General features: G+C 39.1%; 1 protein-coding gene across 2 annotated transcripts; it reads right to left on the reverse strand.

Moving 5' to 3' along the window:
* Window positions 12,024-50,851, reverse strand: HNRNPLL (heterogeneous nuclear ribonucleoprotein L like). Of its 2 annotated transcripts, XM_018055140.1 has the most exons (13): window positions 49,574-50,851; window positions 36,629-36,747; window positions 32,498-32,735; window positions 30,990-31,075; window positions 29,097-29,193; window positions 28,935-29,007; window positions 24,607-24,678; window positions 20,133-20,350; window positions 17,215-17,336; window positions 16,537-16,738; window positions 15,743-15,800; window positions 15,554-15,652; window positions 12,024-13,090 (listed from the first exon to the last, which is right to left on the reverse strand). In XM_018055140.1, the coding sequence occupies exons 1-13, from the start codon at window positions 49,760-49,762 to the stop codon at window positions 13,035-13,037; spliced, it is 1,629 nt and encodes a 542-aa protein (XP_017910629.1). In that variant the 5' UTR covers window positions 49,763-50,851; the 3' UTR covers window positions 12,024-13,034. The 2 variants fall into 2 exon arrangements, with proteins under 2 accessions (XP_017910629.1, XP_017910630.1); XM_018055141.1 differs by lacking the exon at window positions 24,607-24,678.

A 109,948-nucleotide genomic window follows, 5' to 3' on the forward strand; every position in this document is an offset into this window, starting at 1 on the left:
ATGAGATATATCAATACACTCAGAAGACATTGGAATAGGACAAAGCTAGATGTGTATAAAATGCTTCCATGTCCCAAAGTGTTAAAATTTTGTGACTCCTAGGCTCATCACTCTTATGCTTGATGCACTTTTAACTTGCCAATGACTTTCAAAACACAGCTTTCAGAATTGACCAATATTCCAGAAATAGTCTGGCCAATATAGAAAATAAGAAGACATGATCTGAAAACTAATGCTCCTCTATCCTTATTTTAACTAGTTTTATTTGCGCTTCATTACAGTGTGGTTTCATATTTAGACTGTGGTTTCTGCTGGAAAATGAATGCAACAGTACTAGTTTCCTACTCCTGTCATAACAAATTACCACATGTGTTATGGCTTAAACACAAATGTATTGTCATAAAGTTCAATAGATCAGATGTCTGCCCTTGGTCTCACATGGGTAAAATCAAAGCATTGGCAAGGTTACATTCCTTTCTACACGTTCTTGTTCATTCAGGTCGTTGGCAGAATTCAGCCCATTGCAGCTCTAGCCCTGAGGTCCCCCTCCTGCTGGCTGTCAGCTGATGGGCGCTCCCACCTTCTAGGGGCCACTCACAGTCTTGGCTTGCGGCCTCCTTCCTCCATTATCAATGTCAACGACAGACAAGAGTTCATATGTTCCAAATCTTTCCTTCTCCTGTCCCCTGTCTCACTGCAGACAGGAAAGTTTCTCACTTTCAAACACGTATGTGATTGAGCCCACCTGTATAATCCACCTGGGTAATCTCCCCTTCTAAATGTCAGTAAGTTTATTCATATCTATAAAGTTCCTTTGCCATGAAAATTTTATACTTACAGGTTCTGGGGATTATGACATGGACATCTTGGGACAGGCCCAAGAGATTCTGAGGGCCACAGCAGTTAATTGCATTCATTTCACATGCTATCAAAGTAATGCTCAAAATTCTCCTAGCTAGGCTTCAATAGTACATGAACTGAGAACTTCCAGCTGTTCAAGCTGGATTTAGAAAAGACAGAGGAACCAGAGACCAAATTGCCAACATCCGCTGGATCACAGAAAAAGCAAGACAATTCCAGAGAAACATCTACTTCAGCTTCACTGCCTATGCTAAGCCTTTGACTGTGTGGATCACAACAAACTGTAGAAAATTCTTCGAGATGAGAATACCAGACCACCTTACCTGCCTCTTACAAAACCTGTATGCGGGTCAAGAAGCAACATTTAAACAGACTGGTTCAAAATTGGGAAAGGGGTACATTAAGGCTGTATATTGTCACCCTGCTTATTCAACTTGTATGCAGAGTACATCATGCGAAATACTGGGCTGGATGAAGAACAAGCTGGATGAAGCACAAGCTGGATGAAGCACAAGCTGGAATCAAGATCACCAGGAGAAATATCAATAACCTCAGATAGGCAGATGACACCATCTTTATGGCAGAAAGAGAAGAGGAACTAAAGAGCCTCTTGATGAAGTGAAAGAGGAGAGTGAAAAAGCTGGCTTAAAACTCAACATTCAAATAGCTAAGATCATAGCATCCGGTCCCATCACTTCATGGCAAATAGATGGGGAAACAATGGAAACAGAAACAGACTTGATTTTCTTGGGCTCCAAAATCACTGCAGATGGTGACTGCAGCCATGAAATTAAAAGACGCTTGCTCCTTGGAAGAAAAGCTAGGACAAACCTAGGCAAGCATAATAGAAAGCAGAGACATTACTTTGCCAACAAAGGTCTGTCTAGTTTGCTCAGTTCAGTTCATTCACTCAGTCGTGTCCGACTCTTTGAGACCCCATGGACTGCAGCACGCCAGGCTTCCCTGTCCATCATCAACTCCCAGAGCTTGCTCAAACTCATGTCCATTGAGTCGGTGATGCCATCCAACCATGTCATCCTCTGTTGTCCCCTTCTCTTCCTGCCCTCAATCTTTCCCAGCATCAGGGTCTTTTCCAATGAGTCAGTTCTTCACATGAGGTGGCCAAAGTATTGGAGCTTCAGTTTCAGCATCAATCCTTCCAATGAATATGCAGGACTGATTTTCTTTAGGATGGACTGGTTGGATCTCCTTGCAGTCCAAGGGACTCTCAAGAGTCTTCTCCAACACCCACAGTTCAAAAACATCAATTCTTCAGCGGTCAGCTTTTTGTATAGTCCAACTCTCACATCCATACATAACTACTGGAAAAACCACAGCTTTGACTAGATGGACGTTTGTTGGCAAAGTAATGTCTCTGCTTTTAATATGCTGCCTAGGTTGCTCATAGCTTTTCTTCCAGGAGCAAATGTATTTTAATTTCAGGTCTGCAGTTACCATTTGCAGTGGTTTTGAAGCCCAAGAAAAAAGTCTGTTACTGTTTCCATTGTTTCCCCATCTGTTTGTCATGAAGTGATGGGACTGGATGCCATGCTCTTCATTTTTTGAATGTTGAATTTTAAGCCAGCCTTTTCACTATCCTCTTTCACTTTCATCAAGAGGTTTTTTAGTTCCTCTTCACTTTCTGCCGTAAGGGTGCTATCATCTGCATATCTGAGGTTACTGATTTCTCCCAGCAATCTTGACTCCAGCTTGTGCTTTACCCAGTCTGGCATTTCACATGTACTCTGCATATAAGTTAAATAAGCAGGGTGACAATATATAGCCTTGACATACTCCTTTCCCAATTTGGAACTAGTCTGTTGTTTCGTGTCCGGTTCTAACCGTTGCTTCTTGACCTGCATACAGAGTTCTCAGGAGGCAGGTCAGGTGGTCTGGTATTCCTATCTCTTGAAGAATTTTCCAGTTTGTCATGATCTATTGTTTTTTTCCAATAGTCATGTATGGATGTGAGTGCTGGACCATTAAAAAAAGCTGAGCACCAAAGAACTGATGCTTTCCAACTGTGGTGTTGTAGAAGACTTGAGAGTTCTTTGGACTGCAAGGTCAAACCAGTCAATCCTACAAGAAGTCAATCCTACAAGAAATCCATCCTGAGTATTCATTGAAACCTGATGCTGAAACTGAAGCTCCAATATTTTGGCCACTTGATGTAAACAGCTGACTCATTAGAAAAGACCCTGATGCTGGGAAAGATTGAAGGCAGAAGGGGACAACAGAGGATGAGATTGTTGGATGGCATCACCGACTCTATGGACATGAGTTTGAGCAAGCTTCAGGAGTTGGTGATGGACAGGGAAGCCTGGCATGCTGCAGTCCACAGGGTCACAAAGAGCTGGACACGACTGAGCAAATGAACAATAGCAGTAAAGGATTTGTTCTTTGGAACTCTCATAGGTTGGAATCCTTGTTCAACCACTTAATGATTGAGCAACCTTGGATAAGCTACACTGAATTTCCCTGTCTTTATTATATCTACCTTACCTAAGAATTACATAACTTGTACTTAACAGGGGTCCTAGCATACATAAATGCTCAATTAGAAGTTAGCTGCTGTTGTTGTTCAGTCACCCAGTCATTTCCAACTCTTTGCAACTCCATGGGCTGCAGCATGCCAGCCTCCCTGTCCCTCACCATCTCCTGAAGTTTGCCTAAGTTCATATCCATTTCATCGGTGAAGCCATCCAGCCACCTCATCCTCTGATGCCCTCTTCTCCCTCTGCTCTCAGTCTTTTCCAGCATCAGGGACTTTTCCAATGAGTCATCTGTTCACATCAGAGGATCAAAAAGCTGGAACTTCAGCATCAGTCCTTCCAACGAGTATTCAGGGTTGATTTCCCTTAAGATTGACTGGTTTGATCTCTTTGCAGTCCAAGTGTTAGCCACTTAAACTTAAATGAGGAACTTTTATCTGCTTAACTTCACCTTATTGTTTCCAACCCAGGGCCACAGCCTGGGTTGGAAAGTTTTTCGTCTTATGTGGTCTTTAGTATTATAACTTCCTTTTAGATTTCCATTATCTTCCCCTTGATAAGCATGTTTGCTCCTTCCTCCCAGTCACAAAGTTAGGCAAGGTCAAGCTGGGGCTTAGGCACCAGTGGAGACAACCCTCTGTAAAGATAACTGCATGTGGGAGATTGACTCTGCTGGATGAGGTACTGAGAGGAAGGGGACAGAAAATACAGATTCCTGTCCTTGTGGAGTTCAGAGTCTAATAATCTCTTCACAAATGAAAAAAAAAAAAGGCAGGATCACCACAAAGTGCCCCCCCATTCTATGACAATTTAGTTCTAAATGGATAAATGATACACAGAAGAGATGTTAACTGCTCCATTTTATAGATTAATAAACAAACAAGGACCAGGCCATTAAAAATATTTTTGGCCACACTTGTGTGACTCGTGGGACCTTAGTTTCCCAACCAGGATCGAACCCACACCCCCTGCAATGAAAGTGCAGAGTCTTAACCCCTGGACCGTCAGTAAAACCCCTCAGGCCATTGTTAAAGGACTTACTCAGGCTTCTATAGCTAATGAAGAACAGAGTGAGGCCATGAACCTAAGATGTCTGACTCCAATCCTCCACTCCTACCCCCTCAGCACTTTTCTATCTAAGGGTATGGAAATCAAAATGGAAAAGAGCTTTCTATGAACTGGAGTGGTTACACAACTGGCATACAGCTCTGCTAACCACATCTCAGAATGTGAAATGTCCAAGAAAAAGGACAGCTAAAGGATGGAAAAAATTTGGGGACTTTGGTGAAAGAAAAGCCATTCATTCGAATAAACCAAAAAACAAGAAAGGGAACTCTTCAACCTAGAAATAGTCCATCTGCCAAAAAAAAAAAAAAAATTCTATCAAATCCAGACAGACAGAACTAAGATTGCAAGGCACTGTTTTCTATGATCTAGCTGACATCTTTCAAAGTCTTATAAAAGTACTTTACAGAGTAGAAATGTATCAACCTCTATACTTTCATGAAGTAGTCAGAAATAGGCAGGCAGTCTTCATACTAGCGAGTTTCTTGAAAACATAGTCATTAGGAACTAAACTGTTTTCCCACCTTTGCCATTTCCCAACAGAATGATGAGGGATCTTGACCAAGAGAATATGTTATTCAGTCACTGTCATGTCCAACTCTGCCACCCCATGGACTGCAGGACACCAGGTTTCCCTGTCCTTCACCATCTCCCGGAGCTTGTTCAAACTCATGTTCATTGAGTCAGTGATGCCATCCAACCATCTCACCCTCTGTCATCCCCATCTCCTCCCATCCTCAATCCTGGCTAGCATCAGGGTCTTTTCCAATGAATTAGCTTTTCACATTAGATATAAACAAACCAGATATAGTATTAAAATCCGTATTACAGCTTCCAAACTCTCTATTCACTAAAAAGGGTCTATATGCACCACATCCTGGTTGCCTATGAGATCTGCATTTATTATGATAGGTATACAAATATACATAATATATATCAATATTAAAAGTAAAGTTCTATCATATGCTTCTTTTAAACTAATAGTTAAATTTAACTTTGCCTGCTTCTAGAACTTGCAAAGGCTTTTATCAATGTATAGTGAGCCAAGTCTTTAAAAAACTGTCCAGACAGGTTGAAATAATTTGAATCACCAACTTGCTGGATCTTCTATTACCTGAGCTATAAAACTTTTTATCTGTATAAAATTCACTTGTATTGCTGAAAGATTCTCCAGGGAGCAGCTAAATATGGATTTGAAACAGCAATGACTGAGTTGTGGTGGCCTATGTGTCCTTCCCAAGAGTCAAGGCCATGACGATGCCGAGGCCTTCTCAAAGGCAAGTGCCCCACCTTTCCTCAAGATTTATGAGCATCACTGAGAGTACATATGTATTTTTTCATTTGCTAAGTAGGTCAGATGATTGTTCTCATTTTACACAAAAGAAAACTTAAGTTCTTTAAAATGACCTGCTCATGGTCACACAGTTCATTAGGGACAGTTTTCCTAGTAAAGTCTCTCTCATTTAATGGAGCTGTTCTTCAAAATGCCTATGCTCAATCCTTTTCACCTCTAGACAGCGAGATTTTCTGTGTGACCACAAAGTCTAGATTTTTCCCAAAGCCACATAGCTTCAGGGAAAAGAAAAAAAAAAGTTCTAACTCCTGAGCTTTTTTGCAAGTCTCAAAAGTTAGGATCTGGTATGGTATGTCCTCAAACTCAAGAAAGGTTGATCCCTGGAAGTGCAGTTTTTAAGATATCCAAACCTAATACTGAGATGTACTAACACCATTATCCCCTCCCCTGCACCATAGCAACCCAACCCATATCCAGGGCCCATCCTCCCAACCTAAACAGGTGATTGGTGACATTTGGGAATCCCATGGAATGGAACCCCTATTGCTTAACCACCGCCTCTTCAGCTAGCTTTAGGTTGGGAGGAAAAATTCACCTAATCCAATTTACCTAATAAGGTCTATAACATGTGGAGAGGGATGAGGGAAGAGGAAATGGATTAAGGCAGTCAAAACATAAAGGAAGTCAAATTTCCAGCTATAAGATAAATAAGCATAGCACAATAAATATAACACTGCTGTACATTACATAGTTGAGTAAAACATAAGAGTTCCCATCACTAGGAAAATGTTTTTCCTAATTTTACTTTCTATGATATAATGTACATTCACCAACTTACTGTGGTATTCACTTCATGATGTAAGGCAAATCTAACACTATGGTGGTGATAATCATACTGGAATTTACAAACAACTCATGGTGTACCTTGTACAATATTATGTCAATTATAATTAAAAACTTTCTTTAAAAAAAGGAATATCACCTGAGAATTCATAATGCAAAATAAAATGTTGGGTGGCCTAATCCTCTCCTTTATTCACTTAAGACTGCTACAGAAGCAAAATTACTAGGGAATAACCTGATCCATTTAAGAAACCTATCTGGATAACTCAGGCAAGAATAAAACTGTTACTCAGCAACAATTTTACTTTTTTTGAGGATAGGAATGGGAAGTACCCTGAGAACAGCTGGGTAGAACTGCTCACTTAGTTCCCAAGGGCGACTGTAGGTTGGGCCTCACCTGTTGCCTGGATTTTCTCGTCAGGCTCAAGAGATGGTTGGGACTGGATACCTTATTTGGTACTACATGGCGCTAGAGTTAGCTTCCCTGCCCTTGCAGAACAGCAGGACAGCAGCCAGGACCCACATGGGTTGTTTGGGAAGCTGAATCAGGCAAGTGCGCACTGAGATCCCTGAAGCCACCAGTTTTGCTCTGCAGATGGGAAAGCCATGGGCTATGCTCTCGGTTCAAGTCCCACTATAGGCAGAGCTACTGGATGGGCTACATAGCATCCTATGTACTCTGGTGAGGTTCCCAGGTCAAGCAGGGTGAAGACTATACTGAGCAATCAGCAGGGCTGTTAGTTTCTCTACCTGTGTGCAGTGGGGGAAGCAGCTCTAAAGCTAGTACAGCTCTTTTGTTTGTTATCTTTCCTTTTTTTTAAACTGAAGTATATTTGATGTTATCCCCTTACTGATTACAACAGCCCCTTTCCAAAAGTGGTAACTAACTGCTGGGTCAAAAAAGAAACAGAAAAAATACCACAATTAAATAAAACTATTTTTTTTCATGCTTTTTTATTTTTGGCTGTGCTATGTCTCTGCTGCTGCACGCAGGCTTTCTCTACTTGTGGTGAGCAGTGGCTACTCTTCGTGGCAGTGTGCAGGCTTCTCATTGCAGTGGCTTCTCTTGCGGTGGAGCACAGGCTCTAGGTATGTGAGCTCAGGAGCTGGGGTACACAGGCTTAGTTGCTCCATGGCATGTGAAATCGTCCCAGACCAGGGATCCAACCTGTGTCCCCTGTGTTGGCAGATGGATTCCTATCCACTGCACCACCAGGGAAGTCCTAAAATAGTATTCTTTAGCAAATCATGTCATCTAGCCTAAACTCTACATTGTATCAATGTGGAGCCAGGTCTCTCCTACCTCAGTCTCTGCCCCTTCCTTTATACACAATCACATGCTCACCTGCTTCTCACTGGAAGAGCATCATGGCCCGTGACCCGGTTCCAGGTTACAGATCAATCCTCCGATGTGTCACACCTGGTGGCAAGTATGTTGAGGATGGGGCTCCAAAATGCTATCTCTGTACATTTTCTAGAATTTATAAACCATGTGGTCTTCATTCTCACATAATGGAAACATTACCCCAGAGCGGTTCTGCCTTCCTCAGAAATACAAACTAAGGAAAATAACAAGTTTTACTGATACTGACACTAAAATGTTTTGAACAGAAACTGTAGGAAGCAAAGGGTTATTACACAGCAGGAATAAGTACAACAGGCGACAGAACTAGTTAGTCTTTCTAGTCAAGTGGTAATTTCAGCACAAATATAAGCAGTTTACTGAGAGATATAGCATTAAATAAACAATCATATGATTTGTAGGACAAGTCTGATTTTGTGTTGGCAACAGTACTATAGATATTACTTATTCTTATAAAAGTCTAGCAAGAACAGCTCTACCATGATTGAGGTCAATGACATTTGCATCAGTCCTACTATACTGTATTAGGCAGAAATAGCTCAGGCTTTATTACTGTATCACACAAGTGCCTAAAACAAAATGCATTTGCATTCTCATCCTGTAACCCAGCTGGGCTTCTCTGGTGGCTTCAGTGGTAAACAATCTGCCTGCAATGGGTTCACTCCCTGGGTTGGAAAGATCCTCTGGAGAAGGAAATGGAACCTACCCCAGTATTCTTGCCTGAAGAATTTATAAACCATGGACAGAGGACCCTGGAGGGCTACAGGCCATGGGGTCACAAAGAGTCGTATATGACTTAGCAACTAAACAACAAACTAGACCTTTCTGGGACAGACCCCCCTGCCTGTCTTCTGAATGCCTCTTATTTGCAGAATAACTTGAGCGTCCCTAGGCCTTCCTTCCCCAAGTTCCAAACAATAAATTTAATCAGAGAAGTGAGAAAACACAGAAACAAAGGAAAACGGTCAGGCAAGACAAAATAATGACAGCTCAGCCATTAAACGATGTCAAGGACCTTTAGCTTCCCCTCAAGAGCTATACGTAATATTCTGAGCCATATCCTTTGAACTGTTCTGCAGATAATGAAACCCTCACTAGGTGGAAAAACTGTAGGCTATCCACCAGCATGTAATTCCCAGGTGGGCTGGAACCACAAGGTTGCTGATGCTGACTCTTGATTACCTCACCAGCAACCAATTAGAAGAATGCCCATAAACTGAACATATACCCTGCAACCCTCTCCCTCACCCTGTCTTTCAAAATCTTTCCCTGAAAAGTCATTAGGGAGTTTGGGCTCTTTGAGCATTAGCTGCCTGGACTCTCTGCTTTGTGCCCTGGAATAAACTATGTGCCTTCTCTCAGCACAGGCCAGTGTCAGTAGATTGGTTTTAATGTGCGTGTGAGTGGACCCAAATTTGATTTGGTAACAATATTAAATAAAAGGCCCTCTGAAGAATCTATATACTACATAAAATTTTTTGCTTTTGCTTCTATGTATTGTTTTCTATAAATATCAATCTCACTGAATTCCTCTTCAAGACTTTGAAACAGCTATAGTTAGTATACAGGTGAAAATCTAAATAAAACTGAGTCAATTGAGTAAAATCACCTCAAGGAAACTTGACTACATTCACTAATATGTCTTCCTGAAGGCTGAGACTCATTAAGTCAGGGTAGCTCAAAACATAGTGGAGTCCCAGCAGAACCAGAACTGTGCAGCCAGTGCATCATTTTGGTTTAGGAACACAAAGAAATTCTAGTTTCTGTTCATGGAATCATCCTTTCCCCATCTCAAATCCTTCCCTAACTGCTCCTGGTGCTCAAGACCCGTCTCTTCTCTGGCCCGTGACCTACCCTGACCCACAGCCCAGGGTGACTGGAGAACAGTAGCTGACAGCCACCACAGCAATAAAACCGTAAGCCAGATCTGGAATTACATCTGCTGGTGGGGTGAAACCAACCCACATTATCCCCACCCTTTTCTCAACATACCTAACTAGCTGCGTTAAAGTGAAGTACTGCATAGGCCCTTGTTTAAACTAAACAATTGCTGGGCCAGACTCTCTTTTTCACTGTAGTAAAATACACATAACTTAAAACTACCATTTTAACAATTTAAAAATGTACAATTCTGTGGCACTTAGTACATTTACAATGTAGTTAACTAGTACCACTATCTAGTTCCAGAACATTTTCATTATCTCAAAGGAAATCCTATACACATTAGCAGTTAATCTCTGTTCTCCCCATTCCCAGTCTCTGGTAACCACTACTTTTAACCATTTACCAGAGCAATTAATAGTTTGGGCTAATACAGCTAATACTGTATAATCAAAGCAGCCTCTGCTCATAGCAGTTTCCTTATGCTGTTTAAATTAGGGTGACTTTAGTTCACCTGAACTTTTTAAATGAAGCAAATCTATGCTTTAGATTACTATGGAACAATGTTCTACACTCAAAATTTTCTTCTAGAAAGGGACTATCACTGATTACTAAGAAGCAGTTACCCAGCAACCTACCCCTGCAGAGAACAATGTAAAAACATGAAATATAGTTATTGACCCCATTTAGTCATTCTTACCCTCATCTCTCAGTTCAGTCCTAGAAAACATACTGTTTAGATAATCAACTCACTAAGATGCTGCTAAGTCTCATGCCAGCTACAACTGCAAATAATTTTTATTTGGTAGGGTAATCCCTCAGCAGGAAGGTAGGGATTTTAAAAGGCAGCTTATATTCTGTAACCCACTTCTACAGATTTATTATCAAATGTTTCATGGGATTTGGCTATGGAATGGAATTTCAGTATTAAAAAAAATAAACTCAAAGCTACCATTTCTTTTTTAAAATATTTACTTATTTGGCTGTGTCAGGTCTTAGTTGCAGCATGTGGGATCTAGTATCCTGACCAGGGATTGAATCCAGGCATTGGGAGCATTGAGTCTTAGCCACTGGACTACCAGGGAAGTCCCCAAGCTACTATTTCTTAAAAGAGCAGCTGTAGAACCTGCTCTTTCATGTTCTCTTAAAAGTTGAAAGATCACAAAGGCAAGACTGTTGTTAAGGCTAAGGAAAGAGGGTGTGTCACCAAAGCGTACACAGTGGTGAAACCCAACTAAACTGTCAGAATCATTCCTGACAGCAACAGAAGAGGACTGACATACCAGGGCATGAATCAGCAAGGTCCAGCCTACCACCCCAATTACACCTGAAGAGTCTACTTGTTACTTTGGTGGGGAGAAAGCACTAAAAAGAATTCATAGGTAAAGTCAATACTACTTAAAGCACATGTAAATTAAATAAGCCCTGTCAACCATCCACAGGTTTGTCTCCTAAAATCTTAGGCACAAAATAATCTGTAACACTGACATCCATCTTAATTTTCAGAGGGCAAGGGAAGGAGACAACTATTACCCAGACTCACAAGTTACCTTTTAAAATTAAGACATCTCAATTTTACAACAAATGTAGAAAAGTATTTATAGAAGAGGGGGAAAAAAAGCTTCATTTATTGTAAAGTCAGGTAAACTTATGTATACAGCACAGTACCATACATTTACAGAAGTTCATTCACAGGTTACCTTCAACATAACTTACTGGGTTCCATAAGGATCTAAAATACTTCTAGACTGAATTTAAAATTTCTAGATCTAGAGGGCTAAAGGGACATTAGTCCACTGTTGTCAAAATGCAATGAGAAATGTTAATGTATGCTTAGTTTCCATCAAAACTTTCCATTCAACAGCTCTTAAAACTTTTTTAAACCCCTGCATCATTTCTAAAAGGATTAAGGCAAACTGCTTTTTTGTTAAAATTCAAAATAAAGCTTTTTCAAAAGATCTAAATGGAACTTCTATATACAAATTTGTTTAAAACTCTCAGAAGCAAGAGATTGGCTATTGCCAACTATAGATTTCATAGTTACTCAAGATAGATAAAACATATTCTCCCTTCTATTAAGGATGAAAATAAAATGCCTGCATCAGTTTTCTATTATTAAAAAACTATGAACCTGGTAACAGATGTGTTATAGTATAGTCTCTCAATACCATGCTTAGTCCTTACATCTTACTTGCCTATGTAAAAGATACGTTTTGTTTCTTAAAAAAAAAAAAAAAAAAAAAACAGATCCAGTGGGAGAAAGAATGTTTAATAAATGGTATTGAAACAAATAGCTATCTGTTTGGAATAAAAATAAAATTAGATCCTTATACCTTGTACCATGTAGAAAAATACATATATTACTGATGGATTTCAGAGTAAAAAATAAAAATGCAAGTACCCAAAATTCTACATACAAATTTAGGGAGTTCACAGACTCCCTAAAGCCCATCCATGGATCTCAGATTATCTAGAAGAGGAATTGTTAATTATAACTTCTATCAATGCCAAATACTAGATGTGTTTTCAAGATCAAGTCACATGCAACAAATGAAGATGAACACATTAACTCATTGTTGTAACTTTATAAAACTGCCAAACTGGAACTAGAAACAGAGGCATGTCAATACAAATGGACAATGACTTAAGAAAAAAAAATACACCAATTTAAATAAGTTTGAGTGCATACTGTACAAGTGTATCCATGTCTGTTAGCCTTTCAGAAATATAAAATCAGCTAAATCTGTAGTACTTAAAATTTAACATATGCAATGTTATTCTCAAACTTGATTAAAATACTTAATAAATACATGTTTAATATGAATAACTGCAACATACTTCAACATCTAAACATATAATAGGAATTCTATAATATTAAAATGCAATACTTTCACCTGCATTAATCTCATACACAATGGAAAAATACTTGCAGATAATTAGCATTAAGAATGCAAATATATTTTCACTGTGGAAGAAAAATAAGATTAGAAATCATATATTTGTATAATCTACAAGAAAGCTGTAGATAGTCCACATTATGATATTCTATGTTAAAATGAAAGCAATATTTAAGTTTACAACAAATTTACTCAAGGCAAAATATTTATTACAGAACAGAATCTTAAATCAAAGCAAGGCAACATTAGATTAACCATTTTAGTTTCTTTTTAAAATGAAGTGTAGCTTTAAAATTGTAATAAAGGTAAAACATAAATTGTAACATGCTCGTCTCTTCTTATAAATGGGATGATGTAGAAAAGCAAAGCTTCAATGTATAGGGATTGGAACCATCTGTAAAATTAAAAAACAAAGTTAACAGTTTCCTTCATCAAACTTTCATGATAAAATTGAATTAGCAGAGTAAATTATTTCACTTTTTTATAGTATTTGAAGAAGGAAAATTTCTATGTAAGGTAAGGAGAAGATTACTTTCATTCATACCTATTAGCAGGTGAGCTAAATGAAGGCTGGAATATTGTCCATTTTACATTCCTATTGTTCTAAACATCATTTGACACATAGGATGCACTCATAAATGTTTAAGTGAATTAATCATTAATTAATGATTAATTAACAGTATAATCCAGATAAACAGTATTAGGATTAGGCTTATCTAAGTCCATTTGCAAAACTCACTTTGCAGAAAATATCACCAATGGTAATCACTCTATAAAAGTTAATTCAAATATAGTTTGGGAAATGGAATAAGATTGGAATATAAAAGAAATGAGCTGAAAAAGTTCTAAGAGAGTTAAGTATTAAATCTGATCAACAGGGCATATAAATTTTTAAACTGCTAAAGAAAAGAAGGGGTGGTATAACACACAAAAATACTTTCATTTTATACATTCTTCTTTAACTTTTCAGAACAAGAGAGATAGTTCTTCATCAACTGATTATACAAAGAAATAATTGTTATCTTAATGTACCAGAATTTTAGTGTTTAAAAAATTCCTATAAAAGTACATACATCAGCAAGTATTAGCAAGACACTGCAGAAGATTAAAAAAAAAAAAAAAACTGTACCTGTCTTCAAGGAGTTTACTATTAATATACTATATTTTGAATATATCTCAAATATGCATATAAAGTCTTACTTTTTAATTAATACTTACTAATTATTTACTAAGAAAATTTTGAATCATGAAAAAATATATGGATCAGTATAATGAACACCTACAAAGCTTCATTAACTATCAGCATCTGGCAGGCTTACTTCATCTACCTACTCTCCATATGCTTTTGGGGTGCTAGAATATTTTAAAGCAAATCCTAGATATGTTACTCCATCCATAAATGGATGGATGTAACTACCATCTTCCCCCCACTACCATTCATCATCACTCCTAATAAAACTGGTATTAATTATTATTTATTTAGAAAGATAACATTTCAACACCCTATAGAGCCAGGAGCTCAGTAAATTATGCAGCATAAAGCTTCAAAAGTTAAATACTTGTGTATTCTCTGCACTGTAAAAGAGAGGCCATTTACCATCATAAAAAGAGTGACACTTCATTTGAAACAAATTAAAATAATGTGGGATACCATTTTTCATCTATAATATTGGTAAAAATCGAAAGTCTGACAACACTCAGCATTGGTAAGAGTGTTGGGCAGCAGGCATTTTCATACACCACAGGTAGTAAACTTGTGTAACCTTTTCCAAGGACAATCTAGCAACATTTACCAAAACATAAACCTTTATGCTCTCTATGAGGAAACTGCCCTACAAATATAAAACATGCAACTATTAGGATGTTTATTGTAGTAGTAGAAAAAACACAATTAGGAACAAGCAGTATTCATGATAGGGGAAATGGATAAATCAAACTGTGGTACATCACTACTAAAAACAGCTACTCTGTGGCGGAAAAAAAAAGGGGGGGAGGTAGTTTTACACGTGCTGACACAGAAACAGTTCCAAGACATATAAAGTGAAAAGAGCAAGGCACATAATAGTATGTATAGAAGAACCATTCTGTGTAAGTTTTAAAAAGGTAGATATATATACTGGAGAGGAAGAATAAAAGGAAAAGACAGAAAGGTTAGGGGTTATAGAAAGCTTTATCTTTCATTTTGTACCAGTATGTACCATTTGAGTTCTTTAACCATATATATTTACTGCTTTCTTCTAAAAAGATCAACAGGATATATGGAAGTCAGTCTCCCAGCGGGCCCCAACGCTCTGTACCTCCTTGCATTCACAGCCCTGCATAGCCTCCGCCTACACTGTATCACAGTCGGTTGGTGTGACCACCAGATCACAGCCTAAGTGCTATCATGGGACTCCCAGTAATAGGTTACGAAAGGCACTGTGCCTTCTGTTTTGTTGGTCTTTCGCTTTCATCTCTCTCTCACTCATTCAAAAAAGGCAAAAGAGCTACCACGAAATGGCCAATATGGTTTGACTGTCCCTACAAAGAAACACATGAGTGAGCACGGAACTGGATTATCCAGTCCCCAGTCTTATGAGACCAGAGCCAGACCCACCCAGCTAAACTGTACACAGATTATTAATTCTCAGAAACAGTAAGATAAATAAAGGCTTGCTGTTTTAAGCTGCTAAATGTTGTGATACTCTGTTACATAGCAAAAGGTCACTAATATAAGAATTATGAGGGGCTGTGGAATTTATATGCCTTTTTAAAATTTGAACTTCTATATTAAAAAAATAAGAAATGATACCTTTAAATTATCGTCAATGTTTGGACAGTGACTCCCACTGAATGACTATGACACGATTTTACTTACTTGGGACTCTTATCTGATAGTGGTTTAGTGCTGTGAGGGCTTCTACTGCATCAGTTTTGCACTCCCATTCCAAAAGCCCAGAAAGTGTTTTGGCAGAAGCTAAAACAATACAAAGAAACACAAATCCACTTGTTATTTGCTTACCATCAAATTAACCAGGAAACTTAAAAAAAGGGAACGTGCACTTACGTTTTGCATCAAACACTTTATATTTGATGAATGTAAGAACTTCATGGTCATTACACAACTGTCAAAGAAATGTAAAACTCCATTAAAAAAGGCCAAAATAATATTCCTACCTTTTTTGCCCCCTCCCACAGAAAGTAAACTTTATGGTAGCATTTAAACTTTTGAGTATGGCATGAATGAATTAAACCAAATTTTTTAGATTAATAAGCTACATGAGACAATCAATTAAAATGGTGATATCCTATAAACTGTGTATATAATTTTAGTGCTATACAATAAAGCCAAGACTTGTAACTGAAATACATATTCTCACAGCTAACCAGGATTTAATTGAGTACCTAAGGTGGGGAGTGGTGTTCTGGAAAAACAAATTCTTTTCTGAAGCATTTCCTGCAGTTAGGGGAAAATGCAGGGATATATGAAGTTCTGTTATGGGTGAGATTTAAGGACATGGTAAAAGAACTTTATAAATGCAGGACTAAGCATACCTCATTCTAATTCCAATTCTCAAAAAAATTGAGCCAGAAAACAACAGAAGACCAATGAAGGATGGAGGCCATAAAAGTAAAATGGTCAAAGAATGAACTGTATTAAGTACCAAATTGAACCCGAGTCTCCTGCATTGGAGGCAGACGCTTTAACCTCTGAGCCACCAGGGAAACAAGTTAAGAAAAATACCAATAATATCAAAAGCAGAAGATGAACAGTGAGAGACTTTAAAATGATGTTAAAACATCACATATTTTAAAATAAGAAACAGGACCATTTTACACAATTCACATTTCGGTGCCTACCTTAGTGAAGGTCTCTTCTGTGACACACAATGGAACGTTATAGTAGTGCAGCACACAGGAGGGTGGCTGGATGATATTCTTAGATGCTTGGCCAGCACTTGTAAAGCGATTATTTTTGCTCATTGCAAAATCCTTGTAGCTACTTGTACCATCCTCCAGCTCAAATATTTGACTTGGAACAACTGAATGTTGTTTAGACACACTAAAGATTAGAAATCAAAGAGGTACAGAACATACCTTTGTTAGATAAAAGCAGCAAGCTGGCAGTCTCAAACTGTTAACATATATGCCTGCATCAATCCTAATAAAAAAGGCATATGCAGCTATTTAAATACAATTTAAATATTTACTATTCACTATTTTTAACATTTATTTAATATTTAAATTTAGTTTGAGTTATAATCAATTGCTCTTACACGTAGAAAAACCTACTGAATATATTTTCATATTAGAAAACAAAAAAGTGCTCATTTTAACATTTTGGTTTGTTTATAAAACTGTATAAGTAATACACAAAATCTAAAATATGTAATCTGAAGTGTCTAAAATGACACCATTTTATAGCTGCTAGTTTCAAATGTGCCCTCAGTTACATTAAAATATTCTGAAATGGAAATTAATATCTCCAATAAAAAGGATAAATGTTTTTTAAATTTACCACTTAAGATAAATAATTACCAAACATTAAGTCTTTTTCCAAACAATTTGACATTGTTAAGATGTGTGACAGCTCTTTCTACAGCATACTCATCGCCCATTTCTACCAGTGCTGTACCAGGAATGGTCTTCATAAATTTCACCTGTAAGCACAAAATTCCCAAAAGGTGAACATTTAATTCTCTTTAACAGTGGCAGAATTTCTAAAAGACATTATAAGTGGTTGATGTCAAGAAAGAAGAACACCTGGAATCTTAACTTTTTTCTGCTCTTCTATCAGACACTCTTAACTCTTACCAAAATGCAATAGTTTAAAACAGAAGACTGCAGTTCTACTGTATATCACCCTGAAGAAAAGCACAAGCTTACCCTGACTCTTTTATTTATTAACTGTGTGATGTAGGGCAATTCACTTCTCTGAGCCACAGATTTCCTTCTAAAATGGAGATAATGATAACATTTGGCAAAACTCATCAATATTTATTAATCCAATAAATATTTATTAAGTACCTAATATGTTTTAATAATTATGCACTGTACTATGTACTGGGGATTTAATGGCAAACATAATAGACATGGTCTTTTTTTTTTAAGACATGTTCTTCTTAAAGCTTATGTTCAAGTAGGAAGGTCAGAAATGTTCAAGTAAATAATAATTACCAACTATTCAGCGTGCTATTTATTGCCTTAGTAACAAACAAGTAACAAACAAGATACTATATGAGAAATAATACAAAATGACCTTGAGATAGCATTTCCAGTAGGAAGGCTCAGGCAAGGTAGGGGCAGTTTAAAAAAATAGGAAATACACGTTTTCATGACATCTTTGAGAGAAGCCATATTTATCCTCTTAAATTATTCCAGTTTTAGTATACAATGCTTTAAGGGTTAGATGGGATAAAGTATGACTATCTTTCAGCATAGTGCCTATGCCTTGGAAAGTCCCTAAATATCTATTAAGTATTACTAATGTTAATAACGTATTAAACACAGTTCTAACCTGTTAACCTCAAGGAATAGTGACAGCACTTACACAACAAATTGCAACGTAGCATTTATATCTATCACTGCAACTGTCAATTTTAATAGGCTATCCTACTATTTTTATACTACACCTGTACTTAGACAAAACTCAGTTGTAGTGGGACTTTTCAGTTTTATTTGAAATCAATTGTCTTCCTGAGGGCAAAATTTCTCTCCCTTGATTTAATCCAATAACATTTCAATAAATGTAATAGTGACCAAATATGTATGTGAAGAATGTAGTTCAATTGGTAAATCTCAAAAAAAAAGAAGAAACTAACCATAAATAGATCTTTAAAGGACTATGATGGCTTAAAACGTATCATTTAAAAGTTTTTAATTTTTTGAGATGTGGAGAGAGACCAGAATTGTTCAAATAACATACAAAAAATTTTGTTTTTATTAGAAAGTGATTTGGATTTCTAAATGAGACAATACTTCACAACACAAAAAACAATGCTCTAAAAATGTTGATTAAATTGCCTGATTCCAGTTGTCTACAAATGTGAAAAGCACAAACAGAAAAGTAACACTATGTAAAGAAGGTTAACATATGCATTAAAGCATATCAGTTGTTATAAATTATGCAGTTTCTGGACCTTAACAGAACACCCAGATGATGTATAAGATAAATGTGTATATGAAAAACTCTAAACTACTTTTCTCAATGCTGCTAAATCTGTTCCATGTATTCTTGGCTAGTTATACAAGGAGAAATATTCCTATGTCACCCCCTAAACCAAATATGGACTTTCTTTTTTCTTTTTCTCTTTCACGTGGTCAAATAGGTAGTGGAAACTCTTTTTTTCAGAGATGTTCCAAGTTGCTGTCTCAGATCAAGGAGGCTTTAGAATTAATGAACTAAGAACTCAAGAGTAGCAATTCCATGCCCCTGCCCTCCCACCCACACTTATGACTCACACACTGTACTTTCTTTTATTGCTGTGAAAACAATACTAAAATCACTTAAAACAACAGGAAAAAACATACTACAGTACTGAAATTCAAATTAGCAAACGTATCAAACAAGTGGTAAGAAGACTACCAATCATTTCCCCAGTTAAATTTTCCATGATTCTTTCAAAAATAGTTTAGAACATACTTTGTGACAGGGACTCTTCTAAGTGTTTGTGAGATATCAATAAAACATCACGGATCTGGGGAAAGCACAGAGTTATCTGGTGAAAATAAAGTTCAATGAAGTTTTAAAGATCTTCAAAATATGCGAAATTTAAATGTTTCACTACTTTTTGAGTGTAAAGCCTCCAGACAGAAAGTTTTGGACACAGTCTATCAAAGTGGGTCAGTTTCAAATACTGATTGAGATAAAAGCATGTTGTCCTACAGAAGATACTAGAACTCTAGCATTTGGGAGGCAGATGTATCAATTTAGAACTCTCCTAAAATTCATTCATAGACAGCCAAGTCCTGAGACTTGTTTATGTAGACCAAGCTCCAAGAAAGTAACCGCTCTTTCAAAATTCCACAGTTCAATATGTTAAATACCAGAATATATCTAAAGTAATTTTAAAAGTATAGGCTTTATGCCTATAATATGCTAGTAATTGATTAAACTACTTACCATTTTAGACTTCTATTTATATTAGTAATTTACCCTGCTATTCAGCAGAAACTAACACAACATTGTAAAACAACTATACTTCTATAAAAATAGAAAAATATTTTTAGTACCAACAATCTACTCTGATCACTAACCAACAGAAAACAACTTCTAAGTTTCTACCTAATGAATTTTTAACTTATGTGGATCACTACTGAAAGAACCTGCATGTTCTTAAATACGAGAAAACACATATATCTGCAGCCTTTTCAGATTTTCCTATTATATATCCTAGCAAAAGAAGTTAATATACAATGAAACTTTTAAAAATAATTTCTTAAAAAATTAAACTTACCTTTTCAATATTTCCATATAAGCAGAATAGGTTGAAGACTCTTGAACAATTCATTTTTAGTTGATGTAATCCACTAACCATTACAACTGAACCAGAGGGATTTCCTCCATGCATGTAAGAGGAAGAGGCCTGTGGTAACGGATAGGCAACAAGCTCAGGTGTATCTCGAGAGCCCATTCTGTAACGACTCGGTAAAGGTAATAATGGACCATGGGATCCTATTAAAAACAAAACAAAATAAAACTTTAGCAGACACACTTCACCACATACAAAAACAAACTCTTATTAGCTAGGTTGATGCATATCCAAGGAAAACTCAAAAAATGTATGAATAGTCAAATATAACCTGTGGGAATTAACAAAAATCTGTATTTACTTGCACCAGATCCAATATACACTGACCTGCACACACCTGCATACACCAGGATTTAAGTTCTTATTTTTAAAAAGTGATTTTAACAAAAATCAGGCTATGGATGGATGAAAAAGATCAGGTTATGGATGGATGAAAAGGAATCAGTGTAAAACTTTGGGCCACTATATATAAATCATACATCAAACTCAAAAAAACCTGCCAACATCTTTTGGAGGATGGAATAATACAATAAAATCTTCAGTGAAATCTATATACAGATAACACCTTTAGTTCCACTAAGAAGTTGTCCCCTTGAATATATTTTACTGTTAATGTACTTTCAGGCTAGAATTGTATTTTCCTGATTATAATTTAGGAAATAAAAAGCCTAGATTTAGTTAATAATCCCCGACAAACACACTCAGAGGTTATCATTATTCAGCAACTTCCATTTTTTGAAACATCAAGAAGCCAAAAGAAGATAATGCTTGAATATCTGAATCTGCTGTCACAGAAACACACAAAACTATGTCTCTCATTCTGAGAATCTTTACTAAGAATCAACTAGCTAACTCTAGAGTAGCTCTAAGTAACTCAATCTACTCAGTTTTCCCATCCATAAAAGATTAGAAGCAACAGGAAAAACAAAGCTAGAGTGAATAGAATAGATGGGAATGAAGGAGTCCAGAGAAACTGATACTAAAAGTTGGCAGAGGGCACATTTACAGCAGGAAGAAGAGAGGTGTAAGAACTGAGAACAAGCAACTAAGATGGAGCGATATAACTTAAAAATGTAAACCCACACATCATAGTGCTCCTGAAGTGAAGTGAAGTGAAGTGTTAGTCACTCAGTCATGCCCGACTCTTTGCAACCCCATGGACTGCAGCCCACCCTGTCCATGGGATTTTCCAGGCAAGATACTGGAGTGGGTAGCCATTTCCTTCTCCAGGGGATCTTCCCAACCCAGGGATTGATCTCCTGCACTGCAGGCAGATTCTTTACCGACTGGGCTGAGTCAGTGATTATAGAAGCATACTCTGGGGTGCATATAAAGATTTTCCTACTGTGCAAGAAACCAATCCAAAAACCCAAGTCCTTCCCTCATTTTTCAAGAAATAAAGAATATGTAATGCTACTAGCTTTCACTTTTATGTAAGACTAAGGAACACTTGTCATGTAGAGTGAGTTACTAAAAACTACTATATTTTGGTATCATAGCACATTATTACAGCTTATGTGGATTCAACATTCAATATTCTAAATATAGCTGCCATTCATAACAACACAGAAATACTATCACTGAGCACATGTAAATATAGTGTAAATTCCTACAATTTTATGGAGGCATACTTTATCAATATATCATCATCAGTGTTGCCTTAAATTGGTCAAGGTTTTCAACTGCTCTTATTGTCGATAATCTAGTTTATCAAAACAATCAATATAGCTCATGGTGAGTTACTTGTTAAGTAATTATCTGTATTTCAGCCTCTAATTTAGACTATTATATATAAGGTGGTGTTAAATTTCAATTATTCTTACCCCTACTGCAAAAATGCACATATATATTATACTCTACCCAGCCCTTCCCCTAATACTACCATTTGCTTGTACAGTAATGACACTATACTATTATGACTAAATTTTTTCACAGACAGTGGGAAAATGTACGTTAGATGGGTAATGGAAACTTCCACTCTGCTGAAGTTGACCAAGGTCCAAAAACTCCAGATCTAACGTCATAGGTAACAAATTCAGTGCAAAAGATTATCTAATGTTTGTAATGACACTGAGCCAGCAGGATTAAATTATGCTATATACACTATTTAAATCATTACCTATATCAAGAAGATTAAAAACAAGTCTCTTAAAAGCTTTCTAAATAATTCATGCAAAAGGTATTGCTGCTTCTGTTTTAAAAAAATTCTTTTATATGGGAAAATGCTACATAAATGGCATTTTGAACACTTTGAAGCCCTTCCCCATCTTCAGCACTTTAAAATCTGTACATTATTTTTTGCCACTTTTCAAGTACGAGGGCTTCTATCAGTTCATCTCACAGGGCTGGACTTTCAAATAAAGATAAAGAATTCTTAAAGCACAGATTTATACTGCTATAATAAACCAGTGAACAAGTTAAATCTGTTAAATAAACCTTTTCCTTTATTTTTTCACATACTATTATAAAGGAAAAGTCACCTATGGTATGACACCAAAATGCAAATGAACCTGCTTTGCTGAACTGCTGATCTGAAGGGACACAGCTATGATTTGAAGCATTTGTAAAAAAGGCTCAACATCACGAGCACTGACTCCCATCTTTGCTTTTACCCCAGTTTCTTCATGCTACTTCTCTCTTCAGTCAGTCTTTATTCGTCATTATCTCCTATCCCCTCTCCTGCTTACTTCCCTAGGAAAATAGAGCAAACTCTCCTCTGAGACAAATGTTTCAATAAACATAGCTCAGAGCAGGTGCCCCTACACAAACCCACCACAACCATCCTTCTTCAGCAGGACTCTTCAGAACCGGAATGACCCCTATTTAACAAACATCATTCCAAAGAGTTTCGCATCTCTCTTTAAGCTTACATCTTAAAATTTATACACACACACTCTTAAGGCATGAAACCAACAGAGAATTTCACAACAGGCTTTCAGAAAATATAAAGTTCTTCTAGGGCATATAACATATTCTTATTAATGTAATTTTCATGTATTCTATTAAGTGAAGACAAGCCTGAAAAGTCACACTGAGAAGATGGTCTGTGTCATCATTACGGTAGTACTTTGTCCTTCATTTATATGCTCTCAGATTTTTTTCTAACTCCCTCTGGCAGAATATTTAACCAATTTTTGGCCTTAAGCTGACTGCCACGACACATTTATATAATCTACAACTATACTACAAACTTTGATGAGCCATTCTTTTGAAACCCTCCATTATATAATGCACAGTAAATTCCTAATAAGGGTTTCTTTACTGAAGGATCAGAACTACTTGTATGACCATATTAATATTTACTGTTAAAGAAACTAAGAAAAATGATCAAGGAACACACTATAATGACTGTAGTAAGATTTTCACTTTATACTACACTTACTGTTTTGATATAACATATTGTTTCAAAATCTCTTCTGTAATACAGACTATCATAGAAACTTGAACAATTAGACACATACACATACACGTAATTAATTCCTGGAGTTCAAAAACAGATACTAGGGATTAAGCTAAAACTCACAGCAAAGAATGGTCATCAAATATGTACACTATTTGAAAACATTTCAAACAACAGGAAACACTGGTGGCTTTTCAATAATAAATCCCAAGAACACAACATAACAATTTCTGTTTTCTACCACTTCTAATAGTAATGCTAACTGTACTTCAACTTTAAACCACAGAATAGGTGGGGTCAATAACTACTGCTAAAAACTAAAAAAATATTTAAAAACACAGAACTTAGAACCAGTTTAAATTTTTATCAACAATTCTTAACATCTGCTTATAAAGACAACAGCCAGATACCTAACTTTTTCCTGGGGAAGATTATCAATCTAGGTTTCATAATCTTAATTTATCAACATAGCAAACATTAAAACTAAGAAGTTAAAAAAAAAAGAACTAAATACAAATTTAACCAAAGGTGAAGTACCAAGTGTAGAACTAAAAGAATTAAGAGATCTAACCAAAATCATGTTTCCTTTTCAACAAATACCCCATTCGCTCTGCCTTTTATTACTCTAAATTCCTCTTTGCTCATAAACTGCTGGAATGGAAGAAAATACACTAAGCTATACTTCTTTTTGGTCTTCTAACAGTCTGGAGCTCATAACTAATCAAAACCAAAATAAAACAAAATGTAACAGTGAAAAAGCTTTCAATCCCAAACAAGAGCTCTCATTTATCCCAAAGATTATGTGATATAACAACAGCCTAAGAAAACAAAGGACTTTGGACAACTCCTTTGGAGTATATTAATAAGGGACTGATCCTATAAACCAAGTCAAGGGAGCAGAAAAAAAAAGAGAGACAAGAATTGTGCCATTCTTCATCAGAAATGCAAAAATTCTAAGAGTTTGTCTATACTACCTTCCTTCTGCCTTGACAAACTTACCATAGCCATCATGTCTAAACGAAGAAGGGTGTTCTCCCAGAATGGCTTGTCTCTGGCGACCCTTTCCTCTATCTGACACAAAAGTAGAAACATGGTTTTAACAATTTTGACTCAAGTACTTAACAGAGTTCTCACATGGGAAACACCCATTCAAAACATCCATTACAATTCATGAGAAATGTGATTCCTGGTTAATGTTAAACATCCATTCATATCCAATTTAAATACAAACACCAGAAGTTTAAGAAAATAATTCTATCTAACAAATTCCACTTAACTTGAAAATATCTTTTTGGCAAACGCCAAATACAATCACACTTTCGAATTTAAGGAAAGAATGGATACTTTTCAGAAAGTGAGGTACACAATGCTAAAGCTTGACACTGTACAGAAGTTTTTTACCAATACATGTCTTTAAAACAAGCTTTAAGTGCAGTACTTTTGAAAGACAGTACCTGATGCATACTATTAGCTTCAACAGCAACACATTTTCAAAGTGGGCTTCTTTCAAGAAGTTCAGCATAAGCCAACAACAACCTGTATTACATGGTTTCACAATCAGTAAACACAGAGTATTTTGTATGTATATACACATATTTACAAACACCTACTGACTTGAGAGCTGGAAATTTTCACATCACTGGCCCATACTGTGTATCATGGATTGGCCATTGTCTATAGACCTTAACACCAGGCAGAACTAGGAACACCCTCAAAGCTTAAATACGCCAAGTTAAAGCTAACCAAGGGGGCTACATTATTGGACGAGGGTACTACAATACTCCTAAAGGATAATTTTTAGGCTGACTACATCTTTAGGGGAGGCATGCCAATTTCCTCAAATCTAAGAAAACAATAAAAAAATTATTCTAAGTTTCTAAAATAGTACTTCCTATGTTAGTAAACTTTAAAAATCATTGTATAATATTTTGAGAAAGTCTGCTGATCAAATTATGGTGTTCATTAAGATTTTCTTTTTTTTTTTTTAAATGAATCTTAAGAGTCTGGTCATTCTTTGAAAATTCAAAGAGAAAGGCTTTCTACATATCCTTAGTCACTAAACAAATGAGGTTAATGGGAGATGAGAAATAATTTAATTTTCACTTCACGCTACAGAAGTATTGTTTTAATTACCTATTTCAAGTTATCACAGCATTGAAACGGACCTAGGAGGTCATCTAGTTCAACTTTTATTCAGTGTATAAATTCTCTTTTTATCATCCCTCAGACTGTCAACTGGGACCACCTAGCCTCTGCTGACCCAACTCTGGTAACAAGGTACTCATTACTTTCCCTTACATTTTCAGTTAGTCTTAAATCATGAAAAAATTAATTTCTATATTATATAGAAATTTGTCCTCTAAATATATTCTACTCCACTGAGGGCCTCACAGCCTTACTCAATACTTAGTCTTTCTCCAAAAACTCTTTCAAACACTTAGACGTTATTATGATCCTCTCCATATTCACAAAGCCATTTATTTCTCCTCCAATCTGAACACTCACAGTTCCTTCTTCCCAGTATTATCATTTAAGTCTCACTCTATCAATCCAATCTGCTATTCTACTCTGCTAACATTCCTCTGCTCAAGAATGCAACCAAATGCTAAATGTAAGTGCTTATCTGATCTAAGAATCTTAAACCAAAACCAACACAAAGTCTTCATGGCTTAGTTTTACTGACAGTTAACTGCGTGCTATGAAAGAAAGAGCACTGAATTGGGAATCAATTAAGATTTCAACGTAACCACTAATTTGCTATATAACCATAGAAACAATCTTTATGTATAAAATGAAGGAGTTAAGAGTAGATGATCTCTAAGGTATCTTTCAGCCAAACATTGTCATTATTTCTCTTTAATAATTTCTCTTCAATAACTGGAAGAATGCACTAACATAAGGTCATATAAAGAAGTATGAGGAAGAGTCAAACACTGAATTTATCAATGTATAAACAGTGGTTTGTAAACTTTCATGGATTCAGTCTGAAATCTGATGGAAGCTGTGGACCTTTTCTCCCCTAAAGATGCACACACACACACAAGTTTTGCTGAACATTTCTGGAGGGATTCTCCGGAGTCTAGGCTAAGAATTCTTTGCACTAAAATGTAAATTGACCTGAAAAGAACTTTTTGAAATGAAGTTATATTTATAAAGTCACTCTTATTTTTGGTAGAAAAAGTTACAATTCAATATCAACTTGAATGGAAGCTGAAGTCACTACAAAAACAAAATGAACTGCTATACGATATTTTGCTGTATAGACAAATATCTATCTGTAAGGAATCAGAAAACAAGAATTTTTTCCCTTTGAAAGTATAAACAGCTAACTGTTCTACCTCCTTTAATTATATTTCCCTATTTAAATTTCTATCTTACATTTCTAAACTTTCCTGACTATAATTTCTTGTATAAAAATCTAATCTAAGCTGGCTTTTGTAAAACTCATTTCTTTTAAAAAGAATAGAAATAAACACTATTAAAATAAGAAGGATGTCCATAAATATTTTAAGAAACATTAAGAGAAAAATAACCAAACTTACTATTTCAAATGAGTTTAGAAAAAAACAAAACTGAATGTTCAGTAACTGTAACTTGACAGAAGTGAGAGATTTCTCATCAACCACTTGTTCTGTTGTTTGAGTACTAAGGCTTTGTTTTTCAATACTGTATTCAACTGTACCAAGCCCAGGCCAAGCAGATTTCTGTAAGTAGTAAAAAAAATGTGGGGTCCAGCCTAAGCTGCATTATGAAACAAACTTGTTTGCAACCCCATGCATAAGGCAAGATGATTTCCTGAGAACTAAGAATTAAAGGGGTCAATCACCCAAAAGTCCTAAATATTTGAACATGCAAAGGATCACATTGTCTCTCTTTTTTTTTTTGGCAACAGTACATGCACTATGGAGTTCCTACTGACCAAGATATTTCAGATGTATAAAAATTTTTCCTAGTTTATTGACTTTTACAGATATACTCATCTTGGTGAGGTTTCCCAACACATGGTTCAAACACTGATATTGTAGTTGAGATGTAGCCAATACTGCAGCCCCCTTGTTTTTACAAGATCCACATTTGATTTGTATATTCCAGAATTGCCACACAGTCAGTTGAACAATTTTATCATTCAAATCTATGCTCATGAAATCTAGCATTTATAAGTTATAGGTGAAAATGCATCTCAGATGAAATGCTCCTATTTTCAGATTTATAAAGTTTAAATATATTCTACCTTGAACAGACATGGTACTTTCACCTACATTTGAAAGGTCAAAATTTCTAGTTACACAAATTAACATGAATGATAATCTTAAACTGTTACAAAAAGTGACAACTTATAAACAGCCACTTTACAAAAATCAAACCACACAGAAAATCTTCTTTTACATATAATTCATCTTTTCATTATTATATTATTCAATGTCCACAATTGAGGAAAACAAAAACAAAAAAAGTAATCTTAGGTGCAGCAAGTATGTATCTATTTCTTTTATCTTTAATATCTGTGTGGATTGGTTGAGCATTATAATTCCCAAGACCTGTAGATAGCTCTATTAAGGATTATATTCTCTATTAAGGATTCAATTAACAATTTGAATCTAAGCTGCTAACAGTTACAGCAATGGGCATTAAGATTTACAACATTGTAGATAAAATGTAGTATCCGTCAGTGAAAAGTTTTAAATTCTACAACTGAAACCTTAAGGGAAATCAAACCAATATATACATACAACTTGAATAAATGGGCACAGTCTATCATGGTATTCATCCCATGCAAGTCTGAAGTACTGTTAAGTGTCCTCCTTTAAAAACGTGGGGTGATGGTGCATGCAGTATGCAGTCAAGGTGAATTGCAAGTCTGAGTTTTCAGAGGGCTTTTTGCTGATGCCGATGTTGTGCATGATGAAGTGTAGAGTCAGCCTGCTGGAGTCCTCTATCCTTCTTAATGCCTCGTCCAGCTTGGGGGGAAAGTCCTTTCCATAGAGAAGCAGTGTGCAAGTTTGAAGTTTGTAAGGAATATTCTGAATCAGTTTCCTCTCCTCCAAAGAGAGAGAGCTGCTTGGAGAAATGCAAGTCCTTGAACTGCGGGCGTGCCTGTATGTGTGGGCTCCTTGTTGGACTAAATATACGTTAACTCAGTACATACCAGAAGGGGGCACTAATGTTCAAGGTTCTTTTCCAGCATTACAAGGCCTTTTGCAACAAAAGCTTCACCAACAAAGGTTTTCATTTGAATGAACTAGCTCATGTCAGGAAAAAGGAATCTAACTGCATGTAAAAATTTGACAGCAGATGTCAAGTACATCTAGAATGCATAAAATACTTACCTCGTCTTCCCAAATATGGTTTAGTGTAGTCCCAACTGTCATTGTCATTCCTGATAACATTTAGACGAGTTGGCTGTTAAGATTAAAAAGAAAGGAAGTTCAAAATGTGTATCCAAAGCATAAATAACTTCCTTGGCAAAGTGTTGAAAAAAAGATATTTACCCTTGCATATTCAATTTTTAGTGTGCAACATCCAGCATATATATCTGCTCCGTTGAGAGCTGCTTTAGCTTTCTGGGCACACAGGACTGATTCAAACATAAGCTCTATTAAGGAAATTTGGTTTAAAGTGTCCAAAATTTATCATTATTCACTCCCTAAGAAGTGGACTAGAAAAAGTCAGAAATAACTTACTTCTGAAAATGCTTTATGAAATAAAATTTCTAACAATTTTTAGTACGAGAATTTAAGATCAAGGGTACCAAAGAAAACATAATGCAACCAAAGTATCTACATTAATCCTTCTAGGTCATCAGAAATACTTTATAAATTGGGGAGTGGGAGGGGGAAAATGGAGCACGGTCTCATTCCCTATCAAAGGCCAGCTTGCTCTTTTTGTTTCGATTTTTGAAGCTTTTAAACTTTCATTTTATATACAAAGAGCTAGTATTATTTCTGCCTAAGTCAGATGTCTGACTCATTGGAAAAGATCCTGATGCTGGGAAAGACTGAAGGCAGGAGGAGAAGGGGATGACAGAGGATGAGATGGTTGGTTGGATGGCATCATCGACTCGATGGATGTGAGTTTGAGCAAGCTCCGGGAACTGGTGATGGACAGGGAAGCCTTGCATGCTGCAGTCCATGGGGTTGCAAAGAATCAGACACAACTGAACTGAAGTTAGATGTGCTGGATGACCCACTGAAGGAAGTTTACTCAGTCAACTTAATGAAGCCAACGTCTTTCACATACTGGTGGAAACACTGACAGCACATATAGAGGCTATATTTCCGGATCAGACCGTGCTGCTGCTGCTGCTAAGTCTGTGTGACCCTATGGACAGCAGCCCTCCAGGCTCCTGTCCACAGAATTCTCCAGGCAAGAATACTGGAGTGGGGTGCCATTTCCTTCTCTGTGCTGGATTGAGCCAACTGGGCGGGAGCAAGAACCCTTCTTTCTCTCTTTTTACAGCTTGCTATCTTGAAATAGGAAATACTGTACTCTCAAAGTAAGAAGAACAGATAATTTTCTGTTAGGCAGTCCAGTGATTAGGAATCCACACTTCTACTGCCAAGGGCGAAAGTTCAATTCCTGATTCAAGAACTAAGATCCTGCAAGCCACACAGCAATGCCAAAAAAATTAAGTAGGAAGAATATTACGAAGAATCAATATAATAACAAAAGATTTTTATGTATTTCTGAGATGGTTGAGTTTATAATCTTTATCCTCATTTTACTGGCCTTTAAAAATTTACTTTAAGTTTCTTTAAAAGAAAAAAATCAACCCACAAAAGTGGTAATAAAAAAAAGCAAAAATACCTTGTCAGAGTAATATATATATTACCATTATATATCCCTACTTTTTTCTATGCATATACATGTACACATAGGTTAGGGTTTTATTTTTTATTTTTTAATGGGATTGTACTATATGTACAGCTTGCTCGTTTTACTCAATGTATATAACAATTTAACATAGAAAAGTAGGTCTTACATAAACCATGATCATTTAAAAGATTCAGTGAAAAAAGGAAAGAAACATTCTACTGATTCCAACGTTTTGATATTTCCAAACTATTTTAAAGAGATTCAGAAAAGTCCATTTGAGACAAATTTCAAAAAGGTACAAGTATACATATAATCAAACAGTGTTTTTTTTTCCCATTAAAAAAGCAAAGCAAACTGTAAGATGGAGCACTAGATTACTTTACAGTAGAAGTTATCAAAAATGGTAAAATTCTCTGTGGGTACTGCAGTTTTGTTTTTAAACCTAAGACAACTAGATGGTGGGGGATAATAAACACTACTTGTTCTCAAAATTATTAAGCAGGAAAAAGTAAGATCTATATTACACAGCATTCATACACATCAATAAAAAATTTACAAATAAAGGATATTCAACCATTGCTTGTATCCCATTTCTCTTGAATATTACAATACGCTGCACTTTTCCAACAGGATTGCATACAGTATATAAAACATCCTAGGAAGGAAAGAAAATAAGACTTCATCACATCTTATATTCAGAAATATAATAAAGCCAAACTCTGTTTTGTTTAACAACAACAAAAAAACCTGTTATGATGTCATCTCTATTAAGCACTAATTAAACTTCTAAAAACTGTCATACTTTAATAAATCTAAATCTATTTCTTCACCTACACAATATACTCACATTAGAGAACTTCCAATGAAACATTTGAAAAGCATTATTACTTATAATCTCCTAAATGAATCCTCAAATTTTTAAGTACCTAAAAGAATCTCTGATAATACAATTAATAAACCAAAGCTGTAACCAATTACATTTTTTCCCAAATGTGACTCTGAAATGTTTAATATTATAATCACTTAAATTACAATAAAAAATATTTATTAAAGAGTAGGAGTAGTACAACTCAGTGTTTATTTTTCAAGGACAATGGCTATAGAAAAAAGACCCAGGGAAGATCATTACTAAAGAGTTAAATTTCACCAAACAAGATGCCTGAATCTAACAGAGAACCCTAAATACCCACTTAGGAACAATTCTTCAACTTTCAAATTTTTTGAGTACCTACATTACAGAGCCACACCATTAGGTAACTAAGGATATAATAAACAAATCAGAGTACTTGTACTAGTTATATTCTTTTTCCCAAAACACCAAATACTGTAAATATATTAATGGTTTTTATTAATAAGTCTATACAGATCACAAAAATAAACAGATACATAGTATCTATCTAAATTTGAATAGTATCTAATGCTTTAAAAGTTTATATTCAAATATCATATACTCTTACTAGAAATGGTACTAAATGAAGCGCCTCTTATTATGACATTTTATTCATTACAAAAATCAAGTGTCCTTATCACTAGTTTATTACTAAACAGCATGCTATTACTATAAAGTAGAAAACTCAACTGGTTCAGGACATGAATCCTTTCAAAATTCTAACATTATTTTTTTAAAGAGTGAAAAAGAGAAGTTTTTAACAAGCTATCTCTAAACAGTTTATAATGATAAATACATCTTACTATACCACGGGATTCTGTCACTACCTAGCAGATGCTCTTAGTGTTATGCGCTGGCAAATGAGTGACAGAGATTTCTTGGATCATTTCCAACAAGTCTGTCTATACTTTATTATCAGAAAGAGAGTTAACAACGAGAGTAGTAAATAAAAGTAATGTGCCTATTTAATTATGACAACTGTGCTTCTGACCTCTTTACAACTTCAGTGCTTACCATGTCTTCGTTCATTAAACGTGACAGTCAAAACTAAGATTACTTTTAATAATTCTTTTTTTTAAACCCAATATTTTCAAACATCTATATGGCAGTGAAGAAAACTACAGGTTAGTCACCGAAGGCAAATTCCAAAATCACTTTTAATTTAGTCTGTCTTACTAAAATACATACCACTGTAATTGGATAAAGAGGATTCTGAATCGACAGCAGAAGAACTTTGTTGCCTCCTGATGGATCATCAGTATTTCCTGGCCGAGTGATCCTTTTGCTTGTAGAATAGTTGAAAAAAGCCTGCTGACCAGCTATGTACACAGGTTCATCTGCAGCAAACGTCACACATTCTTTGGCACTATCTATGTTCTCAAATTCCACCAGAGCCTGCCGTTTAAACGGCATCATCATCACATAGCTGAAAGGAAGACAGGGAAAGAATACTTTACTATAGCAAGTTTAATTAACATTTTTCTCAAGTAAAAGCAGACTTTAATTAAAAATGTCTCAAATCATACAGGCTAGTAGTCTTCACTACCTACACCCAATGTTAGGAAACTCTTAAATTATCCAAATAAATTGTGGTATACCGGGTAGATGGTATATGTTTCAAAGGTCCTCTTGTGATTAAAAGCTTTTATGTACCTCATGCCCTCCTCAAGCACAATTCTGTTATCAGTTACTAATAATCCCATCCAGTTTATTCCTCAGGCTGCCACTTATAAGCAGCATTAGAAAATATCTGGAAGTCACAACTGTTGAAGCCCGTGGACCTAGAGCCTGTGCTCCATAACAAGAGAAGCCACTGCAATGAGAAGCCCATGTACTGCAACTAGAGAACAGCCCCCACTTCACTGCAACTAGAGAAAGCCTGCGCAGCAATGAAGATCCAACGCAGTCAAAAATAAATAAAGCAGTGTGTACACGTCAAAAAAAAACTAGAAATGAAGGGAGGTTAGCAAGAAATCAGAACACGCGGATAGGAACAGGGAACCATGTCCTCTATTCACAGAAACAAGGGCGTTAAAAATATTTTTAAACACGGTCAATGTGCTTTTTGTAAGAGCAGGAGGCCAGAGAAATAACATGAGGTCAGGTACTCAGTGACAGCACTGCTGCTCAATCAGGCATCCAGGAACTAACTACACTTCAAAAACTGGCAAGCCATTTCTTAGTAAGAAACAGACCACTTTGTAGCCTGGCAAATTATGTAATTTCTTAAGAATTTCAGCTTCCTTGTTTATACAACTGGGAGCACGGCTGTCAAGATTACAGTTCCTGCATACAAATTGTTTACCTTGCCTCACTCATCTTTACATCCTTAGCATCTAGAAACAAAGAGCCTGGCACATGACAGGTATTCAATCAATACTTTGGTCTAGGAGGTTTATTAGCTTTCAGCCCACACCATTCAAAACTGAAGAATAAAACACAGAAACAGTAACGCCTAGGATTAGTTTTCCCAACTATAAATGCAAGATATAAATTTCAGGAGAGAAACATTCCTTTTAGAAACTCAAACTCCTAGTTGAGGTTCTAAAGTTTTGTATACAAAAAAACAGAAAACACCAGAATTAGGTCTATGCTAAAGAAATTTAAGAATAATAAATATTCTCCCTCTCACAAATCTAAGTTGGTTTAAAGCTAAGTGGTATCACCAAGTAAATATGTTAATAATGTCCTTTGGGTCTTTGGAAACACAGAAAAATCATAAAGGTTCAAAAAAATAAATTCTTTATTGGCCTATTATAATAGACTTATCTGTTTGTAGTAAAAAAAAAAAATGCTTTCTATAAATACAATAAGAAGTAAGTTAGAAGCACAGAGTTAAATGCTACACAGGTTACCCAGGAAAAGTAGCATCATATAAAGATAGGGAATGGAAAATCAGAATGTCACAGGCATTTTATAATTCACTTAAATTCTAGGGTACATAATTAAAAAAAAAAAAAAAGTTCAAAGTACTAATACAAGAAAGACTGGAAGACCAAAGAGAGAAAAAATAAAAAGTCCAAAAATATGGTAGAATAGGTATGTTCAGCTTATAGCTTAAAACATACTTACTAATTTTTAAATAAAAACAAAAGGAAGCAAGAGATTTACTACATAAATCAGGTCTCCAAAGTTTTGTTTTAAAATTCAAACTAGTATAGCTAATCACTACCTAGTATCTTTTCCTTTAATGAAAGAGAGAAGGGAGGAAAAGAGACTTATAAGGATATATTTTTAAATATTCTTTTGATTAAAGACAAAAAATAGCAATTATCCTGACTTATTTTTAACATCTTACAGTTTCTTCTGAACTTCTTTCCTATACATCTAGTTTTTAAGTATAAACTTACTATATATTGAACTTGGTGACTCATCTTTTTAATACAAGTAGTTTCTGTAAAATCTTTATATTTGCCCTCACATATGCCACCAAATAAATCAACAAACAAAAAAATATGGAAAGTTTCTATAAGTGTGACATTTTGAAGCAAACATCTACTCCTCATAGGAAGCTATTCAAACTTCTTTCAGCTTTGGTAGCAGATACCTCTTATTCAAGATCATTTCACACAACTGAAACTCCTATTGTACATATTTATGCCAATTAAGCTCTTAATTATACACTAATTTGTTCCAATTATTTCACCATTTTCTGTCCACATAACTATGAATCTTGAGGGTAGAATGATGTACTATGCAAATTAACCAAACAAAATTCATATATGGAACACATTACCATAGACTAAATATCAAACAGTATAGAGTCTAAAAATTGACGAGTCACTCAAAGTGATTCAAATTAGTCACAGCCTTAAACAAACAGTTCTATTTCTTTAATCCCCAACATGCAGTTCATGGTCATAATTGACATCAAAATATCAATATAGTTATTATTTCCCTAAAGTTTCCAACTTCATTTGCTCACCAACTTGTTTTCTGACAATATTCAGTATTTCTTGGCTGTAAAAAAAATAACTTAAAAAGCCCTAAATATGTAAGAACAGAAGAAAATAAAAATCCAGAGATAACCTGATTGTCTCATGGAGTCTCTTTATAACTCCATAAGACTACACACCACCTGGAAGTGGTGACTGGGTGAATCAACGTCAACATGCAAGTCTAAGTATCATGTAAGGAGTCTGCTTCAATACTATGTAATTCTCCAGACAAACTTAACTTCCAATACCCACTCCAAATGACTAAGAAGTGATATAGTCATCCTAGTGATACTTCAAGAAATGGACTTCTATTTATGCCCATGAGGTTTTCCAATGTGAACCTCCAACCATAAACAAAATGTTAACAGTGGTTTCTGAGGTACGTAAGTTAAGGGTAATAAGTTTGCTAAGTCATCCACCTCTCATTGAGGTCTCCAAGAAATTAGGAAGATGCCATGATGGAAGGTATCACCTAACACTACTAATACTCCTTTGAAGAAACGATTCCTCTCTGTTGGAATCTCTGATCTCTCCCTCATCATCTTCTTTCAATACTCAAAACTCCACATAAATTTTTATAAAATTGAAGCAGTCAAATGATCTCAGCAAATATATTGAGATTTCTCTGTTTATATATTATGACTTGGTCTGTATAGTCTCTGTTGCCTGTAACAAAAACCCCAAATAGAAAAAAGTAATAAACTCTATATTATCCATAGTAAGAAAGAACAGCCAAGCATATTTCAATTTAGAAAGCATTTTTTTAAGTGTCTATTTTGGGCAGCAGATTCATTTTTCAAATCACGTTTTTCATGTAAGTCAGTCTTCTTAAGTATACACAGCTGTAAAGGAAGAGCATGCGTGACTACAAAACACAAAAGGAAGGTAAGCTAGGATAAAACACTGCCCACTCATGATATCACAGCAACTCACACTAAGCAAATCACGCCTACCTTTTAGTCTACTCCCTTTTCACTGCCAATTAATAAACAGTTCAAAACAAACTACAATAAACAAACAAAAAAAACAGTATTTAAGTACTACTATTTGAAACTCTGAAGATAAAGGGCATAATTAATTAACTCAATGGCTTAAAACAGTATTTAAGAAGGAATCATGGATTCATTTGAAAATCAGATGAAAGATGCAATAATTAGTGTTACACACAATCTGGTTGAGGAGTGAGATGGGATCATGATCCACAAAAATTCACCTCAGAAAAATTAAAAATTAATCTCAGAAAGACTCAGAAGGTTTCAAAGAAATTCAGTTATAGGAAAAGAATATATTCTATGGCTAAGCATCAAGGCTTGCAGCAAGAAAGCAAAGCCTGCTCTACTGCACCGTTTCCACATCTATATCGAGTCCCTGCTGGCCTTACCATATTGTCCCAAATTTTTCCAGGGCCTCCACAAGGTCTGCTTCCACCACAGATTCACAGAGTCCTCGAACATGGACAACGGGTGAAACAGAAACTTTATGATGACTTCCACCAGCCTCCTAGCAAGATAAAATAATTTATAGTTAAAAGTCTAAATTGCATCTTTTAGTAAATCCAACTCTGCATTAAAAAGCAAACACTTATATAAAAATCCCAAATCAAACTGCAATCACAAAAACTGAACAAAAAGTCCCAATTAATATAAGGGTATACACTCCATTTTTCCTACAATATAGATTAATATCATCTTTTGACCTTGTTTAACTGATTTTCTAGTTTCACCATAATTTGAAGTTACTCTGTACACTTGACAACTTAAATTTATACAAGGTACCATCTTTGCTGAAGTACCAGTATGGATGTGAGAACCAGACCATAAAGAAGGCTGAGCGCCCAGGAATTTATGCTTTTGAGAGACTCTTGAGAGTTCCTTTGACTGCAAGGACATCCAACCAGTCCATCCTAAAGGAAATCGACCCTGAATATTCACTGGAAGGACTGATGCTGAAGTTGAAGCATCAATACTTCGGCTACCTGATACAAAGAGCCTACACATAACAAAATACCCTGATGCTAGGAAAGATTGAAGGCAGGAGAAGGAGACAACAATGGATGAGATGGTTGGATGGCATCACCGACTCAATGGACATGAGTTTGAACAAGCTCCGGAAGATGGTAAAGCACAGGGAAGCCTGGTGGGCTTCAGTCCATGGAGTCGCAAACAGTTGGATACGACTCAGCAGCTGAACGACAATAACCATCTCCTGCTGAACAAGGAGTACTCAAAAATACAAGCCTTGGAAATTCCCTGTTGGTCCAATAGTTAGAACTGGGTGCTTTCACTGCCAGGGCCTTGTCAGGGAATTAAGATCCCACAAGCTGCACAGGCACAGCCAAAAACAAATAAAAAACACAAGCCTCTCTGCGCTTCTGTGAAATACTGTGTATCTTTGGGTATGCCCAGCAAGAAGCTTTAAAATATACAGTCTTATACTTTATTTTAAAAGGGACCATGTAGGAGAATTAGCTTGAAAATGAAAATAGCTCTCATTTACTTACTGAAGTCCTATAAATCAAAGATTTATATATACAAATAGCCACTGGGCACCACTCTTACATCACTTCAAAAATGAAGCAACGTAAGTGTCCATCAGCAGATGAATGGATAAAGAATATTATTCAGCCATAAAAATGAACTTTGGGGACTTCCCTGCCAATCCAGTGGTTAAGACTCAATGATTCCACTGCAAGGAGTGCAGGTTGGATCCCTGGTCGGGGAACTAAGATTCCACATGCCCCAAGGCTCAGCAAAAGAAAAATATCTTGCTATTTGAGACAACACGAATGGAGCTCAAGGGTATTATGTGGAATCTAAAAAAACAATACAAACCTACAAGCAAAACAAAAACACAGACTCACAGTTACAGAGAACAAATGGATGCTGGGAGGGGAGGAATGTGAAATAGGTGAAGGGGCTTAAAAGGTACAAACCTCCAGGTATAAAATAAATAAGCCATGGGCCATAATATACAGCACAAAAAACATAGTAATATTATAATAACTTGGTAAGGGGCTGATGGTTACTAGATTCATTATGGTGATCATTTCACAATGTATGCAAAGTCAATTCACTACGCAGTACACCTGAAGCTAACATAATGCGAAACATAAACTATCTTCCAATTAACAGTTTTTAAAGTGAAAGGAATGAAACCCATGTGCAATTCATATCTATAACCAAAAAATCTATTAAAGGAAAAGGTTTTTCTCCCACAAAAGGCAAGAAAGGTTTTTCCTTCCAATCTACAAGAGCACGTTTTACCATTAAAACTTAAGAATCATTTTAAGAAAATTAAGTCCCTTTATGGCTATTTTTAAAGACCTACCAACTTTGCTTTATTATAAAGGCTGTTAGAAAATATTGTAACAGTCTTGTGCCCAGCTAATTAAAAATGTCGGAATCTAAAGATCTAATTTAAGTATATAAGTAACCATGAGATTACTCTGACACTCTTGTCAAAATTGAGTCCTTTGGAAATATTAATTCAGTCCTTGGAATTTCATTTGAATTGCTTATGCTGAGTCTTTTCTAAGGTAAAACCAATATTCATTACATGCCACTAAGTCTGAAACGGATCATTTTAATTGCACCCTATGTATACCTACATTCTATTAGCAGCCTAAAGAAATGAGACTGTTTCGGTGAAACTCAACAACCAAATGGACATTATCATCATTAAGCTCTTAAATACTACTGGATGACAATAATTCAGGAAGAAAGCTCTAAATAATACCTAAAAATATAATTTAAAGACAACACAAAATACAAATAACAAGTTTTACTCTAAAAATAATTAAACTACAAGAAATAAGATAGCTATCTCCTTTGATCCTTAGAAATGAGCTGGCAAAAGTGAAAGTGTAAAATAAAACTCTACTGGTCTGGGCTCTTCAAAAAGTATCAAAAATTAGTGGAAGGAAGACTTCAGATTGAAGAGTAAAGACAGACAACCAAACGCAATATGTGAGGTTTCATTTTATAAGATAAAAATTGCTATAAAAGTCATCTTAGGGAAAACTGAAGAAACTGAATTATAGACAGGATATTAAATAACAGAAGTTTTATTTGAAGAAGTTTTTACTGAAAAGTAAAAGCGGAACTTGCTCAGTTGTGTCCGACTCTCTGACCCCACGGACTATACAGTCCATGGAATTCTCCAGGCCAGAATACTGGAGTGGGTAGCCTTTCCATTCTCCACGGGATCATCCCAACACAGGGATCGAACCCAGGTCTCCTGCATTGCAGGAGGATTCTTTACCAGCTGACCTCATGGGAAGCCTAAGAATACTGGAGTGGGTAGCCTATCCCTTCTTCAGCGGATTTTCCCAACCCGAGAATCAAACAGGGGTCTCCTGCATTGCAGAAGGAATCTTTACCAACTGAGCTATCAGGGAAGCCACTGACTGTCTAAGGTACCACTATGATGGTAATAGCTATATGAAAAGCATATCCTTATTCTTAGGAAAGCTGTGGTTTTTAAGGATGAACTATCATAAAATTCTCCAAGCCAGGCTTCAGCAATATGTGAACCATAACATTCCAGATGTTCAAGCTGGTTTTAGAAAAGGCAGAGGAACCAGAGATCAAATTGCCAACATCTTCTGGATCATCGAAAAAGCAAGAGAGTTCCAGAAAAACATCTATTTCTGCTTAATTGACTATACCAAAGCCTTTGACTCTGTGGATCACAATAAACTGTGGAAATTCTGAAAGAGATGGGAATACCAGACCACCTGACCTGCCTCTTGAGAAACCTGTATGCAGGTCAGGAAGCAACAGTTAGAACTAGACATGGAACAACAGACTGGTTCCAAATAGGAAAAGGAGTACATTAAGGCTGTATATTGTCACCCTGCTTATTTAATTTATATGCAGAGTACATCATGAGAAATGCTGGGCTGGAGGAAGCACAAGCTGGAATCAAGACTGCCGGAAGAAATATCAATAATCTCAGATATGCAGATGACACCACCCTTATAAGCCTCTTGTTGAAAGTGAAAGAGAGTGAAAAAGCTGGCTTAAAGCTGAACATTCAGAAAACGAAGATCATGGCATCCGGTCCCATCACCTCATGGCAAATAGATGGGGAAACAGTGGAAACAGTGGCTGACTTTATTTTTCTGGGCTCCAAAATCACTGCAGATGGTGACTGCAGCCATGAACTTAAAAGACGCTTACTCCTTGGAAGAAAAGTTATGACCAACCTAGATAGCATATTGAAAAGCAGAGACATTACTTTGTCAACAAAGGTCCGAGTCTAGTCAAGGCTATGGTTTTTCCAGTGGTCACGTATGGATGTGAGAGTTGGACTATAAAGAAAGCTGAGCGCCGAAGAATTGATGCTTTTGAACTGTGGTGTTGGAGAAGACTCTTGAGAGTCCCTTGGACTGCAAGGAGATTCAACCAGTCCATCCTAAAGGAGATCAGTCCTGGGTGTTCATTAGAAAGGCTGATGTTGAAGCTGAAACTCCAATACTTTGGCCACCTGATGTGAAGAGCTGACTCATTTGAAAAGACCCTGATGCTGGGAAAGACTGAGGGCAGGAGGAGAAGGGGACGACAGAGGATAAGATGGTTGGATGGCATCACCGACTGAATGGACATGGGTTTGGGTGGACTCTGGGAGTTGGTGATGGACAGGGAGGCCTGGTGTGCTGCGACTGATCAGCGACTGAACTGATCATGATATCTGCGATTTACTTTCAAATAGTATAGGGGGAAAAAGTATGTATATAGAAATAAAATCTCAAAGGGTAAAATGTTAAAAACTACTGAATCTAGAGGAAGGACATTGTAATTAAACATTTTACACTTTTTTAAAAGTTGGGAAATTCTTATATTCCCAGGTGGCTCAGTGGTAAAGAATTCACCTGCTATTGCAGGAGACATGGGTTCGATCCCTAGGTGGGAAAGATCCCCTGGACAAAGAAATGGCAGCCCACTCCAATATTACTGCCTAGGAAATCCCACGGTCAGAGGAGCCTGCTAGGCTCCAGTCCAAGGGGTTGCAAAAGAGGCGGACATGACTGAGTGACTGAACAACATTTAAGCCCTACAAAATAGTATGAAGAACAATATAAAAAATGTTCATTAACTCAACACCTACTTTAATAATACTGCCAAATCAGTTGAACACATCTCTTCTTCCTACCTCCCTTCCCAACATAGATAACAAGTATTTGGAAAATAAACTCATAAAAAGTGAGTATTTTTCAAACTGGTCTTCTTACAAAGAAATGAACTATAGGACCACTTTTTAAATCTCTCAGAAGATCTGATTTTATATTTCCTAAGTGAAACAGAGAAACGCTGGACTGGAGGAAACACAAGCTGGAATCAAGATCGCCGGGAGAAATATCAATAACCTCAGATATGCAAATGACACCACCCTTATGGCAGAAAGTGAAGAGGAACTAAAAAGCCTCTTGATGAAAGTGAAAGAGGAGAGTGAAAAGGTTGGCTTAAAGCTCAACATTCAGAAAATGAAGATCATGGCATCTGGTCCCATCACTTCATGGGAAATAGATGGGGAAACAGTGGAAACAGTGTCAGACTTTATTTTCTTGGGCTCCAAAATCACTGCAGATGGTGACTGTAGCCATGAAATTAAAAGACGCTTACTCCTTGGAAGAAAAGTTATGACCAACCTAGATAACATATTCAAAAGCAGAGACATTACTTTGCCAACTAAGGTCTGTCTAGTTAAGGCTATGGTTTTTCCTGTGGTCATGTATGGATGTGAGAGTCGGACTGTGAAGAAGGCTGAGCGCAGAAGAATTGATGCTTTTGAACTGTGGTGTTGGAGAAGACTCTTGAGAGTCCCTTGGACTGCAAGGAGATCCAACCAGTCCATTCTGAAAGAGATCAACCCTGGGATTTCTTTGGAAGGAATGATGCTAAAGCTGAAACTCCAGTACATTGGCCACCTGATGTGAAGAACTGACTCACTGGAAAAGACTCTGATGCTGGGAGGGATTGGTGGCAGGAGGAGAAGGGGACGACAGAGGATGAGATGGTTGGATGGCATCACTGACTCGATGGACGTGAATCTGAGTGAACTCTAGGAGTTGGTGATAGACAGGGAGGCCTGGCATGCTGTGATTCATGGGGTCGCAAAGAGTCGGACATGACTGAGCGACTGAACTGAACTGAACTGAACTGAAGTTAAACAGATCAAAATTTTAGTCATTCTTTAAAATATGAATGATGTTAAACGCAATCAGTGTGATACTTAGAGGCAGATATGATAATCATCTCTAAGATATCTGATATGATCATATGACCATATCATATCATATGATCTCAGATATGATCATATCTGAGATATCTCACCTCAAGGCTGAGAACATATCCCATAACCCCTATATATGTCCCTTATTCCCACTCAATGACTCTGCCTTTCATGAATCTACCTACCTTGACATTTCTCTAAATTAGTACCCTTTTCTTGAACTTAAAATTTTCTCATCCTTTCTGTTATTTAAAAAAAAACAAAAACAAAAACCTAGGGTTGTTTCCAAAAGTAAAACTGATGTATTAAAGATATCTTTTCAAACTATATTTTCACTATACCCCTCATTTCCCCCCCAAATACTAACATTTTTCTTAAATCAATACTTTATACTATATACTGGTGATAAGAAATCTGAAATCATCTTCAGACCTTCTTTTGCTACCCTAAAAATACTTCCTTTAAGCATCATACTATGCATCTGAATCTTAAATTGCTAAGTCAGTACTGTTTACTCCATCCACATATTAATATTTTAACTATGTCTTCTAAAGCTTAAAGAGTTTCTCATACAGAAGCTCATTCTGTCCACTTCAAATGTTTAGTTATCCAGGCTCTCTCCTGGTCTATTTATATCTACTATTTATCAGACTAGAAACAATATTCTGAATAAGAACCCAGCAAATGGAGGCATGCCTTCAATTTACATGTGGTTGCTTTCTTTTTTAATCACTCAACCCCTTCTTTAGGTAAACTGTGTGAACTATAATGGAGGCATTTTTTGGTCCTCACGGCAAGCTACAGACCAGTTACAAACACCCTGCCCCTCTCCAAAGGCTACCTCAAAGAACAACTCCAATAATATCAACCTTGAGTGCTAATTTTGACTATTGCTGATTGAAAACCAGGCTCGACTAAAGAGAAAGGAAGCTCTATAGAGTACAAATGAAGCTTCCACAATGAGAGAAATGAGAAGGGTCCATTAACATTTCTCGATACAGTGAAACTGTAAACTCATAAAGGCAATGCTCAATGTCTTCAGGCTTTTGTTGCTTTCCCAACATTTCCATGTATAACATACGTGCAACACCAAACAACATTCTCTGTCCTCCTATATAGGATTAAAAATGAACAACCTCAAATTGAGTAATTCATCCTCCAAAACCAAATGTGCACAGAACCACTGCAACTGATGATTATAAGCCTCTCCTTAAACACCCTCAATGACAGGGAAAAACCTTGTGGGACTATTACATTTTTAGAAAGTTCTTCATAATCTGCATCTAAATCTGTCTCCCTGTAGCTTCCTATACAAAATGGCCTGTGAAGTCAGACCAGTGTTTGAATCTTTGGACATTTATAGGCTTTGTGATCTTACACTACTTACTTAACCCTTCTGAACCTTAGTTTCACTTGTGAAAAAATAAGAAAACGAAATCCTCTTCACTTAAAATTACAACAAATAAAAAGGACAAGTACAAAATGCTGAGCACGGTGCCAGATGCAGTTACTGAACAAAAGCTCAATAAATATTAATCATTGCCACCTCATCCTTATCTTCATGTCCCTCTTTTACATAACCTTTCTATTTGAAATGATTTCTGAAATCACACTGAAGTTTACTTTCAGGCTAAATATCCCCCAGATTCTTGTCATTCCTCTTATGATTATGATCTTGAGTATCTTCTCTATTCTGGTAATTGTTTTCTGGATACATTAGAATTTATCAAAGTAGAACCAAGAAATGAGTGCAGATGTCTAGATATTTAAGATTATTCCCCCCCTTTACTCTGGATACTTCACATAGGTGAAGGACCAACTAGTTTCAAGGGACAGATGCAAGTATTCTTTTTTAACTTACGTTATGCTTAGAGTTAACTAGTACATGGTCTTCAAGTCAAACAATCACATCGCTTGGTCTTTTCTTTCCTTACAATAAAGCAGATCCCAAATACAGGAAGTCTTTTAACTTTCCTATTCAAAGTTTTAAGGTACATTTGATCATATAACAAAGATTAAAAATCAAGAGTCATATGATTCAAATAACTTTTTAAAAAATTATCTATCTTTTTGCTCATATGGTAGAAATCCTATGGTTTTGTCTACCCAAAACTCTCTCTTTCTCCTTTTGGTTAAACACAAAAACAAGCAAATAGAAACACCCCAGTCCCACATTATTCCACTGGTATTCTCACTCACACAGTCGTAACTTCCCAACTTTAGAAGTAGTCCAGTGACTCGTCAGGAGTAGAGAGATATTTCTTTAAAAATGGCTTATCAGAGGGGATAGTTACAGACATTGAGGGACAGGCAGTGTTCTCTTTATTTGCTAGCAAAAACAATGTAGGCCTAATTTCATCATTACATAGAGGAAATAGGGGCTTCCCTGGTGGCTCAGAGGGTAAAGTGTCTGCCTGCAATGGGAGACCTGGGTTTGATTCCCGGGTCGGGAAGATCCCCTAGAGAAGGAAATGGCAACCCACTCCAGTACACTTGCCTGGAAAATGCCACTGATGGAGGAGCCCTGGTAGGCTATAGTCTATGGGATCGCAGAGTCACAGAGCTGAAACATGGAAAGACACAGAATCTAGTCCCTATGACTTCATCTAAATCCCTAGATCACAAAATGCCTAAAACTATGCCACAATTTGGCATTCATAGTTATATGGACCAATAAACTCCCTATACCCCTTTTTGTTTTGTTTAAGCTCACCTGAGTTGGTGCTGTGGCTGCAACTGCAAGCTTTGAAAGTTGTATTCAATTTCACAGAGGGAAAATAAAGTGCTAATTGATGCAGAATCATACATTTTTTAATATGGAATTTTTTTAACTATTATATCCCCAAGAACAGCGCCTAGCACATGATAGGGCTCAAGTATTATTTTTTTAATGAGCTAAGAGATCACAGTGATCATCATCTGGTTGGATTTCTAATCCAACCATCTCATGTGATAGGTAGCAAGTTGAGTTCCAAAGAGATTAAGTCACAAAGCATGCTGGTAGCAGAGCCAACACACCTGCTTTGGTTGGGCTTACAGCTCTCTTAACAACACTTTTCACTTTTATGTACTAACACGAAAAAACAGTCACTTGTTAAAACCAAAAGGCAGTAAAACCTACCAATTTTTTGGGGGGGCTCTGCTGCCTGACACATGGGATTTTAGTTCCCTGACCAAGGACTGAACCCCAGCTCCCTACAGTGGAAGCACAAGCCACTGGACCGCCAGGGAAGTCCCAGAACCTACTACTTTTCATTTACTTCCCAAAACTAAACCTAAAATTCTCACTGTACTGCAGCAGCTTAGCTAAATAAGACACAGGACATTACTGCTACAGAAGCCTCGAGGCTCTGGCACTTACCTCTGAGGTACACATCCGTGAACTTTTTTATTCTCCAGGGTGTAATTATTATGCTCACTGTCACAGTCTAAACTCTTCCTGTGGGAGCTAACAAAGTGACTTCATCCCATCTCCCATTCTATATTCATCCCAATAAGCCATCACAGCATCATCACTGTAATTCAGATCATTAAAGCTTAAGATAATAGTGTGTCTAAAATTCAAATGAGATTCTTTATGTAAGGCAGACAGAATATTCTGTTTGGAAATCCTGGATCCTTATTTTTATCTTGGCATTTTGCCATCTTACAGGTCTATTTATTAAAGTTGAGAAACTTTAACTTTCACCTCATCACCAATCACTTTAACAATTTTTGATTTTAGTCACTAGCAGAATAGAGTAAAAGAAAAACTTAAAAGTCTCTAAAGTGAATTAGTACTCCATAAATTTTTGATACCAATCTTTATAAAAGCAGAATTATTTCTAAGTAACCTCCCAATTCTTCAATTGGTTTTGTCAAGTGAAGAGCTAACATTCTGAAATCTAGCTGCTTTCTGAAAAGTTTTTTGGGGGGCTCCCAAATCACTAGAGATGGTGACTGCAGCCATGAAATTAACTCTCCGTCTTGGAAGAAAAGTTATGACCAACCTAGACAGCTTAAAAAGCAGAGACATTACTTTGCCAACAAGGGTCCGTCTAGTCAAAGCTATGGTTTTTCCAGCAGTCATGTATGGATGTGAGAGTTGGACTATAAAGAAAGCTGAGCGCCAAAGAATTGATGCTTTTGAACTGTGGTGTTGGAGTAGACTCTTAAGAGTCCCTTGGACTGCAAAGGGATCCAACCAGTCCATTCGAAAGGAGATCAGTCCTAAATATTCATTGGAAGGGCTGACGCTAAAGCTGAAAGCTGAAACTCCAATACTTTGGCCACCAGATGCAAAGAACTGACTCATTTGAAAAGACCCTGATGCTGGGAAAGACTGAGGGCGGGAAGAGAATGGGACAACAGAGGATTAGATGGTTGGATAGCATCACTGGCTCAATGGACATGAGCTTGAGTAAACTCCAGGGGTTGATGATGGACAGGAAGGCCTGGCGTGCTGCAGTTCATGGGGTCGCAAAGAGTTGGACATGACTGAGCAACTGAACTGAACTGAAGCAGATAAAGATATTTACTATTAATATGATCTTGTAGGTCATACCTGCTAAATTTAAGAACACAATTTATTCTACAAGGATAAAGTAATTGTACAATATACAGCATGAACCTCCATAAGCTTTATTCAAAATGTAGCCCAAAGAATGCAAACACTCTGGGAGTTTTCGCTCTTCAGAGCAACAAAAGACACAAATTTGAAGTGTCTTAATTTCCCATATCCAAACTACAAACTTATTTCTCTTTACACCTTAAAAACATCATTTACAGTGACTAATTCATCTTTAAATCAGGAGCATTTGTATAAACTTTCTCTTAAATACATCCTCATAAAACTTAGTTATTATTAAAGAATCAAGAAAACCCATGAAAAGCCAAACAACGTAAATCTCTGAAGTCTTACTGCACACTTTTACAATCTTCCAGCTAGTGTTGAAGAGGTTACCCATCATCGTACCTAATCTGCATTTATCTAAACAGTTTGATCACTAAGACTTCTGGGGCTAGGCTGAGGTGGAGTCAAACCCTTCTCAGTTAGATGAATTACCATATTTCTGAATGATGATGCACTAGACAATAAATTTCTATTCAGGGCATTCCTGTCCTAGTAAAGTTTTATTATGTACAGGTTTCCACAACTGCAATGATTTCAAAAGTTTCCAAAATTACATGAAAAAAAATGTTTAAAAACAGGAAAAATAATCCTTCATTAGATTCAACAGTGCAGTATTGGCTCTACTATTAAATAAAAGCAATTCACGCTTTCCTAAGACAAAAAAAGCAGATAAAATCTGAATTTATAACTCAATCTACATACATTAGTTCCTGCCTGCATTAGATCAACGACTGAATTACAACTTCAGGTATGGAAAGCACAAAGTTCAACTTTCACATTTTACAAAGAGAACTCGGAATAGTAGTTAACTGACTTTACCAAGGTCACACATTGTATCCTAGCTAAGATTTCTGACTCCCCAAGCCCTGCCCAGAGCTACTTCCACTACTAAATACAACTCACTTTGAATGTATTAATTATACATTATTTTCTTCCTAACATCTAAAATAATAGTACTGGCTTAATATTTAATCTGTTTTCAAAAACAGTTTTTCCTAAACTGGTTAAAGTATCTTGAAGACTCTCAATGGAAGACATTTCACGCCGCCGCACAAAAACTCAACCAAGCCTTTTCGCAAAAGAAATATGCTGATTCAATGCATCTAAATATCAGTTATAATATTCCAACATTTCTGTTTTCAGTTTCCACGATGGAGCTGATTTTGAACTGAAACTTCCTAAGAAGAAATGCACTTTTATTCACACTTTCAAGTTACAGTCTGAATATTCCAAATAGCTAGGTACAGAAGTTGAAAGCAGTATCTAGCCATACGAAAACTATTTAGAGGAAGACAAAGTTCCTTTTTTAAATGTCTTGCAACATTATCCTCTTTGTAAACTCTACATTCTACTGACCAGAATTTTTTACGTTAAAATGCAAACAAGAGCTGAAAGACTTCTGACTTCCAATTTGCCTCTTATAAAAGGTGAAAAACATTTTAATCTGATATTAGAACATATGTGCACAATTTCGAAAATTTCAGGTAGTTTTTTTTTTAATCAGAATGTGTTACAAGTTTAAAGAACACCTAAGTCATAAGGACAGCTTACGTGCACCAAAAATGGCAAAAAAAAACTTTCTCTTTGCTTCGCGTCCTTAAAGTTTCCATTCAACTGAAGTTGAGTTACCACTTGCTCCAGATGAAACGATTTTCACATTCCTTCTGCCTCTATTTAAGCTTTTTGATGCGAAAAACAAGAATCTCGGAACGTGTGTCTGATGCAGTTCTGACTTCAGTTTTATGGAACAAATTGGGAACAAACTGCCCAGGAAAAACTGAGATTTAAGATTCCTTTTACTTTAAAGTGGCGGTATGCGAACACCTGCCAACACATTTTATTTTTAATCGAAGAGCCGAAAACTGTACTGAGCAATAACCATGAAACTGGGGAGCAAAGCATGCGCGCCAGGCCTAGCAGGAATAAAAAAATTTTAATTAAACCTTGAGGGGAACTGGGTTGTAAGCCCCACAGCGTGATTTGTCACTAAGCCGAGGCTCTCCTCAGCATCTAGGCTTAGAGATCCCTGGGCGGAACCGACGCCACCATCCTGCGATCTAGACCAGCGCGCGGATGCTGCAGGCTGGGGGCTAGGGGCTGAAGGGAACCGGTTGTCCGACGCCCGTCAACCGCCTGAGGAGTTAAACTAACAAAGGGCTACTCGCGCATCAGAGCCCCCCAGAGCGGAAGCAACGCCTCGCGCCGCCCCCCGCTCGCGACCCTCCCTAAGTTCAGGGCCGGCAGTGGACTCGCAGCGGGGCCTGCGGCCAGGCCGGGGCCGGACTCGCGTTCGGGATGCTGGAAACAGGTAGGACGAAGAATAAAAGCCCGAAAGAGAAGAGTCGGCGCTTCCCGACCCGGTCAGCGCCGCAAAACGGGAAAACGAGGAGGGCGAGAGGCCCCGAGGCCGAGTCCCAGCCGCGGAGCCCTGCTTCCCAGGGAGCCGCCAGACTCAGCTGACGGGGCGCCACGCTTTGTTACCGGCTGTGAGAAGCTCCGGCCGCCGCCGCCGCCATCGCCCCCGCCCCGGGACGTCGCTTCCCGACGGTTTTCGCCTTCCTCGGCCGAGTAATCGATCTCCCCCTCCTCGGTCTTGAGGCGCTTGGCCTGGCTCTCGTAATCCCGGTCCTCCTCGTACGTCTCCCTGGGGGAGGATGAGGAGGAGGACATGGCGGCGGCCAGAGGGACCGGCCGGCAGGCCGGTGGGGGTGGCGGCGGGGCGCGGGCCTCGGACGCCGCCGGCCAGTACCCGTCACCAGCAGCGCCTCTCCAGCAAAGATCTGCGCGGACGAATCGTCCGCGGGGGTCCCGCGCCCAGGAGCCGGGTGGCTGCGGAGGGCTGGCGGGATGAGGAGGCGCCCCGGGAAAAGGCTCCGGAGCAGCCGCTCCCCTTTATCACGGGGCCGACATCCAGCCTCTCCCTCCTCCTGCGTCTCCGCTCCCAGCCCGGAGGAGCGAATCTAAGGATGGGGACACGACCGTGGCTTCCGGTCTTCCCTCCTCCCCTAATCCGCTCCTCGCCGCCCAGGCCGAGCCTCCGCCCCCGCCTTCAAGGCAGCAGCCCGGGATCGAATCCAGCCGCAGCCCTCGGGAAGCGCCCCCCTCCCCAGTCCGGGCCTCGCTCCCTATTGGCAGAAGGGAAAGTCGACCAGGCTTCCAATTGGCTGTAAGGACTGTTCGTCAAAAGCTGCCCACGGACCGGCCTCGTCCCCCTACCCCCTCCCAAGCCCTTCTGAACTTGCGGCTGGCCTGCAAGTCCTGACCGCGTAACGCCCGCCGCGCGCTGCGCGGGAACCGTTGCTACTCCGGGGCCGTTAGCGCTATTGCGCCAGCCCTAGGGGAGGTGCGGAGTGAACCCCAGCGGACGAGGAGGCGTCCTGTGGGGCCAGAGCTGCGGGTGTTAACCACCCTCCCGCTAATTTAAATGCTTTTATTACTTCTCTTCAAAAGAGAACATTCCTGCCGATACACCTCACACAGCACTGAAACTACAGGGGGTGAAGAGAGAAAAGAGCTTAGAATCGTGAAAGTAGCCTTCTCCCCATGTTATGTTCAAATCTGATACAAGTGGGCGGACTCTCTCACCTCCCCTAATTAGATATTCCAGAACAGTCAACATTTCCTGAGGTGCAACTCTGAGGAAGACGCTCCACTGGGGAGACTGTCCGTTTGATCAGTTAGCACTCCTGGGTCTTCTAGACCCTTCTTTCCTGAAGATACTGAGGACTTATTTCAAACTTCCATATGAAGTTTCATCCCAATCCTTTCCTTTCTGGGCGATCTATTTGTTTCATATTTCACATGATCATTTATTCTTTTGGGGAGATAAGAAAGCCTATCAAGAGTGCCTGCCTTTTGGACCACACAGAGCTCATTTCCTCTGTGGAAACCTGAGGCATCCGCAAGCTTCTTCTCATCTTGTAATAGGGCCCTTTATACCTACCTATTAGGATGTTCTGTTTTAAGGCCGAGAAGCGCTTGGAGACAGGAACTGGGCTCTTTTCATCTTTGCAAAGCCAGTTCCTGAACAGGCCCCTGCGCAGAAGTTATGCTCTCAGCAAAACAGAATGAGCGGGCTTTGGAAAATAAAAGTCCAATGTCTTTCAGGAGAGGAAATGGCAAAGCTCAGGCAACCTAACTGCCTCTGTGACGAACCCTTGGAGGAGTGCCTAAGACCAAAATTTACTTGTTTCAGATGTCCTTGTCCCTCAGATGCTTTCCTAAATATGGCTCTTCCTTTCCTAATGGTGTGGATCATTTCCTGCCCCAGCCTATTCTCTCTCTTTCCAGTTATTTCCTCCCAAAGAAAGCCATTTTTATTTATTGCTGACAGTGCTTTCACCTACAGTGTTTTGTACTTTATAATTTACACTGCTGTCATTTTAGGATCCAATTGCAAGTTTTTCACAACACAGTACAGCTAGACTCAAATTCGTGTGCGCCTGCAGGTGTACGCTGATCAAAAAACAATTGGAATTTATTTTTTTAATTACTACAATAAAATGAAAATAGACATATCAAAGAGGAATCTCAGATAAAGAAACATTGACGAAGCACTGAGAACAATGAGCAGAGCCCAATGGCCTTGTACAAACTTTCCAAATATCTTGTATGATAGTGAACATATTTAAGTTATCCAAGCCTACATCCAACCTATGGATTCAGTTGACATCAGTTGCTCAGTCTTGTCTGACTCAACTCCTGGAGTTTACTCAAACTCATGTCCATTAGGTCGGTAATGCCATCCAACCATCTCATCCTCTGTTGTCCCCTTCTCCTCCTGCCTTCAATCTTTTCCAGCATCAGAGTCTTTTCAAAGTAGTCAGCTCTTCACATCAAGTGGCCAAAGTATTGGAGTTTCAGCTTCAACATCAGTCCTTCCCTATTCAGGACTGATTTCCTTTAGTATGGGCTGGTTGAATCCCTTTGCAGTCCAAGGGACTCTCAAGTCTTCTCCAACACCACAGTTCAAAAGCATCAATTCTTTGGCACTCAGCTTTCGTTACAGTCCAACTCTCATATGCATACATGACTTCTGGAAAAACCATAGCCTTAACTAGATGGATCTTTGTTGGCAAAGTAATGTCTCTGCTTGGTTGGTCATAACTTTTCTTGCAAGGAGTAAGCGTCTTTTCATTTCATGGCTGCAGTCACCATCTCTAGTGATTTTGGATCCTACTGTTTCTCCATCTGTTTGCCATGAAATGATAGAACTGGATGCCATGATCTTTGTTTTCTAAATGTTGAGTTTTAAGCCAGCTTCTTCACTCTCCTCTTTCACTTTCATCAAGAGGCTCTTTAGTTCTTCACTTTCTGCCCTAAGGGTGGTGTTATCTGCATATCTGCTGCTGCTGCTGCTAAGTCACTTCAGTTCTGTCCGACTCTGTGCAACCCCATAGATGGAAGCCAGCCAGGCTCCCCCGTCCCTGGGATTCTCGAAGTAAGAACACTGGAGTGGGTTGCCATTTCCTTCTCCAGTGCATGAAAGTAAAAAGTGAAAATGAAGTCGATCAGCCGTGTCTGACTCTTAGCAACCCCATGGACTGCAACCTACAAGGCTCCGCTATCCGTGGGATTTTCCAGGCAAGAGTACTGGAGTGTGGTGCCATTGCCTTCTCCGATGCATATCTGAGGTTATTGATATTTCTCCCGGAAATCTTGATTCCAGCTTGTGCTTCATCCAGCCCAGTGTTTCTCGTGATGTAATCTGCATATAAGTTAAATAAGCACAGTGACAATATACAGCCTTGACGTACTCCTTTTCCTATTTGGAACCAGTCTGTTCCATGTCCAGTTCTAACTGTTGCTTCCTGGCCTGCATACAGATTTTCTCGGGAGGCAGGTCAGGTGGTCTGGTATTCCCATCTCTTTCAGAATTTTCCACAGTTTATTGTGATCCACACAATCAAAGGCTTTGGCATAGTCACTAAAGCAGAAATAGATGTATTTCTGGAACGCTCTTGCTTTTTTAATGATCCAGCAGATGTTGGCAATTTGATCTCTGGTTCCTCTGCCTTTTCTAAAACCAGCTTGAACATCTGGAAGTTCACAGTTCACGTATTGTTGAAGCCTAGCTTGGAGAATTTTGAGCATTACTTTGCTAGTGTGTGAGATGCAATCGTGTGGTAGTTTGAGCATTCTTTGGCGTTGCCTTTCTTTGGGATTGGAATGAAAACTGACCTTTTCCATCCTGTGGCCACTGCTGAGTTTTCCAAATTTCCTGGCATATTGAGTGTGGCATTTTCACAACATCATCTTTTAGGATTTGAAATAGCTCAACTCGAATTCCATCACCTCATCTAGCTTTGTTTGTAGTGATGCTTTCTAAGGCCCACTTGACTTCACATTCCAGGATGTCTGGCCCTAGGTGAGTGATCACACCATTGTGATTATCTGGGTCATGAAGATCTTTTTTGTACAATTCTTCTGTGTATTCTTGCCACCTCTTCTTAATATCTTCTACTTCTGTTAGGTCCATACCATTTCTGTCCTTTATCAAGCCCATCTTTGCATGAAATGTTCCCTTGGTATCTCTAATTTTCTTGAAGAGATCTCTAGTCTTCCCTATTCTATTGTTTTCCTCTATTTCTTTGCATTGATCGCTGAGGAAGGCTTTCTTATCTCTGCTATTCTTCGGAACTCTGCATTCAAATGAATATCTTTCCTTTTCTCCTTTGCTTTGGGTTTCTCTTCTTTTCACAGCTATTTGTAAGGCCTCCTCAGATAGCCATTTTGCTTTTTTGCATGTCTTTTTCTTGGGGATGGTCTTGCTCCCTGTCTCCTGTACAATGTTGCGAACCTCCATCCGTAGTTCATCAGGCACTCTGTCAGATCTAGTCCCTTAAATCTGTTTCTCCCTTGCACTGTATAATTGTAAGGGATTTGATTAAGGTCATACCTGAATGGTCTAGTGGTTTTCCCTACTTTCTTCAATTTAAGTCTGAATTTGGCAATAAGGAATTTATGATCTGAGCCACAGTCAGCTCCCGGTCTTGTTTTTGCTGACTGTATAGAGCTTCTCCATCTTTGACTGCAAAGAATATAATTAATCTGATTTCGGTGTTGACCATCTGATGATGTCCATGTGTAGAGTCTTCTCTTGTATTGTTGGAAGAGAGTGTTTGCTATGACCAGTGCATTCTCTTGGCAGATTTCTATGAGCCTGTGCCCTGCTTCATTCTGTATTCCAAGGCCAAATTTGCCTGTTACTGCAAATGTTTCTTAACTTCCTACTTTTGCATTCCAGTCCCCTATAATGAAAAGGACGTCTTTTGGGGTATTAATTCTAGAAGGTTTCGTAGGTCTTCATAGAACCGTTCAACTTCAGCTTCTTCAGCATTACTGGTCGGGGCATAGACTTGGGTTACTGTGATATTGAATGGTTTGCGTTGGAGACAAACAGAGATCATTCTGTCATTTTTGAGATTACATCCTGGCTACTCCATTTCTTCTAAGGGATTCTTGCCCACATTAGTAGATACAATGGTCATCTGAGTTACATTCACCCATTTCAGTCCATTTTAGTTTGCTGATTCCTAAAATGTCAACATTCACTCTTGCCATCTTCTGTTTGATCAGTTTCAATTTGCCTTGATTCATGGACCTAACATTCCAGGTTCCTATGCAAAATTACTCTTTACAGCATCAGACCTTGCTTCTATCACCAGTCACATCCACAACTGGGTGTTGTTTTTGCTTTGGCTCCATGTCTTCATTCTTTCTGGAGTTATTTCTCCACTGATCTCCAGTAGCGTATTGGGCACCTACCGACCTGGGGAGTTCATCTTTCTGTGTCCTATCTTTGTGCCTTTTCATACTGTTCATGGGGGTCTCAAGGCAGGAATACTGAAGTGGTTTGCCATTCCCTTCTCCAGTGGACCACATTTTGTCAGAACTGTCCACCGTGACCCATCCATCTTGGGTGGCCCTACATGGCATGGCTCATAGTTTCATTGAGGTAGACAAGGCTGCGGTCCATGTGATTAGATTGGTTAGTTTTCTGAGATGTGACCCCATGGACTGTAGCCTACCAGGTTCCTCCGTCCATGGGATTTTCCAGGCAAGAATACTGGAGTGGGTTGCCATTTCCTTCTCCAGGAGATCTTCCCGACTCAGGGACTGAACCTGAGTCTTCTGCATTGTAGGTAGACGTTTTACCATCTGAGCCACCAGGAAGTCCACCTATGAATTATACCAGGTTAAAATGCAGTTCTCACACCCCTCAGTTGGTAAGGAAACCCAGCCTTGCTGAACGTTGCTATTATACTCAGGGTTTACTTAACTTATAGTAGGTTAGAGTCAATATGTACTAGTATTAAACTTAATTTTCTTTGGACAGCTCAAATCAAACTGTTAATTTAAATGACTTAAGAGGTAGGGATTTCCCTGGTGGTCCAATGACTGAGACTCAGTGTTCCCAATGTAGGGGTCCTGGATTCGCTATCTGGTCAGGGAACTAGATCCCACATGTCGTAAGTGTAAGATCCCACATATGACAATGAAGATTGAAGATCCCATGTGCTACAACCAAGATCTGTTGCAGCCAAATAAATATTTTTAAAAGGATTGAGAAGTAAAACTCAGGGATCATGTTTAAAAAGAAGTAGGTTTTTAAGGTCACTGTGAGTGACCTTTGAGCTTATTGCAGATGAGTTGTTCAGCAACAGTAAGTTCTTAGATACAGAACATGCTAACTAACCTGTCACTAAAACATGAGAAGAGCTGAAGAAGGAAGGCATAAATTATATTCTGCATAATTTAACTTAGGTGAGATAAAGAAATTACACACTTCCCGGTTAGCCAGAAATGCCTTTAAAGCTCAGAAACAGTTTGTAATTCATGCAAATAATCAGTTATTTAACTCAATTGGAACCTCTTTTGTACTACTTTGTCCGTACAGCCTCAGGCCCTTGACAAATTGCTTGATTGGATTGACTGTTGGTGATTGGTGTAGGCGGCAGCCATGAACTCCCATTGACACAACTCACAGGGAACTACAGGGTTATCCTAGAGTGGGAGAGAGGTTCATGGACAGTCTCAGGAAACTGATAGGCAAGGCCCTTTAGCCCCAAATTGCCTTTTTCAGTTTTAAATCTCATTGCTGACCTATATAATATAATTTATAAGATATTTTGCTGGATGATGAAGGGGCTAGAAAACTATATGAGCTGGTTTCTGTCTTCTCAAAGCTTGCAGTTAAGTTGAGGAAACAAGGTACATACCCAGGAGAGACTCCAAGGCACATCTAAAGCGTTACTCACTCAATCGTGTCTAACTCTTTGTGGCCTCGTGGCCTGTAGCCCTCCAGGCTCCTCTGTCTGTGAAATTCTCTGGGCAAAAACCCACTGGAGTGGGTTGCCATTCGATTCTCCAGGGGATTTTCCTGACCCAGGGAATCAAACCTGGGTCTCCAGCATGGCGGGCAGATTCTTTACCATCTGAGTCACCAGGGAAGCCCCACAGTGCACATCTAACATATATGTAATAACAGCAGCCACTTAAATAACAGGCCGTATACTGTGCTAACCACTACAAGGGTCATGTCAGTAAATTCTGACAGAAACCCCCTAACAGAGGCATTATTATTACTGTGGCCATGGTACACTTAAAGAAAGTCTAGGAGAAGTTAAGAGACCTGCCCTAGAGCCACAGTTAGTAAACTGGAAAGCCAGGACTGGAACCCAAGAATCTGATTCCAGAGCCAGTACTTTTCATCAAGAAGAATGATGATTTAAGTGTTATTTACTGCCAAAGACATACAGATCAAATTTAGAGTCACTTATGATATTCATTCACTAATTTCTAACAGGCTTATACCTGTAACTCTGGGAAGGCATAAATAGATTATCACTTTTTTCGCTGGTATAAGGAAATTCAATTAGCTTCCATAGGAAATTACAAATATACTGTTTTAGTGTTTGTTTAAAAATATAATTTCTATAGACAAGGCCCAGAAATCATAAAGTCTCACCATTTTCAGATGGATGCATCGTTTTGAACAACTAGAGATGCAAATGATAAGATTTTATGCCCAAACTCAATTTCCAAAATTGCTGTTTTGCTGAATACACAAAATTTTGTTTCCTGCCTTAGCTTCTGCAACAGTCAAAGCCTTCCTCTTACCTGTGAACAATATTTCCAAAGGATTGGAACCCTAGAGATGTGTTTTAAATAAGGCACATTTAACATGAAGAGATTCTCTGGTAGCTCAGCTGGTAAAGAATCTGCCTGCAATGCAGGGGACCCCGGTTCAATTCCTGGGTCAGGAAGATCCCCTGGAGAAGGGAACAGCTGCCCACTCCAGTATTCTGGCCTGGAGAATTCCGTGGACTGCATAGTGCATGGGGTTCCAAAGAGTCAGACACAACTGAGCGACTTTCACTTTAACGTGAAATCCAGCTTCAAACAAAGTCCATTCAGAGATATTTCAATTATTAATAGTTCCTATGAAAGTTTGTCAAATCCAGAATATACTGTTTGTGATACCATTTTCCTTGTAAGAGATCACCAAGAATGAGCACTATGGTGCTATTACCAAAATTAACCCCTTTAATTCAGTCCACATTTGGTTAGTTTTGGTGAAAAGAAACCACTGTTCCAGGAGTATGCACCCTGCAGGAAGTGCATCAAAGCACTATTACCTAACTGTGCAGTCAAGTGTAACCACAATGGTGTTCTATTTCAGATGCTGTCATCTGGCACATCTGCTTTGGGCTGGAGCTGCCACTGTGTTAGGTCTCAAAAAAAAAAAAAAAAAAAAAAACAGTAATTTGTGACAAATCTGCAAAATGAATACATTGACCCTAGAAGGATATGTGGTATATGACCAATGACAGGTCATGTTCTTGTTATCAGTTATAGCCACTTACCCCTAGTCTTAGCAATAATATTGACATTATTTTTACCTTCCTGTCTGACTCATGTGAGCTGATAGTGTTTAGGTATCTTTAAAAATAACTGTAATAAATAGAGTAAAATCATAGCATCTGTTCACTGTTTAGAATAAGTAGAATTTATCAAAATAAATTCATCTTGCATATGAAAATAGAGGTAAAGCAAAATTAACCACGTGATCACTTCGGCAGCTGCTGCTGCTAAGTCGCTTCAGTCGTGTCCGACTCTGTGTGACCCCATGGACAGCAGCCCACCAGGCTCCTCCGTCCCTGGGATTCTCCAGGCAAGAGTACTGGAGTGGGTTGCCATTGCCTTCTCCACACTTCAGCAGCACATACACTAAAAATTGGAACCATACAGAGAAGATTAACATAGCCCTGTGCAAGGATAACGTGCAAATTCATGAAGCATTCCATATTTTTGAGAGAGTGGACATATGTATACCAATGACTGATTCATGTTGATGTATGGCAGAAAGCCACACAATATGGTAAAGCAATTATTCTTCAATTTAAATGAATTTTTAAAAATTTAACCAGTAGCTGTTAACATTTAACAAAATGGTATTAAGTGCTACAGATCACCCCAATAATTAGTGATCCGTAGCATGCAATACCTTTTTGTTAAATATGAGCTCTCAGTTCTTTTTAAATTTGAGTGAACAAATATCCTGGATATGGCCCACCCCACCCCATCAAGGAAGTTTTTCATAAGGAATTTACTAATAACCTCATCCTTTTCTGATCTTTGATGGCCAATAAAAAATGACAAGGAATGCTAACAATAACACATAAACTAAGTTTTGTTTTTTTGTTTTTGTTGTTTTTGTTTTTGACCTCACCGTGTGGCATGTGGGACTTTAGCTCCCCAACCAGGGACTGAATCCATGCACCCTGCAATGGTAGCTCGAAGTCTTAAGCATGGAACCACCAGGGCTGTCCCTAAACTAGACTTTTTAGACCTCAGTTTTTTGACCTTTGCTGTCTAGCTTTCTTGACCTGGCAATGTCTTTCATTCTAAACGTTGTTCAGTCGCTAAGTAGTGTCCGACTCTTATGTGACCCTGATAGACTGCACCATGCCAGGCTTTCCTGTCCTTCACTATCTTCTGGAATTTGCTCAACGTCATGTCCATTGAGTCAGTGATGCCACCCAACCATCTCATCCTCTGTTGCCCCCTTCTCCTCCTGCCGTCAGTCTTGCCCAGCATCAGGATCTTTTCCAAAGAATCAGCTCTTTACATCAGGTGGCCAAAGTATTGGAGCTTCAGCATCAGCACTTCCAGTGAATATTCAGGGTTGATTTCTTTTTAGAATCGACTGCTTTGATCTCCTTGCTGTCCAAGGGACTCTCAGGAGTCTTCTCCAGCACCACAATTGGAAAGCGTCAATTCTTTGGCACTCAGCCTTCTTTAATGTCCAGCTCTTACATCCAAACATGACTACTGGAAAAACCATAGCTTTGGCTATACAGACCTTTGTCAGCAAAGTGATGTTTCTGCTTTTTAATATGCCATCTAGGTTTGTCATAGCTTTTTTCCCAAGGACTAAGCGTCTTTTAATTTCAAGGCTGCAGTCACATGTTAGGGGACATTTTAATCAAAAAGAACAGATTTTAAACGGAATTGTATAACTGTTTCTCTTGTTGCTGTTTATTTTTCCAAACCATTGCACCACTTTCCCCACCGCCACCTATAAGACCAGAAAATTAATAGGCCACCTTTCTTTTAAGACAAAAGAAAGGGGTCTTGCCCATACATCATCCTCCCAGCACTACATCCCAGGATGTAGTACAGGTCAGCTGCTGGGTTTGGCGTAGACCTGTGCTGTCCAATACAGTGGTCACTAGTGACGAACGGCTATTTAATTTAAATAGATAAAATGTAAAGTTCAGTTTCTGAGTCATACCAGCCATACTTAAATGATCAGTGCCCCAAGTACAATTGGCTGCAGCTTTGGATAGTACTGGACTGAAGTGTAACATAGAAGATGACTGTGTCTTTTTCATCTTTGTGTCTTTAAAACCTAAAACATTGCCTGGTATGTAGGAGGCACTAACTAGACATTTCTTGATCTAAATCAAGCTTCTCTTTCACATAGCTCGTGAAAAAAAAATCACACAAAATCATGTGAACTTTGCAAATTATGACTATGCAGGTGTCTCAAAGACTGATTTATAATTTGATGTGCTCCTTACCCGTATTTGAAATAAGATCATTTGTAAGATATAATTGTTTTTCAAACAACTAAATAATTAGCTCATTTTGTGCACTGAATGTACCAAGATGTGTATTATTTAAATATGTAAAGCAACAATTTTATTAAATGTAAGAGAGGCATATTTAGTAAAAGGTTTCCTATTGTGGATATTTTTCAAAAGTATAAAATTCCTCTCCCAAAATGAGTAGTCACTCTGATTTATCTTTCAGAATACCTTTATATGAAAATCAGGATTTGTACTGAATTGAGAATTAGGCAAACAAACAAAGTTTTCTTTAAAGTTGCTATCATAAGCATCCAATGTTGAAAACTTTGTAGGACAAAATTATTATAACTAATTATAAATAACCAGCACTGTGTAGCACTTTACTGTGTATAAAGCAATTTCACATACTTGGCATCATTTGATTCTCACAGAAACCTTATGAGGTAGCACAGGTCCTTACTGCCTCCATTTGTCAGATGAAGTTCAGAAAGACTAATCTTTTGTCTCTAAATTCCCATAATCTTTTCATTATACCAATGAGGACAAATGAACTATCTGTGGTGATTAGATTGGAAATGGAACTTTTAATTTTTCTGCTCTATTTAGATAGACTTACTTTGCTGGAAATATAATTTTTAAAACAACATACAATTTCTGTGATCTAAAACTATTGTTTGACACATCTGAAAAATATATATATTATATATGAAAGTGAAAGTGAAGTTGCTCAGTCGTGTCCGACTCTTTGCAACCCCGTGGACTGTAGCCCACCAGGCTCCTCCATCCATGGGATTCTCCAGGCAAGAATACTGGAGTGGGTTGCCATTTCCTTCTCCAGGGGATCTTCCCAACCCAGGATCGATCACAGGTCTCCCGCATTACAGGCAGACGCTTTAACCTCTGAGCCACCAGGGAAGTCCATATATTATATATATGTATATATAATATATATATATGTCTCAACACTTGTTTCAGAGAAGGCGTTCAATAAATATTTGCTAAGTCAATGAAAAATGTGTGGTCCTAAAAACAAATTGAGCAGATTATATCAGTCAAAGTTAGGATGCAGAGAACAGAATACACTCCAGTTAGTAATACACTTGAAAAGAATAATTGAGAATATTAAGGGAGCAATTCTCAAAACCACACCTCAGAGCTAACACCAAAAGAGCTATGCTCCTCTTTTTTGAGAAGCTTGACATCTTCAGAACTACGGGATTGCAGCCATTGTCTGGAAGCTACCAGAATCAAGAAGCTGCCACTTCCTCAGCGAGCTCCAGAATCACACTATATCACCTGCAATCTGAACTAGCAAAATGCACGCACCACCCATGCTTCCTAACGTTCACAAAACTAATGACTGAACAATGACACCTCTGGTAACTCTGCTACAGAAGAAAAAATTGCCTCCACATCTGTACCTATCAGAGAAACAGCTTTCCAAATCTTACATAGAAGCGTTTGTTGAAACCTACATACTTCCATAATATAAGAGCTGAAACAGAGTCTAGAGAATGTCTGCCATACAGGAAGCATACCTGAAGCTTGAAGGAGATGAGCCTGGTGCGAGCCTGTTTATCTTCCATACTCAAATGAATGTTTGGTTTAAGTAGACCATGCATTTTGTGCTGCACATTTCACAGAATACTGAATATATATATATATATATATATAATACTCTCTCTATATATACTTTCTATATAGAGAGAGAGCTCCATGCTGCCAGAAAAGTTACAAGATCAAATCTCAGATCCCAGTCAGGCCATTTTAGCACAACTTCTTGAAAGGTAAAAAGCATGTTAATGATTATCTATTTTGCCTCCCAGCTGTCTAGTAATATTATCCACTGTTTTCTAGATCAGTGCTCTCAAAGTTTAATGTGTACATAAATCACCTGGGAATCTTATAATAATGCAGATTCTGATTCAGTAAATTGCGATAGAGCTGTGATTCGGCATTTCTAACAAGCTCCCAGGTGATGCTGCTGATGATGATGTGAAGACTACATTTTGAATAGCATTTTATCAGCCCTCTCCAACCAGGTTGCCCACTGAATGGAGTGCGCTGAGATGATTCCCTTCAATCCCTGGGGCAGTTAGGTTAGGCTATGTGCAGGCAGAGCCTCCAGGTTAGATGGCTGTACCTTACATCATTGTGCAATAGACATATTAGTATTTTCTACCTATAATGCTCAAAATTCTCCAAGCCAGGCTTCAGCAGTACATGAACCGTGAAATTCCAGATGTTCAAGCTGGTTTTAGAAAAGGCAGAGGAACCAGAGATCAAATTGCCAACATCCGCTGGATCATCAAAAAAGCAAGAGAGTTCCAGAAAAACATCTATTTCTGCTTTATTGACTATGCCAAAGCCTTTGGCTGTGTGGATCACAATAAACTGTGGAATATTCTGAAAGAGATGGGAATACCAGACCACCTGACCTGCCTCTTGAGAAACCTGTATGCAGGTCAGGAAGCAACAGTTAAAACTGGACATGGAACAACAGACTGGTTCCAAATAGGAAAAGAAGTACGTCAAGGCTGTATATTGTCACCCTGCTTATTTAACTTATATGCAGAGTACATCATGAGAAACGCTGGGCTGAAAGAAGCACAAGGTGGAATCAAGATTGCCGGGAGAAATATCAATAACCTCAGATATGCAGATGACACCACCCTTATGGCAGAAAGTGAAGAGGAACTAAAAAGCCTCTTGATGAAAGTGAAAGAGGAGAGTGAAAAGTTGGCTTAAAGCTCAACATTCGGAAAACAAAGATCATGGCATCTAGTCCCATCACTTCATGGGAAATAAATGGGGAAACAGTGGAAACAGTGTCAGACTTTATTTTGGGGGGCTCCAAAATCACTACAGATGGTGACTGCAGCTATGAAATTAAAAGATGCTTACTCCTTGGAAGGAAAGTTATAACCAACCTAGAAAGCATATTAAAAAGCAGACATTACTTTGCCAACAAAGATCCATCTAGTCAAAGCTGTGGTTTTTCCAGTGGTCATGTATGGATGTGAGAGTTGAACTGTGAAGAAAGCTGAGCGCTGAAGAATTGATGCTTTTGAACTGTGGTGTTGGAGAAGACTCTTGAGAGTCCCTTGGACTGCAAGGAGATCCAACCAGTCCATAAAGGAGAGCAGTCCTGGGTGTTCATTGGAAGGACTGATACTGAAGCTGAAACTCCAATACTTTGGCCACCTGATGCAAAGAGTTGACCCACTGGAAAAGACCCTGATGCTGGGAGGGATTGGGTGCAGGAGGAGAAGGGGGATGACAGAGGATGAGATGGCTGGATGGCATCACTGACTCGATGGACATGAGTTTGAGTGAACTCTGGGAGTTGGTGATGGACAGGGAGGCCTGGGGTGCTGCAATTCATGGGGTCGCAAAGAGTCGGATACGACTGAGCGACTGAACTGAACTGATACTGTGATGTGGGAAAAATGCTTGAATAAACATTTCCATTATTGAATCTTGGTCAAGTATTGACCAATATATATGCTCATTTTGGAACCTGAGTCACAGGTAGTTTTTAAAATATTAAATATTCTTTCAACAAACTAATAAAACTAAAAATAGCAATAATCAACTTATGTATCACCAGATCAACTCTTGTAATAAAGATTTTTTTATTGAAGTATAGTTGATTTACATTTTGTAATGTTTACAGTGAGAAAAGAATATATTAATATGGCAAGTTATCTTTGTCCAAAAACAGTTTTAAGATGGTCTCAGCTGTTCTGCCAATGACACCAAAAAGACCATAGGAAGGGAGAAGAAAGTCAATCCGCTTGACTGTTTCCATAGTACTATGCTTTTTGCAGAAAAGTGAAAATTTGCAAAAATGGTTTCTCTGCAAATTCCAATGTGTAATCTATAATTAAGACATGTTATGTTTATATGTTTGGGGATATTGTTTTTGTGGTTTTGGGGGGAGGTTGTTTGAGGTTTTTGTTTTGTTTTGGTTTTTGGTTTTGTCCTACAAACAGTAAGACAGACTCTAGTCATTTTAAACTAGGTAAGGCAACCATTCTACCTAATCAGATTGAGTTCTTTTCACAAGCGGTAACATTTCAACTACTCCTTAACCCTTTTATACTCCGTTTCTCAAACCTATCAACCAGCTAGATGTGGAGTAATAAAGGGGTAATTTCTGGGTGAGCAAAGAAGGGAATTTTATAATCACAACCTTACATGGAAAGCTGTCTTGTATGTACCATGGTGTGGGGTTCTGAATGGTCAGGGCACCTTGGGTATTGTATGCCCAGGGAAGAAGGGCAAAGAAAGCTAAGACTACCAAAGACAAATTTCCCTTACTTCACAACTTTAAAAGATTAACTCTGCCAGGTGTTGTAGTGGAGAAGGAATGTTGGCTTGCCAGTGACCTCTAGATGATCACGCCCTTGAAGCTCTAATGCTTCAGCCACCTGATGTGAAGAGCTGACTCATTGGAAAAGCCCCTGATGCTGGGAAAGACTGAAAGCAGGAGGAGAAGGGGACAACAGAGGATGAGATGATTGGATGGCATATGGACTCAATGGACATGAGTTTGAGCAAACTCCAGGAAATAGTGAAGGACAGGAAAGCCTGGCGTGCTGCAGTGCATGGGGTTGTAAAAAGTCGAACCTGACTGAGCAACTGAGCAACAACAGTCTTAGAGATTCAAATAAGAAAGAGAAGAATGGGTTAAAGAAAACAATCTACAAATGAAATGGATCGAATCATCAAGTATTTATTGATTGCTGTTTATCTCCTGGTATTTTAGAGGGATCAAGTTCTGACATGCCAGACTTCAGAGTTCACTAGTGGGACAGATTCAGTGATTCATAATCCAGTTGATATCATTGCCACATTTGGAAAGAATGCTTATTTATAGACACTCATAAGTACAAATTCAGTTCTCTTCTGCATTTTCAGCTAGGCGTACAACCACCCAGCTAAAGACTTCATTTCCCAGCCTCCCTTTGTAGCTAAACATGGCCACATGAGAAAATTCTTATCAGTGGAATATAAGTAGAAATGATGGTGCAACTTCTGCACCATTGGTTTAAAAAGAAACTGTTTGACTTTCATGACCTTTCTTTCTTTTTTCTATATGGCTGGAGTATAGATGTGCTGCCAAGCTAGCTTTAACCATGCACAACACAAAGAGCAGAATAGCAAATTAAAGGCACCTTGTCCTGGAATGGGGGGAGCAGCACCACCCCCATGTACTTACAGACTGTTACAGGACAGAGGCAAACTCCTATTTTGCTTGTGTGCTTTATTTGGTGACCTGTTGTTTATGGCAGTTTCTAGACTAAACTTAGCGTATCCATGTTAGACCCTCAGGGAGGGAAACTGGATTGCTGGAAATCCCAGTTTGAAAAAATATTTTATATATTCTTTTATAATTTTCAGCTTCTGTGCTGTGTATATGTATTCCCTAGTTATTAAAAATTCATCAATCAGTTAATTAATTTTTAATGCCTTTTTGTCCCTGCTAAACAAAAACCAATGTTATCTTGCTGCTGCTGCTGCTGCTGCTGCTGCTGCTGCGTCACTTCAGTCGTGTCCGACTCTGTGCGACCCCTTAGACGGCAGCCTACCAGGCTCCCCTGTCCCTGGGGTTCTCCAGGGAATAACACTGGAGTGGGTTGCCATTTCCTTCTCCAACGCATGAAAGTGAGAAGTGAAAGTGAAGTCGCTCAGTCATGTCTGACTCTTTGCGACCCCATGGACTGCAGCCCACCAGGCTCCTCTGCCCATGGGATTTTCCAGGCAAGAGTACTGGAGTGGGGTGCCATTGCCTTCAGTTATCTTGCTAGAGAGTGCTTTTTCATCCTGGCCAAGAGGAAGAGGAATGTATTTGTTCCCAGATCTTTAATATGTTGGCTTCTACCACCAACCTTAGCAGATATTTCTAGCAGAGTCTGATAGCAAGGGCAACAATTCTTCAATCATAGTATAATGATAACTATAAGAACTAATCATAACATGAATGCTAATGGTTTTATGAGATCACCAACCTTTCTATGCTATCATCAGCCCCAATAAAGTCAGACACATTCAGTTAATTACTTCGTGTGTTACTACTCTTACCCCTATTTGTCCGTTCAACAAATGTTTATAATAATGTACATTTTCAACTTGATGTTATGGTGGGCACTAAAGATACGAAGATGAATAAGACCCCATCACAGCTGTCTCTGGATCCATGTATATATACAGGTGTGTGTTTCTTTTTTTTGACCAACATGTGGCATGTGGGATCTTAGTTCCCTGACCAAGGATTGACACCCTGCAGTGGAAGCATGGAGTATCAACCACTGAACCGTGAGAGAAGTCCCAGTACTTATATTTTAGAGAAGGCTAAGGCACATGGTTATCTTTTCCTCCCATAGGCTTAAGTGATATTTCATAAAACAGTGAGGAAGATAACATGGGGAAAGAGAAATCCTCTGCTCCTGAAATCACATTGCCTATTCAAAAGCTAAAACTGTCAGATAAAATCCTCACCCAGCACCATTACATCCCACTTACAAAATCAGAGCATTAGAAACTGTAATTAAAGGCAAACTTTAATTCTCTTTAATAAGCTATTAATAATGAATGTGTTTTGCTAAGTTAATGTTTATAAGGTCCCTATACCAAGTTTGAGCCATAAAATAATACCATTTATCAAAGTAACTTTACTCATAATAATATAAGTTTCATCCAAACAAATTTAAAAGCTATGTCCATGAAGTTGCTCACATTATCTATATCTGAGAGTGGGGAATCATTTACATAAATTATGACTGTCAAATAGATAAAATGAGGAATAACTCTAAGAATCTTGTTACAAAAAAGGATGTATTATTTAACAGTTTTGAAAAGCATAATACAAATGTGCGTGTATGTACGAGGGTTTCTTAATCTTGGGACTGTTGACATTTTGGACTGGATCATTCATGTTTTTGAGAGGGGCCTGTACTTTGTAGCATGTTCACCAGCATCCCCATCTTCGACCCATGAGATGCCAGTAGTGCACTCCTGCCCCTGGTAAAGACAATCCAATGTCTCCAGACATTTCCAACTGTCTCCCAGGGGGAGTGGGAATCACCTCTTGTTGCGAATCCTTATTAGATGAACTACATATATAGTATATATTTCTGTGATCACAGTTATGTAAAATATATGCACAGAGAGACAAAGCTGGAAGGAAATTTGGAAGATTTTTAAAGGCATTTTTAATAGGATGATGAAGTTTTTGAAGCTTTTAAACATTCTCTTTAATATTTTTGAAATGAAAATATGAAGAGTGTTAAAATTAAGGACTGTTATGATTCATAAAATCTTCTAAGGAATTTAAATCATTAAAGATTATTATATTGATACATTTCACTGTTAGAAATAATGTTTATCTCCCCACTATAAGCATATCATCAAAAGAAACTTTATTTAGATGGTTACAGAATCATTTTTTAAAAACTCGTAAAGCCAAATTGATATGTGATTCAGATGAGGAAGAAGGACAGAATGACTCATTAATACTGGATGTGATTCTGATTCTGCAGAATGCTTCTTGACTTAGTCCACATTCAGAGTTGCCATAATTTCAAAGGAAAGGAACTTCATACAAGAAAAAAGTGAATTCAGAATTATTCCATCACCAATCTCCATCACTGGATTTGAGTAAGAACTTAATGTATGTTTGACTTCAATGAGAAAGTTACTGAAAACATTTTGACGATGCCCAATTTTGAAAAAAAAAAAAGTATTAGGAGTTATAGCATATAACAGTTGCAGAATAAATGGGGAAACAATGGAAATAATGACAGACTTTATTTTCTTGGGCTCCAAAATCATTGCAGATGGTGACTGCAGTTATGAAAATAAAAGATGCTTGCTCCTTGGAAGAAAATCTATGACAAACCTAGACAACATATTAAAAAGCAGAGACGTCACTCTGCTGCCAAAGATCTATATAGTCAAGGCTATGGTTTTTCAAGTAGTCACATATGGATGTGAGAGTTGGACCATAAAGAAGGCTGAGTGCCCAACAATTGATGCTTTTGAACTGTGGTGTTGGAGAAGACTCTTGAGAGTCCCTTGGACTGCAAGGAGATCCAGCCATTCAATCCTAAAGGAAATCAGTCCTGAATATTCATTGGAAGAACTGATGCTAAAGCTGAAACTCCAATACTTTGGCCACCTGATGTGAAGAACTGACTGATTTGAAAAGACCCTGATGCTGGGAAAGACTGAGGGCAGGAGGAGAAGGGGATGACAGAGGATGAGATGGGTGGCATCACTGACTCACCATCGATGATAGATGGCATCACCGACTCAATGGTCATGAGTTTGATGGACATGAGTTTGAGCAAGTTCTGGTAGTTGGTGATGGACAGAGAAGCCTGCCATGTTGCAGTCCATGAGATTGCAAAGAGTTGGACACGACTGAGCACCTGAAATGAACCGAACTTACAGCGTTCATTCTATCATTTAATGGAAATGAGCACAAGAAATAGAACTTCCGTTTATGAATGTGTGCTGAGCAGCACGGCCAGTATAGAACACAGAACAAAGAGCGTAGGCTATTCAGCCGCTGTAGGATTAGCAAAGAATAAAACCATTGTCATCATGTACATAGCCATTCTGTTCCCTGCTCCATTAGTACGGGATGATTAAAAGCTAATTTTGGAAGTCTCAATGACATTATTCTGAAAAGCGCTCTATCTGAAAAGCAGGTGATCCAGTGGACCTCCACTTTGGCAAAGAGAATGATGGTTCTGGGGCATATATTTGAATCTGTAAACAAACATAGGTGTTGACTGGCGGTTTGGGTGATTTGAAAACTGAGGAAGAAAGGAAAAGAGAGCAGATTGTGAACAAGAATCTGTCAGACCCAAGTAACAAAGAACAGAGTGGGCTGGGGATATTGTCTTCATTTCTGAATGAGTGGAGCAAAGCAAGTACAGTAAGTGCTGTGTGGAATTCAGCAGACAAAAAGCAGAATTTATCCGGTGAGTTCCAGCAACAGGGTTGGTGACTCCTTCAAACAGATTTTGAACAAGGGACTTCCACCAGGAGATTAGACCAAGACAGGAACATGAGCAGGTTTGTTCCTAAGTGCATGCAAAATACCCAGTCACAACTCCCAAATTAACTGGTGAAGATTTTGTGAGAGGAAGTTACTGAAGTCTTTTGGGTACGCGTTTATTATTGATGTGACTCTTTTGGTTCTCATAGGCTAATAGGTGTGAGAACACTCAGACTATACCTAATTAACAAAAAATATCTTGCAGTTCCAGTTTTATATTTGTTAGGCATTCCTCACTTTATAAAATAAATATTTCAGAAAAGTTGACTATTTTCTCATAGGTAAAATTCTTTTTTTCTTGTAAGTAGCCATTTTTAGGTATAATTTACATGCATGGAACCATTATATTCTTTTTCAGGCAGGAAAAAATTGGATTAAAAACTTGATAAGAAGAGCACTGAGATGAAGACTAGGTTGGAGAAGTCTGGGTGTTGAGAAGTTAATAGGGGCATATCATCTACTCTAAAATTATTCCTCCTCTGTTAACTACTGCCATGGTCTCCAAGTTCACAGCTACCAATTTTTTAAGCTCATATTTATGAAGCCTAAAAATGAGGCTGTAATAGCAACCTTTCTACAGGTGCTATGGTCATCACACTAAATTAAATTTTACGTAATTATTTCTTCAGTTCAGTTCAGTTGCTCAGTCGTGTCTGACTCTTAGCAACCCCATGAACCACAGCACGCCAGGCCTCCCCGTCCATCCAACTCCCGGAGTCCACCAAAACCCATGTCCATCGAGTCGATGATGCCATCCAACCATCTCATCTCTGTGTCCCCTTCTCCTGCCCTCAAACTTTCCCAGCATCAAGGTCTTTTCAAATGAGTCAGCTCTTCTCATCAGGTGGCCAAAGTATTGGAGTTTCAGCTTTAGCATCAGTCCTTCCGATGAATATTCAGGACTGATTTCCTTTAGGATGGACTGGTTGGATCTCCTTGCAGTCCAAGGGACTCTCAAGAGTCTTCTCCAACACCACAGTTCAAAACATCAATTCTTCGGCGCTCAGCTTTCTTTATAGTCCAACTCTCACATCCATACATGACCACTGGAAAAACCATAGCCTTGACTAGATGGACCTTTGTTGGCAAAATAATGTCTCTGCTTTTGAATATGCTGTCTAGGTTGGTCATAACTTTGCTTCCAAGGAGTAAGCGTCTTTCAAGTTCATGGCTGCAATCACCATCTGTAGTGATTTTGGAGCCCAGAAAAATAAAGTCAGCCACTGTGTCCACTGTTTCCCCATCTATTTCCCATGAAGTGATGGGACCAGATGCCATGATCTTAGTTTTCTGAATGTTGAGCTTTAAGCCAAATTTTTCACTCTCCTCTTTCACTTTCATCAAGAGGCTCTTTAGTTCTTCTTCACTTTCTGCCATAAGGGTGGTGTCATCTGCATATCTGAGGTTATTGATATTTCTCCTGGCAATCTTGATTCCACCTTGTGCTTCCTCCAGCCCAGCACTTCGCATGATGTACTCTGCATAGAAGTTAAATAAGCACAGTGACAATATACAGCCTTGACGTACTCCTTTTTCTATTTGGAACCAGTCTGTTGTTCCATGTCCAGTTCTAACTGTTCCTTCCTGACCTGCATACAGATTTCTCAAGAGGCAGGTCAGGTGGTCTGATACTCCTATCTCTTTCAGAATTTTCCACAGTTTATTGTGATCCACACAGTCAAAGGCTTTGGCATAGTCAATAAAGCAAAAATAGATGCTTTCTTGGAACTCTTGCTTTTCCAATGATCCAGTGGATGTTGGCAATTTGATCTCTGGTTCCTCTGCCTTTTCTAAAACCAGCTTGAACATCTGGAATTTCACAGTTCACGTACTGCTGAAGCCTGGCATGGAGAATTTTAAGCATTGCTTTACAAGTCAATTCCATGTTTATTCTATAAGCTTGGGATGTTTTCTATCAAATGATATAATCTCTGTTGGGGACCATGCTTGCTAGCACACAGGATAAGATTCTACTCCATAGGTACTGAATGAGTCTGTAATGGATGTCATTTATTTTAACAGTCTGATTCCTTCCCTTTAGACTGGAGCTCTTCTTTCCTGTTAGGAGCTCAATCCGGGTATCTTAGCTGCGGCTGAACTTTCAGGGTCACGTGATCATCATCACAAGGGAGCACACGTGGCCAGATGAGGCCAACCAGAGTTCCCCACTTCCTGAGTGTCATTTCTTGTTTCAGCGATGTACAGGGAACCCAGCAGGACATCAGAATCACCTTCAGGAATTTTTCGTCAGAGCTATTGGGAAAGGCTTCTCTCTTTTCTGGATTTGCTAAGCTGGAAGCATACACATCTGGAACTTGAGAAACCCAGAATGAAACTGCAAGATATAAGCAGAACTAAGAGGTAGGAAAACAGCCTTGATGACATCATTTGAGCCCCTGGATCCAGTAATATCTAAAGCCCACTCCATGTTAACTCCTTTTTTCTTCTACCGTCTGCTCTGAAGCAGTAGGCTCAATTGCTCCAGTCCCAGACTTATTTACCTGGGTCTCCTGCATTGCAGGCAGATTCTTTACTGTCTGAGCCACCAGGGACACCCTTGCCCAGCTCACCGGGAGTAAAAAGTCTCACTATTTCCCAATCCTGGATTCCTTGAATTTCCTTCAAGCTCATTTGTGCGAATGAAACAATTAGAACATGCGAGCACATGATTTATTGTCTTCATTAACTTTGAACAAAGTCAGGGAGAAAGATACCAGGTTGGAAGTACCTAGAAGCTCTCTCAAGTCTAGATAATCCTTTTCGCAAGCAAATTATTTTCTTCATGATACTACTCTTGTATCTGTGGTCAAACACTTCCAAAACTTCTCTCCAAATCATTTCCAAAACTCCTCTCTAGATAGTTTCCCAAGGTTCAGCCAGCGAGACTACCTATGACTTTGCCCTACAGTTAGTTATTTAACGTGCAAGTGGTCTTTGTCATTATGATAAAGAGGATGTTCTATTGCTAGAACTACTGTGGGGAAAGAGCATACATATCACAACTTGAGTGAAGCTTGAAACACACCAGACTTATTTCCACTGTGTTCGTCTCTGCCCTTGCTTTGTGTTCACAAAAATATAGACATTCTGCGGTTCCTACTTGTTTCTTCTCTTGTTTGTCTCCTTCCAAAACTGCTAGCTGATAAGTTCGCTTTGTCTTGAATTTATTAACTTATTTTACTTATACTAATTGATATAAAGAGCTTATATTCCTTCTATATAATAAATTATTTCTCTGAATTCCTCTTTTAGACCAAAATTGTTCTTTCAGCCCCCTGAATCTCCCAACTGGCATGAACCAATTAGTTCTTCTTTTGCTTGAGCCTGTTTGCACAGGGTTTCTTTCACTAAAAACTGACTGAAGAAAAAAAGTGACTCAAGGACTTCCCTGGTGGTCAGTGTCTATACTCCGTGCTCCCGGTGCAGGAGTTCTGGGTTCAGTCCCTAGTCAGGGAAATAGATCCCACATCCTGCAACTAAGAGTTCACATACCGCAACTAAGGATCTCACAGGCAGCGGTGAAGGTTGAAGATCTCACGTGCCACAACTAAGAGTTGGCACAGCCAAATAAATGAATATTTAAAACAATTGAAAAATGACTCAAGCTCCTTCAACAACCTGCTCAACTGTTAAAACTTTCTTGGGAATTTTTATTCCTACAGCCAGTTATTGGGATGCTAACTGTCATAAAGCCTGGGATTAAAGATCAAGTCAACTAGATAAAGGAAGAAAGACATGGCAGAGTGACCACACATCTATTCCTCCTCTCAAGCACCAATAAAATAACAGTAAGAAATACAATAAGTTGGAGGGGAAATAGAAACCAAAAATATTCAACAAACTTACAGAAGATGGAAAGTGAATGTAGTAATAACTGACTTAACAGAGCAGAGGGAGTTGAAATCTAAGCATTTCAGAGGGGAATTCCAATGAATGAGCTAAAAATGGAAAGTCTCAGTGTTTGGAGGTAGCAAGTACCACAAAAGGTGAAGTGAAGATGTGACTTTAAAATTAGTGGGATTGGTAGACAAGTGTGGAAAATGGTTGGATCCCTAGTCCCAGGACCCCTTCCAACTCTAAGCAGCCAGATAGATATTCCCTTCTCTACTTAACACTGCACAGGAGAATGGAAATTCGTACTCTGGAGAAATTAACCCAAAAGGCTCTGAGCTTGGAGACCAAGCCACACACAGGGCAAGGACAAGTCATTGAGTTGAAAACTGGTGTACTGTATAAGAAGCTATCTGCTGAACTACAGAGGCCCTAGCCATGTCCCTTTCCTGCTCCCAGAATGCCAGCAACCAAACACATACCTAAGGAATCTGCCTACCAATGCAGGAGACATGGGTTCCATCCCTGGTCCAGAAAGATCCCACACGCGGCAGAGCAACTAAGCCCATGCACTGCAACTATTGAGCCTGTGGCCTGGGAGCCACAACTACTGAGCTGGTACTCTGCAACAAGAGAAGCCACCACCATGAGAAGCCCGCACACCTCGACTAGAGAGTGCACACCTCAACTAGAGAAAAGCCTGAAAAGCAACAAAGACCCAGCGTACCCCAAAATAAATAATTTTCACATAACATCACAACTGCTATAAGAATTCTCGTTGGTGGGTGCATGTAATTAATATCTACAGTAAGTTCCAAACATGGCTATGAAAAGCATATAGTAGGCTTAAATGTGAGCCTGTCATTGTGCATCAATAGCTCTCAGACTCATGTGCAACATACTCTGTGATAAAACTTTATTCATTTCTATCTCATTAGAACTCAAGCTGAAAGCAGGATCTTTGCAAGGATCCTGGCTTTTTGTTTCTATCAACAGTGCCTAGAACAACAGTTGGAATATAGTAGGGCTAAATATTAATTGAATGAATGACTCTCCTGACTTCCCTCTTTTCTTCTTGCTTTCCTACTCTGCCACCTACTACTTTTGCAGAAGAAAACCACCACATGTCAGGCATATGAGGAACTTGACTGCAAAAGACAGAACTGCTGCCTAGTTCCTATTCTTTGCTATAGTATTTTCACATTGTGCAGCTGGCAAAAGGGTATTTTCAACCATAAAGAGGTAGAATTTTTTTTTACCATACCCCCAAAAATATGATGAAGAAAAAGAATTTGCATAGACTTTATTCACCTCTACTCCTACTACCTGTATAAAGCATGTGGCCATTGGTTGTTTATGAATGAAGACATTAGTGACCACTGTCATTGGCAAAGCTCCTGTCTTGTTTATGCTGAAGTTTTAAGGAGGAGGGAGTAGAATGGTGAAAATAGAAGGTCATTTAAGACACAGGTCTGAAGCACTACATTTTAAAGTCACTTTGATGTAACCAGGTCAGAATTGCCCTATATAAATGTGAAATCACTATTTTTAAAAACTCCAAGTATGGATGCAATAGACAGACTTAACTCTGGCCCACCCCTATTAGAACTATTACTAAGATACCATTTCCAAATTTAATGATGACTTTTTTGGAACTGAGGATAACATCCTGCTTATTTATTTTTTGTTAATTTGTTTATTTATATAATCCCATGTCAATCAGAGTCTAATATATGCCAGATCAAGATCAAGAATAGCATAATCATGAGGCATATAGAAAATAGAAGTATCTATACTCTAGTGTAGAACAGTGTTTCTCACCATTTTTAAAAAACTTTTCTTTTTCGGTAAATACTGATACAAAAATGCAACACACTAATTTTCCTGGAATTTCCCTAGCCATCTGATGGTTAAGACTCAGCGCTTTTGCTACAAGGGGACATGGGTTCAATCTCTGGTAGAGGAATTAAGATACCCCTCCCCTTTCTTCCCCACATGCCCTGCAGCTAGGCCTAAATAAATAAATTAATTCATTTCCCTACTTTCCAAGGAGATTTTGTCAAGCTCTACATTTTTTAGTTATAGTATGAAAAATGCTGAATTAAATGATCAAAGGTCTCTCCGTCTTGGCTTTTAAAGTCTCTCGAATGACTCAGTAATGAGGGTAGGTAGATGCTCAGTGCCTTTAGGAGGATAGTGGCTCAGTGATAGGAATTGTAGAATGCTGGGGCAGTAAGGGGGAGAGCCTGAAATCTAGGGGGCATCCAGGATCCTTCTTAGTCACTGTTCTGGAAGGACTAGCTTGGGCTTATTCCTTGATGATGAACTTTCAGCTTGTATGTTTCCTTCCTCTCTGGCCATTTAAGGTCTTGTGCTGTGACCACTGATGGAGTTGATGGTTTTGTCCATTTGCTTTCAGTGATGAAGTCTCCACAGAGCTCTTTGTCCCAGCACAGGCCTCTATTCAGTGGTGTGCTGCTAAATATTTAACAACTGGCTGTCTCCAAATTACATCATGTCCTCAGACCCCTAACTGCACAGGGTGCTCCCTAGGGCACCTCTTGTGGACCTGCCTATTACTCTGATCTGCTAGAGACCTTGAATCTCTGGCTACTGTGAAAGAATAGGGCTTCCCAAAACTCTCACAGTATTTTTCCCTCTGGTCTCCAGATAAGTGGAGATGAGAACCTGAGGTGGCCAGAAGTGGACAAGGACTCCAGAGAGTTACACTGAGTAAATTCATAGTGGTGTCCTATACCTACTCCTTTATACCCCTTCTCATGCAAGACTGTCACTAGTCAAGTCAGAGAGAAGTTTGGAGAATAGCTAACTTTCCTTTCTCTCTTGGTTTCAGTCTCCAGTAGTCAGACACCCATCTTTATCAATCTCACTTTTCCAACAGAGATTGTCCTTTATGTACAGGGTATACAGTAGTGAACAAACCATGATCTTCATTTGTTCTCTGAGACTGTAATCTCCAACAGGAGATGTGTACACAGATTACATTTCTTTTAATAAGCACATTTTAAAAATTATTTATTCATTTTAGCTGTGGGTCTTCATTGCTCTTCAGGCTTTTCTCTAGTTGCGGGCAACAGGACCTATACTCTAGTTGACGTGCACGGACTTCTCATTGGAGTGGCTTTTCATGTAGCAGAGAATGGCTCTAGGGTGTGTGGCCTCAGTAGTTGAGGCATGTAGGCTCAGTAGTTGTAGCTCCCAGGCTCTAGAGCACAGACTCAATAATTGTGGCACACGGGATTATTTGCCCCACAGCATGTGGAATCTTCCCGGACCAAGGATGGAACCTGGGTTTTCTGCATTGGCAGGTGGAGTCTTTACTACTGAGTCACCAGGGAAGCTGCAGATTATGATCATTTGTAATGTTTTTATAAGTGTCAGAAAAGTTTTTAAAGACAATGAAACCGCTTGTGTGGTGTTACCCCTCAAATGCTCTGCAAGCATCTCTCATAGCTCAAAAGCAATCTGTATTTGTGTTGCCAATTTGTAATTTCAAGGGTTTGTGTCAAACCATTAAAAGACATATGGACTAAACATGTAAAAATGAATATGGTTCATTTGTTGAGTGAGTGAGTGAAGTCACTCAGTCGTGTCTGACTCTTTGCGACCCCATGGACTGTAACCTATCATGCTCCTCCATCCATGGGGTTTTCCAGGCAAGAGTACTGGAGTGGGTTGCCAGTTCGTTTGTTAGGATGATGAAATGATGAGTGACTTTTCCCCAACCGTTTTGACTTTCATTACCATGAGGTTTATGAATTTTTTATGTTTAAAGCAGTGGTCCCCAACCCTTTTGGCACCAGGGACCTGTTTCATGGAAGACAATTTTTCCACAGAAGGAGGGTGGAAGAGATGGTTTGGAGATGATTCAAGTGCATTATATTTATTGCATACTTAATTTCTAGTCTAATGCCACTGCTTACCTGACAAGAGGTATCAGTCCATGGCCTGGAGGTTGAGAACCCCTGGTTTAAAGGAAAAAGGCTAAAAATTGTTGTCAACAACCTAGCTCCAGAGACTGATTCCCAAGTTAGCCCAGTTCATCTCTGAATTCAGTTCAGTTCAGTTCAGTCTCTCAGTCATGTCCAATTCTTTGCAACCCCATGAACTGCAGTATGCCAGGCCTCCCTGTCCATCACCAACTCCCAGAGTTCACTCAAACTCATGTCCATCGAGTCGGTGATGCCATCCAGCCATCTTATCCTCTGTTGTCCCCTTCTCCTCCTGCACCCAATCCCTCCCAGCATCAAGGTCTTTTCCAATGAGTCAACTCTTTGCATGAGGTGGCCAAAGTATTGGAGTTTCAGCTTTAGCATCATTCCTTCCAAAGAACACCCAGGGCTGATCTCCTTTAGAATGGACTGGTTGGATCTCCTTGCAGTCCAAGGGACTCTCAAGAGTCTTCTCCAACACCACAGTTCAAAACCATCAATTCTTCGGCACTCAGCTTTCTTCACAGTCCAACTCTCATACATGACCACTGGAAAAACCATAGCCTTAACTAGATGGACCTTTGTTGGCAAAATAATGTCTCTGCTTTTGAATATGCTGTCTAGGTTGGTCATAACTTTGCTTCCAGGGAGTAAGCGTCTTTTAAGTTCATGGCTGCAATCACCATCTGCAGTGATTTTGGAGCCCAGAAAAATAAAGTCTGCCACTGTTTCCACTGTTTCCCCATCTATTTCCCATGAAGTGATGGGACCAGATGCCATGATCTTAGTTTTCTGAATGTTGAGCTTTAAGCCAACTTCTTCACTCTCCTCTTTCACTTTCATCAAGAGGCTCTTTAGTTCTTCTTCACTTTCTGCCATAAGGGTGGTGTCATCTGCATATCTGAGGTTATTGATATTTCTCCCCGCAATCTTGATTCCACCTTGTGCTTCCTCCAGCCCAGCATTTCTCATGATGTACTCTGCATAGAAATTAAATAAGCAGGGTGACAATATACAGCCTTGACATACTCCTTTCCCGATTTGGAACCAGTCTGTTGTTCCATGTCCAGTTCTAATTGTTGCTTCCTGACCTGCATACAGATTTCTCAAGAGGCAGGTCAGGTGGTCTGGTATGCCCATCTCTTTCAGAATTTTCCACAGTTTATTGTGATCCACACAGTCAATTAATCTCTGAATTAATCTGAGAATCTGAGAATTCCATAAGGTCCCACAGAACACTGCCAGCTTTACATAGTCGTAGCAACATTTTTTTTCAAACAATTTGAGAGTGTTTTATGTATTGTATATAACATGAAATACTGTTTAAAATGATGGTTGTTACACCTTTGGAAAAATGATGTGTTCAGGTTACAAAATTAAACAAAAATCAGTTGCCTTTCTATATGCCAACAACAGAATATCTAAAAAAGAAATGAAAAAAAATCTTATTTCTAAAAGCATTAAAAAGAATAAAATAGTTAGTAATACATTTAACCAAAGAGGTGAAAGATCTGTACACAGAAAACTATAAGACTTTGATGAAAGAAATTCAAAGACACAATTAAATGGAAAGATATCCTGTGTTTATGGATCAAAAAATTAATATTATTAAAATGTCCATACTATCCAAAGCCATCTATAGCTTCAATGCAATCTCCATCAAAATTTCATTGACATTTTTCATAGAAATAGAACAAATATTTGAAAATTTGTATGAACCACAAAATATCTTCAAAAGCCAAAGCAATCCTGGAAAGAAGAACAAAGGTGGAAAAATCACACATCCTGATTTCAAATGATATCACAAAGTTATAATAATCAAAAGAGTATGGTACTACCATAAAACTGGACAATGGAACAAAATCAAGAATCCCCTTCCCCCCAAAATCATATATATATGGTCAACTAATGGGCTTCCCATGTGGCGCTAGTGGTAAAGAACCTGCCTGCCAATGGGGGAGAAATAAGCAATGCTGGTTTGATCCCTGAGTTGGGAAGATTCCCTGGAGGGGGACATGGCAACCCACTCCAGTATTCTTGCCTGGAGGATCCCATGGACAGAGTAGCCTGGCAGGCTGCAGTTAATGAGGTCACAAAGAGTCAGACATGACTGAAACGACTTAGCACACAATATCCACCAGCAACTAATAATTTACAAGGGAGCCAAGAATACTCAATGGGGAAAGGATGCTGTTGCTGCTAAGTCGCTTCAGTCGTGTCCAACTCTGTGCAACCCCATAGACAGCAGCCCACCAGGCTCCCCCGCCCCTGGGATTCTCCAGGCAAGAACACTGGAGTGGGTTGCCATTTCCTTCTCCAATGCATGAAAGTGAAAAGTGAAAGTGAAGTCGTTCAGTCGTGTCTGACCCTCAGCGACCCCATGGACTGCAGCCTACCAGGCTCCTCCGTCCATGGGATTTTCCAGGCAAGAGTACTGGAGTGGGGTGCCATTGCCTTCTCTGGGGAAAGGATAGTCTCTTCAATAAATGGTATTGGAAAACTGGATGCATGTGTGCTAAGTAACTTCAGTTGTGTCTGACTCTGTAACCCTATGGTCTGCCAGGCTCCCCTGTCCACGGGATTCTCCAGACAAGAATACTGGGGTGGGTTGCCATGCCCTCCTCCAGGGGATCTTCCAAACCCAGGGATCAAACATGCATCTCTATCTCTCCTGATTTGGCAGGCCAGTTCTTTACCATTTCTGCTACCTGGGAAGCCCAGAAAACTGGATAATCTCATGAAAAAGAATGAAGTTGGATTTGTATCTTCCACCAGTCACAAAATTAACTTGAAATAAATTAAAGACTTCCTGGAGAAAGGAATGGCTATGCAGATTAAAGACTTAAAGACCTGAAACCATAAAACTTCTAGAAGAAAACATAAGGACAAAGCTCTTTAACGTTGGTCTTGGCAACAATTTTTTAGGTATGATACCAAAAGCCATGCAACAGAAGCAAAAATAAACAAGTGGTACTACATCAAACTAAAAAGGTTTTGCACAGCCAAAGAAGCAATCAACAAAATGAAAAGGCAATTTATAGAGAAAATATTTGCAAACCATCTATCTAATAAGGGGTTAATATCCAAAAAATAAAAGGAACTAACACAACTCAATAGCCTATCAAAAGATTCTTTTAAATGGGCAGGAGATCTGAATAGACATTTAAAAAAACATGCAAATAACTAGCAGATACATGAAAAGATGCTGAACATCATCAGAGAAATGCAAATCAAAACCACAGTGAGATACCATACCTATTAGAATGGTTATCAAAATGACAAGAGATTACAAGTGGGGACAAGGATATGGAGAAGAGAATCCTTGTGCACTGTTGGTAGGAATGTAAACCAAAAAAAAGAAAGAAAAAAAAAAGCCACTATGGAAACCAGTAAGATATGAGCTAAATAAAACTCCCCCTCCTACACAAAAAGGAAATTTAAGAACAGAGGGTTGTTACCAGGGACCCAAGAGTCAGGAAATAACATCAGACACCAAGATGGACTTGAATCAAGAAATGGAAATCTGTTAGAGGCAGTACAAATGCCCGGAATTCATATGAGGGTACTTTTGTGGTTAGTTTATCCGCACCTCTCTTTCTTCCTTAGTATCATCTTCCTTCCTCACGGTTTCTTGCTTCTTTCTCTGCACATCTTCTTCCTCTGTCTCATTCTTTTGTAGGCCCCAGGCATTTGCTCTGCTTCTCCACGTGTGCATGGCCAAGTATAGTTGCCCCCTAGCCTGCAAGTTTACTTGTTCTAAATTCAAGTCGTCATAATTCTAAACATTAGAAAAGGAAATCCAATTAACCTTGTCTTCTCCTCTGATCCAATTGAATATGTCCAATCAGGCAGTCACATAGTACAGACATGAGTATAGGGCACACTCCTAGGGGAAGTTCTCAGAGAAGGAGGCTTGTGGTCTGGGCAGACTTCCCAAAAGGTGTATTCTCCAGCCCTTGAGGTTAGATTAGAACCATGGTCTTTCTGACTCCAGAGCCAGCATTCTTAACTACCATGTTAATCTGAAAGAAGGAAACAATATCTACTAGATTTCTACATTGTTAAAGTCACAGAAGGGGCTTCCCTTGTGTCTCACTGGTAAAGAATCCACCTGCCAATGCAGGAAACACAGGTTTGATCCTTGATCCAGGAGGATCCCATGTGCCACAACAATTAAGCCTGTGCTCTAGAGCCCAGGAGCCGCAACTGCTGGGCCCATGTGCCACAACTACTGAAGCCCTTGAACCCTGTAGACTGCGCTCTGCAACAGAAGCCACTGCAGTGAGAAGCCTGTGCGCCATAATGAGAGGGTGGCCCCCACTCTCCACAGTCAAAGAAAGCCTACCAGCAGCAACAGAGACATGGCTTCCCTGGTGGCTCAGACGGTAACGTGTCTGCCCTCAATGCAGGAGACCTGGGTTCGATCCCTGGGTTGGAAAGATCTCCTGCAGGAAGAAATGACCCAGAACAGCTAGAAATAAAATAGATAAGTAGAAGTTCTAAAAAGAGATTTATTGTAAAGTTTTGTGATGTTAACTCAGAAACAAATAGACCAACAGAATAAATTAGGTAACACAGAAACAGATTTACACATGGAAATCTAATATATAATAGAACTGGCATGGTAACAAGTTATAGAAATATGAATACAGTATGACTACATTGATAAAAAGAAGTTGAAAATTGACAAAATCAGTCAGTATATTATTTAGGGATTACCTGGTAAAACAATTTTAGAATGTAAGAACCAAGATTCAAACTTTGACAACCCCAGGGCTTAGGAAGGATAAGATTGGAAAATTTCACACACCTGTTATCAAAAATATTGTTTCTCAAATTGAATGGGAATACAGAGGTGTTCAATTTATTACAGTTTTATATTGTAAAAATGTGCTACATATATTCTTTTGTTTGAGTATCTTTATATTTTTAATTTAGAAGGTCATCTGATCCTTTTTTTCTGAGTTCATTTAAAAAATCATTAGGTTAAAATTTGAAAATACATAAATAATAAGGTTAAAGTATCAGTATTATATAAAATTCATATGAATTAATCAGATAAATATTGTGTTGGAAAAGGACAAGTCAAGAATAGACAAATTCAAACAAGAAGAGATATAAATAGCAGTTAAACACATGGAGTTAAAAAAAGAAAACAACTTCCATCAAATAAGTAGTGAAAAAAAAAACCCTAAAATTGAATATTTAAACACTATCATCTCTCAAATTAAAAAAACAAATAAGTTTAAAAATGTTTATACTTTTTGGTTAAATAATACCATTTACAGGAAGCTGTTCTATAGAAGTAATTCTTATATATCCACAAATATCTTCATTACAAAATGAATAGTATTTACTGAATATTTATGCCATGTGCCATGTATAGTGCTAAACCATATGAAACAGGTAGTGTTATAATCCCCATCACAAACAGCTGAGTTGGGCTAAATCACTACTCAGATTACTCAGCCTGGAGGTACAGCCTGGAGGTACATGGGCCAGGAGCCAAACCCAGGCAGTGTGCTTTTAGGGCCCACATTTTTAAGTGCCATATTATACTATAGTATTGTTTCTAATCGTCAAAACAAAATATTTTTAATGATTCAATAACAGAGTGAGACAATTATTCATGGGGACAAAAGTGAAAGAAAAAACTGAAAGCAACCTAAATGTCTAGTGAAAATTAAAAAGCAAAAAAAAAAAAATCCAATGAAAGTCAAATAGCAAAGTAAAGTTTGGTATATTTATATGCAATAGGAGAAGGGAATTACTCATTTCAGAAATTTTCATGCATGGAAAAAATGCATCTTAGAATGGAAGAAATGTGGTATCATGATTCAGGCTACCTGTATCACTGTTAAACTAAAAATAGAATTCATACTAATGGTGAATCAATAATGTATAAACAAACAAAAATAGCACATTCTTATTTCTATTTTAATGATAATAATATATTCACATTGTCCAAACATCAAACAAGTATACAAATGTACACAGTAGAAAGTCTCACTCCCACTCAGTCCCAGATCTTTTGTTCCCAGCCCTAACCATAGCACAAGTCATTGATTTTAGAAGTTTCCTGTTTAGACTTACAAAGAATTGTTTCAGGTAGAAGACAATGTGTATTCTTTGTCCTCTTACAATGTTTACATGAATAATAAAATACTATACACATTTTCCCAGCAGCTTGATTTTTTCATTTAATGTATCTTGAAGATCTTTCTAAATCAATACAAAAAGCATGTACTCATTCTTTTTAATAACTGTGTAATATTCCAAAGTGTAATTATCTATTATTTAACAAGGCTTATACTAATTGACACTTATGCTGTTTCCAATTTTTCACTATTGCCCGAAAAGAATGTTGCATCGAATACTATTTCTTAGACACGATTTCTAGGATCATTATTAAAAGTAGAATGCTGGATCCAAATGTATACCCACTTACAATTTTGAAGGATACTGCCAGTCCCTAATGGGCTAACATCATCATGCCTTTAAGTCTTTCTACCCAAGAACACAGTCTACCTTTCCATTTGTCCCAGGCCTCTTTTGTGAAGGACAACAAATCTCAAACCCTTTACCTCTCAAGAAGCAGTATATACACAGACTGTATACATTTCAGTTATCAAAAAAAAAAAAGAAGCAGCAGCTTATGTCAACATTGATTAACCTATCAATGCAGGTGAGATTATGGTTTATATGGGTTACCACTATATTCTTCTTAATCCTTTTCTGCATTTTTCAGTTCTTCATTTTGTTTTGTTACAATGAGCGCGACTTTTTTTTTCTGGCTGTACCCTGAAGCTTGTGGGATCTTAGTTTCACAACCAGGGATTAAACCCGGACCCTGGGAGTGAAAGTGCCAAGTCCTAACTACTGGGCCACCAGGGAATTCCCATGCTTACTTTTTTTGTTTGTTTGTTTTAATCTTTTGGTGGAGTCACACAGCATGTTGGATCTTAATTCTCCATTCAGGGATCAAACATCCGGCCTCTGCATTAGCAGTTCAGAGTCTTAACCACTGGACCACCAGGAAAGTCCACTCATGATTACTTTTAAAATAGAAGTTTTATAAACGGTCATCTGGCCCAGCTTTTGACCTTAAGTCTGCCAAGATAAGACAATTCAGGCAAAGAGTTGAAATGACAAGTCTGGGGTCACATTAAAGTATTCATCTTTGCTGGATGAAAGTTCAAATATCCTGCTTCCTAGTACGGGGTTTATTCTGCCCCCACTTTCCACATCTTGCTGCTTCATTTGGCAACAATGAAGGTTTTAGTTACTTGCTAAAGTTTGGGAAAGGGCTTCCCTGGTAGCTCAGTGGTAAAAGAATCCGCCTGACAATACAAGAGACAGCAATTTGATCTCTGGGTCAGGAAGATTTCTCCTGGAGAAGGAAATGGCAACCCATTTCAGTATTCTTGTCTGGGAAATCCCATGAGCAAAGGAGCCTGGCGGGCTATCGTGGGTCCCAAAGAGTTGGAACTTAGCAACTGAACACAAGCAAGCTTGGGAAAGTGAGTTTCATACATTTAATTCAGCCATTATGGACTGTTTTTAAGCCTGACTTAGTGCTGAATTTCTATACAACTTCAGGCACTATTTTAAACAGGCGGTCACCACATCCCAAAGACAAATGTCTCCCAAGAAGCCCCGTTCATTTTCACAATATTCCTAAAGATTAAGCTGAATGCAGTTTAATCTGGCCAACTCCCACTCTTCTATCCTCCATCTTCACTGCCCAAACATCTACTTGGATCTTTAAAATTAGTATCTAATCTGTACTATCAAAAGAAATCATTTTTAGGGCTTTTGCTTGGTGAAATCTGGCTCAATTTTGTAACCAATAAATACATCAGACACTGTTTGATAGAAAAGGTGAGGCATAGTAGGAGATACATAGTTTTTCAGAGTCCTAAAAGGAAACACAAATTTTTAGTTATTTTAAATGTTTTTAATTAAAAAAATCTGAGTAGTCAATAACATCAAAATAATAAGATTTAGCACCAATCTTCAGAAAAAAGCATGATAAATCCAAGAATAATTGGCCCAGAACATTAGGCACTTGGAGATGAAATTGTAAAGTATCTAGATTAAGCAAATTTCCCCTTTGTCCTTACTATATAATAAATAGGTGACAAGTTCATGAAAGATAAGTAAGGAAGAAGCTATACCCTTGCTCTGAACTTGACCTTTCTCAAAGCAGAATGTGGTTTTGCTCAAATAAGAGCAGAATCTATCAAGGTCATGCTATACCTGGTTGGTATCTTACAAAATGTGGCAGAAGCTTAGCCCTAAAGCTATCAGCAGTGCTGACAATTCCACAGAAGAATTTGTTGAAGCAGGTGCCATCACTACTGATGCATTATCTCATTTTAGGAAGCCTTATGGTCTTGGGAAACCACAGTTTAGATATGTAAATTTTAATTTTCTATGGAACAGTTTACAGAACTTATGAAGAGAAAAATTCTAATATAGAGACTCACTGAAGGAAAAATTTGCTGAAAATTTCCTTTATGGGAAATTTCCTGTGTGGTATAAATGATTTTACCCTCTTTGGTCTATTCTTACAAGATCTCTGTTTTTTTTTTTTAAACCAAAACCTTTTGAACTTTATATTTGGGGAAGAAGGAAAGGAAGAGAAGTCTTAAAATTTTAGCCAAAATAAGAAATGACTATTCTCAGTTTTGCTAGGGGCTCATCCTAGGGAGAATTAAAAGCAGTTTTCTCTCCTGCTTTATAACTCTCTGTGTCCTCTCCAAACTTATCGGTTTTATACTTGTTCATATTGTTCTTCCCAGCCAAATTTCAAACATGGAAGCTTATAAATTCATAAGATGGTTTTCTTTTCCAAGGGATATTCACATTTCAAAAAACTTTCTAAAGACCAAAAGGAACATAACTCTTAATGCTGGTGATTTAGAGACTGTAAGAGGCTGGTGTGGAAACAGGAGAGGCCCATAGCGTTATTGACCATACATGCAGATTGGTTACATATACCACCTACTTAAGGTTGTTAGTTCCAGATCCCCAAAATGCCCTAGGAAAAGAATCTTCATTACTTCTACCTCAAAATAGAGAGAGAAGGAAAATATTGAAGTGGATAGCATAAAGGTTTTACTTTTGGTCTTCAAAGAAAACGATATTTTCAAACCATGGCTCCAAATCATGTTTCATTTAGAATTTCATTTAATACATTCAACATCTAACTATTAAAGGAAATGTATAAATTATTCATAAAAGTAAAAAAGGACATCTACCACACCTCAGTACAAGAAATAATTAATCTTCCTAAATATAGATTTTCTTTTGAGGTGACCTGTCAGATCACTCAGTTTCCCTGGATCAGAAATAATGAAAACTCCTGCCTGCTACAACAGACTGTTAGAGTTTTATTCTCCCGATTTAAAACAAGGAGGTGCATCTTGGACAGTTTTGTAAACTCCACAGGGTAAAAAATGTACAAATAAAGAACATTAAGACAAAAGGTGGGACTTTCTTGCTTTAGCCCCGTGGTTAAGACTTCACCTTCCAAAGCAGCAGGTACAGGTTTGATTCCTGATTGGGAACTAAGATCCCACATGTCTTGTAGTCAAAAATCAAAACATGAAACATAAACAATATTGTAACAAATTCAATAATAAAGAATTGAATTTGAATTATTTAATAAATAATTATTTTTAAATGGTCCACAACAAACTCTTGAATAAGTAAATAGGATATTTTTAGAAAAAGACAGAAGATAAATGAAGGTTAGAAAATAAAGCCATAATGTGGTTAACACATAAAAGCCATGCCACAAAGCCAACTTTCCTGTTAATATGGGTGTACGGTATGTTGGTTTTGAGCTTCTGGCAGCCAAACAAGAGGAAAATTAGATCAGTTAGAAAACCAAAAGCCTAGTTAAAATTCTAGTCACAGAGCCCAAGACAGGGCACAAATGTGGTCAGGTACAACATTATATGTTTATTTGAGCTCTTCTTCTATGAATCTGTTATCAAGGACCAAGACGTAGAATTGTAGCAGGGAGAAGTCAAGACATACCTAGGAGAGAGCATGCCCTCAACTAAATCTGGTGGCTGGAGGAGATTCACAGACCATAGTCAGCAAGGGCTGGCCTCTGGGAGATACAATTGCCTTCTGGTTCATCCCCATCTAGCAGGGAAAACTGGATGTTCTAAGATCAAGGGCAGCACCAGGAGTTCCTTACAAAAAAAAAAAGAATGAAAACATTTATGATACAGAATAAAGAAGACAGTGGAAAATATGAAAAATGAACTTACAGGATTCATAGCAAGTTTATGGTTGATAAGCACAGAGGGTGAGGCAGAGATGGAATGTGATAATGGGTGGGGATCCAAGGTACTTAATGTATTGGGGAATATTTTATTATTTACACAAAAATATACTCAAAGACTAAAAACAAATTTGTAAAAATTGCCAACCACTCTCAATTCTGGGAGGTGAGAAAACTTTATATTTATCTGTATTTTTAACTCAGCTTTGTGTTTTTCTTCTTTTTTTTTAATTGAAGAGATTGCAGTAGAGTGGTACATTGGTAAAGAATTTTTGGATAAAATGCTTTGAGGCAAACTGTAAAAAATGGACTCTAGAAGGCCTCAAAGGAGAATTGTCAGAGTCAAAGACTGAGGAGCTTTCTGTCTGGAAATAGTTCCTGTTCTTCGGAAGCTAGTTAGGGAGTTGTTTGGGGGGTTTTTTTTGGTGAAAGTCACTCAGTCACGTCCGACTCTTCGGGACCCCATGGACTATGCAGTCCATGGAATTTTCCAGGCCAGAGTACTGGAGTGGGTAGCCTTTCCCTTCTACAGGGGATCTTCCCAACCCAGAGATCGAACCCAGGTCTCCCACATTGCGGGTGGATTCTTTACCAGCTGAGCCACAAAGGAAGCCCAAGAATACTGGAGTGGGTAGCCTATTCCTTCTCCAGGGGTTCTTCCCAACCCAGGAATTGAACTGGGGTCTCCTGCATTGCAGGCAGATTCTTTACCAACTGAGCTATGAGGGAAGCCCAATCAGGGGCATAAGAATTATCTGTGTGAAACACCCAGACACCAGTATAGAGTCATACAGACTTAGGGTTACATCACTTATTACTAATAAAAGAGAAAGCAAGAAGAAGGAAAGAAGGTGGGAGGACGGGAGGATGGAAGAGAAAAAAAGAAAAGAAGAGAGGAAAGAGGAAGGAAGGAGGAAAGAAGAAAGGAAGGAAGAGAGGGGGGAGGAGAAGGAGGAAGGGAGAGAGGCAGACTGAAGAGAGAGCAGAGAAAAGGGAGGTCAACATCTGTCCAGGCAACTCACTACTGGGCAGGATTACTATTCATCCTAGAACAGAAAGGAAAAAAGAACAAGTCCACAACAGGTGTTCCACATATCATCTTTCCAATATCATCTTTGAAAATAAGGTTTGTATTTTGAGAGACTTCTGCCCCATAACAGTTGCCCTAGAAGGATACATGGCAAGTCTCTCACCCTGTGATTAAAATAGACCTGAACACTGTTGGCTCTTTGGAGTTGTCTATTTTTATGAGTACCTAGTACTCTTGCCTGGAGAATCCCATGGATGGAGGAGCCTGGTAGGCTGCAGACCATGACGAAGAGTCGGAAACGACTGAGCGACTTCACTTTCACTTTTCACTTTCATGCCTTGGAGAAGGAAATGGCAACCCACTCCAGTGTTCTTGCCTGGAGAGTCCCAGGGATGGGGGAGGCTGGTGGGCTGCCGTCTCTGGGGTGGCACAGAGTCAGACAGGACTGAAGCGACTTAGCAGCAGCAGCTGCAGTTACAACAAAGGGGCCCCCCCAGTGGCTCAGTGGGTAAAGAATCTGCCTGCAATGCAGGAGACACGGGAGAGGGAGGTTCAATCCTTGGGTCAGGAAGACCCAAGATCCTAGAGAGGGAAATGGCAACCCACTCTCATATTTGTGCCTGGAAAATCCCATGGACAGAGGAACATGGTGGGCTGCGATCAGGCCAAAGGGTCTCAAAGAGTTGGTACACAACTTAGTGAATAAGCAACAGTTATAACAAAATTTCTCCCCATCATGTTCCTTAATCTCGTTTGTATCAGCTCAAGTTCTTGATGTCATTTTTGTGTTGAGTCCTTTGCTTTTTAAGGACACTTTTTTATCTTGATGTCTTTGGGAACCATGTTATCGATTAGCAGCATGACACAGACATCTGGCAATAAATTCTGTTACCACAGCTGCAGAACTCATCTATGCTATAAAATTGCATTTAGAATTTTGTCTTTTCAAGTTTGAATGAACTATGATTCCATTATGATGGTAAAAAGCAAATCTATAAGGTAAGCATTCCCAAACACTTCCTCTATGATAAGATGGCCGCTTTCCCCCTCTGAACTGTTGAGGACTGAGATCTGTTACCTGGTTTAAAACAACCTTAATGTGAGGTCAGAGTCAAATGCTCTAAGTCCTGCAGATCAAAAAGCATAAAATCAAGCTGACCATATTCTTTGGCTGGGGGGGGGTGGGTGGGAAAATGTGCATATTTTCACTATAATTACTGTGTCTTAGTCCTTAATGAGATATGTCTTTTGCAGAGAAAATTTAAAAAGAAATTCTGATGCAGACAAAATGTTTACATGAAGAGGGAACGTGAGAATATTTAAATCATTCTGAAACTAAGTAATGGTAAATTGTAACAGCTTCCAACAATTACTTAGTTCTTACGGAAAGTATTTACCATGGCAACCACGGCATCAGATTATTCTTAAATAGTCCTGAGCTGTACACAATAAAAAAAGAAGCAGGAAAAAATTTGCCTACTAGACCTGTTTGTTCAGTTTAGAGGCAGGTAGCCTACAGTAACCTGATAATACAAGCATATTATTTGTGCGCCATGCTTTCCTTTTGGGAAACAACACCTCATATATACCATTTTGTAGATGTGCTTACGATGGTGCAATCAGTTTAATTATCTTGATCTCCTTTCTGACATTTCAGAAAAGACTCCCTGACTATTCAAGTGTGAAATAATAGGTCTTTGAGTGAGTGAGTGAAAGTCGCTCAGTCGTGTCTGACTCTCTGCGACCCTGTAGACTACACAGTCCATGGAACGGTAATAATAGGTCCCTCCTCTCATGGGATTACTAAAAACGTTAAATTCTTGAAGCCCCTTCCATAACCACATGGCTTCTTCCAAATTTGATTTCATATTGTAAATGAAAATATACATATTCTTAAGGAAATAATTTGACGTATGGACAAAGATATCAGAACAAAGACATACAGTGCAGCACTAAAATAACCTGGATATTAGAGCAGACCCTGGCTCTTTTATTTCTTATTAGGGCAAGATAAGAATAAAGGAGTAAGAGCATGGACTCTGGAGCCAAATTGCCTGGTTTTAAATTCAGGCTATACCACTTGAAACTACCGCACAATTGCACTCATCTCATGCTAGCGAAGTAATGCTCAAAATTCTCCAAGCCAGGCTTCAACAGTACATGAACTGTGAACTTCCAGACGTTCAGGTTGGGTTGAGAAAAGGCAGAGGAACCAGAGATCAAATTGCCAACATCCACTGGATCATCGAAAAAGCAAAAGGGTTCTAGAAAAACATCTACTTTATTGACTATGCCAAAGCCTTTGACTGTGTGGATCACAGCAAGCTATGGAAAAGTCTTAAAGAAATAGGAATACCAGACCATCTGACCTGCCTCCTGAGAAATCTATGCAGGTCAAGCAGTAACAGTTAGAACTGGACATGGAACAACACACTAGTTCCAAATAGGAAAAGGAGTACGTCAAGGCTGTATACTGTCACCCTGCTTATTTAACTTATATGCAGAGTACATGATGCGACATGCCAGGCTGGATGAAGCACGGGCTGGATGAAGCACAGGCTGGAATCAAGATTGCCGGGAGAAATATCAATAACCTCAGACATGCAGATGACACCACCCTTACGGCAGAAAGCGAAGAAGAACTAAAGAGCCTCTTGATGAAGGTGAAAGAGGAGAGTGAAAAAGTTGGCTTAAAACTCAACATTCAGAAAACTAAGATCATGGCATCCGATCCCATCACTTCATGGCAAACAGATGGGGAAACAATGGAAACACTGAGAGACTTTTTTTTGGGAGGGGGCTCAAAATCACTGCAGATGGTGATTGCAGCTATGAAATTAAAAGATGCTTGTTCCTTGAAAGAAAAGCTGTGACCAACCTAGATAGCATATTAAGAAGCAGAGACATTACTTCACCAACAAAGGTCTGTCTAGTCAAAGCTATGGTTTTTCCAGTAGTCATGTATGGATGTGAGAATTGTACTATAAAGAAAGCTGAGTGCCAAAGAATTGATGCTTTTGAACTGTGGTGTTGGAGAAGACTCTTGAGAGTCCCTTGGACTGCAAGGAGATCCAACCAGTCCATCCTAAAGGAGATCAGTCCTGAATATTCATTGGAAGGACTATGCTGAAGCTGAAACTCCAATACTTTGGCCACCTGATGAGAAAAACCGACTCATCTGAAAAGGCCCTGATGTTGGGAAAGATTGAAGGCGGGAGAAGGGGACGACAGAGGACAAGATGGTTGGATGGCATCACCAATGCAATGGGCATGAGTTTGAGTAGGCTTCAGGAGTTGGTTATGGACAGGGAGGCCTGGCGTGCTGTAGTCCATGGGGTCGCAAAGAGTCGGACACGACTGAGCGACTGAACTGAAATGAACTGACACCACTTCCAGATGCTGTTTTGCTCCTGTAGTCACTGATCTACTTTTGTGTAATACTAAGGTCTTTTTAGCTAAGATCAGTAGAAAAACAAGGTGTTTGGGGATTATCTAATTTTTCTCTAATACTTTTTTTCTTTTCTTCATATACTTTATATTTTTACTATGTCTTAACCAAAAATGACTTATTATAGATGCTGTACATGATTTTGGAGTTTTCCCCTTTTGGTGAAATTTTGAGTTGGCAAAATTGACATTCCACTTTAAATTCATCTTCACAAAAAGAAGAAATTTCCCAAATGGCACTTTCTTGAATAATTCATGATATAAACAGAATTTTAAATAGTTCTTAAAGATTATTCTCTTTAATCCATTTAATAATTAATTTATTTGTTTTATTTATTTAATAATTGCACAATTATTAAAATTATAATATAATCTCTCTTATTCTGACTTTTATTATTTTCATAAGGATTTACATTTATTCACTCAACAAAAAACTATTGTTCTTCCTACAACTATCTAGCAAATGCACCCTTAATAGTTGTATTAACTGTCCATCTGTTTCCCTATTTATTTAACTACTGAAAAGTTCTTAATAATTTTCATGGAACATTAATATCTTTTATAATCATCATGAATTATTCTGGCATATTCCTCTTGCAATAATAAATACATATTTTTACTTCAAAGACTGATAAAATTCCAATGTACAAAAGCATGCAAAGAGGTTTTTCACCTCAACTTATATCCACAAAGTTAAATTATATTTGAAAAGGAATTTCCAGATATTAAGAATAAATCCAAATTGCATGTCTTGTTCAGATAATTGGAATAGCTGCTGCTGCTGCTGCTAAGTTGTTTCAGTCCTGTCTGACTCTGTGCAACCCCATAGACGGTAGCCCACCAGGCTCCCCCGTCCCTGGGATTCTCCAGGCAAGAACACTGGAGTGGGTTGCCATTTCCTTCTCCAAGGCATGAAAGTGAGAAGTGAAAGTGAAGTCGCTCAGTCATGTCCGACTCTTCGCGACCCCATGGACTGCAGCCCACCAGGCTCCTCCGCCCGTAGGATTTTCCAGGCAAGAGTACTGGAGAGGGATGCCATTGCCTTCTACGGAATAGCTGCACTGATTAGTTATAAAGTTAGCTACAAGAGCATATGATCATTGATCACTCTTTGACCCCTGAACTGGGTGCCAGGAATGATCTGGAAGCAGGATTCTTTGGCCTTCCCAAAAACAAAGCTTATGCCAGTACTGTAGCGCTTCTTTCACTTTGAAAAGTTTAAAATATGCAGAAAACCTGATTTTGTTTAGGGATATTTGAGAACAAAATTCAACTGAATACATTTTAAAGATATTATTGGCTGTATTCAATAATTCACAAATCAGGCAGTATCCATGCTAGCAGATAGAAAGGAGCTCCAAGATGCTCCACAAAATGATTTTTATAGGCAGAAGGGAGCAGGAACAAGAAAGTTGTAATTGGCAAAAAGGCAGATTGGTTATTGCAAGGTTACTTTTCCTTTCAGAGATGACAGGGGTCTCAGATTACTTAACTAGTGCTGATCAGGGGATTCTTAATTGACTGATTTGAGATTTCATTTCTAGGGGAACCAAGTCTCACTTCAGAGACCGAGGACTTAGCTTAGTGACTCCACTTTGCGCCTGTTGTCTTGTTTTTAACAGAAATTACATGAATATGTATCACAATTACAAAGCGGTGTCTGAGAGTAAAAACCAAGTTCAAGTATGAATTTGGTTCTTTTGTGGGAAAAGTGAAGAAAGCATTAGGTGAAAGATACACAGAAGCACCAATCATATTTGTAATATTTCATTTCTTAAACAAGATTTGAAACTTGGCTTTTTATTATATTTTTCTCTACTTTTGGCATGCCTCAAAATTTTAATATTAATAAACAAAATAAAAAAGTAGAGAATTAAAACATGTGCTTATCAAGAAGCCCATGTACAATTCTAGAAAGTGGCTCAGATGTCAAGAATCTGCCTGCCACGTGGGAGTTTCAATCACTGGGTTGAAGGTCCCCTGGAGAAAGGAATGGCTACCCACTTCAGTATTCTTGCCTGGCAGATTCCATGGATAGAGGAGCCTGGCAGCCTTTAGTATATGGGATCACAAAGAGTTGGACACAACTGAATGACTAACACTTTCACTTTTTCATGTACAGTTCTAGAAACCAGAAATACTACTTTCCCACTTATGAACTTTTTTTCTGGCTTTGCCATGTGGCATGCAGGCCCCCCCATGCTTAGCTCCCCCATCAGGGATCTGAACCCCTGCCCCTGCAGTGGAAGTGCAGAAGCTTAACAAGTGGACCACCAGAGAAGTCCTATGAACTTTTCAAACTGGAAAAAGGGTTTTAAATTGGGATTTATCTTTCCTTCAGAGATGAAATTATTCGTTATTAAAGCAGCCACTTAGCTGTTAATTTATTTAAATCTCAAAAAAATAAGACAAAAATAAACAGAAAGCTAAGTTTTTAAACAGCAAACTGGTACAAAATGTCTTTCTGCTATAATGACGGTAATGAAAGGGAAAAAGTAGCTAAGAGGAAAAGAAACTTGATAGTTTGATTGTGTCGGGGGTAAGATCTCTACTTTAAGTGTAACGTAACCCAGTATCAAAAGCTGTCTCATCGAAATGTTTCCTCACTTTTGTTCGGGCACAGTTTTTCATTTCTCAGTACTAACTGTCACAAATTTTCTGTTTCTCTCCACGGTTCCTCAAACCTCTGATCAGAAAGCCTTGGCCTAGAACATTTAAGTGATAGTTGTTTGCTTAGTACCTGCTTCATTTCCTGTTTTTTCTCTCATCTAGATACACCAGGGACTAAGCAGAGCAGGATATGACAGTTAGAGGGAATGCTACAAACAATAATGAAGGCAGTTACTCCGAGTCTTAGGCCCATTTGCTCATTTTCATTTCAGTAGGTAAATGATATCATCTCTTGCAAATAACAAAAAACAGGGACATGGGCTGTACCATGCCCATGTACCAAGAAAAGGCACCTGGCTCAGTTAGTACTTCCAGCCAGCGAATGTTTGGCCCCGAAAGCCTTAGGGTTTGGTTTGGTTTTGTTTTCCTAATTAAACTCTTCCCGCTAATGAGATTTTGCATTTGCATTATGAGTTTTGTAACTTTATATCTAATTTATATCTTTCTAAATCTCATCTTTATTTTTTAAAAAAAGGCTGAAATATAAGAAAGACAAGATTTAGCAAACAGTATGATTCTTTAGGACAAAATGAGAAAAGAGATGAGGTGCTTAAAAGTTCTGCTTTCACTGAGTGCAATACTGCATCAGTTCACACACACACACACACACACACACACAACTCTACTCTAGCAGATGAATTGCCTTCTGTGACATATTTAAATCAAATTACCTACCCCAAAGCTCATTTTTACAGTGTTCCTACTGACTTTCCAGCAGAAAATCACTCTTTAAAAATTTTTTGCTCTAAGAAAATTAATGGTTGCCTAGGCCCGGGGGTCTGGGGATGGAAATAAGAGTAACTGCTGCTGGGTAGGGGGTATTTTCTATGATAGCAAAAATGTTCTGAGCTTAGATTTGGGTGGTGGTTGCACAACTCTGTGAATATACACCACCATTGAATTGTACACTTTAAATGGATGAACTTTATGGTTTGTAAATTATCTCAATAAAGTTTTTTTTAATCTATTCTTGAGGAAGAATCTGGAAGAGAGAAGGGTGCTATAAAAAGAAGTCACTTGGATGTGAGTAATCTTTTTGCTAAAGCTTTAAGGCCAGGAAACAAAGGCCAGACCTGAGGTTTTTGATCCAATATATCCTAATATTTCACCATTTTCTTTCCTCGTTTTTCAGCAAGATCCTTCCTCGTACTTTATCATGTCAATAGTCTAACCCAATGGAGCCCTGTGATAGACTTTGGGGACTGACAGCCCATCAGCCAGTCAGAATGTCCTCTTCTCCTGCCCTTTTCCAATACAGGGGCTAGACAGCAAAATAAAACTGGCTTTCTGTATTATGGGTTCTGTATCTGTGGATTCAGCATCCATGGATTCAACCAACATCAGATTGGAAATATTCAAAACTGAAAAAGATTCTAGAAAGTCCCAAAAAGCAAAACTTGAATTCGGCACATGTTGGCAACTACTTACACAGCATTTACATTGTATGGACAACTGCTAACATAGCATTTACATGTATCAGGTTTTATGAGTCATCTAGAGATGGTTTAAAGTATCAGGGAGGATGTGGGTAGGTTACGTGCCAGTACTGCACCATTTTGTATGAGGGGTTCAAGCATCCACAGATTTTGGTATCCAAAGAGGTCCTGGAACTAATCCCCCAATGACTATATTTCTTTTTCCATTTTTGCTGCTAGAAGCAACTATGTGACTTTGATCCAGTCAATACAGTGTAAGCAGAACTCTCTCCTTTGAGTTTTCCAGGGAAGTTTTAGTTCCACATGAAAAGGGATAATTACAACTGGCAGAGCCCTTTTGTCTCTTCCTTCCTCTTCCTACCTAGAAAGCAGACATGAGACCTGGAGATGCAACAGCCAGTTGGGGACATACGGGGACAAGCATGAGAAAAAAACCCCATAAGCTAAGGAAGGTAGAGCAGAAACATTTGGTCCTTGTCAGCGTTTCTCAGCAGCTGTACCAGTGCTGGACTGCCCAGCTCTGGATTTCTCATTATGTAAGAAAAACAAAACTGCTTTTTGTTCACCTACTATTACTTGATGTTGCAGACAAGTAGTTTGTTGCTGTCATTGTTCAGTCACTAAGTTACTTGTAACCAAAGGCACTTTTTAAAATACAGTTTTTATTTATTTATTTTTGGCTGTGCTGGGTCTTCGTCGCTGTGTGGGCTCTTCTGTAACTGCCGTAAGCAGGAGCTGTCTAGTTGCAGTGCATGAGCTTCTTGTTGAGGTGGCTTCTCTTGTTGCGGAGCATGGGCTCTAGGGCACACAAGCTTCAGTAGTTGTGGCACACGAGCCTTGGTTGCCCCAGGGCTTGTGGGATCTTCTTGGACCAGGGATCAAATCCATGTCCCCTGCGTTGGCAGGTGGATTCGTATCCACTGTACCATCAGAGAAGTCCCCAAATCACTTTTAACAAGTCAATTATTAGGCTTTTCATATTTAAAAATTATCTAAATATTTCAGTCTCAAAGTGGGTTTATTTTAATGTCCAGGGGCAGCTGCATGTACACAAAGAAGTCCATTTATAGTTAATCTGGGTTTAAATTCTTACATACTTGAATGAATTATACAAATTGGTATAAACTTTATTGAATTACACAAAATTGCACAATTTTCCTTAAGCTTTTAAGTTTAATTTAAAATATTTTATCTTCCTTAAAAAGCTATTACGTGCCATACTACAGATCTATGCAAAAATACAGAAAAAGAAAAAGTTGTTTTACAGAGACACATTTCAGCTAGGTCTTAAAGAAAGAAGAGAAAGTAAAATTCTATACAGAAGAATACATAAACTCAGAGGCATGAAAGGGTATGATGCGTTAGATGGGCGTGGGAAGCCAGAGCAAAGATGAGGCTAAAAAGCTAATTGAAGTCAAACTGTTCACTTTTATGTATCAGACTAAGCACACTAAAGTTTAAACTTTATCCTGCAGCAAACTGGAAACTCTTAGAAGTTTTGAAGGGAGTGATGTGATTATGCGTGTATTTCAGAAAGAGAAAAAGCTTGGAGAAGGCCATAGATGCTAGTTGAAGACTATTGCACTGCAACAAATGAGAGATGATAAAGGTGATTAAAAACAACAACAACAACACAAAACAAAACCCTGTGCAGATGCTGCAGGAGATCCCAGGGCAGGAGGCCAACGGAGGATGAAGCAGAGGCTCAGTCGGGAGGAACTGAGAGGAGGTCAGGTCTGCAAGGGAGAGGGTCAGCGTTCCTCGGGAGCATTGCCCAGTCTGTTACAAGCCACATTTTAACTAGCAGGCTGCAGCTTTGGAAACCAGTGAGGCCCAGAACCAACCAGTGAATGCGGGAGCAGAGGAGGCAAGGGACCCCCAGCCAAGCGCCCTGGCTTTTCCTTCTGTGACAGATACTTGTAAGCCATACCTCTCTCTTTTCTCAATACCTACTCAACACATTAGGAAAGGAAGTAGGGAGAAGGGAGTTTATCTGAGAGTTTGGTTTTGGTTTTTTTTGTTTGGTTGGTTTCTTTTAATGAAGAGAAACTGAACATACCTGTTAATTCAATGAGGCCATTACACTGAGGGAGCTCTAATGCCATGGGGCCCTATGTAAGCAAACTGAAATCTAAGCCTGTCAATGCCTCAAAGTTAGGAAATTGAAACCTAAAGGCAACCAATCACAAATAGCCAACTAGGTTTTGAGATATAGCTTATCAGGACCCTGGCGGACTTGTGGTTAAGGTTCCACGCTTTCACTGTGCAGGGCTTGGGTTTGATCCCAGGTCAGGGAACCAAGGCCTCAAAAGCTTCATGACAAAGCCAAAATACATGTGTGTGCATGTGTGTATATATATCCAATCAATAATTCCCTTACTTTGCTTCCACTTTTTTCTATAAAAGTATCTCTTCGGGTTCCTATTGGTGGAGTGTTCCTGACTATTCCTGATTTGGTGCCGCCCAATGGCAATCCATTTTTGCTCTAACAAACTCTTAAAAAGTTTTAAATGCTTCAGTTTCTATTTTAACATACCTGAAAGGTTTATTAAATTATTGGCATTGTTGTGCTTTAAACGAGATGGGATATTTAACTTATCATCGCCAGTACCAATAACTAACCAGTAGGTGGGAGCTCTAGAGAAGACCGCATCAGTTATGGACAAAATAGTAGGAAAAATCCATCTTATCTGCACGACAAAGTTGAATTATACAACTCTGAATCAGAAGCCCACAAAAAAAGTCAAGTCAAAACTACAAACATTCACTGTTTACGTGCTGCACCACCCAGAATCTGTGGGACATCAGCAATTCAGTCATCAGAGGAAACTCTCACTTACGAAGCAAGTACATTTTGGGAGGCCTAGCCCTGGCCCAAACTCTCCAGCTTTCTGCTCTAATCCATGCTTATCAAATGGTCCTTGATTATTAATCCATCATAAAGTTAGTCCATTCTAGAGACTGTAAGAGGAAAAGCATAACCTCCTTTTGAGGAAATAGAATGGGCTTTTGTTTTACACATCAATTTCTTAACATTGTAGCTGACTACCCTAAGCAGGATTCATCCTGGGGCTCTCAGTTCAGTTCAGTTCATTTCAGTTCAGTCGCTCAGTCATGTCCGACTCTTTGTGACTCCATGAACCACAGCACACCAGGCCTCCCTGTCCATCACCAACTCCTGGAGTCTGCACAAACCCATGTCCATTGAGTCGGTGATGCCATCCAACCATCTCATCCTCTGTCGTCCCCTTCTCCTCCTACCCTCAATCTTTCCCAGCATCAGGGTCTTTTCAAATGAGTCAACTCTTCACATCAGGTGGCCAAAGTATTGGAGTTTCAGCATCAATATCAGTCCTTCCAATGAACACCCAGGACTGATCTCCTTTAGGATGGGCTGGTTGGATCTCCTTGCAGTCCAAGGGACTCTCAAGAGTCTTCTCCAATACCACACCACAGTTCAAAAGCATCAATTCTTCGGCGCTCAGCCTTCTTCACAGTCCAACACTCACATCCATACATGACCACTGGAAAAACCGTAGCCTTGACTAGACAGACCTTTGCTGGCAAAGTAATGTCTCTGCTTTTTAATATGCTTTCTAGGTTGGTCATGACTTTCCTTCTAAGGAGTAAGCGTCTTTTCATGGCTACAATCACCATCTGCAGTGATTTTGGAGCCCCCCAAAATAAAGTCAGCTACTGTTTCCCCATCCATTTGCCATGAAGTGATGGGACCGAATGCCATGATCTTAGTTTTCTGAATGTTGAGCTTTAAGCCAACTTTTTCACTCTCCTTTTTCACTTTCATCAAGAAGCTCTTTAGTTCTTCTTCATTTTCTGCCATAAGGGTGGTGTCATCTGCATATTTGAGGTTATTGATATTTCTCCCAGCAATCTTGATTCCAGCTTGTGCTTCCTCCAGCCCAGCGTTTCTCATGATGTTCTACGCTGCTGCTGCCGCTGCTAAGTCGCTTCGGTCATGTCCGACTCTGTGTGACCCCATAGACGGCAGCCCACCAGGCTCCCCCATCCCTAGGATTCTCCAGGCAAGAACACTGGAGTGGGTTGCCATTTCCTTCTCCAATGCATGAAAGCGAAAAGTGAAAGTGAAGTCGCTCAGTCATATCCGACTCTTAGCGACCCCACGGACTGTAGCCTACCAGGCTCCTCTGTCCATGGGATTTTCCAGGCAAGAGTACTGGAGTGGGGTGCCATTGCCTTCTCCCAAGTTAAATAAGCAGGGTGACAATATACAGCCTTGACATACTCCTTTTCCTATTTGGAACCAGTCATGTTGTTCCATAACTGCTGCTTCCTGACCTGCATACAGGATTCTCAAGAGGCAGGTCAGGTAGTCTGGTATTCCCATCTCCTTCAGAATTTTCCACAGTTTATTGTGATCCACACTTCACAGCATCATCTTTCAGGATTTGTGTGGGGCTCTAATGAGATGGATTTCCCTTACACAATATTGTAATTCAACTGTCCTTCAATAGAGAGTTCCCTGGTGGCCTAGTGGTTAGGATTCAGGGCTTTCAACTGCCAACGCCAGGTTCAATCCCTGGTCAGGAAACTGAGATCCCACAAGCTGTGTGGCAAAGTAAAAAACAAACAAACAAACCAAAAAAAAACTATACTTTAATTAGGGAAAATAAGACTGAGGCTCTTGCCTGAAAGGCTGAGGACCAGACCTTGGACTCAGGGGTGAATCCACACTCTGGTAATCACTTGTCCAGTTTCTCCTGGTGACACCACTGTTTCCCTGCCTTGCCCCTTCAGTCAATGTCATGTCACGGTGGGGACTCCCACTTGAGACGGAGAAGGACCTACATAGAAGTAGAACAGAGTCTGGCCAGATGTACATATTTCCTCTAAGGCCCTGCACTGTCCCACAACACACTCCAGGAGTGGTGGCCAAGCTGGCCACTCAGTCTCTCATCCCTGGTCTACTTCCTTCTGACCAACTCTTAAAAGTTCTGGCTGCTGACATTTAAACTCCTTTTCCTGCTTATGTCCCCAACTGCTCCCCTTGGATTTGACATTGGCTGACTCGAAAAGCCTTGGGTGACTCCCTCTACCTCAACCATGAACTGAAGGGCTACTCTCCCACCAGGCCTACCCTGGCCTTGCTGACAGGACTTAGATGCACAGAACTCTCCAGGACACACTCCTGGAACAACCTGGACTCAACCACGCTAGATGCAGCAATTTCCAGAACCCTTGGCTGGGCTCTTTTACCTCAGGGATTGGAGTTCAGGGAAAAAAAAGACAGGGAAACACTCATCAGGACTGGTGATTTCCCAGAGAGGTTCTGAGAAGGTAGCTATTCAGTTAGCAACATTTGAAGGCAAAAGCTTTTCCAACCTGGCAGTCCAGGGCTGCCATGTCAGCGCTGCCACTTCCACAGCAATGATTACGGAGTGACTGACACTCGGGACTGTGGTGGCAACTCCAGCTCACAATTAAGTCACACCGGCTCAGCATGTTCCCTTTTAATTACTTACCATTCTGAGGTAGGACTTCCTTGGTGGCTCAGCTGGTAAAATCAATCCTAAAGGAAATCAACCCTGAATATTTATTGGAAGGACTGATGCTGAAGCTGAAGCTCAATGCTTTGGCCAACTGTTGCAAGGAGCTGACTCACTGGAAAAGACCCTGATGCTGAGAAAGGTTGAAGGCAGGAGGAGAAGGGGACAACAGAAGATGAGATGGTTGGATGGCATCACCGACTCAATGGACATGAGTCTGAGCAAACTCTGGGAGATGGTGAAGGACAGGGAAGCCTGGTGTGCTGCAGTCCATGGGGTCTCAAAGAGACACGACTTAGCAACTGAACAACAACAAAGTCTGAGGTAGATAGTGGGGCCAGGCAGGGCTGAGTTTGAATACTAGCCATACCTACTTGGCTGCATCTTCTCAAGTCTTGGTTTTTTCAGCCCTGAAATTATATCATTACACTTCCCTCACAGATAAACCCCCTGAGAACACCTGAAGGGGAAGTCGCTCAGTCGTGTCCGACTCTTTGTGACCCCATGGACTGTAGCCTACCAGGCTTCTCAGTCCATGGGATTTTCCAGGCAAGAGTACTGGAGTGGGTTGCCATTTCCTTCTCCAGGGGATCTTCCCAACCCAGGGATCGAACCCAGGTCTCCCGCATTGGAGGCAGATGCTTTACCCACTGAGCCACCAGGGCACATACCTGGCACAGCAGACACTGACTGATGTTAATTCTGATTCCTTTTTCTGAGATTCTGATTCCAGTCTGAGGCAGAATCTCCAGGATCCTAAAGATCAGCTTCACCTGAGAGTCCTTTGTACTCAGTTGTAATTCTTCCTTGTCTTGAAGTCAGGGGAAGGTGGTAACCTACAGTCAGACTTGGGGCTCTGACTGGACAGGCTTCTAGAAAGGAGTCGTGTTGGGGCTGGGGATAAGACTAAAGGAAATGCTCACTCTCTGGCTTTCAAACTTCAGTGAGCGTGGGAATCATTTAGGGAGTTTATTAGAATACAGGGACTTCCCTGGTAGGTCAGTGGCTAAGACTCTGAGCCTCCACCTCAGGGGGCACAAGTTTGACCCCTGATTGGGGAACTAAGATCCTGCATGCACAAAAAAAAAAAAAAAAAAAAAGAATAAATAAAAATACAGATACTCCGGTCCCTCCCTCAGTGACTGAGAATCACTGACAGTCAGATCCAGGAATCTACATTTTTAATAAGTTTCCCAGAATAGTCTAACATGCACCAAAGAATGAGAATCACTGACCTGTCTGGAAGTTTCTCTTGTCTCCTTCTTGACCTAGTTATTCTGATAGACAGAGTGGGTGCTGGGGTCCTGTTGAGGGCAATGGTATTAAAAAAAAAAAAAAAATTGGTCTTTATCTCCAGTTCCTGGCACAAAGCTCCCAAATCCTTGGAATTTGAGTGATGAGTTTCTTGAGTAAGGAGTGTCTTGAGTGATAAAGGCCTTATGCTAATAGTGATTAGTCTTATGCTAATAAGATAACCCTTGGAGAGGTTTGGTGGGGGGACAGGCTAGATAACTTCAGGATGGAAACTGGTCACAAGAAAAATCAACTAAGTGATTAAAAGGGCTAGACTTTCAACCCCAGCCCCTGACTTCCTCAGGGAGGCAAAAGGGGTGGAGACTGAGTTCAATCACCAATGGCCAGTAATCATGCCTAGCTAATATAACCTTGATTAAAAACCCAAAAAATAAGTTCCGTGAGCTTCCAGGTTGGTGAACACACTCATGTGGTGGGAAGACAGCATAACAGGAGAGAGCATGAAAGCTCTGCACTAATCCCCACCCCTCATCCCTATCCCCTATAACTTCCCCTGTGCATCTGTAGGGGAACCCAATTATCTCTTTGGCATGCAGAGTATATTGAACTGAAAACTATCAAGGTCCAAGAGACTCCGGAAGAACTTTTGACCTTCCCCCTAACTGCCTAAGAATGTACATAGAGGACTTGTTCCAGGAAGGGCACTATCACCATAGATACCTATAGTATAAACTAGGTATGATTGACCGACAGGAACATAGCAAAGTCTGTCAAAACTCCTCCCTGTGTCCTATTGCCTCTGCCTCACCCAGCAAACATTTGTTTACTAACAAACATTGCTTGTCCACCTCCTGTCAATTATCTTCCCCCCTTCTGAAGTCCCAAACCACTAACCCCAATGCCCTCTTTTGTCTTGAACTGAAGATGGTGTGTAAGGTGAGGACTCTGGCCATTTTGGTGAGTTAGCTTTCCTGGGTCTCTTCCAGGTATACATGTTATTACTTTTTGTTTCATTTTCTTCTGTTAATCTGTCTCATGTCAATTTAATTCTTAGACTAATCAGAAGAACCTAGAAGGGGAAAGGAAATTTTTTTCCTTCTCTGACGTCGCTCTTCCATTTGGCTGTCCCTCACTTACATTCTTTGTAAGGAACTGGTAGACGTAACTTATCTTATTTTAACTGGTAGACATAACTTATGTCTACCAGTTATAAGTTTTTCAGGAGTTTTATGTCATTCTAGAATATTAACAACACTGAGAGGAGCCCATGGGGATTCCCAAATTTGTAGTTAGCCAGCCAGAAGAGTGGGTTGCCCAGGTATCCCGTTTGCAGCTGGTTTGAAGTATTAGACTGAGCCCCTTAACTCATGGGATCTGACCCTAACTCTTGGTAGATAGGGTGGGAATTAAATCGCTGAGGATCCAATTAGTGTCATAGAATTGGTTGGCATGTGGAAAAACAACATACACTTAGCGTCAAAAGGGGTGTCAGAAAAAAACGCTATATTCATTCTGTCTCCTGACTTCACCTGGCCCTTGTGTAACCATACTTCTTTATAGAATGTGGTTGAGCCCAGAAGAAACAGTCAATTCCGCTGCAATTCTCTGACCTAAATTCAGTGCTAACCTTTTGAAGAGGAAAGGAAGTGGGGCTAAAAGTTTCTCTGTTCAAGCCTACCCAAAAGGAGGGCAGAATTTGCCTGTCGGCTTCTGACGTAGACTGTAATCAGTAGCACACCCAGAAGACAGTCTCCAACAAGCCAGGGAGCAAAGGGCCTGCTCTACAACAGGATACAAGCTCATTTACTGGAATCATCTATGGACTAAGCTGACTGCCTTAACTCTGCCTTAACCCCACCTGAGCTGCTTCAGAACCTTTTGAACCTGGTCATTTGTGTCTACCAGACCCCTTCCCTCTAACTAGATTCTCTGCCTCTGTTCCTCCTGGCTATTTTTCAGTGGTCAAGCCTTTCCTCGGGCCTCAAATTTCCTGCAATAAACTTACTCAGCTATATCCACTAGAATGTGCCCCAGGAGACCGGGTAAAGTCTTTTCTGATAAGCCTTCCTACCTTGGCCTCACTTCTGAAAGGCCTCCTGTGCTCCCAGAGTTTGATGTTAGAATGCTGTCCCCTCATTTCCTTGCCTTCTCTTCTCTCTTCCTCTTCCTGGAGAATTCACATAGTTTTATCAATCAATGCCACACCTCTTGGTACACCTGGTGGCATATCTGAAATCATTCAAAGAGGCCTCATTCCTAGTTTGTTTTTGTTTTTGTTTTTTTAATATGTGATAATTTTTGAGAGGGATTTCTTCTGCTATAACCCTGTTCAGGACAAAATTAACCTGGTCAATAATTGTCTTACCCACCTGTATGGAGACAGACACAGTCAATTTGGTAAGGGAGATGACTGAGGCCTAATGTGCCGAAGTCCAAGTAGTACGAACTGGCCAAGTGCTTCTACTTTGAGCAGAGGCTCAAGTCTTCCATGAAGGAGAAGCTTCCCCAGGACTAGAAGATTATACTCCAGGGTCATCATTATCTAGAGAAAAACACCTGCCAAATGCACAGTCATCCCAGGGACCTCAACTGAATATTACTAAGGAGAGTGCCAGGCAACTCCTAGTCAGCCTTAGGAAATTCCTTACTGTAACTGTATTGGGTCAACACTGACTCTTGGAAATCTTTCCCTCCAACTGGGTTCTGTCTCCTCTTCCATGACAGAAATCGCCCTTGTCTGGGCCAACTGACTTGCAGTTTTCAATGTCTTTTATGGGAGACACTTATGTGAGGGTTGGGGGGAAATTCTGTGTGGCTTGGGCTCTTCCTCAATCAATGAACCCATCACCATCAAAATGGTTCCCTAACCTGTACCACCCACCTCTGGGCATAATAAACTTCTCCAGCTAGAGCTCCTTTAGACCTTGCCACACTTATTCTATCTTGGAGCCTCCAGAACCTTAATCACAAATATACCATTATCTAGAGCAAATTCTCTATCTTCTTCCAGACCCCTGAAAGTCATATGATTCTTTTGTCTTCTCACTTTGGGCAATGCCTTCAAAGTATGGGACTTGTAGTTCCATCCCAGGTGTGTACTCATAGATTTCTGGTTGTGACCAGTACACACCCAAGCCACAGGCTCACATTATTATTATGTACAAACAGTGGGAGGACTTCCCAGGTATCTTAGTGGTAAAGAATTGGCCAAGCAGGAGATCTGGGTTCCATCTCTGGGTTCACTCCAATGTTCTTGCCTAAGAAATTCCATAGACAGAGGAGCCTGGCAGGCTACAGTCCATGGAGTCGCAAAGAATCAGATACAACTTAGGGACTAAATCACATACACCACAATAGAATACCTAGAATAAAGACTATATGTTTCCCAGCATATCCTAAAGTTTGATATGATTATATGAATGCATGCTGGTCAACGGGAGATGAAGGGAAGTGAAGTACAGAATGTTCAGTATGTGTCCTTAAAGGGAGGTGGCTGCCCTTTCTCCAGCAGTCCCTGTCTCTTCACTACCCCAGTCCTCTATATGGCGACATGGCAGCAGACCTCATTAGCCAAGTGGACGTTAGGCCACACCCTACAGATGATGAAGCAACAGGTTAGAGGGAACCTACGTCCCAGATGACCACATCAAGCAGAACTGCTATGCTAACCTTGGACGACCTGTTGAGACAAGCAATTGTGAGCTTGAGCATCCCTGAACACCCCTTTGGGGTATGCCAGCAGTGCAAAACTTGACCGCTCTTTAGCCAACCATTTTCTGAGTTGAGTTTGCAATGAGCATGCTCAAGAGATAAGGTAATATCTTCTCTCAAACAAAAAGCAGGCTTGCTCTCCCTCACTGTAAAAGTGGTAGATTCCAGTTGACTCTCAAACCCACTATATGAAGTGACCAGTATGGTCCCTTCATGCTGCCTCCATGGGTTTTGAAGGGCATGAGGAACCAATACCAACATGATGCCCATTCTGCTTGAATGCAGTGAGTAGCTAAATCTTTTGTCTCAGACCTAGGAATCTTGTTTCTTCAGCCAGCGTCTGTGAAACAGTAATTTATTAACTTGAATCTCCTAGAATCATCCTAGAATCTCACTAACCTCCCTCAGGACTGTTTTTAGGAAAGAAGTCAATTTGTATCTCTTTTAAGCCACTATTGTTACATCTTATCAGAAATTTATCATTCAAGCTGAGCCAAACATGATCTATCCAAAAGCAAGAAATTGTAAAAGTGTTGGGACCTCTTGAACAAGTGGTATACCAGATAGGAATTAAGAAAATGACACTATGTTTCCCATGATGAGCAGATATGAAAGGGACTGAATCCAAGCTTATTGAATCAGCCTGGCAAAATCATGAGAGTGGATTCTCCACATTTTTTGAGTAAGATAATCTTTAAAAAAAAAATTTTTTTTTTTTTGGGGGGGGCTCTGCCGCGCAGTATCTTAGTCCCCTCCCCACCATCAAGAATCAAGCCTGCACCTCCTGCAGTGGGAGCGTGGAGTCTTAACCACGGGACCACCAGAGAAATCCCTTAAAATGTTTTTTGAATGCTATTTTATGCCAAGAATTATATACACCTGTGAGTTTTGATATAAGATTCCATGTCATGAGAAATGGAGTTCAGATAAACTTGGAGAGCAATTCCCTGATCTGCGTTGTACTCTGACAAGGCAAGGTTTAATATCCATCAGGCTAGACTGAATCTGAGCTAGCATTCTCTCTAGAATGTTCAGGGATTCTCAACCTGTTATGAACCAGGCCATACAGCAGGAGGTCAGTAGCAAGCTAAGTTTTGTCTGTATTTACAGTCGCTCCCCATCGCCCCCAGATGGGACCATCTAGTTGCAGGAAAAGAAATTCAGGGCTCCCACTGAGTCTGCGATATGGTGAGTTGTATAATTATTTCATTATATAGTACAACATAATAATAAAAGAAAGAAAGAGCACAATAAATGTAAAGCTCTCAAATAATCTGTAAACCATTTTCCACCACACCCCGTTGGTCTGTGAAATAAACTGTCTTCCAGAAAACCAGTCCCTGGTGCTTTGAAATGTTGATAACTCTTGTCCTTGAATAGCAGCAGAGTAATTGACACTGTTGAGAAAGGTTCAAGCAGGGTTGCATCAATACCACATTAGTCAAGAGAAAAGGCAAAGATAAAACAAGAATAGATGTGAGGATGTGGCAACACCTGCTACTGAAACCACTGACAAAATGTTGAAAGTTCTTCATGAGACACGTGTATTCTGATGTGTCAAAATATTCTAAATGCTTATATCCTAAACGCTTGAACTCTCTACAAAGACTCCCTATGTAGCTATTTTTTATTTCCAACTTCCAATACTCTAATGACATTACTTTTTTTGGTGAGAATATGTTGTTTTTGTCTGATCAGTATCCATTTTCTCTTTGGGAATAACATCCAGATTTTCCCTTGGAGAATCACCCCTCCCCACTCTCACAGTCCATATCCTTGGGTGAGCCTGACTCCACCTACCAGCTACCAGTTAATCGGTTCAGAAGAGCATGTGACCAAGTGAGATTCAATAGTGGGACTTTCGTTGATATTATTGGGAATGTGAAGTTTGCTTTATTTTAAGATTGCTGTATGGGGTTCCCAGGTCACACTAGTGGTAAAGAACCCGTCTGCCAATGCAGAAGATGCAAGAGATGCGGGTTGGATCCCTGGGTCAGGAAGATCCCCTGGGGGTGGGCATGGTAACCCACTCCAGTATTCTTGCTTGGAGAATCCCACAGACAGAGGAGTTTGGTGGGCTACAGCCTATAGGGTCGAAAAGAGTCAGACATGACTGAATCAACTTTGCACACATGCAAGATTGCTATATAGGATGATATAAGCCTGGGGATACTAGAAATCATAGATAGAAAAGGAATGCTGAGAAAAGGGCCAACATTGTGGAAAACAGAAACAAGAGGAAGAGAAATACCAGGTCCTAATGACATAGTTTTAGTCCAGATCCAGCCATGCCTGAACATGCCTGAACATCTTGAGACTTTTCGCTATTAGTCAATAAATTCCCTTTTTTGCCTAAGCCAGGCTTGAGTTGGTTTACACTTTTCAGAAATAAAAAACATTCTGACTTTTGAGAGTATTGCTATCACAAAAGATTCCTAGAAGTAGCTACCTAGTCTGTATAAAAGAAATTAATGTGCTCAGGCTAGCTGCGGCTCCAGAACTTATATAAGTAGGTGTTACAGTTAAATCAGAGGGAATGGATGAGGGACTCGCTTTAAAGCTGCTTTACATAATTTGCTTAAACCTCTATTATTCATATCAAAGAATGAGAGGAAGAAAAGACCCAACCAGCCCTCCAGGCCAGGCCCTTGGCACCACCACTGACTCAACCTAAAGTGAAAGTGAAGTTGCTCAGTTGTGTCCAACTCTTTGCCACCCCATGGACTGTAGCTTAACAGGCTCCTCCATCCATGGGATTTTCCAAGTAAAGATCAATCACCAAAGTTTACAGAGCATTATAGGGTTTAATCCATATCTGACTATCAGTGTTTACCAGAGGCATTTTGATAGAGTGCTCTGGATTCAAATCCTAGCTGTACAATTTACAAGCTAAATGACCCTAGACTAATGTCTTGAATGTTGGGATATCTAATGTGTTTTACAAAATTTTGCATTTGACATAAATGATATGGGTTTCCTTGGTAGCTCAGTGGTAAAGAATTCACCTGCCAATGCAGTAGAAGCCAGCTCAATCCCTGGATCAGAAAGATCCCCTAGAGAAGGAAATGGCAACCCACTCCAGTGTTCTTGCCTGGGAAATCCCATGGACAGAGGAACCTGGCAGGCTACAATCTACGGGATTGCAAAGAGTCAGACATGATTTAGCAACTAAATAACAACAATAAATGATGTATCATATCCTTCTGCCACTGATCTTTTTCTCCCTCAAGTATCATAATTATGAAATACATGCTTGAGGTCCTGCAGAGCCTGTAATGCTTCATTTTCAATCTACCGCAATATTTTTATTCCTTTTTCAATTGACAGACCATATGTTGTTTCCAAATTCTCATTCTTTTGGGACTTCCCTGGTGGTATAGTGGTTAAGACTTTGCCTTTCAATGCAGTGGATGCAGGTTCTATTCCTGGTCTGGGAGCTAAGATCCCACATACTGAATGGCCAAAAAAACACTAAAACATATAACAGAAGCAATATTGTAACAAATTCAATAAAGACTTTATAAATTATCCA

Source organism: Capra hircus, chromosome 11, assembly GCF_001704415.2.
Source record: "Capra hircus breed San Clemente chromosome 11, ASM170441v1, whole genome shotgun sequence".
Lineage (NCBI taxonomy): Eukaryota > Metazoa > Chordata > Mammalia > Artiodactyla > Bovidae > Capra > Capra hircus.

What these genes read in the sequence shown, in the direction of transcription:
- HNRNPLL (XM_018055140.1), bottom strand. Translation starts at nt 49,762, where the DNA reads ATGTCCTCCTCCTCATCCTCCCCCAGGGAGACGTACGAGGAGGACCGG. An exon ending in GAAAAATTTGGGACAATATG is followed by an intron (nt 32,736 to 36,628) that starts GTAAGGCCAGCA and finishes TCTTCCTTTCAG; the next exon opens with CTATGTGATGATGATGCCGT. An exon ending in GGAAAAAGACTTAATGTTTG is followed by an intron (nt 16,739 to 17,214) that starts GTAATTATTTAT and finishes TCTAATCTTTAG; the next exon opens with TGTGTCTAAACAACATTCAG.